This window comes from Haliotis cracherodii, unplaced genomic scaffold (assembly GCF_022045235.1).
Source record: "Haliotis cracherodii isolate W230 unplaced genomic scaffold, xgHalCrac1.p SCAF_17, whole genome shotgun sequence".
In the NCBI taxonomy this organism is placed as follows: domain Eukaryota; kingdom Metazoa; phylum Mollusca; class Gastropoda; order Lepetellida; family Haliotidae; genus Haliotis; species Haliotis cracherodii.
Window position 1 is genome coordinate 17,556,197 of NW_027266272.1, and position 144,179 is coordinate 17,700,375.

The following is a 144,179-nucleotide window of genomic DNA, read 5'->3' on the forward strand; positions in this document are numbered from 1 at the left end:
TCAAAATCATAACACACATATCAAAAAGGACATATAACTTTAAATGCCTTATATTTTGAATATTAAACAATATCGTTCTCATTAAATAGTAGAGATAAAACTCTCAGTATGAAAAACAAAAGTAAAATTCAAGTTATGTCTTTTGTTTTAATATGCATAAAAATTCAAACGGTTTTCAAATTGTTTATATTTTGATGGTTTCCCTTTGTTGTTGGTTGTTGGTTTGTTGTTTAACGCCGCACTCAGCAATATTCCAGCTATATGACGGCGGTCTGTAAATAATCGAGCCTGGACCAGACAATCGAGTGATTGATATCATGAGCATCGATCCACGCAATTGGGATCAATGACATGCATCAACCAAGTCCGCGAGCATGACCACCCGATCCCGTTAGTCGCCTTTTACGACAAGCATGGGTTGCTGAAGACCTATTCTACCCCGGATCTTCACGGGTCGGTTTCCCTTTGTCAGCCAGGATGCTACAAACGTTGAGGTAGATGCAACAGATAGACTACTCTAGACTCAACACTGGGCCATCATTTAGCCTGTCGAACCCAAGTACACCAAAGGAGAAAGGCTTGAGAAGTTCATAACTTTTTTATGTGAAGATTCCATTCTTAAACTGATGCAGATGGAACTGATGTGGTCAAAGTTCACTACATAGGGTTTGGTGAAGGCATTTGCTGTAACTGTTACAAGGTCATCCCTTATCAGCAGTGACCCAAAAGATGTTTTTATTTTTAATGCCTTGTCCTTGGTGAAGGGTGATAAATTCACTGTTTCCAGAGGGGAAGATTCAAAAGTTGTAATTCGGATACCAATAGCATCTCCAGATTTGACCAACTCACTCACTGATATTGCCCGAAAGGTTTCACCAAGGTTCAGTTATTTAAGACACGAGTTCAGGTTCGATGATGTCCATGGGACAGACATCCTTTTTGGAAACGATTGGTGGCACAGAATTGTTAACAAAGCAAATGAATTTGCTTATGTCAATAGGAAAACAGTTTTGTTTGGTTACTATGAGAGAAAGATGCGCGAGGAGTACACCCTGAGCTCAAGCATGCTAATAGAGGTGTTATGTTTTTCCTCAGATTTGTCAAGGAAAAGGGTAACAGACATGATCTGTGTCTCTTAAGGTGCACACTGAACAACTGAATGAACAATTCAACTTCCCTGCCTGTATGCTAGTTGAGAATCCCAACTCAAGAAAGCATTGTTTCTCCTCACTCACATTTCACAACGGCTTGCTGAAATCTGCCCACATTTGATACTGTTGTTAAAATAAGTTCGAATTATTGTATTACTATAATCTGCCATTGAAGGAAGATTGCAAGTGTTTCAAGAAATCTTTGAATGTATTTTGTATTATATAGCTTTGTTATGAATTGGCCATCCATTTTGTTTCTGATCTATTGTTTTTTCATGCCACTTAATAACATGACTAGGACATCGGGAATGACTGTCATATCAGATGTATTTAACGTAAGTGTACCAAAACGCTCACTTTTTCAAGAATTTAAGAGATTATCACCGGTGAAAAACACATAATGATAAATGCAATTAAGTAATAACTGTTTTGTGCAGAAAAAATCAAACTGACTGCAGTATTATGGGACCCGTGAGGTTCCGGGGTAGAATAGGTCTTTAGCAAACCAAACTTGCCGTAACGGCGACCATGCTTGTCGTATAAAGCGACTAACGGGATCGGGTGGTCAGGCTCGCTGACTTGGTTGAATCATGTCATCGATCCCAATTGCGTAGATCGATGCTCATGATATCAATCACTGGATTGTCTGGTCCAGACTCGATTATTTACAGACCGCCGTCATATAGCTGGAATACAACTAAATGGTATTTTCGTTCTACTTCTCATAAGGTCAGGAAGCTCACACAAAAATCGACCCGTGAAGATCCGGGGTAGAATAGGTCTTCAGCAACCAATGCTTGCCGTAAAAGGCGACTATGCTTGTCGTAAAAGGCGACTAACGGGATCGGGTGGTCAGGCTCGCTGACTTGGTTGAAGCATGTCATCGATCCCAATTGCGTAGATCGATGCTCATGATATCAATAACTGGATTGTCTGGTACAGACTCGATTCTTTACAGACCGGCGTCATATAGCTGGAATATTGTTGAGTGCGGCGTAAAACAACAAACCAACCCAAAAAAATCTTTCTGAAACAGAATAGGCTTGAATCCCTGGAATCTTGTAAAAGAGTTGTGCTGAAAGCAAGATGTTCAGTATGTGACAAGTGTGGTCACAATAAACGGTCATGTGACTGGGACATAATGGTGTGGGCAATTTGTAGGAGTATATCACAATAACAGGAACTGTTTAATTCCGGTATGACAGTTTAGCACAAGTGCTTCCTTGAGTGTAGATGCACTTCCTCTTCTGTCTTGTTATATGTTGAGGACATACTTTGCTCAGAAAGAATGTTGTATACATTAATGATACTTTGTCATTGTTCAGATTGAAACAGGATGAGAGTTACTATTACTGATACGTTTTATTCGTGCACTTTGTAGGTACACTTTGTGATTAACCTTGTTCAGTGAACTGTTTTGTTTTGTTTAGTTAAGTTTGTTGTTTAACGCCGAACTCAGCACTATTCCAGATACAAGAGGGCGGTCTGTAAATAGTCGAGTCTTGGCCAGACAATCCAGTGATTGATATCATGGGCATCGTTTCACGCAATTAGAATCGATGACATGTATCAACCAAATCAGCAAGCCTGACCACCCGATCCCGTTAGTCGCCTCTTACGACAAGCATAGTCACCTTTTATGGTAAGCTGAAGACCTATTCTACCCCCGGATCTTCACTTTTTACTTTTTAAAATCCAGGAATTGTATGCACCTGCTAGATTAATAATACTTCTGAGTGTGTTTGTATGAATCAGAAGTCAGAAGGAAATGTTATGTTGAAGTAGCCACTGACATTACACTCAGTCTATGACCTGTTATTAATTTTATCATGGAAGCATTGATGAAGGGTTTGAGAAATGTTTTGCTTGAAAGATTTCTAACCTAAATGACTAAAGTTCCGGTCTATCGATCAAAAGGCATATGGACATCAACCGGAATCAATACATTTTGCATCAACTCTATGTGTGGCGGCATTCTGTTTAATGAAATATTTTTTTTACCTTACATTAAAACTTATCTCATTTTAGACACTCACACACTCACTCAGTCACGTCGCCAAACACATATTGTTATCATCTACATCCCTCCCTGGACTTAATTCTAAAGTTTCATCGATATTCACGATTCAATTAACCTGTTTCATTAAATTTTATACACATTCTCACACTCTTGTTACAAAATTCGAAATCATCAGACAGGGGTATGAATGTATTTGGTATTTATTTTATAAATATATAATGATAGATATAAATCAGCAGGGAAATCATGTCAGTTTAGAACTAAAGCAGTCAATTCCATTCCATAAGTAGTGTAATGACGCAATAAACATGTAAGTAGTATACACAGTTCTGAAATACTTATTCATTCACGTCGTTTTGTGCGAGACATTGCATGTATTAATCACTGGTCCAAACTCGATTATTTTACAGACCGCCGTCATATAGCTGGAATATTGCTGAGTGCGGCGTTAAACAACAAACCAACAAACCAACCAACTTCCCGTATGGAACCATGTTTATTTCTCCACATTGCCAACAAACTTGGTGAAACTTTGGCAAATCATTCCTCCTCATCAAACTATAATCCTCAATTCCAGAGGTTTCAAAAACAGCAGGAAAAGAAAAGGGTCAAATTAAACTCCGATAATGGTGAGGACCATAAGGAGAAACTTTTTCACTCCATGAATTATATACTGCCCTAGGGCAACCTGATGACACTGCAGTAGGAGCCGACAACATCCACTATCAGCTCCTGAAACACTTTCACGATTCATGTTTGGAAACATTACTTAGCATATTTGATGAAATATGGACAACCGGAAATTTTCCTCCTTCGTGGCACAATGCTATTTTGATCAAGATCAGGGCGTCCTGCAAGGCAACACACTATCAGTCACACTTTTCATCATCAAAATTAATAGTCTCACTACAGTATTAAACAATAGCGTTGATGGTTCACTTTTTGTGGATCCAAAACAAACTGTAATCACTTTTGTCTTAAATACAAACCTCACAAGGATCCAGATATATTTCTAGTTGGTACTCCTATCAAGGTAGTAGATGAGGCCAAATTCCTGGACCTCATATTTGACTGTCATCTCACATTCTTACCATGCATCAAATATCTCAAGTGCCTGAAGGCTCTCGACTTGTTGAAAGTCGTTTCAAATTCCGAGTGGGGAGGGGATCAGACCACCCTCCTTCACTTGTACAGATCGTTAATACGCTCCAAACCAGTTGGTTGGTTGGTTTCTTGTTTAACGCCGCACTCAGCAATATTCCAGCTATATGACGGCGGTCTGTAAATAATCGGGTCTGGACCAGGCAATCCAGTGATTAATATCATTGGCATCGATCCACGCAATTTGGACCGATGACATGCATCAAACCAAGTCAATGAGCCTGACCACCCGATCCCGTTAGTCGCCTCTGACGACAAGCATGGTCGCCTTTTACGGCAAGCATGGATTGCTGAAGACCTATTCTACCCCGGATCTTCACGGGTTTTGGGATATGTAAAGTGCAGTGATGACGTATGGACAAAATCGTTATGTGCGTAAGGGTTTGTCGTTTGCATATGAAAGTAATATCTTCATGATATATGTAAGATCTCTGAATTTGGTAGTCCTATATTATGAGCCCAGACTCGACAAGGCTAGCAGATGTGGGATGTTTTTTGGGCTATAAGGAGAATGTGTACACAAAAAACAAACCAACTTTAAAACTGGAATGTAATGTAAACTTCAATCAAGTGAAATTGATATTTTAACGAGTCTTATATTGTGTGCCAGAGTCCATTAAACGTTTATCGCACGATACTTTTCGCCGGTATCAATAATTGAGCCCAAATTAAAAAAGCAAAATGAAGAAGTTGGATGTAGGCTGTCAACATAATCTTCACTGAATCAGCTTGGTAAGCAACGAACCTACCTAACTTATTATACTTCAACAGTTTTTACAATGAGTACAAAACATTTAGTACTTACATACTCAAAAATGAATAATATAGGATATTTACAGGAAATGTTAGGGTACTGGATAACGTTTTGAAAGCTATTATCTATAGTAATGCACATACTTTACATCCGTCGACGTGAGGTATTATTTGGTTGGTTGGTTTCTTGTTGTTTAACGCCGCGCTCATCAATATTCAAGCTATATGACGGCGGTCTGTAAATAATCGAGTCTGGACCAGACCACCCAGTGATTGAGCATCATGAGCATCGATCCACGCAATTGGGATCGATGACATGCATTAACCAAGTCAGCAAGCCTGACCACCCGATCCCGTTAGTCGCCTCTTACGACGTGAGGTATCAAATGAGTGTGAGTGAGTTAAAATTTAACGTCGCATCGGCATTATTTCAGCCATATAGCCTCGAGACCAAGTTTATATTACAATTAAGTCATTTATGCAAAATCATATTTCAAAACAATTTATGAAACATATTTGAGCATAATAATATCATGTATACATTTATAAAACACGGGCTATAGGTCACCATCACTTCATCTACTGTTGGATGTGCATAATACAAGTCAATATAAAAAACATACTCAGCTTTGAGTTGGCTTTAAAACACTGGTTGATGCACCATCTTTCTGAGCAAGGCTGGTCAAAACCTAAAATTGGCTAAAATTGTCAATACTCGCCAGCATCTGAAGGGATGATGTAAATCCTGCTGGCGTCCATGAGGTAGTAAAGGTACTGTAGGTCGCCGTGGTCCTTAGTCTGGTGACCCTCATTCAGTTGCTGGCGATCTAAGGCCCGCTTTCTGTTTTTTTCTTGTACTGTCAAGTATATAATAGTTTGGACCTTTTAATGCATCCCGTTAGTCGCCTTTTACGGCAAGCATGAATTGCTGAAGACCTATTCTTCAACGGATCTTCACGGGTCTTGCTAAATAAGCAAGATCATTCTAAGCTAATTTGTAAGAATGGTCCTGCTCGGGGGTCACTTTAATTCGAAGCAATATCTCAACCTTTATCTGATGATAAAAATATAAATATTTTATTTGTTGATATCAGTGCAAACAAAACGACACACAGTAGGATAATTGTAGGTATGATAAGCCAAATAGTGTCATTAGCAAGTAAGTGATCCTCCGAAAAACATATTCATCGTGCTGAGATAAATGTAGTTATGATAAGCCAAATGGTGCTATCAGCAAAGTGAATGATCCTCAGAGAAAAACAATTTTGTCGATCTGAATATACACAAAGCAATCGTGATATCTTTGAGGAATCTCCGTCTACAAGTGGCCCATAGTTCGCTTATCTGATGTTAGATAGCCAATAAAAACAACTTAATTCATCCGCACTCTTGGTCTTAAGAGTATCAGCACACCGCGTACTAGTTTCCACCATGTTGCTCACAGGGTGTTTGGTGTTCGGGGTACTATCCTGCACTGTTGCTGAAGATGGAACGGGTGCAATTAGAAGTTCTATTCTGCTTCAATGTGGGCAACGTTGCAGCCATACACGAGGTTGCAGCTCAACAATGTGCTGTCATGTCGATTCCATGAACTGCGTTAACGTCAAAATGGTAGGTGAATCGATTTTATATCATTGAAATTCCCAAGCACGAAGCTTGTTTTCGACACTTTAAATTTAAACTAAGGTTGACTGCGTGCCCGTCCTCAAATGTCATTGATACGACTCAGGCTAGTGGTATTCACCTTCCACTGACCGACCAATAGTTACATAATGACTGACACTGATAATCGCCCAGGTTCATTAACAACTTCGGAAATCTTTCACGTTCTCGTTTTTATCGTGACTGCCATTTTGAAGTCGTGTAGTTCATGTTTGTTGCCGCACTCGGCAATATACCAGCTGTAAGACGGCGGTCTGTTATAATCGAGTCTGGTACAGACAATCCAGTGATTGATATCATGAGCATCGATCCATTGAATTGGGATACTAGGACATGCATCAACCAAGTCAGCGAGCCTGACTACCCGATCCCGTTAGTCGCCTTTTACGACAAGCATAGTCACCTTTAACGGTAAGCATGGGTTGCTGAAGACCTATTCTACCCCGTAATCTTCACGGGCACGACCAATAGATACATAATGACTGACACTAATAATCGCCCCGAGTTCATTAACAACTTCGGAAATCTCTCGCGTCCTCATGTTTATCGGACTAAACTGGATCTTCACGGGTCTCAGGGAAAATATTTTCAAAAACTGAAAATCATATTCAGTTTAAATATGTTTCCACGGGTTTAGCTGTGGAGCCTCATATGTTTTGTTAAACCGATTTCAGTATTTATAAACAAAACAGTTTACTTATGGGCAAAGACTGTTTGTATCATTGTTCTTAGAGATTCGCAAAGCCCTTTTATCAAGAATGGGTTGCTAAAGACCTATTCTACCCCGGGTCTTCACTGGTCCTGTACTTGATGTAACTGCATTACGACACACTGTCAAGTCTTAAGTACTAGTACGTATATTAACGACCCAAGTTTTCCTTTATGGTCTATGGATGCTGTACCCGTCCTTTCGTATTATTTTGGTGTGTTGTTGAGATGACACCCTCAGATGATGAATCATGACAGACAATAAATCCCACGACCTTCGCGCTTCCTTCAATTGTCTTCCCTCATTGTGAACTTTTGCAATTTTTTTATTTATCTGATGATTATCTTCTGACGCATGTCAAGACTCATGATGAAGACAAGGCATTCCACAGTTTTCTTAAACGAACCAAGGATGTGGGACATAGCCTCAATGTCAATGTTGATTTTGTTGATGGTTCTGAAGTGCTATATCAAATCGGCCCAGATTCAAGGAGAGGATATCTGAATGACAACTGCATCGAGTTCATAGGAAGTATCCTGATAGCATCCTGCAGAGTCCTTCGCTTGGACGAGGTCGGCTGGCCTGAAACGTGAAACAAGGCTTTCTGTTTGCTGCTTAGAACCGGTCACTTCCCACTCGAGACGTATGCTTTTGCATCAAAATGTTAACATGAAATACAGAATATACAAAGATGTAATGAGACTGGCCAACACATTGTCACTGGATGCCAAGCTTTGGCACAAACACAGTATCTTAAGCGACATGATGGTGTAGCTCGATCATTTTGTCCGTCTTCGCAATCCTTGTGGTTTTGACACAGAGTTTCATCCATGGTACGACCCAGAATATGTAGAGGGCGTCATGGAATATGCAGCCTCGGACGTATCAGGCCAACAAACCTGATCCTGTCCTCTTTGATCCAATGAAATCATTTATATTGTTGAATTTTTTCTGCCCCTTTTGACACAAATGTGATCGACAAGATTCAAGAAAAAGCTGGCAATTATGCAGACCTCGCTTTCGAAATATCACGCTCGCATCCCAAGTACCAAGTTGTCCGACTCCCCATCGTTCTCGTTGCCTTAGGTTGCTACCTCCCAATCTGTTGACTGACATTGGGAGAGTACCCGGGTTTGCTACCAGGAAAACAGCCCTTCTGACAATCTGGGAAATCCAGAAGGCTGCAGTGTTGGGGAGTCTTCACATTCTCCGAAAAGTTCTGGGTGTGTTTGACTAGGCAGCGCTTCCTGGGAGAAGTCCCATTCACTGTCTGCTGTATGTAGACGGGGCAAAGGCCCTGAGCTGATGATGAGCCTAACCAGCTTGACTGTGCCAGGATCACACATACCCACTTTGCTGCATCGTTTATTTTAACCTGAACATCATAATAATAATAATAATAATAATAATAATAATAATAATGAAAATGATAATGATGATGATAATAATGAATATTTCTACATTTATTTGGACTCCAGATACTTCTATTGCCAACAATAGATTCGTACAGCGTACAGAAGGATGAACTATCTTTGTGGGTGTTTGTTTGTTGTTAAACGCCGCACTCGACAATATTCCAGGTAGAAGTTCCAGTTAAATCAGAACTTCCCCTCTTTCCCCTATTTTAATATGTACATCAACTGGAAATTCGCATTGTCCTCCCTGAAGTTCCTGATGCAGTTGTCACTGACGACCCACTCACAAAATGTAATCCCTGATGTTAAACTCTAAGATTTTGAGGTCCCCCCCCCCCACCACCACCCCTCCCCCTTCGGACCCCTCTGCTGTCGATGATCTTTCTGATGATCCCTTGTATATTTTGTTCATTGTCAGTTGCGGATTGTTCTTTGCCTGACATTAACTGCTGCGTCTATGCTGCTGCTCGAACACTGGAGGAACTCCAGACAGTTTTCATTGACATTGAACCACAAAAGCGTAATAAACAAAATCATCCCAAGAAAAACCGGTTTTAAATTAAACCAAATGAAACCAGGAAATTAGGGCTTTCTTCACGTTCCTAAGGGCAATCAATGTCAAAACGACAAAAATTAGTTAGGAAAACTTTAAAAACAAAATACAAGACCACAAAAGAGAAAATTATTTGTCAAGTTCTTGATTCTCTGAAGGCAAGGTTAAAGGTTTTGACAGAAAGAAAAATAAATTAGGATAAGAAAAATAATTTTGTGAAAGAAAACAAATTGTTCACATCAAAGGGAGTGATGAGAAAAGACCCACCATGGATTCCAGTGAAAGGTTTTGGAAACAGTTGTGGCAACTGTAACCTCGAGGAACCATGGGTGGAGGATTACAATGATTGTATATGCGAAAAAATAAGGTCACCATTGTTATGTTTCATATAGGTCGCCATTTTTCCGAATAGTCTTTTGCTTTGCCCCCTTTAAGAATGCAGGTAATTGTACTGTTATCATACTGCATTATGCCATTAGTGGCTGTGATGGTGTATAACATATAAGAGTTATCTCCCTTGGCGACCTAGCCGTCGGGACCATCTGTTTTACCGGATGTCTAACCCGTGTATGTATGGCAATAAATTCAAGACGGAACACAGAATGTCGTTCTCTATTATTTATTCGTCGGAGGCAGCAACAGCCTAGGGCTAGTTCAAGTGATACAAATCATTCCTAAAGCGTGAGAATATTACAGTAATGAGACCACGTTTCAGTGTCACCTTTCTTATAAGCCATATTAAGAGATTTGATTAAATATTTTCCAATATCTATCCAAAAGAATTTTAGACATTTTTAGCAGTGAAACCATCGGGGCCAGGACTCAAGCATTTCTGGGCGTCGACATCTTCCCGAGGCAAGAGAGTTAACTGACTATAAAAGTCCAGTTTCCACCCTTGCCGAACTAGTCGGGTATTATAGGAGTTATATTTTGGCTGGACTAACGTGTCTATGCATAGTCAAATCAAAATCGCGCAACGAAATCGAAATCCGGTTCGTAAACTTTCGTGCAGATTTCGGTCAATTGCAGGATTTGCAAAGCATGTGCACCGCCAACTAGTTGTCAGCAGATATTTTCCAAATCTTTTCATGTTTTTAATCAAGGTGCTCACGTGATTTAATGCATTTCGCGATGTAAGACCCGTTTTATCACAATATAGATCTTGATAACGATCAGATCGTCCTGACCGGGCGCAACCATTTTGTGTGAAGCAAACGCAAGTGATACGAGAGGTGCAATCTGATTGGTTCATAGGAGAGGCTTAGAAGGGACATAACTGGTAATAGCCACTGGTGGCGCTACGATCGAGCCCAGTTATTCCAGCCTAGTTCGGCAAGGGTGGAAACTGGGCTTTTAAAGTCAGTTAACTCTCTTGTCTCGGGAAGATGGGGCGTCGAGGACTTCACCATACTCTAGTTCACCTGGGCGGTCGGGTAGCCTAGTGGTTAAAGCGTTAGCTCGTCATGCCGAAGACCCGGGTTCGATTCCCGACATGGGTACAATGTGTGAAGCCCATTTCTGGTGTCCCCCGCCGTGATATTGCTGGAATATTGCTAAAAACGGCGTAAAACCATACTCACTCACTCTATTTCACCTTCCATTGTTGACGTTTCATCATCGTTTAAGTTTTGGTGCCTGGTAATTATTTAGGAGTTCGTTCAAGTTAATATCTGTTACTTCATGTTTTGCATACAGTGTTTTGATAAAAATGTACCACTTCTTTTGGTATAAATTCCCGTGAATCAAGTATCGTGCCATTGCTATTCATTATTCTGGAAATAGATTCATTTAAGGAGTTTCTTGATTCGAGTCTAAGGAAGAATTTGATTGATTTTCTCCTTTTTCTATCCAGGTAGCTTTGGATCGGACAATGAGACCTTGTGATTTAATTTCACTTGTATCTTTTTTTCATTATATTTATTTCCTCAAGTAATTCTGTTTTTTGCGGAAAGGTCGCTTGTCACATCTAGGAGTTCTACGGTTTTTTATCTTTCTGATAGCACTTTTTTCGAGTTTTTCTCTTTCTTTTTTCTTATATGATAAATATTTAATCATTTCTCCTCTTATCATTAAAATCAGCGTTTCGAAGAATAATTGATCACCAATACCGAATTCCGTACAATTGTTATGAGTTTTATATTGTTCTTAGGTATTGGAAATTACATTTTATATTAGTTCCACATATTATGTGTCCCTCAAAAGAGAGTTATTAAATTTCCAGAAGCCTTTCCCATGTTGCAAATCTGATAAGTTGAAAGTGATAGATATTGGTAAGTGGTCTGATTTAAAACTAGGTTCAATTAAAGTTTCCGTGATAGATGGAAGGATATTGTGAGAAACTAGAAAATAATCCAAACGAGCTTGTTTTACAGGGTTGGGTTGTCGCCAGCTGTATCGTCTTTCAAAGAGGTTTCGATGTCTCCACGCGTCAATATAATCCTGTTCGTCTTTAAGCTTTTGACTTTGGATGATTTCTGTTCTTGTAGTTGTGGGTATCTATAGCATAAACTTGTACTACATTACAATCGCCACACACGATCCCTATTAAGTGAACGAATCAGTATATCGAGATTTTTATTTTTTGAAAACGGATCATCAGTGTTCGGGCCGTAGATATTAATAAAAGCTAGTTTGTACTTGTCTATAGAGAGTTCAGCAGTAATCATGTTTCCTACCTCGTCAATTTTCATACAATGGAAATCGTATCCGAGAAGTTTGAACAAAATATGGCCACACCTCTAGAATTACTTTTAAAGAAATTAAAACAATTTCTTTTACCCCATTCTTCCCTTATAGTCTTTTCCATGTCCTTTACGGAGTGAACGTCCGATAAACAATATATATATATTGACTGATTGCCGATCGCTATTTTTTAAAATTCTGTTTCCGGTTTTGTTTTTCCTGGATACCTCGGCAATTTAAAGAGGTAATTTTCATTCGTCCAGTCATAGAAGATTATATAACAAGTATACAAGGGTTGGGGCTGCATACAAGTTAGAGTCAAACATATTCATAGGTTTTGTCAGCCGTAAGTGTACATAATAATGGGCTGATTCTAAAGTTTGAAAGTACATCAAAAGTAAACTGAAACATAGGTGATGAACATACACAAACTTAAAAATGATGGATGTAATTTTCCGACCCACAGATGTAGATTATCATTAGTTACTTATCCTTAAAAAGTAAGCATAATATTTGTAATGTTCAAACAGCTATTCTAAAAATACTCTTCAGTGTTGGTTCATACTCACATGACCCGTGTAGATCCGAGCAACCCACGATTGCCGCAAAAGGCGACTATGCTTGTCGTGAGTGGCGACTAACGGGATCGGGTGGTCAGGCTCGCTGACTTGGTTCATGCATGTCATCGTATCCAATTGCGTGGACCGATGCTCATGGTGTATCACTGGATTGTCTGGTCCAGACTCGATTATTTACAGACCGCCGTCATATAGCTGTAATATTGCTGAGTGCGGCGTTAAACAACAACTATGTTCTAATTCGTCTAACTCAAACGGACATAAAACATTTATCAACAGCACAATACGTCATTGGGTGGCACCTACCGCAACCTACAAAATGCTAACATTCTCTGCCGCCCAGTGGCTAACATTCTCTGCCGCCCAGTGGCTAACATTCTCTGCTGCCCAATTGCAACCTGGAACAAATCGAATCGAGCGTTTCAAATGCCTATCATGCAATGAATGATGTTTCTTTATAGGTAAATATATCTTCATAGGTATTAGACCCGTGAAGATTCCGGGGTAGAATAGGTCTTCAACAAGCCATGCTTGCCGTAAAAGGTGACTATGCTTGTCGTAAAAGGCGACTAACGGGATCGGGTGGTCAGGCTCGCTGACTTGGTTGATGCCAGTCATCGATCCCAATTGCGTGGATCGATGCTCATGATATTAATCACTGGATTGTCTGGTCCAGACTCGATTATTTACAGACCGCCGTCATATAGCTGTAATATTGCTGAGTGCGGCGTTAAACAACAAACCAACCAACCAACCAAATCATAGGTATCAGCTGATTACCTGTGCAATCACAATGTTGGAAAACTATTCAGTTCCCTTTTGTGTCAATCTAGATCGTATGTTTACAGAAATAATCTACTTTTGAAAAACTTATACAGTAATATACATATATCACTTACACGGGGTGGGTGAGCAGGAAGGAATCCGTCACCTGTGAAGCTGGAGACCTCAAGTGGCCAGCCATCTGTCTCGCTCTGGCTGTCTCACCTCTGTCACGTGGCTTCAGCACGGACATCTCGACAAACATTTTACCTGCACGATCACAATCCTGGTGCCCTACAATACTTGACCAATGGCCTTATACACTTGGTAACAATATATGGGGCTGATGTTAAGCCAAACTGTAAACTGGAAATATCTCTAACTACCATGTAAGTTCCAAGCAAAACCTAAAAATGTTTGCTGAGCAATGCATATATCAATGTGGTGATATCCTGATTTAAGATCAAACTTGAACATGAAATCTCCTTTTTGAATGAAGTCAAATACTTGAGAGTGATGATCCAATGTTGTGGATAGCTTCCAAACGTGACTATTTACTAACCTCAAGTCGAGAATTAATCTTTTCTTCCCAGATATTTGAGAGAGGTTTGACAAATTTTCAGCTCTATCCCACCTTTGTTTTGTAACCGTTCTTCAGTTATTGAATTAACGAACTCGTAGCGAATAGATGCGGAAGTATTGTTCTCAGAAAAACTCATGGGTGGTGTAGATATGAAAGGTATAACATATCCACATTTGTTTTAACTTTGTAACACTTAAAGAGATTGAAAATTCCAAATTCCAAATTCCAAATTCATCAAGGCAATAATTCTACATTGTTCAACACTCATATAAGTTGTATATGAATTTCATGTAAATGATACTTTTGTTATTCAGAAACACTCGAATTAAAGGCTTAATTCGGTACCACGCACCTGTGTGAGTGTTAGTTTTTGTCAATCTCCCCTGTCTCGGATGTTGCGGCGGGAGTATCCTGTGGGTTCCGTCACTGAAGGGCCTTCGGGCAAGAACCTCACCAGTGTCCGTAACCGCCGCAGGCAAAGCACTGTTCATGTGGCTGGGGACCCCTACGTGGTTGCCCACGAAAAGACTGAGGTCAAGAAAGCAGTGACACTATATCATGTTTATCCATTGTAAGTGGAGCAAGCTGTTTCCTTGCGAAACGACCAATAGCACTAGGCCGTTTGTGTATAGCCCTGTTTTCTGCTCTCTTGAAGTTTCTCTCTTCTTCGGAGTTCGAAGCCAAGTCGTCCCCTTCCAACTCATGAACTGTGCTCAACCGGCTGGGGACCTATCAGCTAGGCGAATAAGCTTGTTTCTCTTGTCTATGTTGCTAGATAAATTATCCAAACCATCCATCACAAAAGAACAATTTCCCTTTCTTGGACTTGATTTCACTAACATTACAGTGTCCAAAAGACCACAGGTGAAATTAGATTGAACAGAATTCCCTTATATTTAAACTCTGGTTTTGAATCCTTCCTCAACCGTTTGGTTACCAAGAACATGAAGATTTATGCAGAAAATCTTGTTTAAGTGTTTGAAGTTTATTGTCAAAGTACTGCCTGAACAGATTGAAAAAAAAAAATATCACCTTTATCTTTGTCGTTTGGATCCGACTCTGGATCAGCGTCTTCAGAATCAATGGGTGCTTTGTTGAACGTATCCATGCTGGCTGAGGGGGTCGCTCGCCAGGAATCCGTCACCTGTGAAGCTGGAGACCTCAAGTGACCAGCCTTCTGTCTAGCTCCGGCTCATTGCCTCTCTGACGTGACTTCAGCAGGGACTTCTAAACAAACATTTACCTGCACGATCACAAGCCCGAGCACCGTATACCGTATTACCAGTTGATAAATATCAATAACCAACCAAACAAACAAAATCATACTCACATATGTTCGTCAAGTAGACAGTTTTAAACGAAATTCCAAAATAGTCCATTATTAATCCACAAGAAGAACATTTCATAGGATATTCACCACATTTGTGGAAAATCCAAACAAACATTTTGAACATTTACCTTTTGTGGTCTTGGAAGCAGGTATACTGTAACACACTACGTGTTCGCGTTTGCACCTTTCACGTGCAGCCACAGTAGAACCTGACCGTGTTGTCACAAAACTGATTCAGCTGCAGTGTACAAGGATTACATTATTAATAACAATTTGTATCCAAATGAAGGGTCAGGCTGGAGTGGATAACCCAACTGTTCGGTTATGTTTTACCAGGGTTAGAGATGGAAAATTGCGGAAGAAATCATTGGCATTATTCGGTGGCTGTCACCAGGAAGTAAGTCTGCAGGTACATAGTAAAGCGCTTTGTTCACCGGCGTCAGGCTGTCATTGTCTTGCGCAAATTACACGTGCAGCCAGAAACGAGTCCTCGGGAATATTTTCAAATAACTAGTTCAGCTGTAGTAGGTAAATAGACATTATTAATAACATTAAATACAAAAGAATCGTCCAGGTTAGAAGAAGTATCCCATATTTTTGGTTACTTCGTTCCAGGGTTAGAGATAGAGAAAGAGTGGGAGAAGTAATTGACGTTATTAGGGGGTTGTCAGGCTGTCATTGTCTTGTACGAATTACACACGCAGCCAAAGTGGGTCCTGTCAAACAACTAATTTGAAAAACGTAAAAAAAATTGATTGTTAGTCAACCCATTTTGAAACACACTGACATAGTTTGTAATTTCAGTTTCACATTTATATGGAAACAGCGTAGGTTTTTGCAGGGAGAAAGTATACCAGTATACATAGTTTCATCATAAATGAATGGGTGTCAACAATTACTTCCAGGATAAACAGGAGTCAATCGTATTTCTTCCATGCTGACGAGTAGATTGCAGGATCTTTTGTGTCAAGGATAACTTCCGTTCCCAAGACTGGGACTCTGGTCCAAAATTTCGTGTTGGCCCTGATGGAATTTGCCTGTCGACCAGGTATTGCTCTACATTTTTTCATTGGCCCCAGTAAGTCTGTATGAACACTGAATCCTGTTCCTTTCGGAAATTTCTTCGCGTTGAAAACCTCCTCTCTATCTGGCATGTATGTGGCGATAATGCTGGGTGGGGCGGAGGGCTTGTGTTGTCGCTGGTACTCAAATGTAGGTAATCTTTGGTCTACTTTAAAGTAGATGTCATCACCTCTGCCTGCACTAAACTTGAGATTGTCAGTCAGAAATGTTCTAAGGACTCTCTCCGTAATCTCCTGTGGTTCCTCGGGAATATCAGATTGGGTTTACGGTCATGGATATCTTTTAAGATAATTTGCCTTTCATGGGTTTGGTTAGCTTTCTTCATTTCAATTGATTCATCTCGAGGGTTTTGAATTTCTTTCTCGTGTACATCCATCACGTGCTCAGTTGCATTAACCTTCGTCTTTATTTCAGTCATCTCGCACTTTAATGAATCAATTGATATTTGAATGTCCGTTTTCATGCAAGAAATTAGTATGACAAACGTTTTTTCTGCATTGTGGACGGTTTCCCCCATCCCCGCGGTAGCACGTGTCGTTCTCGATGTGTCAGCCATCTTGTTAGGGTCCCTTGTTTAGCGGTCCTTTTTTCTCTTTTTTCGCAATTATTTGACGAAAAACGTATAGTTATATTAGCAGTTGACGTTGTAGCGTATATTCAGCAATGTTTAACTATTTAAAAGTACAGATGGGTTGGATTACATCCGTGGATTGGAGGAGCTCTCACATGCACGTCTGACCTGAACACATGCGCAACCGGAAGTCATTACACCTGATTGCCTGAAAAATGTAATTAAACGTCAACATCCAATACGGCGCCAGGGCCTGATTGTATTCGAAAAGTGAAACTGAAGGCTTTCTGTTTGCTGCTCAGGACTAGTCACTTCCCACTCGAATTTAATGAGAATGCTAACACATTGTCACTGGATGGCCCGCTTTAGCATAAAGACAGTATCTTAAGCTACATGTGATGGAGTGGCTCGGTCATTTTATTACCGTCTTTGCAATGCTTGTGGTTTTCACGCAGAGGTCCATCCATGGTACGACCCGGAATAGGTAGAGGGCGTCATGGAAAATGATAAATACAAAAGTATTTGGAATAGGTCCGTGTACAGCCTCAGATGTATACAGGCCAACAAACCTGATCTTTTCCATTTTGATAAATCCAATGAAATAACTTATATTATTGATTTTTCTGTCCTTTTGACACTAATGTCATTGACAAGATTCAGGAAAAATATGGCGAATATGTGGACCTCGCTTTCGAAATGTCACGCTTGCATCGAAAGAACCAAGTTGTCCGACTCCCCATCGTTCTCGGTGCCTTAGGTTTGCTACCTCCCAATCTGTTGACTAACATTGGGAGAGTACCCGGGTTTGCTACCAGGAATACAGCCCTTCTGACAATCTTGGAAATTCAGAAGGCTGCAGTGTTGGAGAGTCTTCACATTCTCCGAAAAGTTCTGGGTGCGTTTGACTAGGCAACGCTTCCTGGAGAAGTCCCATTCACTGCCTGGGCTGCGTGTAGAGGAGGCAAGGGTCCTGAGCTGATGATGAGCCTAACCAGCCTGACTGTGCCAGGATCACCCAAACCCTCTCTGCTGCATTTTGTTATTTTAACCTGAACATAATAATGATAATGATAATGATGATGATAATAATGATGATTACTACATTTATTTGTTGACTCCAGATACTTCTATTGCCAACAAAAGATTCGTACAGCGTACAGAAGGTTGAACTATCATTGTGGGTGTTTGTTTGTTGTTAAACTCCGCACTCGACAATATTACAGCTATATGACGGCGGTCTGTAAATAATCGAGTCTGGACCAGACAATCCAGTGATTAATATCATTGGCATCGATCCACGCAATTTGAACCGATGACATGCATCAAACCAAGTCAATGAGCCTGACCACCCGATCCCGTTAGTCGCCTTTTACGACAAGCATAGTCGCCTTTTACGGTAAGCATGGGTTGCTGAAGACCTATTCTACCCCGTAATCTTCCAGTTAAATCAGAACTTCCCCTCTTTCCTGAGTTCGATTAACGGTCAAGTCGACACAGATATGTATATACGATGACGCACAAACCTTGGCCCCGGGGACCAGGATTAGAAAGATCTGCAGGATCAACCTAGTCCCTTGTCACCAAACCTGACCACCCGATCCATTTAGTCGCCACTAATGACAAGTATAGGTTTTACCACGGTATTTTGAGGCTAATTTATACAGCTGAAATAATGCTAACCAATGTTTAGACAACTAACAGAGTGTCTTTCAATAATATTTCATTTGACAAATAGATATGGTCATCGAATGAACACCTGGACATCATATTCGTCATCGAGAGAGTGGAAAATGAGACGAATGCGTCCACATTCTGGATCCGGAACACCTATGGTTATAGTAAAGGGGGGATTGGTAAGAGCACATCTCTTTTGTTTACTTGATCTGGTCCAGACATTATTATGTACAGGCCTCCGGAGTTTGAGCCTGAACTGTTTTTAAGAGAAACACCTTGCAACAATGTACGTTTAGTGGCAATGAAAAGCATTAAATATTGTATAAACTCGCCTGCCAATTAATGTCAACCCCATTCTACACTTGGGAACCGATCTCTGTGCTTTTGGTACTTTTCAAAAAGTTGCTTTTGGGTGATGACACGGCTTTACAATGGCCCATCTAAACCACCAGATCTCTAAGATGGATCAATGTACCCCAGCAAAGCTTTGCAATGAAACAGTCTTGGGTGACACTGTTTGGGGATGAATCCTGTTTCTGGAACAACACTTACACCCTATCGGATTTAAGATTGTTTGAGGCAGAGTATGTTTTCTGATATTGCTTTAAGACACAACTTTGTTTTATGACTGAAAGAAGGCAAACAATTTTGGGGGACCCACAACAAAGCCTCTTCGGGGAATCCAGTGAACAAAAGTATATTTAATTTAAAAAATGTTTTTTTCTGTCTGTTTCAGGCGCTGCGTCACATGTCGCCAATGTGACCAGCGACATGAAACCAACCCGAGGAAGCCTTCAACAAAGGCATGCATTACCTCCGCACTGCTACAAAAACATTGGTAAACTTAGCCCACTTGTTTCAGTAGTTTCACCCGCCCGTGAAGATCCGGGGTAGTATAGGTCTTCAGCTACCCATGCTTGTCCCCGTGAAGATCCGGGGTAGAATAGGCCTTCAGCTACCCATGCTTGTCCCCGTGAAGATCCGGGGTAGAATAGGTCTTCAGCAACCCATGCTTGTCCCCGTGAAGATCCGGGGTAGAGTAGGTCTTCAGCAACCCATGCTTGTCCCCGTGAAGATCCGGGGTAGAATAGGTCTTCAGCTACCCATGCTTGTCCCCGTGAAGATCCGGGGTAGAATAGGTCTTCAGCAACCCATGCTTGTCCCCGTGAAGATCCGGGGTAGAATAGGTCTTCAGCTACCCATGCTTGTCCCCGTGAAGATCCGGGGTAGAATAGGTCTTCAGCTACCCATGCTTGTCCCCGTGAAGATCCGGGGTAGAATAGGTCTTCAGCAACCCATGCTTGTCCCCATGAAGATCCGGGGTAGAATAGGTCTTCAGCTACCCATGCTTGTCCCCGTGAAGATCCGGGGTAGAATAGGTCTTCAGCAACCCATGCTTGTCCCCGTGAAGATCCGGGGTAGAATAGGTCTTCAGCTACCCATGCTTGTCCCCGTGAAGATCCGGGGTAGAATAGGTCTTCAGCTACCCATGCTTGTCCCCGTGAAGATCCGGGGTAGAATAGGTCTTCAGCAACCCATGCTTGTCCCCATGAAGATCCGGGGTAGAATAGGTCTTCAGCTACCCATGCTTGTCCCCGTGAAGATCCGGGGTAGAATAGGTCTTCAGCTACCCATGCTTGTCCCCGTGAAGATCCGGGGTAGAATAGGTCTTCAGCAACCCATGCTTGTCCCCGTGAAGATCCGGGGTAGAATAGGTCTTCAGCTACCCATGCTTGTCCCCGTGAAGATCCGGGGTAGAATAGGTCTTCAGCTACCCATGCTTGTCCCCGTGAAGATCCGGGGTAGAATAGGTCTTCAGCAACCCATGCTTGTCCCTGTGAAGATCTGGGGGAGAATAGGTCTTCAGCAACCCATGCTTGTCCCCGTGAAGATCCGGGGTAGAATAGGTTTTCAGCAACCCATGCTTGCCGTAAAAGGCGACTAGACCCGTGAAGATCCGGGGTAGAATAGGTCCTCAGCTACCCATGCTTGTCCCCGTGAAGTTCCGGGGTAGAATAGGTCTTCAGTAACCCATGCTTGTCCCCGTGAAGATCCGGGGTAGAATAGGTCTTCAGCTACCCATGCATGTCCCCGTGAAGATCCAGGGTAGAATAGGTCTTCAGCAACCCATGCTTGTCCCCGTGAAGATCCGGGGTAGAATAGGTCTTCAGCAACCCATGCTTGCCGTAAAAGGCGACTAGACCCGTGAAGATCCTGGGTAGAATAGGTCCTCAGCAACCCATGCTTGTCACCGTGAAGATCCGGGGTAGAATAGGTCTTCAGCAACCCATGCTTATTCCCGTGAAGATCCGGGGTAGAATAGGTCTTCAGCTACCCATGCTTGTCCCCGTGAAGATCCGGGGTAGAATAGGTCTTCAGCAACCCATGCTTGTCCCCGTGAAGATCCGGGGTAGAATAGGTCTTCAGCAACCCATGCTTGCCGTAAAAGGCGACTAGACCCGTGAAGATCCGGGGTAGAATAGGTCCTCAGCAACCCATGCTTGTCACCGTGAAGATCCGGGGTAGAATAGGTCTTCAGCAACCCATGCATATTCCCGTGAAGATCCGGGGTAGAATAGGTCTTCAGCTACCCATGCTTGTCCCCGTGAAGATCCGGGGTAGAATAGGTCTTCAGCAACCCATGCTTGTCCCCGTGAAGATCCGGGGTAGAATAGGTCTTCAGCAACCCATGCTTGCCGTAAAAGGCGACTAGACCCGTGAAGATCCGGGGTAGAATAGGTCCTCAGCAACCCATGCTTGTCACCGTGAAGATCCGGGGTAGAATAGGTCTTCAGCAACCCATGCATATTCCCGTGAAGATCCGGGGTAGAATAGGTCTTCAGCTACCCATGCTTGTCCCCGTGAAGATCCGGGGTAGAATAGGTCTTCAGCAACCCATGCTTGTCCCCGTGAAGATCCGGGGTAGAATAGGTCTTCAGCAACCCATGCTTGCCGTAAAAGGCGACTAGACCCGTGAAGATCCGGGGTAGAATAGGTCCTCAGCAACCCATGCTTGCCGTAAAAGGCGACTAGACCCGTGAAGTTCCGGGGTAGAATAGGTCTTCATCAACCTATGCTTGCCGTAAAAGGAGACTTGAACCGTGAAGATCCTGGGTAGAATAGGTCTTCAGCAACCCATGCTTGCCGTAAAAGGTGAGTATGCATGTCGTAAGAGGCGACTAACGAGATCGGGTGGTCAGGCTCGCTGACTTGGTTGATGCATGTCATCGTAACCCAATGGTGTGGATCGATGCTCATGATGTCAATCACTGGATTGTCTGGTCCAGACTCGATTATTTACAGACCGCCGTCATATAGCAGCAACTAAAACTGATTACCTGTACATTTTACACTCACGACACTGGTTTTTACTGTTTTCAGACGGAAAATGTTGTTGGAGGAGTCAATTTTAATGATAAATACAATCTCTCTGTATTTTGATATTCCATATATCAACAAGTGTCTATCGAGTTGTAATCGTTTGTCGACTCGTGTTGATATATTTCATATCGTACGAGTGAGTGAGTGAGTGAGTTGGGTTTAACGCCTCTTTTAACATTATTCCAGTTATATCACGGCGTGTCAGCTTAATGTTGGAGGAAAGCCCGAAGTGACGCAGGTCTAAGACGTTTACTACTTCGGTGAAACCCACGAGCACGGGTATGGTGCTGACAAACCTAGAAACATAATTGGGGCGAACCGGGATTCGAACCCACAATCATAGGTTTCTGGCGTGCCCAAGGGACGCATTTCTGCACAGCGAATCGCGGCGCCTTAGACGACTGGGCAACCCGTGCCCCCTCATATCGTACGAAGCATGTGTATATCGCCCGTACGTGCTTGTGCAATATTTGTCATTTCTGTTGTCTATCATTAAAGATGAACTACTACGGCATGGGACGGGTAATGATGGATGGAAGAAGGACACATCAATCAAAGGAACACTTCAACGTGTACATCAATACAGTCAAGACGGCGTTAGCTATTTGATGGTGTGCACCAAACTGTTCACACCTCACATGACCACGTGCTCTATAGGAAGGCGTCACACTGATCATTTTCCAAATATTTATACAACTCAACACACTGGAGACACCCCGACCACGTCGCCTGTTACGAGCCCACCCGTTCAGAATAATCCGTCCATTCAGAAGAATCAACCCACTCAGAAAAATCCACCCATTCAGAAGAATCCACTCACTCAGAACACTCCACCCATGCAGAACGCTAAACTCAATCAGAATAATCCACTCACTCAAAACACTCCACCCATTCAGAACACTCCAGCCACTCAGAATAATCCACCCACTCAGAACAATCCACCAAATCAGAACAATCCACACACTCAGAAGAATCCACTCACTCAGAACACTCCACCCACTCAGAACACTCAACCCAATCAGAACAATCCACCCACTCAGAATAATCCACCTAATCAGAACACTCCACCCAATCAGATCATTCCACCCACTCAGAACGCTCCACCCACTCAGAACACTCAACCCAATCAGAACAATCCACCCACTCAGAACAATCCACCTAATCAGAATAATCCACCCACTCAGAACAATCCACCTAATCAGAACACTCCACCCAATCAGAACACTCCACCCAATCAGAACAATCCACCAACTCAGAAGAATCCACCAAATCAGAACAATCAACCCAATCAGAATAATCCACCTACTCAGATCACTCCACCCACTCAGAACACTCCACCCACTCAGAACAATCAACCCAATCAGAACAATCCACCTACTCAGAATAATCCACCTAATCAGAACAATCCACCCACTCAGAATAATCCACCTAATCAGAACAATCAACCCAATCAGAACAATCCACCTACTCAGAATAATCCACCTAATCAGAACAATCCACCCACTCAGAACAATCCACCTAATCAGAACAATCAACCCACTCAGAACACTCCACCCATTCAGAACACTCCACCCACTCAGAATAATCCACCCACTAAGAACAATCCACCAAATCAGATCAATCCGCCCACTCAGAAGAATCCACTCACTCAGAACACTCAACCCACTCAGAACACTCCACCCACTCAGAACACTCCACCAACTCAGAAGAATCCACTCACTCAGTACAATCCACCCATTCAGAACAATCCACTCACTCAGAACACTCAACCCATTCAGACCACTCCACCCACTCAGAACAATCCACCCACTCAGAACACTCCACCCAATCAGAACAATCCACCCACTCAGAACACTCAACCCAATCAGAACACTCCATCCATTCAGTATAGTGCACCCACTCAGAACAATCCACCCACTCAGAACAATCCACCCAGGCAGAAGAATCCACCCACTCAGAACACTCAACCCACTCAGAATAATCCACCCAATCAGAACACTCCACCCAATCCTAACAATCCACCCACTCAGAAAAATCTACTCACTCAAAATACTCAAACCATTCAGAACAATCCACCCACTCAGAATAATCCATCCACTCAGAATAATCGACCAACTCAGAACAATCCACCCAATCAGAACAATCCACCCATTCAGAAGAGTCCACTCACTCAAAACACTCAACCCATTCAGAACACTCCACCCACTCAGAAAAATCCACTCTCTCAGAACACTCCATCCACTCAGAACATTCCACCTAAGCCGAGGCACTCACGCATTCAGAAGAATCCAATCTCGTCTTTTACTAGAAATAGACGACGGAAATCCAAACCTCCCTTTACGCGTCCGTCGAAATGTGAGTATCCACGGCATCGTTTTGGGGACACGCTGTTTGCCTACAGGATCGATGGGTCTGGTTTTTTGTACGAACGTGATCGTAAACGATTTAAAAAACATTCCGAGATTCACTTCGACGTTGACAGGATAGAAGCCGTCAAATGTCTGTTAATCACCTACAAGTGTCATGTCTCTGAGGCAGTTACATGCAAGATGGAGCTGTATAATATCAATGGCCGCAAAATGAGAGACATCGTTTCCGGGCACTTCTGTGGAATGTATTTGGACAAAAAGTCAAAATTCGTATATTACATAGAACGTGTCAGAACTGGTAAGAGCGCCTGCCATATAAAAACACGACACTTTATGGAAAGACGCTCTAAGACTATCGCTGTTTTACGTCGTTGCTATTGTGATCCGGATGGTAAGCAAGTACTCTTTGCTGGGGATTATATCAGCAGAAACCTTATCTGGAGCAAATCCAAGACAAAATCCAGATGCGTTGTGTACTATGGACAATATAGGGAAAGACAAAACATGAAACCAAAAAGACTTAAAGACATTAGAGCTGTTGATGTGAGGAACATATTGCTCATACGAAGTATATTGGTTTGGACATCCGGTGAGGGGAGGTTCACATTTCATGACCTGAACAGAAGGCGCGATGATAGCCATGATTGGTGCGGGTCGGACACCAAGTTTGCAACTGGGTTAGTTCATCTGGAAAAGCATGTAATGGCTGTTTGTAGCGACAGAAGACGTAGTGGTAAACAGAGCTTGACAATGTATGATATGGAAGGGGGCAGACGACAGTCGATTGAGTTCGGGTATGGAGGAATAATATTTAATATGTGAATGCTCTTTTTATGGCTTAACACCAGGAGGAAAAGTAGAACTTCTCGCACTCCACGACTGCAATTAGAATTTTGGTTGTGTGTTTTGGGTTCGTTTTCTTTTTGTTTGTTTTTTGTTTTGGGGGGGGGGGGGGGGAGTTTGATTGGGGTTTTGTTTGTTGTTTTTATTTTATTGTTTGTTTGTTTTTTGGGGTTGTTTTTTTTTTTTGGGGGGGGGGGGGGGATTTTTTGTTGTTTTGTTTAGTTTTGGTTTTTTTTGTGTTCGTTTTTTGTGGGTTTTTTGTTTGTTTGGGTTTTTTGGGGGGGGTTTGGGGGAGGTTTATGGGGGGGGGGGGGGTGTATATTTGATATAATTTCATCCAACATATGCTCAAAGAAACAGATCAGCAAGACGAGGAGTACAATTGGTGCCTATGGGGGTGCCTACTTCTTACTAAATGTCTTAACCCAAATTCTACATTGATGTTATCAGTGAGGAAGTCCACCATTTCACATATTAATTTCTCAGTAAACTTCAGATAGCAGTCGCTTTAATTTGTGACAAATTGACCTGAGCCTTTGAAGATTAATATGTAACTGTATATGTATGTGGTCATCACGTTTTGTGACAAAAGTCCAGTGGATCAAGGAAATAAGTGTTGAGGCGTTGTTATGTTTCACCATGTGGGATCAAAGTGTACAAAATTGAAAACTTAAATGTTTTAACAGATGTGATCCTGGTTCTTTTCTGATATTTTGAAAAGAACCGCCGATAGCAGAATAGTCTATTGACCTTGATGCGTAACATCCGGTTGCCTAGCGACACCCGCATGATATTATCAGTCAGGAAAATATCAGTTCCAGCATCTTTTGAAGATATTTCAAAAAGGTTTTCAGACTTGATGATACATTTCGGGGATAGCTGAGGCTGCAAACCCCCTTAAGGGGGTCTATTTTAGGGATATTCGGGACTCAGCAGTGTGATACGCGGGATGCAAATATAATCGGATTCAACTTTATTTCACGGGTGTCCAAGTCGTCTGAGTTGCTTTCTACCCTCGTGAAGAAACCGGGCTGCACGCACGTTAATGAGTCGATGAAAGTCACGTCACACAGCACCAGTTAACCTCAACGCAATCGAACAGCTGTTTTCTATCAATTTTCAATGTGTTTTAATTCTTTCACAATGGCAGATTGAAACGTTTGCAAGACACATTTGTTGTAGCAGAGGGGTGTATGTGGTTTTATGCGTAACGCTTTAGGTCCTACGCCACAATGCCGACCTAATGAGGTCGTCACGCTTTAGGTCCAACGCCACAATCCTGACCTAATGAGGGACGAAAAACAAACACATATACCCCTCCATCTCCCCGAGGAAAGAGAGTTAACTGACTATTGAAGTCCAGTTTCCACCCTTGCCGAACTAGGCTGCCAGCCAGCCTGGTATTATGGAGTTACAGATTGGCTGGACTAACGGGTCTATGCATAGTCCAATCAAAATCGCGCAACGAAATCGAAAACCTGTACGTAAACTGTCGTGCAGATTTCGGTCGATTGCAGGATTTACAAAGCATGTGCACCGCCATCTCGTTGGCAACAGATGTTATTTTTCAAATCATTTCATGTTTTTAATCAAGGTGCTCACCTGATTTGATGCATTTCGCGATGTAAGACCCCTTTTATCACAATTTAGATCTTGATTATCGATCAGATCGTCTTGACTGGATGCCGCCATTTCGTTTGAAACAAACGCAAGTGATACGAGAGGTGGAATGCGATTGGTCCATAGGAGAGGTTTAGAAGGGACATCATTTGTAATAACCACTGGTGGCTCTACGATGGAGCTCATGAATTCCAGCCTAGTTCGGCAATTTACGAACTGGATTTCAATTTCGGTGCGCGATTTTGATTGGACTATGCATAGACTCGTTAGTCCAGCCAAAATGTAACTCCATAATACCAGCCTAGTTCAGCAAGGATGGAGACTGGACTTTTAAAGTCAGTTAACTCTCTTGCCTCGGGAAGATGATACCCCTCTTGATACTGATACAACTTAAATTGACTGTCTGAAATTACAGGAGCAATTTTGACTTCGTCCATTTCCTGTGAAGTAACTGCAATATAGATGTTTGTAGGGCTTGGTTCCTGCCCCACTCTGAAGCACATTGTGGCGTCACCTTAGGCAAGAGACTTTGTTCGTAAAATGTCCCTGTTCATCCCGCAGTGAATGGGTACCCGGTAGGACTGTTAACCTTCAGGCACCTCACAGGCAGCTTGGTTGTATACTCCCCAGGGAGCTGAGAATTAAAATCGAATGCACACTGATCCATTGACTTGAGTAATATTAATGTAGCGCTATGAGCATCCACTTGGGTGAGGTGAGGTGAGGTGAGGTGAGGTGAAATGGGGTTCAACATGGCGTTCAAGATTATTGCACTCATATAGCACCTGCATGTACTGGTATGCTTGTTGTAAGAGAGGACTAGCGGGATCCGGTAGTCAGCCTCCCTGACTTGGTTGATGCATATCACCGTATTCCAATTGCGTGGATTGATGCTCATGATGTCAATCACTGGATTGTCTGGTCCAGACTTGATTATTTACAGACCGCCATCATATAGCTGAGTGCGGTGTTAAACAACAAACAAACAAACAAACAAACAAACAGTCCGGACTGATGCCAATTTGATAGCACTAGCCCACTGAGATACCATGCTGCAGTTTAACACGAATACCCCACAAGACACAGTGTACTGACTCCGAGCAGACTAGTCCTTGTTTTAGCCCCTTAATGCCGAGCACCAGGCAGGGTAACAACAAGTACCATATTTTAACATTTTTGGTATGACATGTCTGAGGAAACACCCACTTGGTGAATGGAATTAGGCACATCATAAATGCACACACTATTTAACCATCACATTCTCTCATAAAAAAAACATAACCATCAAGTTCGCATTATAGTATATCTTTTATCTGCATAGGAAACAATAAGTACAGCACATTCTTTGGAAGCATTGGGATCCATAACCATTCAGATGCATTTCCTAAACATCAAATTAAACAAACAAAACAAAATATGATGAGGTTTCCATGATGCAAGACAGAGTGAGGGAGTGTAGTGCTGTAACCAGCCGGGGGGCACTTGCCCCACTGGATTTTTTATAAAAAACATTTCTCCTGGTGAAAGTTAACTTGAATAAGAAATGAATAATCTTATTTGCCCCCCCCCCCTGTCAAAAAAAGTTAACTACGGCCATGGAGTGCATGAGTGAGGGAGTGCTTATTAGTGCTATATATAGTTATATCACACCTGGATGGGAGAGAAGACTAAGACGTGAGTGAGTATGGTTTTACAATGCTTTCAGCAATATTCCAGCAATATCAAGGCGGGGGGACACCAAAATAAGGAGTGAGCGAGTGAGTTGGGTTTAACACGGCTTTTAACAGTACTACAGTTATATCGCAGCGTGTCAGCTTAATGTGGGAGGAAAGCCTGAAGTGATGCAGGTCTCAGACGCTTACCACTTCGGTGAAACCCACGAGCACGGGAATGGTGCTGACAAACCTAGAAACATAATCGGGGAGAACAGGGATTCGAACCCACAATCATAGGTTTCTGGTGTGCCCAAGGGATGCAACCCTGGTGGTTGAAGCGTTCACTCATCACGCCGAAGAACCCAGGTTCGATTCCCCACTGGGGTAGAATGTGTGAAGCCCATTTCTGGTGTCCCTCGCCATGATATTGCTGGAATATTGCTAAAAGCGGCAATACTCACTCACTGCTCCAAAGGTTTCACAATGCAATGTCAATTTTGTTTTGTACAAAACTGCAGGCAATATTTCATTTTAGTATTTTCTGGAACAAAATATGGTTTTTTTCTAAAGAACACTCCCAGCACCCACCAACAATACCAAACTTATAGTCACTAATCAGGTCATGACTTGACACGGAAACATAAGTACATAAGGAGGCCATGAAATATGATGTGAATATGACTTGTGAACTTTGTTTGTACTGCCTTGAGTGCAAGACACCAGTTTAGTTTAACTGACTGAATGAATTTAGATAATGGCAATGGTGACCTGTGTTGAGCGTTCATGTCTAGATACAGGCAATGTCATAGGCTATCACATCTCAACATCTCTTTTTCAACATTGTAGTGAGTGAGTTGGGTTTAACGCCGCTTTTAACAGTTTTCCAATTATATCACAGCGTGTCAGCTTAATGTGGGAGGAAATCTCCAAGCGATGCAGGTCTCAGATGTTTACCACTTCGGTGAAACCCACGAGCACGGGTGTGGTGCTGACTAACCTAGAAACATAATCGGGGCTAACCTGGATTCTAACCCACAATCATAGGTTTCTGGCATGCCCAAGGGACGCAACTCCGCACAGCGAATCGCGGCACTTTAGACGACTGGGCCACCTGTGCCCCCTTTTCAACATTGTAACTACAGTAATAAACTTTCAGCAAAAGTCCTCTTGAAAAAATTAAACAAACACATTTGTTTACAGTTCACCCAAACAAAGAAAACATGCTCTAAATGAAGATGCAAAGAAAATAAGCAATGATAATAGATAATATAATAAAAAATAATAAATCTGTGTAAGATATATATTGAAACAACAAACACAAGCATGTTATAACAGACACAATAGATTCTAATAATCTCATAATGTTGCTTTCATTAAAAGGAAATTACCACAAATAACTCCCCAAAACAGTTGTCAGGAAAGCATTATTTTCCCAAAGAGTAAATTTGCAAATGGACACTTGAATGAACATACAATATTTTCTTGAGTACAGTGAACACTATTTTCCCTAAAAACACATCCATGTATAATGGGTGCGTTTTATACACGCCATGAATTTTGATGGGATTTTCAGCAAAGCAAAGACATTATGGTGAAGAAGAAACAACGGAAATACCATGTCAACAAACCACAACTTAATCATGTGATTACAATGACCAGTCACACAAGATGAAAACATCCAACAAACCAAGCACATAGCAGGAGGTATTAGTGCTGGGACGAGTCCAAATTTACTACCCGGGTACCCTTCCCTCTATAACCCAACCCTACCTGGGTACCCGCTGTTGGTCTCAAGAATTAGGTACAAATGTCCGATTGGGAATAGTTTGACCGTCGTCCTGGCAAAATGTATTTAAAAACTTGAATAAAACGATATGGTCATGCATTCACTGAAGTTGACTGAAGTTTTATCTCTATTCAAACATATAAAGTCAGAAGGAATGTGTGCAAAGTCAGAAAGAAATGCAAACATTAGTCACTTATAGTGTAACCACGGGTCCGGGTAGTCCTGTGGGTATCCAGGTCCTACTCAGAGTACAAGCCCTAGGAAACCAGAACTTAAATCATGTGATTACAATGACCAGTCACACAAGATAAAAACATCCAACAAACCAAGCACGTAGCAAGAGCTATACAACTGGAAACATGTTAAGCACTACTTCCTGTATAGTTTCATGTATCTCAAACTACCTTGTGACAGATTTCATTTTCATAAATGCACAAGATACCATTCCTGCTGAAATGTACGAAAACACAACATGTTCCTCTAGATGGTCGTAAGTACATTCTGAGTGAGTGAGTGAGCATGGGTTTACGCCGCTTTTAGCAATATTCCAGCAATACATGGTGGGGGGACACCAGAAAAGGGCTTCATATATTGTATCCATGTAGGGATTTGAACCCGGGTCTTCCGTGTGAAGAGTGAACCACTAGGCTCCCACTGCCCCCTTAAGTACCTGGCACCAGTCCGATGATATGACAAAGAGAAGCAGAAAAAGCACTTTAATGGTTAGACACAGGCACTGGTCCGTTTGTCCGAGACAGGTGAAAATCTCAACAGTTTATTGTTTTCTCTTAGAATCTAGTTATTTTACATTATCACGAGTGCGAGGTGAGGTGAAATTGGGTTTAACGTTGCCTCCAAGATTATTGCACTTATATACGTGTGTCTGTGTGTGTGTGGCTGCTTGTACTAGTCAGGACTGATTCCGATTTATAGTGCTAGCCCACTGAGATATCATGCCGCAGTTTAACATGAATATCCCACTCAGACACAGTATACTGACTCCGAGCCGACCAGTCCTTGTTTAAGCCCCTTAATGCCGAGCGCTAGACAGGGTAACAACAAGTACCATCTTTAAACGTGTTTTGGTATGACGCGGCCGGGGATTGAACCCCGGACCTTCCTCTCCACCACTAAACCATGGAGGCGGTCCTATCACGAGTGTGACATGAACTGTGGACAAGTTGGAGATGACACATGGTGTCTACCATGACTCAGTAGTTAGTGAGTGAGTGAGTGAGTGAGTCAGTGAGTGAGTGAGTATGGTTTTACGCCGCTTTTAACAATATTCCAGCAATATCCTGACAGGGGACACCAGAAATGGGCTTCACACATTGTACCCATGTCAGGAATCGAACCCGGGTCATCTGCAAGACGAGTGAACGCTTTAACCACTAGGCTACACGACCGCCCCTATACATATAAAGAATGCAGTGCTTAACTTGTTTCCAGATGTATAGAATACACAATGCTGACAATCTTCAAATATATCCCTCCACCATCCTATCAAATATCCGACACTTAGACCACACCATGTATATTACTTATGGATGAGCATGATAAAAAGAAATAAACACTTTTTTTACCCCTTGGTTTTCTTCATTCAATAAAATTTATTCATTCAGTTTTGTTTGTTTGTTTGTTTGTTTGTTGTTTAACGCCGCACTCAGCAATATTACAGCTATATGACGGCGGTCTGTTAATAATCGAGTCTGGACCAAACGATCCAGTGATTGACATCATGAGCATCGAACCACGCAATTGGGATCGATGACATGCATCAACCAAGTCAGCGAGCCTGAACACCTGATCCCGTTAGTCGCCTTTTACGACAAGCATAGTCACCTTTTACGGCAAGCATGGGTTGCTTAAGACCTATCATACCCCGAATCTCTCATCATGGTGATGAATGTTACATGTAAATATCGAAACTATCACACTCATAATAATAGGCTCTTAGAACATTTCATCAAAACTTGGCACCGACTTGAAGCACCGGTCCAACACATTTGTTGGAAATTAGTTGGAAAAACAAAGATTGAAAGTTGACTTTTAATACATATTTTTTTGATGACTTACAAATTTGAACCAAAATATTTATGAACCAACAAATAAAAAATGAACCGACGTTAGATAGTGTAGATGTTATTGCTACGGCAATATGCCTCAAACATTTGTAGATATATCAATGATGGTTGAATAATTAATGGAAAGTAACTGAAAATATAAATTGGCAATTGGCAATTAAGAAGGTAAGAAGCAGCAGCTAGATATAGCACTCTCAAACTTAACATGCAACAAGGCATTAGAAGCCTTCTTCCCCTGGCACACACCATACAAACATTCAAAAAACATGTTCATAGCAAATGATCACTTATCTTTTGTTTCAAAAATAGATGTCAAAAGATTAAATACATTTTTTTTTTCTGAACGACATTGAAGATAGAAATCTTGGGCAATTCTCTTGGAAGATGACTCTGGAATATTAACATGATTAATGGTTAGATATAAAATTATTAATCATAAATATTAGATTCATCATTTTTTTCTCATTTTTAAGCACAAAGTATTTGCAGCAAATTTTAGATTTACACACCAATAGCACACTTTATTAACATAATACTTTAGGACATGATAGATAGTTAAATAGGTACAGGTAAATAGAGAGTGAGTGAGTGTATTGATTTTTACACCACTGTGAACAGTTGTTCAGTTTTTCATGTTGTTAGCTGAAAGTGAGAAGAAAGCCCAAAGTGACAAACCAAGGAACATTTCAGCACAAATCTATGATACAAACACAGGATCCTTGCTTGACAAAGGGAAGCAACTCTATATGCAAATACCAGTGCATTAGGTGACTTAACCACCCGTGCCCTTTGTTTAACTGTTCAAGATCAGAGTAGTGATGGTATGGGAAGGATCTGGATATTGTGATGAAAAAAATACCATATACTCCGTAATAAGCGCCCTCTCACCTAACCTGGCCCAGCTCCAATAACCGGCCCCTGACCAACGACCTGATGAATTTGTGAGTGAGTGAGTAAGTTATTAATGTTTTATGCCGCTTTTAGCAATACTCCAGCACTATCACAACAGGGGACACCTCAATTTGTAAGTAATCTTAATAAATACCCTCTACAAGACCCAAAATGTAAACATGTGTACAGCTGATTGCTGTTTCCAGCTTAGTTTACGAAAAATTACACAAGGTAATCTTAATCCGTTGATGTAATACAATGTCTAGCAGGACAAAAAATACAATTTAAACGGTAAATCAACATGTCTGGTGATTTTTTATCTCAAATTTCAAATTTGTACTGACCAAGTTTCTTATCACCCGTTTGTTTACCGGAATTCACGGAAGGGGTAAGGTGTATTATATTTCTGCGCATAATATCCAAAATATATTTTTTTTAAATAGAAGGGGTGCGCATTATACTTGGGTGCGCACGATAATCAAGAAAAAACGGTACATCAAAGCACATATCATTTTGTCTATAGTACAGATTTGTTTTCAAAAACAGCATCGTAGAACATTAGCCCCATAACTACCGGATTCGGTAATATCGAAAAAGTTTCAGTTTCAGCAACGTCTGAACAAAGTTTGTTTACTACCCATCGATCTCTGACAAGAAATTTAACTAATACGGATTTAATAAGTGCCCTTGCTCAATTTCTAATCCCTCAGTGCCCTTACAACGGCAAATAAGGTAATCCATTTTTGGCCCACATCTTCCAGCTGCGTTGAAACAAGCAGTTGAAAACAAAAACAGGGGAGGTTACTCCATCTCTTCATGCTTGACTCAAACGCAAAGTGTGCAATGGTACAGTTACTTCCTTTTACTGACTGTAATCCAGATTTCATCAACAGGATGTGTAACAAGGCCAAATTCTGGTTTCACGACTTGACCTTCAACTAAGTTGACCTTGAACTTGCGAATGAGTGTTGCCAAGCACATTGTGGTTCCTACGTAAGCAAATCTGTACCCTGGACAGATTCTTTTCCCAGCAAAGCCGAATGGTGAAAATGCCAGGGAAGGTCGACCTTTACTTTGTTCTGTTGAGAGTCTATCAGGGTCAAACCTGGACACAAATTGAAACAGCAGACGTCAAATATATATCAAACAAAATATATAAAGATATAAAGGAGAAGAAGGAGAGGTGAAATAGAGTTGAAAATTGCATTCAAGATTATTGCACTTCTGAAGCGACATATCTCCTTGCCACCCACCCCACTGCTTATACTCAAATTACTAGAATTGTTTGTTTGTTTGTTGTTTAGCGCCACACTCAGCAATATTCCAGTTATATAATTTATATTGCGAGCAATAATCCATGCCGTTGAGGTACGATGAGATGCCGTCGAGGTACGATGAGATGCAATGAATCAAGTCATGAGCCTGACCACAGGATCCATTAAGGTAGCTCTTACAACCAGTATAGGTTCCTGGGAGCTATTTCTGAGTGAGTGAGTGAGTGAGTGAGTGAGTGAGTGAGTGAGTGAGTGAGAGTGAGAGTGAGTGAGAGTGAGAGTGAGTGAGTGAGTGAGTGAGTGAGTGAGTGAGCACATCACATGAAAACTTTGCCAAGCAGGTGAGATATGCTTTATTTTTAAAAACTCAAAATACCAGTATTTTTCATACATATTGTGTTATGTAATGATCAGTATTTCAAATTGCTGTATGCAAATGTACACGTAATACCGCACACCTCTAACAACCATGAGGTACAGGGGATGGACCCAGACTCCCCACAAGCTAATGTAAACACCAGGCTGACTCACTTGTTGGGCAGAGGCCACACTGTCTCATCCTGGAGCATCACACCGAGGGCATGGATCACGGGAGTCTGCAAATGAAGGGTATTTGCTCAACTGGATTCATATGTTGTTGTTATAATGATAATATTTGTTTGTTTCCTGTTGTTTAACGCCACACTCAGCAATATTCCAGCTACATGCCGGCGGTCTGTAAATAATCGAGGCTGGACAATACAATTCAGTGATTGACATCATGAGCATCGATCCACACAATTGGGATACGAAGACATGCATCAACCAAGTCAGCAAGCCTAACCACCCGATCCTGTTAGTCGCCTCTTACTACTACTAATAATAATCATCATCATCATAATCAGGACAAGTTGGGTTGTAGAAAATTTTCAAGGCCTGTATCGATATATATCGTGGTTACCAGAAAGACAATTACAACGTTCAGCAAAATTCAGTCCAGTACACTAGCATCATTCCCAGCAACTGTTTGTACACGTAAACCTACCTCCCACAGTCATAGATAACATGAGAAATACACAATAATCAAAACCCGGTGAAAATGTATCTTAAACACTTCAATACACAACAAATCATGACGAATCGTAAAATGAAACAAAAACAATAATTTGAAACCGAAAATTTCTTGAATTTTTTTCCCGACCTACCAACCTGAATTTGTGATCCCACAAAAAGGTCTGACCTCACATGAGAAATAATCCATGCAATGTGGTAGTATAATTCACAAGTAGGCAGGTCACATGCTGTAGCCATCCAATTCCCTTTTGCATCTTGTTTGTTTGTTTAACACCACACTCTGCAATATCCCCATCTTCCCGAGGCAAGAGAGTTAACTGACTATAAAAGTCCAGTCTCCATCCTTGCTGAACTAGGCTGGTATTATGGAGTTACATTTTGGCTGGACTAACGAGTCTATGCATAGTCCAATCAAAATCGCGCACCGAAATTGAAATCCAGTTCATAAATTGTCGTGCAAATTTTGATCGATTGCAGGATTTGCAAAGCATGTGCACCGCCAACCTCGTTGACAGCAGATATTTTCCAAATCTTTTCATGTTTTCAATCAAGATGCTTACGTGATTTGATGCATTTTGCGATGTAAGACCCGTTTTATCACAATATAGATCTTGATTATCGATCAGATCGTCTTGACTGGGCGCCACCATTTTGTGTGAAGCAAACACAAGTGATACGAGAGGTGGAAATTGCTTGGTCCATAGGAGAGGCTTTGAAGGGACATAACTGGTGGCGCTACGATCGAGCCCAGAAATTCCAGCCTAGTTTGGCACACGTGGAAACTGGACTTTCCAAGTCAGTTAACTCTCTTGCCTCGGGAAGATGCAATATTCTAGCCACATACATCAGCCTGTAATTAATCGAGTCGAGTACAGATAATCAAGTAACTGACAACATGAGCATCGATCCACGCAATAGGGATACGATGACATGCATCAACCAAGTCAGCGAGCCTGACCACCTGATCCCATTCTTACGACAAGCATGGGTTGTTAAGACCAATTCTGACCCGGATATTCACAGATGCACGGTGTACTGAGAACCGATGACTATTCTTACATTTTTTGGAATCTTGTGTCCTCCCAATTCTGAATCAAAGTCTTGAAACCTGGCGGCCCAGGGAGCGACAACAGCACATCTCAGTGTCTCGTCAATCACCTGTCGAAGATACCTGTCCCGAGGAAACACGAAACAACACTTTGCATGGGCTGTTATTTTATATCACATTTACGGCCTTATTCAAAATAAACCAAGCCACTGTACCAAGATACTAGAGCTCACCTTTATTTGGTAATGAATAACTTGAGTGAGTGAGTGAGTGAGTTGGGTTTAACACCGCTTTTAACAGTATTCCAGTTATATCACGGCGTGTCAGCTTAATGTGGGAGGAAAGCCCGAAGTGATGCAGGTCTCAGACGTTTACCACCTCAGTGAAACCCATGAGCATGGGTATGGTGCTGACAAACCTAGAAACATCATCTTGGTGAACCGGGATTCGAACCCACAATCGTAGGTTTCTGCACAGCGAAATGCAGACACCCATGCCCTAGTGATGAGGTTATTTATGATTATATTATGATTTATGATAAATATATTCTATTAACACAAGATGCTCATTATGCACATGTTACATACATTTAATTCATATAGTCAATACGTTTCTGAATTATCTTGAAAATAAAATAAATGTCATGTAAACAAACAGGTGAGAACAAACTTAGTTAATGCAAAGATGAAATTTGAGATAAAACGTCACTAGACATGATGATTTACTATTTAAATTGTAGTTCCAGTTCTACTAGGCAATGATTTATATGCATAGATATTTCAGGTCATTGAGATTGTAGGCTCACACTTCAGGTCATTGAGATTGTGGTGCACACATCTACTTCAGGTCATTGAAATTGTAGGCTCACACTCACGTCAATGATATTGTGGTGCACACATCTACTTCAGGTCATTGAGATTGTAGGCTCACACTTTCTTCAGGTCATTGAGATTGTGGGCTCTCACTTACCTCAGGTCATTGAGATTGTGATGCACAAATTTACTTCAGGTCATTGAGATTATCTGCTTACACTTACTTCAGGTCATTGAGATTGTCTGCTTACACTTACTTCAGGTCATTGAGATTGTCTGCTTTCACTTACTTCAGGTCATTGAGATTGTCTGCTTACACTTACTTCAGGTCATTGAGATGGTCTGCTTACACTTACTTCAGGTCATTGAGATTGTCTGCTAACACTTACCTCAGGTCATTGAGATTGTCTGCTTACACTTACTTCAGGTCATTGAGATTGTCTGCTTACACTTACTTCAGGTCATTGATATTGTCTGCTTACACTTACTTCAGGTCATTGAGATTGTCTGCTTACACTTACTTCAGGTCATTGAGATTGTCTGCTTACACTTACTTCAGGTCATTGAGATTGTCTGCTTTCACTTACTTCAGGTCATTGATATTGTCTGCTTACACTTACTTCAGGTCATTGAGATTGTCTGCTTTCACTTACTTCAGTTCATTGATATTGTCTGCTTACACTTACTTCAGGTCATTGATATTGTCTGCTTACACTTACTTCAGGTCATTGATATTGTCTGCTTACACTTACTTCAGGTCATTGATATTGTCTGCTTACACTTACTTCAGGTCATTGATATTGTCTGCTTACACTTACTTCATTTCATTGATATTGTGATGCTCCACTGTGTCGTCTTGACCCAGAACTTTGATAACCTCCTTGAATACCTTCTCCTGGATGTCTTGGTGGGTTGCCAAAAAGTAGAAGGCCCAGGTTAACACTGAAACAATACACACATGACTGTCAGACCCAGGTTAACACTGAAACAACACACACATGACTGTCAGACCCAGGTTAACACTGAAACAACACACACATCACTGTCAGACCCAGGTTAACACTGAAACAACACACACATCACTGTCAGACCCAGGTTAACACTGAAACAACACACACATCACTGTCAGACCCAGGTTAACACTGAAACAACACACACATCACTGTCAGACCCAGGTTAACACTGAAACAACACACACATCACTGTCAGACCCAGGTTAACACTAAAAAACACGCACATCACTGTCAGACCCAGGTTAACACTGAAACAACACACACATCACTGTCAGACCAAGGTTAACACTGAAACAACACACACATCACTGTCAGACCAAGGTTAACACTGAAACAACACACACATCACTGTCAGACCCAGGTTAACACTGAAACAACACACACATCACTGTCAGACCCAGGTTAACACTCAAACAACACACACATCACTGTCAGACCCAGGTTAACACTAAAAAACACGCACATCACTGTCAGACCCAGGTTAACACTGAAACAACACACACATCACTGTCAGACCAAGGTTAACACTGAAACAACACACACATCACTGTCAGACCAAGGTTAACACTGAAACAACACACACATCACTGTCAGACCAAGGTTAACACTGAAACAACACACACATCACTGTCAGACCAAGGTTAACACTGAAACATCACACACTTCACTGTCAGACCCTGGTTAACACTGAAACAACACACACACATCACTGTCAGACCCAGGTTAACACTGAAACAACACACACATCACTGTCAGACCCAGGTTCACACTGAAACAACACACACTTCACTGTCAGACCCAGGTTAACACTGAAACAACACACACATCACTGTCAGACCCAGGTTAACACTGAAACAACACACACATCACTGTCAGACCCAGGTTAACACTGAAACAACACACACATCACTGTCAGACCAAGGTTAACACTGAAACAACACACACTTCACTGTCAGACCAAGGTTAACACTGAAACAACACACACACATCACTGTCAGACCCAGGTTAACACTGAAACAACACACACATCACTGTCAGACCCAGGTTAACACTGAAACAACACACACATCACTGTCAGGCCCAGGTTAACACTGAAACAACACACACATCACTGTCAGACCAAGGTTAACACTGAAACAACACACACATCACTGTCAGGCCCAGGTTAACACTGAAACAACACACACATCACTGTCAGACCAAGGTTAACACTGAAACAACACACACATCACTGTCAGACCCAGGTTAACACTGAAACAACACACACATCACTGTCAGACCAAGGTTAACACTGAAACAACACACACTTCACTGTCAGACCAAGGTTAACACTGAAACAACACACACATCACTGTCAGACCAAGGTTAACACTGAAACATCACACACATCACTGTCAGACCCAGGTTAACACTGAAACAACACACACATCACTGTCAGACCCAGGTTAACACTGAAACAACACACACACATCACTGTCAGACCCAGGTTAACACTGAAACAACACACACATCACTGTCAGACCCAGGTTCACACTGAAACAACACGCACATCACTGTCAGACCCAGGTTAACACTCAAACAACACACACATCACTGTCAGACCCAGGTTAACACTGAGCTGGGTTTAATGCCACTTTTAACAGTATTCCCCCCAAGAGTGAGTGAGTGAGTGAGTGAGTGAGTGAGTGAGTGAGTGAGTGAGTGAGTGAGTATGGTTTTACATCACTTTTAGCAATATTCCAGCAATATCACGGCGGGGGTCGCCAGAAATGGGCTTCACACATTGTACCCATGTGGGGAATCGAACCCGGGTCTTCGGCATGACGAGTGAACACTTTAACCACAAGACTGCCCCAAGAAGGTATTCCGAGACAACTAATAGTTGACGGTCGTGTGGAACCCCCAACCAGGTTGGTGATAGAACTTACAGTTGCCAGTCGTGTGGAACCCCCAACCAGGTACGTGATAGAACTTACAGTTGCCAGTCCTGTGGAACCCTCAACCAGGTACGTGATAGAACTTACAGTTGTCAGTCGTGTGGAACCCTCAACCAGGTTGGTGATAGAACTTACAGTTGCCAGTCCTGTGGAAACCCCAACCAGGTACGTGATAGAACTTACAGTTGCCAGTCATGTGGAACCCCCAACTAGGTACGTGATAGAACTTACAGTTGCCAGTCCTGTGGAACCCCCAACCAGGTACATGATAGAACTTACAGCTGCCAGTCGTGTGGAAACGCCCAACCAAGTACGTGATAAAACTTACAGTTGCCAGTCCTGTGGAACCCCCAACCAGGTACATGATAGAACTTACAGTTGCCAGTCCTGTGGAACCCTCAACCAGGTACGTGATAGAACTTACAGTTGCCAGTCGTGTGGAAACCCCCAACCAAGTACGTGAGGCAGTCACTGTGGCCAACGTCTATATCCGTGTGATGGTCTAGGATGCGGTCTATCAGGAGGTGCTCCTCTGACTTGCTGCCATGCTTCTTCCGATGTTCCACGGACTTCATGACACTAGCGATGATCTTCTTCTTGGCTGATGGAGAAACACCAAGGAAACACCAAGCAGGATAAACAACATGTACACATGATTGTTGTTTGATGATATTCAGTGGATTTATTAAGACGTTTAGATTTAGAGTTAGATAAGACAATACTTAACCAACACTGTATATATTTCAGAGGTTTCAAAGAACGATTTGTTACCTGTAAAAAACGTAAAAGACTGAATTGTTGCTGCACTATTACACAACAGGAAGTACTTCCTTACACAAAATTCAATACAGTCCAAAATCCTAAACTCTATACTGCCTACGTTTCCATATTTAGAATTTTGAGTCCAATGACGCAAGCAACACTGCTATTCTACAAGTGACATTGTCTACAATCTTATACTTGTACATGTTCAATCTTTACTGCCAACAAACTTACAATAATAACTACCCAAAATCTTTCAATGAATTGATTCATACTTCATAAGTCAATATTGCATACAATTTTTAAATCAACACTGTTAACAATCTTACAATCAAAACAGACTACAATCATCTAATCAAAACGGACTGCAACATTACAAGTCTTTGAAAGGTAGTTAGAAGTGATACACATAAGGAAGAGAATTTATGGATGTCAACTTCTTTATTATGCGGAACACAACATTTCGGAGTATCCTTCTTTAGATGAATGCGTAAGCATATGTGTTCCTCATAATAAAGAAGCTGACATTTGTAAATTCTATTCCTTACAACATTACAGTCGATACTGCCAACAATCATACAATCAATACTGCCTACAATCATACAATCAATACTGCCTACAATCTTAAAATCAATACTGCCTACAATCACACAATTATTACTGCCAACAATCTTACAATCAATACTGCCTACAATCACACAATTAATACTGCCAACAATCTTACAATCAATACTGCCTACAATCACACAATTAACACTGCCTACAACCTTACAATCAATACTGCCTACAATCTTAAAATCAATACTGCCTACAATCTTACAATCAATACTGACTACAACCTTACAGCCAATACTGCCTACAATCTTACAATCAATACTGCCTACAATCTTACAGTCGATACTGCCAACAATATTACAATCAATACTGCCTACAATCTTACAATCAATACTACCTACAATCACACAATCAATACTGCCTACAACTATACAATCAATATTTACAATTAATACTGCCTACAATCTTACAATCAATACCGCCTACAATCTTACAATCAATACTGCCTACAACCTTACAGTCAATACTGCCTACAACCATACAATCAATATTTACAATTAATACTGCCTACAATCTTACAATCAATACCGCCTACAATCTTACAATCAATACCGCCTACAATCTTACAATCAATACTGCCTCCACTCTTACAATCAATGCTGCCTACAATCTTACAATCAATACTGCCTCCTCTCTTACAATTAATGCTGCCTACAACCATACAATCAATATTTACAATTAATACCGCCTACAATCTTACAATCAATACTGCCTACAATCTTACAATCAATACTGCCTACAACCTTACAGTCAATACTGCCTACATCCTTAAGTCAATACTGCCTCCACTCTTACAATCAATATTTACAATTAATAATGCCTACAATCTTACAATCAATACTGCCTACAATCTTACAATAAATACTGCCTCCACTCTTACAATCAATACTGCCTGCAATCTTACAATCAATATTTACAATAAATACTGCCTACAATCTTACAATCCATACTGCCCGCAATCTTACAATCAATACTGCCCAAACTCAAGACTGCCTTTGATCTTATAATCAATATTGCCTGCAATGAATATTTCTTACAATCATTACTGCCCACAATCCTACTATCAATACTACCTACAACCTTACAATCAATTCTACCTATAATCTTGCAATTACTACTGCTTACAATTGTACAATCAACACTGCTATCAACCAATACTGCCTACACTCCAACAATCAATACTGCCTACTCCCAACAATCAATACTGCTTACTCAAATAACCAATACTGCCCATGCTCCAACAATCAACACTGCTTACTCCAACAATCAATACTGCCTACTCCAACAATTTATACTGCCTACGCCAACAATCAATACTGCCTACTCCAATAATCAATACTGCCTACTCCAACAATCAATACTGCTTACTCCAACAATCAATACTGCTTACTCCAACAATCAATACTGCCTACACTCCAACAATCAATACTTCCTACTAAAACAATCAATACTGCCTCCTCCAACAATAAATACTGCCTATTCCAACAATCAATACTGCTTACTTCAACAATCAATACTGCTTACTCCAACAATCAATACTGCCTACTAAAACAATCAATACTGCCTAATCCAACAATCAATACTGCCTACTCCAACAATCAATACTGCTTACTCCAACAATCAATACTGCCTACACTCCAACGATCAATACTGCCTACTAAAACAATCAATACTGCTTACTCCAACAATCAATACTGCCTACTCCAACAATCAATATTGCTTACTCCAACAATCAATACTGCTTACTCCAACAATCAATACCGCTTACTCCAACAATCAATACTGCCTACACTCCAACAATCAATACTGCCTACACTCCAACAATCAATACTGCCTACTAAAACAATCAATACTGCCTAATCCAACAATCAATACTGCCTACTCCAACAATCAATACTGCTTACTCCAACAATCAATACTGCTTACTCCAAAAATCAATACTGCCTACACTCCAACAATCAATACTGCCTACTCCAACAATCAATACTGCCTACATTCCAACAATCAATACTGCTTACTGCAACAATCAATACTGCCTACACTCCAACAATCAATACTGCCTACTAAAACAATCAATACTGCCTACTCCAACAATCAATACTGCCTACTCCAACAATCAATACTGCTTACTCCAACAATCAATACTGCTTACTCCAACAATCAATACTGCTTACTCCAACAATCAATACTGCCTACACTCCAACAATCAATACTGCCTACACTCCAACAATCAATACTGCCTACTAAAACAATCAATACTGCCTACTAAAACAATCAATACTGCCTACTCCAACAATCAATACTGCCTACTCCAACAATCAATACTGCTTACTCCAACAATCAATAGTTTACTCCAACAATCAATACTGCTTACTCCAACAATCAATACTGCTTACTCCAACAATCAATACTGCCTACACTCCAACAATCAATACTGCCTACACTCCAACAATCAATACTGCCTACTAAAACAATCAATACTGCCTAATCCAACAATCAATACTGCCTACTCCAACAATCAATACTGCTTACTCCAACAATCAATACTGCTTACCCCAACAATCAATACTGCCTACACTCCAACAATCAACACTGCCTACTAAAACAATCAATACTGCCTACACTCCAACAATCAATACTGCCTACTAAAACAATCAATACTGCCTACTCCAACAATCAATACTGCCTACACTCCAACAATCAATACTGCCTACACTCCAACAATCCATACTGCCTACTAAAACAATTAATACTGCCTTCTCCAACAATCGATACTGCCTACTCCAACAATCAATACTGCTTACTCCAACAATCAATACTGCCTACACTCCAACAATCAACACTGCCTACTCCAACAATCAATACTGCCTACACTCTAACAATCAATACTGCCTACACTCCAACAATCAATACTGCCTACACTCCAACAATCAATACTGCCTACTCCAACAATCAATACTGCCTACACTCCAACAATCAATACTGCCTACTAAAACAATCAATACTGCCTTCTCCAACAACCGATACTGCCCCGAACTTACATTCACTGAATGTTTTAGCCCTGGGACTATCATCATCGGGAATGGTAGGATCGGCCAGCCGGTGCTCCATTTCAGACCACACCTACAACAAAAGTTAACAGCAAACAATAATATTATACCCATTATCAAATCACAGGTAATGACAACCATTTCTGGAATCCTTTTCAGAAAATTAGGCAGCGCTTGAAATTCCTTGTGTTATAGTGACAGTGTCTCATTTAAAAGTGAAATGTTAATATAGTGAGTGAGTGAGTTGGGTTTAACGCCGCTTTTAACATTATTCCAGTTACATCATGGTGTGTCAGCTTAATGTGGGAGGAAAGCCTGAAGTGATGCAGGTCTAAGACGTTTACCACTTCGGTGAAACCCTCGAGCACGGGTATGGTGGTGACAAACCTAGAAACATAATTGGGGCGAACCAGGATTCAAACCCACAACCAAAGGTTTGTGGCTTGCCAATGAGATGCAAATCTGCAATTGCGGCAAGTGGGCCACCTGTGCTCCCAAAATAAACCTTTCTATTCAATAAGTGAATCAGATGTTATCAATGTCAATGATGAGGCAGGAAGCAAACGTTCTAGATCACAGCTGCTTATTATAATTTGATTATCTGGCTGATTGTGAAATGTTTGATAACTTACACACCATTTTAACATGTTCAAAGTCTTATTACCATATTCGACGTAATAAGCGCCCATGGCGTTATTTGCTAATATATTGGCTAGTGAACAAGACTTATTTATTCGCGTATAATACGCATTCGTGTGTTATATGCACCCTTAATTATGGGCTATTAAATTCTGGGAAAATGTATCTATTGTATATAAACATTTCAGGCTGTCAGCATAAACCACAAAATGTATCTTTCAACTCTTGTTTTCCTTCCACAAAAATAATATTCTAATAAGAGCCCCCTATTTCTAATTTTGAGAGCGCCCTGGGCGCTTATAACGTCGAATACGGTAAGTGGTTTCTTTCCTTCTTTACCAAGTCATAGTGGGTCTTGAAAGACAAAATTTCTTTATCATTTTCAAAGCAATCCCCAAGAAGTGTTGTCAAAGCTGCCTTGATAGAGAAGGCAAACATGTACTGGCCCAGTGGGATGTGCTCTTCCTTGACCATTGAGGACCACTTGCTGACCAGGCCATCAGTCACCTGAAACAGTGGAGGAGTGGAGTGGAGTGGAGCGGAGTGGAGTGGAGCGGAGTGGAGTGGAGCTGAGTGTTGTGGAGCGGAGCGGAGTGTTGTGGAGTGTTGTGGAGTGTTGTGGAGTGGAGTGGAGAGGCAATTTGGAATTGGGTCTCAACATTATGACTCTCCTAAGCATGATAAGTAACAAAACTACTATGCACGCAGGCCCCTTACAGAATTATTGGATGCGGCATTTATTAAAATAATGTGTGAATTGCGGATGGCGTAAGACCTTCCCATTCACAAATAAAGCATCCTTTTTTCGGAAACCTGGTTCATACTGATTACTTATTTCAAGATGGCTGCTTAATAATTACACTGCACATTCTTCTGCCAAAGTGCGGTAAGTCTCAAATCTCACCTTCTGCAGATTAGGGTAGTACATCTTCAGCTCTTCATGGGAGAAACTTGGATCATAAGCTGCCCGTCTAGCTCGTCCATCACTACCGTTAGCGTACTGTATACACTTTGGTCCAATAAGGGGCTCAAACAGGCGGAACAGCTCCGCTGGTAAAAAGCAACGCGACCAGGTCAACATCTATTTCATTTGATAAATTTTTTTTTACATGATGGTCACTGAAAGATGGTTAGGGATAAGAGAATAAGTTTAAGTATGTTCAGAATTCAAAAATGATACTCAAAAATGGATGTCAATTTTTGGATGCCATATCATTATCTGTTATCATGATAGTGTTTTGGCGGGTTTTTTGTTTAACGCCACACTCAGCAATATTTTAGACATATATGTCCACAGGTGGCACAAAATTGTGTCTGGACCCAGCAAACCAGTGATTGATATCATGAGCAACAATCCCCTGATCTCAGGCCATGATGATACACAATCAACCAAGTTAAGGAGCCTGAAAACCTCTGGGCGGTGGAGTAGCCCAGTGGTTAAAGCGTTTGCTCAACATGCCGAAGAACTGGATTCCTTAATGAGATGTCCTCAAGATCTTTGTTTAGCGGTAGCAAGAACTGAGATCTGATTTTAATGACTGGCTCATCTGTTCAAGACAACGCAATCATGCCAATAGACTGGATCCAAGGGAGCCAACTCAAAGACAACCAATACTCAACAAACTTAAAGGGCAAGTTCACACGGAAATGAACCTTTTTCTCTTATACTTTTTCCTCATTAAAAGTGTTAACATAGAAGTGTCATAGACAAAAATATAAAAACATCATATTTAATTAACATATTTTTTGCACTAAAACGATTTATATTTTTCACATTTACCAAGTGTTCTATTTCCATAACAAAAACACCATGGCTTATGTCCCTTGCAATATGACGTCATTGGTGCCAATTGATAAACATTATGACGTCATCATGCTTTGTTAGAGCCGCTTCACGTGGTGTTGGTATAGTTTTGTGATTCTAGCATCTCAGATGCCAGCCAGAATTGTGTTATGCTGAGTCACCACTGCGCCGGAGTGTGTCGTAGACCATGTTGTTTTACCGCAAACTGGTCCTTGATATCTTTTGCGTTGAGAATAGACAGGGACCCAGTTGAATTGGCACCAATTACGTCATAATCTAAGGGGGATAACTCAGGCCTATTTCGCTCGTAAAACGAAGGCCTCATAACGGCATATCACTTTCACACTATTGTGAGCTTCCTACTTTCACTGTGAAAAAAATGAGTGTATATTTTCAAACACAGATACTAACTAATTCTAAAATTGCGTTTTGTTTAGAAAAAGAAAGAAAGTGATTTTTGCGTGTACACTTCCCCTTTAACAAATATCTGGAGCCCTGAAATAACCAGCAAAGTTTTTCATGGCCCTCACCAAACACTTCTCTTTTTTTCTTAACATAATCACTGTGAAAGTTTTATAATCTGATAATAAGGAAAAGACATCAAGAACAGCAAATTCATTGTTCACAATCTACCTATTTCGGTGGAAAATAGGTCAACTTCAAAGAATTTGTTTTCATAGAAATAACATATGCTACATTTTATAATGCATATATTTTCGTAAAATGTCAAAGAATAAGAGAGCGTATAGAACAACCTTCTCACAACCCTGGGTATGAACAGGGCTGACAAAATTTCAGCTCCATCGGCCTTGAAGTTTCATAGATATCAAGACCGCCTCCGTGGTCTAGTGGTGGAGCGTCCACCCGGAGAGCGGAAGGTTCGGGGTTCGATTCCCAGCCGCGTCATACCAAAAGACGTTAAAAGATGGTACTTGTTGTTACCCTGTCTGGCGCTCGGCATTAAGGGTCTAAAACAAGGACTGGTCGACTCGGAGTCAGTATACTGTGTCTGAGTGGGGTATTCATGTTAAACTGCGGCATGGTATCTCAGTGGGCTAGCATTATATATCTGCATCAGTCCGGACTAGTACAAGCAGCCACACAAACACACACACGTACATGCACGTCGCTATATAAGTGCAATAATCTTGGACTCAACGTTAAACCCAATTTCACCTCACCTCATAGACATCAAAAATATAAAAGTTGTCGAGTGAAAGACAACACACCACAACATAAGCTCACTTGAACATCAGTCACGTGAGCTAAAAGCTACATTGGGGCAACTCACGAGGTCGATCAAACACGTTCTGGTGTTGCTTGAAGAGTTCGGCTGATGCAATGCTGACGACGAGTTGCGGCCCCATCCAGAAGGAAGCTATGGGCCCAAACTGTTGGTGTAGGTCCATGAGGAACTCATGCAGGCTGCCGGCCCTCCCGATATCAGCCAGGTTGCCATCTCTGCCAAAAACACAAAGCTCATGAAGAAAACCTATAACCCATGCTTGTCAAGAAAACTTATCAAGACATTTAAAGGTATTTTATTGTTAAATATATTTCATACCCATAGGTTAGAAAGAAACAAGTTCATAAAAATTGTATGTGCAGTCGTGGGAATATAACTTCACACCAGTTTATTGTTTATGTCACCCTGATGGCATTGTTGACGTCATTCGATTCATGCTGTGACTTAAGGTCAGAATGATGTCACACTAGAACATGTAGAAAGTAGAACAAGATTGATCAATCAAAAACAAAAAAAAGACACCGCCTGCACGCACTATATTTTCATAACTAACATTTTTGGTCCGCTAGTCCTTATGATGATAACATATATAGCAATACCCTTAAAAATGGACCCGTGAAGATTAAGGGGTAGAATAGGTCTTCAGCAACCCATGCTTGCCGTAAAAGGCGACTATGCTTGTCGTAAAAGGCGACTATGCTTGTCGTAAAAGGCGACTAACGGGATCGGGTAGCCAGGCTCTCTGACTTGGTTGATCCATGTCATTGATCCCAATTGCGTGGATCGATGTTCATGATATCAATCACTGGATTATCTGGTCCAGAGTCGATTATTTACAGACTGCCATCATGTAGCTGGAATATTGCTGAGTGCAGCGTAAAACAACAAACAAAACAAACCAAACAAACCTTAAAAATGGCAAATATCTACTAGTCCTTGTGATACCTTAACTACTGGGCAGTTTGGCAAGAACTACAAGACTAGTGCCAATTTCTAACGCTGGAGAACCAGTTCTCTTATGTTTTTAAGCCTAGAATGACATCACATTCTGTGCCCATGGACATGATGGAGGTCACATAGACTGGTCAAGAACAAAACCAACATACTCTGTAGTGGTTGGAGAGAGGCCAGGCACTGTTGTCCCTTTGGCTGAACTTTTCTGAAAAAAAATTATAAGAAACAAATTAATGGTTATACATCAACAAAATGGTGAGTATGGTTTTACGCTGCTTTTAGCAATATTCCAGCAATATCACAACGGGGGACACCAGAAATGGGCTTCACACATTGTACCCATGCCGGGAATCAAACCCGGGTCTTCGGCGTGGCGAGCAAACGCTTTAACCACTAGGCTACCCGACCGCCCCGATAATTAAAATAAGATGGCATGTCCTTCTTCCTACTCTATATACTCTATGTATGCAATATTCTCTGAGAAATATTACATCATGAACATAAATTATTATGATCATGATGATGTCCTCAAAAGATGATGTTATTAGAAGTTTTGTTGTTTAATGAGTGAGTGAGTTGGGTTTAACGCCGCTTTTAACATTATTCCAGTTACATCACGGCGTGTCAGCTTTATGTGGGAGGAAAGCCCGAAGTGATGCAGGTCTCAGATGTTTACCACATCGGTGAAACCCACGAGCACGGGTATGGTGCTGACAAACCTAGAAACATAATCGGGGCGAACCGGGATTCAAACCCACAATCATAGGTTTCTGGCGTGCCCAAGGGGCGGAACTCTGCACAACGAATCGCGGGGCCTTAGACGACTGGGCCGCCCGTGCCTATTTTTGTTGATTAAAGAGGCACAAATCTTTGATTTGTCTAAGTGAAAATATTACCAGTAGTCATTTTACACATTGAATTTAACATATACACACACAATAAAATAAGCAATACTCAGGTGAAATCTTAAGTTTGTGTTACAAGTCAAGACAGTATAAAAGAAAATCACACAATACCAAGCAAGTGATATCATCCATATTACAGATGCTACCCTCAAAGATAACTACATTTCCTTATTAATTTCAAAACAAAGCTGTACTTAATTTTGTTGATCAATGTGACTATACAAACTATACAATCAAGTGACAAATGCGCCTACGTGGAAAAAACAATAACAAAGACAACAGCAAGTCCCTGTGAATTGTCAGAGATGAGTGCCCCTTTAACGCCCACTCAACAATATTCCAGCTATATGACGGAGGACTGAAATAGTCAAGTCTGGAATACATAATCTAGTGATTGATATTGTGACAAATGCCATGCTGTCAGGTACGGCGAAAAGTTATCATGGTTATCAACCAAGTCATTGAGCCTGACCACCCCAAACCATTTGGGCCTTTCCTATGGCCAGCATTGGTTGCTGGGGACCGACTCTAACACGGAATTATGAAGGATATCATTGACACTGGCACTATGCTGAAATGCTCAGACTCTAAAAGGGACATTACGCAACAGTTCTGTCTGTTTTTAAATAGAAGCAATAGAGGAAGCTTGTATGTTTTTCTTACGACTGAGTTACAAGATATATTAACTGCTTAAAAGAGAAGCCAGTGTTCATCAAAGCCTAGATTACAATATATATATGCCTCATTTGTCTGAAGCCAATCAATCTCCTACCCATACCAGGGTTCCTTGCAGGCAGCTGAGTGTGGCAATATGACTAAGATGTCTTCGTTCGTTAACTGTGTTTAATCACTGTAAGTGTTGCTGTGTACATAAGTGTGCCTTTGCCATGTGCTTGCAGCCAGCAGCATGCTCATGAGAGTTATCTCCCCTATCCTGTCTTTGACTGAGGCCCATTTAGGGTTTAGCTAATACCACACAGAGTATGTACCCGTCACATCGTCACATCTTACACAGTCCACTCATGAGTTTTCATGTTTCCTTTAGATGAGTTTGCACATTTCGATAAACATATGTCATGAAATATTTAACTTTCATTGGGAAATATCATAAATTGTCAACACATATTTCCATTTGTGTATTTAATCTCCATGTACTGTCATCAAAACCAACTGGAGAGCTATCTGTAGAGTCACTTTGACATGTAAAGCCATATTGTCATGCACATGACTGTTGCAGTTGTAATAATATATCTGTATAATTATGTAAAACAATATGTAAAGCACACTGAAAGGCTTACATAAGGCCCGTCTGTTCTTATTTCAGAATAAGTGTGTTTGTTTACAAAGAGAAAAATACGGTATAGTGATACGCCTACTGCGTCGGTGTGGTCACTGGAGCAGAAACGGAATCAGACGCAGAGCCGAATGAGCTCGGGGATTATTGATTGTTGTTTACAAACAAAGCTTCTGAACAGACGACGTCGCGTTCATTTAAAGTTCTCCAGTCTTCGCAGTGACGACACACGAGTATGTTGGTTTACTTTAATTGGCTTGCTGAGAAAATACTTGTCATGTCAGCGAAATCCCGACAGTGCACAGTACTTACCGGAGATATATAAATAACGGCAATTATCAGTACAACCACAAACGTGGCTGCAAATATAAGAAATGCCAACATATTAGAAGCTAGACGGTCTACTCCAGATTCTTTTAGTGATGAGCTGGAACTCAACCGAACAACGCACCGGAAGTTGCAATATTGTTATTCCTCGGTCAGCTAAACCCAGCGGAAAACATAGTTCTATGTTATTAGCAAGTAAGACCTCGCTTCTAGCGGAGAACCCATGCAAATATGTAAGTTTCATTCCATCATTGTCTTATGAAACGCAGCACAAGTACTTTACGAGCTTGACACAACGAAATAATGGATGAATGGTGTAAACACGCGCAATAATATTTTAAATGACGGAAGCGCGAGATTTCAAGGACCTGCACGAACTACAGGTTCAAAGTAAAAGTGTTTGATCTCAGCTGATGATTCCATCTGTCAAAGCTGGTAATCCGACTATGAGTACTGTGTCTGCCAGTGATTTGATTGGCAATTACTTATTTACATGCTGTATCTGTAGACCATGTAAACGGCCCTTATTTAATCGTTAAATCGGCCTAGATCAGAAGAAATGTGATTATGTCAGCCTTATAAAAATTGTCATTTTTGATACAGGATAAAGATCTACACTAACATTTAGATCTAGTCCCAGAAATAAAGTTATCCTATTAAAAATATATATGTACAACATAAAATAGTGGCCCATCAGGTTACAATGACAGTATGTTCAGATTTAGAAGTACTGTGATACTGAACGAAACCAGTTTAAATGAAACCCAAGTGTAAAACCTGTATAAATGACAGGTATATCCTATACATTGTATGTTGGTATATGACAATCACAAAATGATTTCTGTTAAAGTTTGGTAGACAGCTGGAAGGCCATCAGTGTATGTACATCAGCTGCATGACTCGAACAAGTCTAATGAGTTTATTACCATCAACATAATGCATCTTTATAACTAATGTTATATATTTGGGATAACGCTTTCTTAGTAAAGTACAGATTCTAGTACTTTTTTGGAGTGAGTCCCGTCCGGGATTCGAACCCACACCTGCCAGGGTGAGGCACCTAATTGCCAGCACACAAAGTCAGCGATCTAACCCACTGACCCAAAAAAGTACTAGAATCTGTACTTTACTAAGAATATAACATTAGTTACATTTGACCACTTTCTAAATGGCATTGTGTATTCATAGCTTTCGGCCATGGGAGCCGTGCCAATTTACACTTGTCAGGGGGGTACTCAAAGTACGTGATCTAGACTACCAGTTGTCGGACTTTCATTTTTGTGGAAGGCTCGGTGGCTGAGTGGGTGAGATCGCTGACTTTGTGTGCTGGCAATTAGGTGCCTCACCCTGGCAGGTGTGGGTTCGAATCGCGGACGGGACTCACTCCAAAAAAGTACTAGAATCTGAACTTTACTAAGAAAGTGTTATCCCAAATATAACATTAGTTACATTTGACCACTTTCTAAATGGCATTGTGTATTCATAATGCATCTTCCCGAGGCAAGGGGGTTAACTGACTATAAAACAGGGCTGGGACGAGTCAAAATTTACTATCTGGGTACCCATCCCCACCCCCCCACCCCTATTACCCTACCCGGACAATTGGGAAAGGTTTGACCGTAGCTCTGGTAAAATGTGTGTAAATATACTACTCAAAAGAAGTTAAAGAACACACAATTCTTTCATATTACTATAGTTAATCTGTCTTGGCATGTGAGAATTGGGTGTTCTTTAACTTCTTTTGAGTAGTATACATGTATGAAACGATCTGGTGTATATACTGAAGTTTTATTTTTATTCAAAAACATGTAAAAGTCAGAAGGAATGGGCGTAGTAGTCAGGAAGAACTGCGAACATTAGTGACTTGTAGACTTGTTTTAGATATTTTTTTGTCTAAAACTAACAACGGGTCCAGGTAGTCCTGTGTGTACTCAGGTCCTGTCCCAGCCCTACTATAAAAGTCCTGTTTCCACCCTTGCCAAACTAGGCTGTAATTTCCATGCTTGATCGTAGCGCCAACAATGGTTATTAAGAGTTATGTCTGTCCTACTGACCAATCAGATTCCACCTCATATGTGACTTGCATTTGCTTCCAACAAAATGGCGGGGCCCAGTGAAGACAATCTGATTTATAATGTTGATTTCTTTATGCGATTTTGATTGGACTATGCATAGACTTGTTAGTCCAGGCAAAATATAATTCCAGTCTAGTTCGCCAAGGGTTGAAACTGAACTTTCATAGTCAGTAACGGGAAGATATTTTTTGTGATACTGACTTAAGAGGCTTCTGGCAGGGGGAGAGGTTACTAGTCTTGAGTCAGTAAAATTTGGGGCCTTTAGTCAGTTGTCATAATGTTTTTCTGCTTAGTCAGTAAAACACCCAAGCAGCGGAGAAGCTGTCAAGTTGAATCTAAATGCAAAATTTTCTCTATGTGAATGTGAACCAATAATCTGTCTGTGTAGATGTAGAGATGCTGGCACTCACATCACATGGCGACACTGCAGACATCAGTACCTGTCACCCTCCATTAGACCAAGTGGTCAACACAGAAAATAAGCTGTGCGCTGAGTTAGAAATGTCATCCTCTTTTGAAAACATCTAAGTGAGGAACAGAAAAATGGTGGTTGTATTGTAGGATGTATTCACAAAACAGAATAATGCATGTGGACATTGGAAATGTTAAGAGCATTACAATCAAGTCCTTAATATGTTTTTTCCTACATTAACAGGTTTAAATATACTTGTCTTTTCGTACAACTATCATTTTTGTAAACAAGGTTTTTTCTACTGTGCATTGATCCAGATATGGATTAGTTTTTATGTCATCTTTATGTTTTCTGTGAGTTCTGAGTTTACTTCTTAGCTGTTGTCAATAAATGTCTGGGAATTTATGTTAATTGGATGTTAAGGCACTTTGTCTAATTCCAAGCTTATCCAAGAGACAATGGAGTTTGATACCAACCAATTATGTTTGGGGCAATATTTATCATGTTTATGGCACTTTCATTTTTGAAACAATATTGGTCATATGCAAGTTATGCCAGTAACATTTCACATTTCTATTAATGTCTGTAAATAATAGGGAAAGAATCACAGCTCAGCTCTGCACACCTATGTTTGTGTTTTCTTAAAAAAGCACCCTAAAACATGTTTCGTATGTTGTTCAGGTGTAAAGTATCTACCCTATTTGCTACAATATTGATTCTGTTCCCCATACCTCACAGTTATAAGAAACGTCTGGTTCCATTATTGCATGAAATGGATGCAGCTTACATTTAGAGCCAAATCTGACTGCTATAGAAAAGAAGAGAGCATGTGGTATGCTCTCTTTCCCTTTCTTACAAGAGATTCCAGACACAGCTTAAATCTAGACTTTTAGTGTAAGACAATTCCAAAAGAGCTATCTAATTGTCTGACACTTTTATGTCATGTTCCGATACTGACCACTTTAGTATGACATCCTTCAGATCTTAAAATAACAGCATCAGTTTTTCATTATTGATAATTATCACTATAAACATAGAAATTCCTGTAGGTTATCGGGTGAATCAGATCAAAGTACTGGGTCATTAGCAAAAAGAGGACATATAGTTATGTAAAATCTGTTCATTATTATTTTGTATCATTTTCTGTCTTTTTTTAAAGAAGTGTTCTCAGTGACAGGTGCAAAAGGTCAAATATACTGGCTACAAGTTACATTTATCAATTTACTAGTTCAGCTCACATAAGTTAATGTTCCTGATGCAGTCAAACCAATAACCTTTATGATCTACACAGGGGTGGTGTGATAGTCTAGTGGTTAAAGCATTCGCTCATCAGGCCGAAGACCCGGATCCAATTCCCAGCATGGGTACAGTGTGTGAAGCCCATTTCTGGTGTCCCCCACCCTGATATTGCTGGAATATTGCTAAAAGCGGCATAAAACCGGCCAAAACTCGCTCACTCACTCACTCACTCACTCACTCACTCACTCACTCACTCACTCACTCACTCACTCACTCACTCACTCACTCACTCACTAGGTCATGTCATCACCTTTCTGTTGTAAATCATTTAATAGACAACATACACGTGAATCCCTTTAAGGAATTCCTGGTTTGAATTGCTCCACAGCTATGCTGGTTGTAAGAGGCAACCAAATGGATTGGATGGTCATTCTCGCTTACTTGCCTGATTGCGTGTCATTGTACCCTGATAGCCTGGATCGTTGCTTACAATATCAGTCACTGTATTGTCTGATGCAGACTTGATTATTTACAGAGCACCTTCATACAGCTGGAATATTGCAGGGCGTAGCATTGGACAACAAATATACAAAAATAATACATTTTAAGGATAAATGTAACTGTGATCAAAACATATTTGATCAGTTGCAGTCAGTTGAATTTTTTCATAGTGGTCTCATACATGTTTTATATATACCTTTAGATTTTAAAAAGAGGTGACTAACAGGAGTGGTCAGGCTTGGTGCATGTCATCATATCCCAATTGCGTAGATTGATGCTCATGATGTCAATCACTGGATTGTCTGGTCCAGACTTGATTATTTACAGACCACTGTCATATAGCTGGAATATTGCTGAGTGCTGTGTAAACAACAAACAGGTAGGTAGGTAGATAGATATATATAGATATGTGTTTTACTAAAAGCCTAGGCAAGTCTAGGTGAAACTAAATCGAGTCATTTCCTTGATTCCCAAAACAGCAGAAGAAGAAAGGTTCTTTCGAAGAAAAAAATTACAATTATTTCAAAGAAATGTTTTCATAGACTAAGTGTTAGTCTACCTATGACTACAAAGGAAAATATGGGACACCTGGTCCTGCTTTCATTTCTTGACTGTACTTTGTGTTTTTCAACTACCAAACACAGACTGGTTTTGTTGTGTTGTTAGATCTAGGTATATAAGACTTATGAGATTTTAGCACAATTACATTAAACATTGAAATTTTTATTGATGTAAAGCAGATTTTTATGGACATTTTACATTAATTTCTTGCGATATGAACTTCAGTTCATCTTACGTTTACGATAACTATTTATAATTGTTTTACGTAAAGCATGCTAAACAGTATATCCCATCTGGAGCCTCACTTTAAGCATGTAAGGGGAGACTACTCCCCACTGCCTGGAGCCCATATTCTGCCCAGGGCGAGCCTTCTAGTGATTATGTTATTGCGGCTTTAGACATGTTGGAGGCACTGCATAGGGCTCATGCCTTCATTGGTTTCATGCACGCCTTGTTCCTTGTGGGGGCGGTGGGGTAGCCTAGAGGTTAACATAAAACCATACTCACTCACTCACTCATTTATTCCTTATCTCTATAACAGGGCAGAATGAGCAGTATATTGGAACGTTTTCCTGCCCCTCCAGGCCGAGGTCACATGACTGTTGCTGAGCAACATGGAGAGTTTGTCTCGGTGCCAGTCAGTGATTCTACAGGGAATGTAGGAATGGTAATGTTGATTTTTCAGTCTGTGGCATGTGTAGATGACTGACTTGAACCCGAAATTAGCAAGCAATAATACGATAACCACAATAGCTGACATGTGAATATTTCACCATGAAACAAAACTTGCCTATCACATATCAGTGTCATTTGGGAACTTGAATTGGTGATTTGTCAAATTTTCAAATTATCAGTCACTGTGTATGTTGCACAAATGTTTAAGTTTCATTACATTACTAGATGACCCGTGAAGACCCGGGGTAGAATAGGTCTTCAGCAACCCATGCTTGCCGTAAAAGGTGACTTTGCTTGTCGTAAGAGGCGACTAACGGGATCGGGTGGTCAGGCTCGCTGACTTAGTTGATGCATGTCATTGTATCCCAATTGCATAGATCAATGTTCATATAGCTGGAATATTGCTGAGTGTGGCGTTAAACAACAAACAAACAAACAAACAAACAAACAAACACATGTTATATCTGCTTATGCTGCTATGATCAGGGTTCAGGAATGCAGGAATACTAACGTCATCAAGTATAATTAATGTAACTCTTGTACATGCTGTATGTTTCAGCTTCCAGCATACCCAGTAATAACAGTTGCCAAGGAACTGTCCAGGAACCTCACACAAAGAGAAAGTGCCAAATCGGCATTTTTGCCTCATGATGAGACTGTATGGAAAAGAGCAATGCATTCCTGGTGAGGTTAACATGGTTATTGAACATACTGAATGATGTCATGTATTATCCAACCCGTGAAGATCCAGGGTAGAATAGGTCTTCAGCAACCCATGCTTGCCATAAGAGGTGACTATGCTTGTCGTAAAAGGCGACTAAAGGGATCGGATGGTCAGGCTCGCTGACTTGGTTGATGCATGTCATCGATCCCAATTGCGTGTATCGATGCTCATGATATTAATTACTGGATTGTCTGGTCCAGTCTCGATTATTTACAGACCGTCTTGTCTGTTGTAGAGGAGATGAACGGGATCGGGTGGTCAGGCTCACTGACTTGGTTGATGCATGTCATCGTATCCCAATTGCGTGATTGGAATGTGTTTGTAGCTTTGGTTTCCTTTTGCAGGTATGAACATGGGATGACGGGAACATTTGAGGAAGTGGTCAACAGCAAAGAAGAAGGTGATAAACATAATGAAACAGCTGTCAGTTAATTAGGTGGTCTCCTCGTGATTCCAGATTCCCCAAGATAATGATTCTTGGTTCGTGCATGTTGGTGAACTTGTAAGAATTACCATATTCAACATAATAAGCGCCCAGGGAGCTCTCAAAATTAGAAATAGGGGGCTCTTATTAGAATATTATTTTGGTGAATAACAACTGTTGAAAGATCGTAAATTTCGTGTTTTATGCTGACAGCCTGAAATGTTTATATACGGGAGATATATTTTTCTAGAATTTAATTGCCCTTAATTAAGGATGCATATAACACACTTTTTATAAATAAGTCTTGTGTACATTGATCAATCGGAAGGGATACTAATTGGAATTTTTCACCATCCAATATATTAACAAATATCGCCATGGGCGCTTATTAGAGCGATGCGCTTATTACGTCGAATACGGTACATCTTTTTGGGCTTTCCTGTTGGACATGTTAATATAACTTAAATACTTTTTCAAAGTGGTTGGTTTGTCAGCACCACAATAAGTACATTTATGATGCACCAAATTTCATCGAATGCGGTGTATACGTTTTATTTTATTTTATTTTTTTAAAGTAATTTTGTTATGTTTTCAGTGCCACCATGGATTGCATCAGTGGCCATGACAACCTTAGCCTTTCTGCGATGGGCGAACTCTCTAAATGGTTCTCTCTTTCCTCATCTATCAGTGAGTCACCTACGGATGTTGGGGGGGAGAATACATTTGATGGTGACAGGTACAGAGAGTACATCTAACCGGATTCCTTGAGGGATAATGAATCCATGTTTTTTGTCATGTGTGTCATTTACCACAATTAATTTGTCGCTATTTTGCTCCTGACAACAATTTGTTTAGCCTCTCTAGATTATGTAGATGGTGATGTTAATATACATTACGCAGCACCATTTCGCTGTAAGGACTCTGAATTGCTGTTGGGTTTATTTTCTTCATTTGTACACTGGTGTAGACCTGTGAAGATCCGGGGTAGAATAGGTCTTCAGCAATCCATTCTTGCCGTAAGAGGCGACTAATAGGATCAGGTGGTCAGGCTCTCTGACTTATTTGATGCATGTCATCATGTCTCAATTGCGTGGATTAATGCTCACGATTTCAATCACTGAATTGTCTGGTCCAGACTCAATTAGTTACAGACCGCCGTCGTATAGCTGGAATATTGCTGAAGGCGGCGTTAAGTGACAAACAAACAAACAACATCTGGTGTAGTGGGATCTATGGAAATATATCAAAAGCTCATGGACCAATAAAATTCCTTATATTTTATAAATAAGGAAAGATGAATTCAACTTACACAAGGGTGAACCTTATGTAAAGTCAGTGTATATACAGACATACAAATAAAAAGTGAACCTCAAAATTGCAATCCTTTTGATCAAATGAATGCTGTCAAGGTCGTTACAGCAGCGTACTAAGTCCTAATTTTGCTGCAAATATTGGTAAAATTCCAAAATTGGAACTCAAGTAATACTCAGTTGAGGCTATCAAAAATAAAAGTAATATCTTTGCACTGTACTGTTAAGAGGACAAATATTTGGGCAGAAACAATTTGTGCAAATTTTGCCTGCAACAGGTATTTAGTTTTACATCCTAAACAGTCGCCTGATACCTTGACTCGACCAATTGGAGACTTTGCTTCAAGTTAACCAAGTAAGCAGATAGCTATGTCAGGTATCAGTGTTATAAATGCAGAGTGGGGATTCCAGGTCAGAACAGATCTGCAGCAATGTATGCTGATCGTAAGGTGCGACCCTGTGAGGATTCAGGGTTAGAATAGATCCGCAGTAAATGTACGAACATCAATATTTCTGTTGGCAGTTGTCCAATGAAGACCTGATATCCAGCTATACGTCGGTTGCTGATTGGTAAGTGACTCATGTTGTCAAGGTTGGCCACTACCTTACTAGTAATGTAACAATACAGCCACAGTATTGCGGAGATTCCTACCATTACGCTTTTGGCATAATAATTACACTTTTGGGCCTAAAGTTATGCTATTTCGCTTATCCTCCCCAAATTATTATTTTGGACATTTTTTTCACATATTATTTACATGTATGAAATATAACAGAGAGCATGTGAAGCATTCTACAGGGAGATAATTTCGTGTACTCTGATATTTCTTTTCGGCTACATTAATAGCATCAATGCATGTGTACCCATGCTTCACGTACGTATAGGCTTGCGAAAACCGGCATCATGTCATGGTACTCTTAAAATTACTCTTTTTCGACTGCCTCCGTGGTCTAGTGGTGGAGCGTCAGCCCGGAGAGCGAAAGGTCCGGGGTTTGATCCCCGGCCGCGTCATACCAAAAGACGTTAAAAGATGGTACTTGTTGTTACCCTGTCTGGTGCTCGGCATTAAGGGGCTAAAACAAGGACTGGTCAGCTCGGAGTCAGTATACTGTGTCTGAGTGGGATATTCATGTTAAACTGCGGCATGGTATCTCAGTGAGCTAGCACTATAAATTGGCATCAGTCCGGACTAGTACAAGCAGCCACACAAACACACACTGTACATGCACGTCGCTATATAAGTGCAATAATCTTGGACGCGACGGTAAACCCCATTTCACCTCACCGTTACTCTTTTTCACATGAAATTACGCTTTTTCACCCCACTGACTACTCCAAATTTTCAAATAAGGTTGACACCTCTGAGTATTGTACCACGATCTGAGGCCCACGATACCCCCTGCCCTATTTTGTTTACTAAGCTGATGCTACTGACATAACTATAGCAATGTCAGTAAATATTATTATGTTTCGATCTAACATTTCCAAATCACAGCAATGCAGATAGCAGTCATGTTTGGGATTTGCATTGGTGACTTGTATTTCACTAAAACCAGGACCAATATCGAGAAAAGGATTTTAACACCAAGATTTACATCATTGCAATGAATGCATTGTTAAGGTGCTTCTGTATTTAAGTAACTATTGACCTTTAAAAAAATCCAAAATTTTACCTTATCCTGACTCCTACTTACTGCTTATCGCAATTCGGAAAGGTAGCGGTATCTTCCTGAACTGTGTTCCTGAAGAACAGAAAAAACAGCTAGACTGAACACCCCCCTGAGCTGCGTATGTGCACCGGAATCATGTGACCAATCCAGTAGACTCGTCATTCTCTCATTTTCACGCCAACTGAGAAGTTGGACAATTTTTTTCTGGACATGTAATCCAAACCATCCGCTCAAAATTATCCATTTTTCATACAAAAAATTGCATTAAGAACCTACAGGCCTTGGCAAAGAAGGAGAAGAGCTTCATGGGAGCTATCTTCAACTTCAAGAGAGCGTATCTTTGTGAAGGTTTTCACCTCTATGAAGCCTCTGGTGACGTCATCGGCGGAGGGGTCCACAAAGCCAGCTGCTATAGTGCAGAACACAGAAACCTGCACGCTTCCGACAAAGTTTCCATTTCGGAAACGAGATGAGATAAGCATTAAGTATCAGTCAGGAAAGGTATAAATAATATTTTCACCCCGAAAAATATGTTTTTGCACATGACAATGTTTTTTTGCCAGATCAACTGTCACAGTTGGTTGTAAATCCTACACGAACCCTTTGCCTGACGTGTCTGTGTGTTTTAGGCAATGCAGTCCGGTGCGAGCATTTGCTTGGCACCCCCACACCATCAAAGTGGCATACGCCCTGCAGGACGACTCCATCAGAGTACACACCGGCAGCAACAACCTCATGCCCATCCTCAAGCACAAACTACAAAAAAATGTCGCAGACTTAGCTTGGCAGTGAGTGCATGTTATTCCATGGTGTTTCCAATTTAATAATCCTACTTAGGGAGAGAGAGATAGACATTTCAGGATTTTTCCATTTGCTGTAAGTGTGAAGCCCATTTCTGGTGTCCCCCGCCGGGATATTGCTAAAAGCGGCGTAAAACCAAACTCACTCACTCACTCACCATTTGCTGTAAGGGTTAATGACTAATCACGTTATTTCAAATATGATCTTGCAGTTAGTCTATTGTATGCGCAAGTGTTAACACAATAGTTTGGATTCGGCGGAATAAACAAACAGTTTTTATTTATCTAATTATTTACTTATTTCCTTTCAGTTTCAGCCGAATCTGCAAACCAATTAAGAATAAGTCTCACCTAACTGATGACTGCGTACTTTGCTTGTAAAGCTTGCTGCCACTATTTCACATACAAAGTACAACATGTTCTGCATTTCAGGAATGTATAGTGCTGTGTCTAGCAGTCTAGTTTTTGTGGTTTCTGATCCAGGCCGAATTCAGCATCTGTGTTGGCAGTTGCGTGTCAGTCTTGTATCCTCATCTGGCATGTGGAACCAACGTCCTTGGCCACCAGGTACGTCAGCCATCTGGTTAATATACTTCTTATCAACATCCCTTGTTAGTAGGTGTGTCAGTTAACTTCATAACATCCTTCTTATCAACACCTCTTGTTAGTAGGTGTGTCAGTTAACTTCGTAACATCCTTCTTATCAACACCCTTGTTAGTAGGTGTGTCAATTAACTTTGTAACATCCTTATCAACACCCCTTGTTAGTAGATGTGTCAGTTAACTATGTAACATCCTTCTTATCAACACTCCTTGTTAGTAGGTGTGTTAGTTATCTATGTAACATCCTTCTTATCATTACCCTTGTTAGTAGATGTGTCAATGTCAGTTAACTACGTAACATCCTTCATATCAACACCCCTTGTTAGTAGGTTTGTCAGTTAACTATGTAACATCCTTCTTATCAACACCCTTGTTAGTAGGTGTGTCAGTTAACTTCGTAACATCCTTCTTATCAACATCCCTTGTTTGTAGGTGTGTCAATTAATTTGTTAACATCCTTCTTATCAACGCCCCTTGTTAGTAGGTGTGTCAGTTGACTTCGTAACATCCTTCTTATCAACGCCCACCGTTAGTAGGTGTGTCAGTTAACATATTAACAATCGTCTTATCAACACCCCTTGTTTGTAGGTGTGTCAGTTAACTTGTTAACATCCTTCTTATCAACGCCCCTTGTTAGTAGGTGTGTCAGTTGACTTCGTAACATCCTTCTTATCAACGCCCACCGTTAGTAGGTGTGTCAGTTAACATATTAACAATCGTCTTATCAACACCCCTTGTTTGTAGGTGTGTCAGTTAACTTGTTAACATCCTTCTTATCAACGCCCCTTGTTAGTAGGTGTGTCAGTTAACATCGTAACATCCTTCTTATTAACGCCCCTTGTTAGTAGGTGTGTCAGTTAACATATTAACAATCGTCTTATCAACACCCCTTGTTAGTAGGTGTGTCAGTTGACTTTGTAACATCCTTCTTATCAACGCCTCTTGTTAGTAGGTTTGTCAGTTAACTTCATAACATCCTTCTTGTCAACACCCCTTGTTAGTATGTTACCATACAAATATGTCAGTGAGCTGTTATCAACCTTGTTTTCAACACCTTGTTACCAGGTACAACAGTTAAAAACCTTGTTATCATCACCTTTTTAGCAAATATGTCAGTCAGCTGTTATCAACCTTGTTATCAACACCTTGTTACCAGGTACATCAGTTAAAAACCTTGTTATCAACACCTTTTTAGCAAATATGTCAGTCAGCTGTTATTAGCCTTGTTATCAACACCTTGTTACCAGGTACATCAGTTGAAAACCTTGTTATGTGTGTCAGACAACACCTTACCATGGTACACTTATGGAAGATGTGGTGTTTATCAGAGAGGTGGTGGGGGGCAGGGGAAAATCTGGTCAATAATTCCTTATGCCTTATTGTCCCCTGATTGTAGACCATCAGCAAGTTCAGTGCAGGTGCTCCACCGCTCCGGCCACACCCCGGTGACCAGCCTGACCTGGCATCCCGACGGCAGCATTCTCCTGTCAGCTGCCCCCACAGACACTGGCATCATGGTGAGGCATGTTCGCTCACACTGACATCCTCAGCGTTGAGCTAGTATGTTAATCTTAATCTATGCGTTAAAAACAATGCCAATCAGAACAGGAAATACAATTAGATCGGTAAATCATCATGTCTGGTGATGTTTTATCTCAAATTTCAAATTTGTATTGGCCAAGTTTAATTGTTATAATCTGTTTGTTTCCCTGAATTCGCTGAAGGGATAGGATGTAATTTTTTTTCTGCGGAAGACGAACACGTCTTTATTGTGTTAAAAAAAAAAAAAAAAAAAAAATTCTCTGTTCAAGAATAACATCCGAATACCATAGTGATAGAATTGAGAATGAAGGTGCTGATATGTCAGGTGATCAGGTCGCTGGGGTTGTGTCGCATGGGATTTTAGTGGTGGGTGAACCAAGATCACAGTGGTGATTTGGTGATGTGTGGGATGTGTTTGGGTGAGTGGTGTTTTTGAAGCTGGTAACTTTGTTCTAGGACGTTTCCACACCAAGATCGAGGAATTAGAGGAAATGCATAGTGTGAGATAGGATAAGTATATAAATATACAATTTGTTAGAAAATTTACAATTTTTAAGCAAAATAACAAATCTGGTCAAATTGTCTGCCGAGGTTACTCAGTTTGGATTCGTAGATAAATTCCTGATGATGTTCTCTGCCCACAGGCGTGGAATGTTCCCATGGAAATTTGTGTGACACTGCGTCGCGGGGGAGGGGGAGGTGTGTCTGCTTTGAGATGGTCCCCAGATGGTACCAAGGTGTTGGCTGTCACACCGTCACCATTGTTCAGGTGAGTGGGTCAAGCAGGGCTCTATACTTCTTGTACCTTTTTATCCCCCTGGTTTGAAAAACAGGGCAATATAACAATCACCTGTCCGTTTTCCACTACGGAGCAGAACTCTAAAACCTTTAAGTTTCTTGTTGAAACTCTCTACTTAGATCAGTCTAGTGAGGAACTGGTACCTTTTGATGATTTAGGATTTATTAATTTTTTTATTATTTTTATCTTTTCCATGACGACAGTTTGGACTTCAATTGAAAATGAGGGTAGTGCTCAATGTAGGAGAAGAACTCCAAAACCGTTGATTATTTCTAGATGAAACGGATCAGTCTAGTGGTGAATTGGGGTCTTTTATGATTTGGGATTTATTAATTTTTTTATTATTTTTATCTTTTCCATGACGACAGTTTGGACTAATATTGAAAATGAGGGTAGTGCTCGTTTTAGGAGAAGAACTCCAAAATCGTCGATTATTTCTTATGGTGAACTGGTGTCTTTTGAAAAATGATGAACAGCATTATTTTTTCCTTCACTGAACTGAAGATATCCAATGGCAATGAACCAGAAATGAGCATCTGTGAGAATAGAATTATTTGAGAATTTGGTGGTGTCATCAATACATGCATTAAGGTATCCTACTGGAGTAAAAGCTTCTTCCTGACTACACATGCATTCCTTCTGACTTGATGAGACATGATGAGATTGATGCACTGGATATGAAGGCTGATCTAACATTGACCTGTGGTATTTCAGAGTGTGGGAAACAAAGACCTGGAGCTGTGAAACCTGGTCCCGCTTGTCCTCGCGCTGTGTGGTAAGATTAATCTCCATATCATGTTTAAGCTGGTTCTGAGATGTTATTTACCAGCTTAAGGACCCTTGATGATCCGGGTTAGAATAGGTCTTCAGCAACCCATGCTTGCCGTAAAAGGCAGATCTGTATACGAACTGTGTCAAATGGGGATTTCGTCACACAATAAGCAGCTTATCTCAATCTCTCTGTACCGCTGTGGGGATACTGGGTTAGAATGTATCCCCGGCAAACTATGCTGGCCGTATGAGGTGATCGGGTTGTCAGACTCGGTGACTGGTTCATTGCATGTCGCCGATTGTGTTTCTAGGTCTGTCACCAAAGTGGTTAATGCCGGAGACCTGTATCACTTTGGGCATTCCATGAAGTATCTGAAATACTGAACCAAACTCACTCACTCACTCACTCACTCACTCACTCACTCACTGTATCATGAAAAGCACGATATCATGACCTCATTACCACATGATGACCTTGTGTATCATCCAGCCTCACACATAGCATGTATAATTTAAAACTTGAACCAATTACTTTTTTATATCTATATTTAATAAAAACAATTAAGATGAACGTCACATGAATGTTTGAATGTAATCAACAATTTTCCCATAGGCTGCATCCTGGAGCTCGGACGGAAGTATTCTTCTTTTCGCCATGGAAAATGACCCAATCATCTACTCGATCAAATTCAGTGCGGGACAGTCCTATGGAGGCAGTGACATCAGCGTCTCCAACAAGGCCATAGCTGTGACGGACGTGTCCGAGGTAGACATGCAGACAGCCACTGGGGACATGGTGAAGATCGGTGGCTCGGTACACGCAATGGAGTGGGATTCAACTGGTGAACGTCTAGCCATATTGTTTCGAGGTATGGAGCTAAATTTTAAGGATGTTTTGTGGAACTGATTCATACTGTTTCTTTCATTAGCAAAGTAACCATGATGAAGACCTGCATAGTGTTGAAAGAGAACATATTCAGATGACCTTTCAAATTGTCTTTTGACAACTAAATAGCACAACCTCTCCATTCCCAAGCATCCATGTTGCCGTGGTCTGTTTGTAATAGATTTCTGAAAAGTCAGTTGGTAACTGAACATGCTGAAGACATTTCTATTTTATTTTAGGCAATTGTCCATAACATGTTTATCTTAAAATTCCCAATATGTTGTTTGTTGTTCAGTTTTTGTTTTTTATGATCCAAAACTGGCTCCCACAGTAGATATCGTTTGGATGCAATTAAGCGATATCTACACTGTAGAAATTATAACAATGCTTTTCAGACCATTGTGAAGCCACTGGTTACCATGACGTCACAATCAAATGACATCACTAATGGCTCTGCTACTGAAGCTGTTAGCAGTACTTTTTTACACTGAAGACACTGCTAATTACTGTCAACAAATAGAAAAAGCTGGAAGAATTATGTTGGATGATAAATAAAATCTCACCCTTGTGTCTTTTGATATCAAATATATCAACACTCGTTGCTCTTTTTTATACTGTGTATTTACAAATGTTGATCAAGTTCAGTTGGTAAGGGAGGTAATCACATGGTAGTGAAAAGCATGATGTAAAACAGGGAATAGATTGAAAAAAATATTGGTCCTATTGTATTTTACATGTCTGTGTTGACAAACATTTTGGGAACGTTTTCTTGTAAATTTATGTGTTGCTTTAATTGAGACATACAAATTTAGTGACGCCTTTTGATGCCTCGCATCAAAGTTCATTTGTAATATTTGGAGCTAGAACGTAGGTTCTGTCCCGGACTCACACAGGCTATGATCCTTGGCCAGTCAGCTGTGTATATCCCTGACAGGTTACCATGGTTACAGTCCACATCACCTAAACATTTTAGTCTAGCCTGACACTAACCAACATTGCCCGAACTCACTGAGTTTGTGATCTCTGAATTTAGTACTTTGGTCCTGAGCTGGACAAACCTATGATGGTGGGTTCAAATCCCAGTTTGCCCCGATTATGTTTCTAGGTTTGTCAGCACCATACCCATGCTCATGGGTTACACCGAAGTGGTAAACGTCTGAGACCTGCATCACTTCGGGCTTTCCTCCCACATTAAGCTGACACGCCGTGATATAACTGTAATAATGTTAAAAGCGGCGTTAAACCCAACACTACATGATCATCTGTCATGAAATGCTGTCTAGTGCTGATGGTAACGGAAAGTTTGTTATTGACAAATGGATAAATTTTACATATATTAATTTCTATCAACAGGGCATGACAACAAGGCTGGTTCCTATGTTGCAGTATTTAAAACAGTTACACACCCTGTCATTGAGATCCTGCCATGGTAAGTACACATCCTTTCAGGCCAGGTCACACACTACTCGCACATTCTGTCAGGGCAGGTCACACACTATTCACACATTCTGTCAGGGCAGGTCACACATCCTGTCAGGGCAGGTCACACACTTGAGGTCACACACTACTCACACATTCTGTCAGGGCAGGTCACACACATTCTGTCAGGGCAGGTTACACACTATTCACACATTCTGTCAGGGCAGGTCACACACTAATTACACATCCTGTCAGGGCAGGTCACACACTACTCACACATTCTGTCAGGGCAGATCACACACTTCTCACATATTCTGTCAGGGCAGGTCACACACTTCTCACACATTCTGTCAGGGCAGGTCACACACTACTCACACATCCTGTCAGGGCAGTTCACACACTACTCACACATTCTGTCAGGGCAGGTCACACACTACTCACATTCTGTCAGGGCAGGTAAAACATCCTGTCAGGGCAGGTCAGACACTTGAGATCACACACTTCTCACACATCCTGTCAGGGCAGGTCACACACATTCTGTCAGGGCACACACACCTCACACACTATGGTATGTCACACACAACTGGATGTTTTAATTCTCCTTTGTTTCCAGTGGGTTGGTGAGGGGACAGGACAGTGAAACTGCTCACTGCATCAGCTTCAAGCCCAAGTTTGATCAAGGGGCACTTCTAACTGTTGTAAGTAGTCGAAACAAGCCTCACTCTATCAGACCAAGTTTCTTTATTTTTACCGCGATCAATCACAAATTATGGTCCGATTTGGACCAGAACAACAGTTTCATTGTCAAAACCTGGATTAGATCACTACAAAACAAATTCTTCTGTAACCTAGTATAATGTCATTAAATTTAGATGTGTATGTAGTTCTGTTTTTGTGGAGTAAATATGGATAGTTTTACATGTTTTGGAATTGATGTTCACAGGTTTGGTCTAGTGGCAGAGTGGGTTATGTCCCTTTGTTGTACACACAGACAGAGGGCGCAGTTCCTCACCAAGCAGAACCCCTAGCACCACTTAATGGACAGGCAGGAATGTCTCTACACACAAGTTTCCGATGAAAACAACAAGTGCTTGGAAAACTTTACGAAGAGGCATTTTGTGAACACGTGCCTGCGATCTGTGTGTTTTCTCAAAATGGCAGTACCATGTTAATGGCTGGCTGTAGACACTTCTTGAGACTGATCATTCTATTTATTATGACTCAGAAAAGTCTAACTTCTTATTATGCAAGAAGACGCAGCGGACTCAGAATTGCGTCTCTTTCAACTCCTGATCATGGGCTTGAATCACAGATTTTCCCTGATTATCATTGTTCTGTCACAACCATCTTCTTGGTATGTTTAAGACTTATCATACCAATAAATGAGATTCAAACAAACCTTATTTATTGCCTTGTAACTTTATTAAACAAGCACCCAGGATGTCAGAAGTATTAGGACATGAATCTATACATATGTTGGTGCAATCTCATTAAAATCAGATCTTAGTTCTCGCTACCGCTAAACAAAGATCTGAAGACATCCCATTAGAGGTCACGTCAGAACGACCTTTCATCCGACCAATCAGAGCGTCGCTTACCAGATCAGGAAAGTGACAGTCGGAATGTGATTTCTAAAAGCAGCCTCGAAAACTTTACTGTGGGGTATTCCGAACGATAGTTACGGGCTTAACGACTGAATCCATACAATCTAGACCAGGGTTCGATTCCCGCCCATGTTAAACTTGTTAACAGATGGTACTTGTTGTTTATACCCTGTCTGGCGCTCGGCATTAAGGGGCTAAAACAAAGACTGGTCGGCTCGGAGTGGATCTATGCTCATGATGTCAATCACTGGATTGTCTGATCTATATTTAATTATTTACAGACCGCAATTTCATTGCGATACTCCTTGACAAGATCAATCTCATTAAAATCAGATCTTAGTTCTCGCGACCTGTAATGGGATATCCTCAGATCTTTGTTTAGCGGTAGCGAGTACTAATCTGATTGTGATGAGATTGTGACATGATACAATTATCGTATCAGTAGGTCATGTATTGATACAAAACAAGCCTGCCTTCGTGGTCTAGTGGTAGACCGTCCACCCGGAGAGTGGAAGGTCCGGGGTTTGATCCCCACCGCGTCATACCTAAAGACATTAAAAGATGGTACTTGTTGTTACCCTGTCTGGCGCTGGCCATTAAGGGGCCAAAACAAGGACTGGTCGGCTCAGAGTCAGTATACTGTGTCTGAGTGGGGTATTCATGTTAAACTGCGGCATGGTATCTCAGTGTGCTAGCACTATAAATCGGCGTCAGACCAGACAAGTACAAGCAGCCACACTCAAACTGCTTGCATGTCACTATATAACTGCAATAATCTAAACGCAACGTTAAACCCATTTCACCTCACCTCACTACACAAGTGGTTGTCAGATACCATCTATGCAATGAGCAAAAGTTTTGAAACATCGAGTTGTAAGATAAATGGAATGTGACAGGCACAGGTGCATTAGTTTGTTTCTAGACAAGATTAAAAATCATTTATTAAACGCTCTAAAACCACGAAAACAACTGGAGCACGAGAAACTTATCAATGAATTACAAGCAGGAAAGTAGTCCATCGTAACCATTGAGTAGACAATCCCATTACTCATGCTTACTGTCAGGTTTTCCTGGTCCAGACAGGATTATCAACAGACCGTTGCAATATAGCTGGCACTCAGTACCCATGAAGATCCAGGTTAGATCTTCAGCAACCAAAGTTTGTCATAAGAGGCGACTAAGGGGATCCGGTGGTCAGACTAGCTGACTTAGTTGATGCATGTCATCATTCCCAATTGCATAGATCGATGCTTAAGATGTCAATGACAGGATGAATGGTCCATACTTGATTATAATTTGCTGTGAACGGCATGAAACAACAAACAACCAATCACTCTGTGACATTTTGGAAGAAATGTGTTCTCTTTCACACATTCTCAAAAACAAAACCTTGGTTCCGTGTATAAGAAATGTTTTATTAATATCACAGATGAAATGTGTAAAACATAACAAAGTCAAGTCTGGCTACATTATCTGTACACTTGTAGCCATGGTAACTATAAAACAAACAAACGTGCCGAAAAACACAACAAAGAGAAAAACTAAGGATGTGGTCATTGCAGCTATAAAAATATTGCAAAATTTAAAACTGATTATCTGTAAAGTGCGAACTGATATCACATGAGATTCAAAAAAGAATATGAACAGTTTGATTGGTATATATTACTCAAAAGAAGTTAAGGATCACCCAATCCTAGATAATCTGTAATGTGATGATCGATTAACTACAGTAATAGTCCTTAACTTCTTTTGAGTAGTATAGATAAGTTGAATGCAAGCATGTGGCAGATAGAAATATGAATACGATGATAGGTAGATGGACTGATTCAAAGACAGCAAGGCTGACTGGAAATTATGAAATGTCAATTTTCTTATCTTGTTTGTGTATAACAATAAAATGACAGATATTGTTGAACGAGGACCAGTGATATGTCAGTGGCACTTTATCCTGTGATCCCTGAAAAAGTTATTAAGCTCATGATGAATTGTCTTCTCAAAAAACAGGCAAACAAACCAGTCCAACTTCTGTCAACAGACCCGTGAAGATCCGGGATAGAATAGCTCTTCAGCAACCCATGCTTGCCGTAAAAGGTGACTATGGTTGTCGTAAGAGACGATAACGGGATTGGATGGTCAGGCTCGCTGACTTGGTTGACGCATGTCATCAATCCTAATTGCGTGGATCGATGGCCATGATGTCAATCACTGGATTGTCTGGTCCAGACTCGATTATTTACAGACCATCGTCATATAGCTAGAATATTGCTGAGTGCGGCATTTAACACACAAAAAAACAATCTGGGAACACTTATGATTGTGTATGAGTTAAAAAAGAAAGTGAAATATTTGGCATGCTACAGAACCAGATGGCACTTAAATATTTGGTATGTCCACAGAGACATAAGGTAGCTACCTCAATACTGGTAAACATAAATATATCATTGGTTTTGATAGCTATAATGTTGGCACATTAACTGACAAAATCAAAACTCACAATTTTAAAAAGGTTTGGCTTTGAAAATAGGGCTTATCTCAAGTTGTTCACGAGGATAAATATTAGGAGCAGTTATCATTTGTTATTAATGTAATGTATCAGGTATAGACCCATGGGCTATCTGATTAGTAAAAGGCTTGGGATGATCTGTTGCCCTTTAGTTAGCTCATAGGTCCTCTCGGCAAAGGCCCGGGTTTCGATTCCCCACATGGGTACAGTGTGTGAGGCCTGTGAAGATCCGGGGTAGAATAGGTCTTCAGCAACCCATGCTTGCAGTAAAAGGTGACTATGCTTGTCGTAAGAGGCGACTAACAGGATCGGGTGGTCAGGCTTGCTGACTTGGCTGATGCATGTCATCGTATCCAAATTGCGTGGATCGATGGCCATGATGTCAATTTCTGGATTGTCTGGTCCAGACTTGATTATTTACAGACCGCCGTCGTATAGCTGGAATATTGCTGTGTGCAGCGTTAACAAAGAATCATCTCTCAATCACTATAGAGCAAAGTAATCCCCATATGTGCCAGTCGTCTAGAAAAATTGAGAGTGGGGGGGGGGGGGGGGGTTATTAAAAATATAAAAAACAAGTTAAATCTATTTTCAGAGAAGTGAACAAACATAGTTCAAGCCTCCCTCCAAACTCAATGTTTTCAATGTTACCGTTACTCGACCATGACATACCCCTGCCATGCTTCTGAGACCCACAAGCACGGCGTTGGTTCAGTCAGACCAAAGACGATATGAGGTCCACAGGGCTCGACTTGCACTTGAACTTGAAAACAAAGTTGCACCAACCAAAACCAGGCTGCACCCTGGTCCCATTAATTTATCAGGGTGAAACATAGGCTGGTCTGTTGCCAGCGTTACATAAATTAATGACGCACTGATGTAAAACATATAGCAACATGCACATAATCGTGAAGTACCCACAGTATGATGACATCAAGCCTATAAAAGTATGGACCGTGAAGATTCCGGGGTAGAATAGGTCTTCAGCAACCCATGCTTGCCGTAAAAGGCGACTATGCTTGTCATAAGAGGCAACTAACGGGATCGGGTGGTGAGGCTCGCGGACTTGGTTCAAACATGTCATCGATCCCAATTGCGTGGATGGATGCTCATGATGTCAATCACTGGATTGTCTGGTCCAGACTCGATTATTTACAGATCGCCATCATATAGCTTGAATATTGCTGAGTGCGGCGTAAAACAACACACCAACAAAACAAAACAAACTATAAAAGTATGACAAATTACACATTACAAAGGAATGAGTGATGTAGTATATTAAATCATTTTTATAGGCACTGAGTGTGTTCAAAGATTGATTTTGTGTGTGGACAAGAAGCGGTTAGAATTTTTTTACATGCACTTGGTGTATGTAGACATAACTATTCGGTTGCATTTTGAAAAAAAATAGGTGGCACTGGTTTTATATAGCTAAATCGAGCCCTGTGTCCAGCTATACGATTCCAACCCATTACCAGATAGGGGTCAGAAACAACTGTCGAGTGCTTCCACTGTAGCGCCTCTATAAGTAGAGATGTCATGTGGAAGATGATGAATGGAGCTGTTTAATGCCCAACTGTTACACTTTGTCCAAGGTCAGGTGGTTTTCAGCTTCTCACTGTCCCGTCTGGTAGCCTCTGTAACACATGGTCAGAAATTGACAAATCGGGGCAGGCCATTTTGAGCAACAAAATCCGAAATGCTCGTCTGAATGCTTCACTTATCATCCAAAGAACTTGGAAGGCTGATTGGCTGAACAAAAATGTCAACATGATGCAACTTTCTTTGGAGGTATATCATATCTGAGTGCGGCAGTAAACAACAAATAAACAAAAAAGTGACAACTCTCTCCATGATTCCATAACTCACCTAATGTTAAGGTGTGCAGAAGATCGGACGAGCAGGGCATAGTCCTTCTCCGTGTCGGGTTCATCCATGTGTACTACGGCCACGTAGTCGCCAGGTGGCAGCACATACTTCAAGTTCAAGTTCCACGTGATCATGAAGGCGCCGTCTCCCCCTTCTGTTTCTGGGCAGTTGTCGTACTGGTCATAGAGGTAGTCGATGTCCACGGGGGCCTCCCTCTGCAGCTGAAGACAAGAGGGCACCATGCAGTCTTTTTTTCAGGCAACATGTTTTTTTGTTCTTTTAGAATCTACACCAGCATCAATCACAAAATAAAACAAAAATAATGTGAATTATTTTATTTGCCCAGCAGCCCTTATGATTGTCCTTGAGTAGAATACTGAAGCTGTGGTATCAAAAAAGACATACCGTATTCGACGTAATAAGCGCCCATGGCGCTCTCAAAATTAGAAAGAGGGGGCTCTTATTAGAATATTATTTTAGTGATAAAAAACAGTTAAAAGGTAAATTTCGTGGTTTATGCTGACAGCCTGAAATGTTTATGTACGACAGATATATTTTTCCAGAATTTACTTGCCCATAATTAAGTGTGCATATAACAGATGAGTGCGTATTTTAAGCGAATATATAAGTCTTGTGTGCATAGATCAATCGGAAGGGGTGCTAATTGGGATTGTTCACTTGCCAATATATTAGCAAATATCGCCGTGGGCGGTTATTAGAGCGGGGTGCTTATTACGTCGAATACGGTATATACATTTTAACTTTATTATTCTTTAAAACTGATGTTCCAGTATAGATGCTTGTTCCTTTATCAAGCAAGTGATTCATCATAAAATGGACCACCTGTACTGGAATGTTGCATTGAATGAATAAAGAAGTTAAACTCCATATGTCAACCCCATCTATGTGATATATAAGGAGCGGTGGGGTAGCCTAGTGGTTAAAGCGTTCGCTCATCACGCCAAAGACCTGAATCTGATTCCCCACATGGGTACAATGTGTGAAGCCCAGTTCTGATGTCCCCCATTCTCACTCACTCACTCACTCACTCACTCACTCACTCACTCACTCTAATATAAAAATACAAAGATATTACTACAAAATTAAAACAAAAGTAACTGTTTATATGATAAATAATGAAAGATTTTCTGAGTTAGCCAACGCTTCCACTGACATAATTCAAGTTGACGAGCTGGACTTGTTGGATCATTTTTTTGCTGTAGATCGATGCTCGTGATATCAATCACAGGACTGTCTGGTCAAGACTTGATTATTTACACATCGCCGTCATAAAGCTGGAATATTGCTGAGTGTGGTGTTAAACCACAAACAAACTTGATCTGATTCAGATTTGCTGGGACCGCCCCTGACCTAAGTATAATCCCAAAACATTATGACGTGTTGAGGGGACTGCCCACATTGTGTAGTGGATACAGTGCCTGGCCAGAAAGAGGAATATAGCTGGTTCAATCCCCTGGCCGCGTCACACCAAATGACGTTAATAGATTGCACTTCTTGTTACCTTGCCTGGCGCTCGGCATTAAGGGAGAAAAACAAGGACAAGTTACCTCTGAGCCTGTATACAGTCAAGTCCCGGTAATCCGACATTGTTGGTTGCATATGATTATGTCGGATAAACGAGTATGTCGGATAAACGAAATTAGATGGTATCAACGTTCGTGATTGAAAATTGGACAACTACACAAAAGATAATGATACGAACACATAATAAAAAAAGGAAAAAAGAAATATTCATATTGTAGTGTTACATTGTTAGCGGAATATGTTTTCTAATCATGCAACCTCTAAAGTTTAACACAAAACTACTGTTACGGATTGTATGACTGATTCAAAATACTTTTTAAAGCATAGTCTGGAATGGAAGTCGCTTATTTAAAACTAGTGCCGCAATGCTTAAGAAAGCTGCTTTTTTAGTGGCTAATGTCGATTTCCTGTTAGTAATGTCATCCCTTACAAAAAAAAAACCCAGAAAAGATGTATCCAAGACCGCCCCGAGACCGTCCCGATGCATCTTTTGTGGGATTTTGGCCAATTTTTATAGTCTCGGCTAGCCGAGACTTTGCGGAGACCCATCAAAGACTATTCTGGGGAATAATCAAGTACTTCCCCACAAAGGCATTAACCTACCGAAGACGTTTCTATTGCATCTCCACTAGCAAGGGATGTCTAAGATGTCTCGGATACGTCTTCGCTAGCGAAGACCTTCAAAACAACTTTGCAAAGACTATTCAGAGACTTCCTCAGAAGGGCCATAAAGTAGCTGAAGGTTTGCAAAGATGTATCAGTGCATCCTCGCTAGCGAAGACCCCACAAAGACTTTGTGAGGACTATTCGGAGACTTCCTCATAAGGCAATAAAATAGCTGACTGTTTGCAAGTATGTATTGAGTGCATTCTCACTAACGAAGACCCCACAAAAACATTTGTGGGGACTTTTCGGAGACTTCTTTACAAACAAACAAAATTGAAAAGATACTGTGGAGTCTTCTGGTCGGTCGGTCGGTCAAAGTTCACAAAAGGTTGTCCTCAGCAGTAGCGAGAACTTGTATCCGATTTTAATGAGATTGAGGCAATCTAGGCATGAAATTAATCCTGTTTTGTTTATTTAAGGCAGTAATTGTTTATTGTTAAGCAAGTTTATCCCTGCAGACGTTGAAATATGCAGCTACTCGCCGACTCTTCTTGCATCAAAACATGGGACTGTGTACTCGCAGGCAGATGACCATGGAGTACGCTGATCACTGTGTCGGATTAACGAGACTGATTAATGAGTGATTTCAGTAATTCGTTGCAAATTGGGTGTGTCTGAGTCGGAGTGCGAGACTGCCGGAATAACTGGTCTATATTGCACTGACTAAATCGGTTCCCATCATTTTTGTCGGATGAAGCTGATTGTCAGATAAACGAGTGTCGGATTAACAAGACTTGACTGTACTGCGTCTGGGTGGGGTATTCATGTTGAGCTGTGTCATGGTATCTCAGTGGGCGTCCGGCATAAGTCCAGACGAGTACAAGCAGCCACACACACACATGCATACATGTTGCCGTATGAGTGAAACAAGCTTAAACGTGACACAAAGTCCCATTTCACCTAGCCTGTTGATCCGGGGTAGAACAGGTCTTCGGCAACCCATGCTTGCCGTAAAAGGTGACTATGCTTGTCGCAAGGAAAGACTAACAGGATCGAGTGGTCAGGCTTGCTGACTTGTTTGAAGCATGTCATCAATCCCAATTGTGTGGATCGATACTCATGATATAAATCACTGGATTGTCTTGTCCAGACTCGAATATTTCCAGACCGCCATCATATAGCTTGAATATTGCTGAGTGCGGCATAAAACAATAAACCAACTAACCAACCCATTTCACCTCATCCCTTGTCGAGGCGGGTGAGTTATTAGTTGAAACAATGAAAACATTATCGTGATGCAATGAAACCCAAGTAACCCAGAAAATAGCATTCTTACCATCTTCCTGAGGGAAGGGCGTTAACTGACTATAAAAGTCCAGTTTCCACCCTTGCTGAACTGGGCTGGAAAGATGGAGTTACAATTTGGCTGGACTAGAGAGTCTATGCATAGTTCAATCAAAATCGCATAACAAAATCGACATCTGGTTTGTTAACAACATTGATTTCAACATGCTGATTTCTGTTGACTGCAGGATTTGCAAAAGAGGTGTACTGTCAACTGGACGTGAACAGCTATTTTTCTAGCGAGTCTATGCATAGTCAAATCAAAATCACGTAACAAAATCGATATCCGGTTTGTAAAAAACATTGATTTCAACATGCTGATTTCGGTCAACTGCAGGATTTGCAAAAGAGGTGTACTGTCAACTGGGTGTGAACAGCTTTTTTTCCAAACCTATTCATGTTTTTATAATCAAGGTGCTCACGTGATTTGAAAATGAAAACATTTTTGTGATGCAATGAAACCCAAGTAACCCAGACAATAGCATTCCCATCATCTTCCTGAGGCAAGGGCGTTAACTGACTATAAAAGTCCGGTTTCCACCCTTGCTGAACTGGGCTGGAGTTTTGTGGCTCAATCGTAATGCCACCAGTGGTATGAGTTATGTCCCTTTTATGTCCTTCCTATACAGCAATCAGATTCCATCTCTCATATCACTTGCAAACAAAATGGTGGAGTCCAGTAAAGATGATCTGATGGATAATCAAGACGTTGTAATAAAAGGGTCTTACCCTGCGAAGTGCATCAAATCACTTGAGCACCTTGATTAAAAACATGAAAAGATTTGCAAAATATCTCTCGACACCCACTTGGTGGTACACATGCGTTGCAAATCCTGCAGTCGACCGAAATCTGCACATTGAAATCAATGTTGTTAATGAACCGAATCTCTTGATCGTTACATGAATTTGATTAGACTATGCATAGACTCGTAAGTCCAGCCAAACTATAACACCGGATTTCCAGCCTAGTTTGGCAAGGGTGGAAACTGGACTTTCATAGTCAGTTAACGCCCTTGACTCGGGAAGATGCATTCCCACAAAAACTGTCAGTATTGATGAACCCTGATTACTTTGTGTACACATAAGTGTTCTGAGCAGTCAACGTCAGGTCTGGTTAAACGTTTCAGGCCAAAGGTACAACTGTACTGACAAGTCAATAGGAAACAAGGCATTCCTGTTTTACAAACATCCCTCTGAGGAATATTTTGATTAACGTAACGTAATTTCACTGTTTCCATGGTAACAAACTAATTCCACTTACTGGATACACCCTGAGACCAATGGGGAACTTTGGTTCTTCCTGAGGCTGCATGAGGTTGAATAAGACCGGAACTGGCATCCCTAGAACAATACACACATGCTCAGTAACTGCTAGCAACAGTTGTGAACATAGGAGACAGACGGAGGGACAGACACACAGACAGACGGACGGATAGACAGACAGTTTATTCAGTAATTTAGGTTGGTTGGTTTGTTGTTTAACGCCGCGCTCAGCAATATTACAGCTATATGACGGCGGTCTGTAAGTAATCGAGTCTGGATCAGACAATCCAGTGATTAATGTCATGAGCATCGATCCACGCAATTGAGATTGATGACATGCAACAACCAAGTCAGCGAGCCTGACCACCCGATCCCGTTAATCGCCTTTTACGACATGCATAGTCACCTTTTACGGCAAGCATGGGTTGCTGAAGACCTATTCTACCCCGGAATCTTCACGGGTCCAATAATTTAGGCATCAAGGCCCATAGTACAATGCAGATTGCATATCAACATTTGTCACGTGATGTACATAATTAGGTTTAAAATCAAGTTACACATTCCTCATTTTAAAGACATGTTTTAAGAATACAGAAACAACATGGATCATATCAGGATTTTCAGAGTTTAGCAGATTTATCATAAACTGACGGTCTTTAAAACGACCTTGCAACATGGGGAGAAATTTATACCTTAAATGGGAATACGTTTCACATATAAGTAAGACATGGTATTCATCCTATACTTCTCCAGATGAACACTTTGTACAAATAAAGCTCACAATATCACCGTCTTTGGACCTGCGACATACATTGATATTAAAATTGTGCAAAGAAATTCTTTACCATAAGCTCTGATTAAACTTTTATCGTTTAAACAAGTTAAATATCCTTTTGTTTGTAAGAATGATTTTACATTGCTGTAATTGCTGAGATAAAGTAATACAGACATACTTTGGTGCCACTGTTGACAAAATATATCCTTTAGTCTTTTCTTAAATGAATATATTAACGGGATCAGATGGTCAGGCTCGCTGACTTGGTTGATGCACGTCATCGTATTCCAATTGCGTGGCTCTATGCTCACGATTGCTCACTGGATTGTCTGGTCCAGACTCGATCATTTGCAGACCACCATCATATAGCTGGAATATTGCTGCGAGGTCTTAAACAACAAACAACCAAGGAACAATGTGTGAAGACCATTTCTGGTGTCCCCCCACCCTCCCATCCCCTCTCCTCCCCTAATATGAAAAGGTCTGCCCCTACCTCTGTTTGGGATGGTGAACACATATTGAGGGTTGAGATGGTGTGTGTCTCTCTTTGAGATCTGACCTCCTGCATTCACTCCTGACCTCCAAGACCCAAACTTGGCCTCACTAGTCGCTGCAAAGAAATAAATTACATCTCACATCTATTCAGTATCATAACTGGGGTAACTAGGTTTATTGTGTCATAATTATTTATCTATTATGATCAGTTTTAATGAATCTATATCAAGTAATACAGAATCTGCAGACATGACAAGATTTAAACTTCAAATAATGTCAATAACTGATAAAATTGCATAATTACGCACAAGACGTAACACCGTGAATGAGGCAATTGGTCATGTTTCTGTGCCCAGCTAGGGACCTGGGTCTTGCGTATATAAATGTATACACCTTTAAAAAAGTTTAGCACCACTTCCATATTTCCAATCTTCCATGTATCTTTTGATTCCAGGGTAGAATAGGTCTTCAGCAACCCATGCTTGCCGTAAAAGGCGATTTTGCTTGTCGTAAAAGGCAACTAAAGGGATCGGGTGGTCAGGCTCGCTGACTTGGTTGATGCATGTCATCGATCCCAATTGCGTGGATCGATGTTCATGATATCAATCACTGGATTGTCTGGTCCAGACTCGATTATTTACAGGCCGCCGTCATATAGCTGGAATATTGCTGAGTGCGGCATGAAACAACAAACCAACCAACCATGTATCTTTTGGAAATATCTCCATACAACATTCACCTCCTTTTTTTCAGGAATGTGTAACATACCTCCAATACCAGATAGACAGTTTATGGAGTGAGTGAGTTGGGTTTAATGCCGCTTTTAGCAGTATTCCAGTTATATCATGACATGTCAGCTTAATGTGGAAGGAAAGCCTGAAGTGATGCAGGTCTCAGAAAATACCACTTGGAAAAAACCTGTCAGACCTAATCAGGAACCAGGATTCGAACCCACAATGATAGGTTTCTGCCGTGCCCAAGGGTCACAACTCTGCAGAGCACATTGTGGTGCCTTAGACAACTGGGCCATCCATGCACCCGAAAGTTGGTACAAGAACACTGTATGTTCCACCAGATGGTGACAAGGGTAGGTAATATCATATGACAAAGAGGTTCCAATGGATAGGGTAGTCAAAAAACTATTTGCATGGAAAAGTAACAAAATAAGACATTTATGAACAATTTCAGTTTCTGTGTTTCTGTCACAAAACCAAATGTGTTTCATGTGAAATTGACATAGGATATAATTTTTTATAACAGCATAATCTATTCTCATGCAAATAGGGGCGGTCGTGTAGCCTAGTGGTTAAAGCGTTCGCTCGTCACGCCGAAGACCCGGGTTCGATTCCCGACATGGGTACAATGTGTGAAGCCCATTTCTGGTGTCCCCCGCCGTGATATCGCTGGAATATTGCTAAAAGCGGCGTAAAACATACTCACTCACTCACTCACTCTCATGCAAATATACTGACCAAAAAAAGTTAGGGATCATGAATATTTGTGGGGATTTTTTGTAGTGAAGACTACGCACAACCATTTGCTTATGCAATATCCCCAAAAATATTCAGGATCCCTTACTTACTTTGTTTAGTGTATATAGTTAGTGTTGCTTAATTATTTTCCAGGTGTATATATGTAGGGCTCCGATCTATGGTAGGACTCAGATCCATGGCTCATACTCATACCTATGGCCGATTCCACACATGGGGCAGATATTGGTGTAGACTTAGATCTATGGCAGATTATCATACGATGTTAATAATTGGCGATTTCTATAGCGCTAAACATCCTACAGACTTATATATAGCGGTAGACTTTTGATGATCAACGTTGTGATTTCTCTGGATTATTTTTATCATTTCCCCTGTGGAATAGCATTGTCAGTGCAGGGATTGCAAATTGTACTTTTCTTAAAAACATTCCCCAAAGTTTAACCAGGGAAATAATTTTCTACGACCTTCTGCACCATCCCCTCATTTGCTGGAGTTGATAAAACCTGTACTTTGTCACTCTTCCTCGGTAGCCTGGTGGTTAAAGCGTTCGCTCGTCAGGCCGAAGACCTGGGTTCGATTCCAGACATGGGTACAATGTGTGAAGCCCATTTCTGGTGTCCCCCACCATGATTTTGCTGGAATATTGCTAAAAGCGGCGTAAAACCGAACTCACTCACTCACTCACTCACTCTTCCCCACTTAGGATTCAGAGCCTAAGTTACACAAGGAACTATAGTGTCCGGCACAACTGTTTTCGACTGATCGCTGTGTCTAGCGGTAATAGACGTTGAACTTACATGACATCATCACAAGCAAGGAGTCGTGACGGCATCTCAAGCATGATGTCACATAACAATTGAACTGATTGTCCGTTCACAAATAAGACACCATTGCAAACATGACGTCATATAACAATGAGAATCTGCCACGGATCTGAGAATCTGCCACGGATTAGAGTCCAGCCACAGAAACGAGTCCTACGCTTGTGCTATCTCTGTGAGATACTGTATTCGGCGTAATAAGCGCCCAGGGCGCTCTCAAAATTAGAAATAGGGGGCTCTTAATAGAATATTGTTTTGGTGGAAAAAAGAGAGTTGAAAGATAAATTTTGTGGTTTATGCTGACACACTGAAATGTTTATATGCGACAGATACATTTTTCCAGAATTTAATTGCCCATAATTAAGAATGCATATGACACACGAGTGCGTATTCTACGCGAATAAATAAGTCTTGTGTACATTGATCAATCAGAAGGAGTGCTAATTGGGATTGTTCACAAGCCAATATATTAGCAAATATCGCCCTGGGCGCTTACTAGAGCGGGGTGCTTATTACGCCGAATACGGTATATCAGCTATCCCAAACAGTCCTACCACATCAAGACCCGGTAACATCCAGCCATCCAATTACTCACTGAGTTTTACTGCACTGCTATCAACTTCAACCGACTCGCATGACATCAGTGTCGTGTTCCGGGGGACTTCACTGGTGAAATATACAAGTGACTTCATCAATGCAGATCAATCTCACTCCTGGTACTAATCCTCATATTCTAGTATCAAACAGTATACATTTCAGCTGATGTTAGTTTAGGCTAAAAAAATAATAGTCTTGGTTCTCAGGCACCGCCCGCATCATCATAAAGTTCGATTTTGAAAAAAAAAAGCCTTAAATATCCAAGTCCAACGGTAGCCAAATACTGTATTCCAGTATTATACTCATCAAGGAATATATCTATGTATGGAGTTTGATTGGACACAAATGATTATTTGGTTACACAGCAGTTTATTTGGTTACATACTAGTTTGCGTACACTGAAGTTAAATGAAGACTTATCTTTACTCAAACAAAAGGAATGTGTGTATTGTCAGAAAGAAATGCAATCATCAGTGACTTGTAGTGTAACCACTGAGTTAATAGTGATTTTTTTGTCATTAAACAATATATCACATGACTAACAATGGAACCGGGTAGTCCTGTGGGTACCGGGTCCTACTCAGGACCCACCCGACCTGAGTACCCGAGGTACCCATTCCAGCCCTATTTAGTGGCTGCTTTGTCAAGAAGAGGGTAGTGATCCCTTGTTTCAGAAAATCATTTTCTTCATCACCTGATGGCGGAGTAAGCATATATTCCAAAATGTTGTGTTTCTAATAATAAAGAAGTTGACATCCATGACCTCACATGACCTCACCTGCAGTTGTGCAAGGGACAAGGGGCAAATATCCTTATAAGGAATTCCTTCTCCACAGCTGCGTCTATGGTGGATGGGACCACGACGTAGTGGCCGGGTTCAACACGATGTCGAAAGGCTACCTGGACTCCTGGGCTGTATACGTTGGTTTCTGTACCCAACATCTCCAACACGTACGTGGGACGGCCACTCACATCACTCCCAAGCACCTGTTGGTGAAACTGCCATGTTGTACTGGGTCATCACAATCACTGACCAGGCCCAATTCTACAAAGAGATCTTAGCACTACGACTGTTGTCAGTCAATGCTAAAGTATGGGAGTAACAATCGTCTAAACGCTAAGATCGCTTTGCGGAACATGGTCCAGGATACTGTAGGTCAGTATTAAGTATGTCAGTACTGATCTATTACACATGCATTGTTTTGTATCAATACATGACCTACTGATTCGATAATTGTATCATGTCACGATCTCATAACAATCACATTAGTTCTTGTCTCTGAGGACATCCCATTTTGGGTCGCGAGAACTAAGATCTGATTTTAATGAGATTGATCATTTCAAGGAGTGCCACAATGAAATGGTTTGGTTGTTTGTTTAACCCCACACTCAGCAATTCCAGCTATATGAGGGCGGTCTGTAAATAATTGAGTATAGGTCTGATAATCCAGTGATTGACATCATGAGCATCGATCCAAGATTATTGCACTTATATAGCGACGTGCATGCACATGTGTGTGTGTGATTCCGATTTATAGTGCTAGCTCACTGAGATTCCATACCGCAGTTTAACATGAATACCCCACTCAGACACAGTATACTGACTCCGAGCCAACCAGTCCTTGTTTTAGCCCCTTAATGCCGAACGCCAGACAGGATAACAACAAGTTCCATCTTTGAACGTCTTTTGGTATGAGGCGGTCCAGCAATAAAATGAATATTTGGTGAATCGTTACAGTCCTAAAGTTGTGTACCAAGCCTGGCTCCTCACCTTGTATAGGTCACATCTCACTGACACTAAGTCCGACTTTCTGTGCTGGGTCTTCTGAATGAGCTGCACCACCAAGGGGACATAACCCTCCTCCGTCATGCCTGAAGGGAGATAATAAGTACATACTTGAGTTTTAGAATACCACTAAAAAAACATCTTGCTCAGTACAGAAAGAAGTATGACAATAGACTTGGTGAGTGAGTGAGTTGGGTTTAACACCGCTTTTAACAGTATTCCAGTTACATCACGGCGTGTCAGCTTAATGTGGGAGGAAAGCCCGAAGTGATGCAGGTCCCGGACATTTACCAGTTCGGTGAAACCCACAAGCATGGGCATGGTGCTGACAAACCTAGAAACATAATCGGGGTGAACAGGGATTTAAACCCACAATCACAAAGGACACAGTGCCCAAGGGACACAACTCTGCACAGCGAATAGCAACGCCTCAGATGACTGGGACACCCGTGGCCCCACGATAGGCTTAGAAAATCATTGAAGAGATACATTGGGTTATTTCAAATTTTAAGGTGAGTGGGGGTAGCCTAGTGGATAAAGCGTTTGCTAGTCATGCTGAAGGTCTGGGTTCTAATCCCCCACACGATGTGAAGACCATTTCTTTTTCTTTTTTTCTTTTATTGTTTTTAGAAAGACGCACCTGTTACATAAATGGGCTTCCGTCAAGGGTACCAGAAAGCCCATGACATAAAGCACAACATATCAGTACATCTTACTTTGTTGTTTTTTTTACAGAAAATAACATACTTCTCACTCACACATTCACTCTTGTTTATATATCATATTGAAGACCATTTCTTGTGTCCCCTGCTCTGAGTGAGTGAGTGAGTGAGTGAGTGAGTGAGTGAGTGAGTGAGTGAGTGACCATTTCTGGTGTCCCCTGCTCTGAGTGAGTGAGTGAGTGAGTGAGTGAGTGAGCGAGCGAGCATGGTTCTACGCAGCTTTTAGCAATATTCCAGCAATATCACGGTGGGGGACACCAGAAATGGGCTTCACACATTGTACCCATGTAGGGAATCAAACATGGGTCTTCAGCATGACGAGCAAACGCTTTAACCACTAGGCTACCCGACGGCCCTTTTCCCCTGCTGTGACATAGCTGTAATATTGCTAATAACTCATACAAGATGCTACTTTCAGTATAAAGGACCATCTCTGTGGTCTAAAGGATAGAGCAAAGGTCAGTGGTTCAATCTCAGGACACACCAAAAGATTTTAGAGATGGTACTTGTTGTTACCCTGCCTAGCACTTGGTATTAAGGGGATAAAACAAGCATGAGTTGGCGTAGTCATGTTAAACTGCGGTATCTCAGTGGGCTAGCTGTACATCAGCGTCCATGCTGCAACACACCTTCATCGGGGACGGTGAAGACACAGCGTGGATTCTGGAGCCTGTCGGAGAACCCTGCTGCTGTATCGCCTAGCCACTGGCCGTAAATCCTCAGGACATGATCTGTAAAGTCAAACAGAGGCTCTATCACAGTGTGTCAATCACAGAAGGATCTGTTCAGATGTTCTCTGCATCCTAGCAATCATTCACCTGATGAGGGATGTTGGTTGGTTGGTTGGTTGGTTAACGCCCCACTCAGCTATATATTCCAGCTATATGACGGCAGTCTGTAAATAATCGAGTCTGGACCAGACAATCCAGTGATTGATATCATGAACATCGATCCACGCAATTGGGATCGATAACATGCATCAACCAAGTCAGCGAGCCTGACCACCCGATCCCGTTAGTCGCCTTTTACGACAAGCAGTCACCTTTTACGGCAAGCATGCGTTGCTGAAGACCTATTCTACCCCGGAATCTTCACGGGTCTGATGAGGGATGTAAGCATATACTCCGAAAACTTGTGATCCTCATGACAATCTTGTCTCTCTCTGATAATAAACCTGCTAAGAACTCTGAATAATTTGTATTATCATATTGAACCAAGTTAGAACCCATATTACCGTATTGAACCTTCTTATAACTTGGAATATTAATATTACTGTAGAATATGTTAGACCTCTTAATATTCAATTACCGTAGTGAACCATCTTAGAACTTGGAATATTCACATTACTGTAGAATATGTTAGACCTCTTAATATTTAATTACCGTAGTGAATCATTTTAGAACTCGGAATATTCACATTACTGTAGAATATGTTAGACCTCTTAATATTAAATTACCATAGTGAACCATGTTAGACCTTGGAAAATTCACATTACTGTAGAATATGTTAGATCTCTTAATATTCAATTACCGTAGTGAACCATGTTAGACCTCGGAAAATTCACATTACTGTAGAATATGTTGGACCTCTTAATATTAAATTACCGTAGTGAACCATGTTTAAGAACTCTAAATTAGGAGATAAACATACAACATTCTATGTAGAGCAAGGTTATCTGTAAATGTAACCACACCTAACTGAATTTCGACCAAAGGCGCAGCATGAGGCTTCAAATGTTAAATTTGTCTACGGGTAACCTAGCTCTACATTGAAAACACAGTATGTTTATCTCCATTCTACCATGACTAAATAAAACGCGAACTCTTTGGTGTTAGCAAATATATTGAGTGAAGCGGCATGGGTTGAGTCCAGTGTTTTGAGTGGGTTTTCGATGTGAATTACGGAATCATCGACAACATCCTTTAAACAGCCTTTAAACAAAATATGGCACTGTATGTGCTCGAGCAGTTATTACACAGTAATACTTCACTCAAACATATGACGGGCATTGAAAGCATATAAGCACGGCAACTTCATAAGCTAACATAGGTGGTAACCCGTTAGTATGCCTTGCAAAGCTTTCTGTTCTACATCCGCACGTCACCATTTTGAAACAAAAGATATGACGTCACAGTCATATATAAAAAAGCGCCAAATTCCAAGCTCTGTGTTCACCCCAAAACTAAAAATACATTCTTTTTGTAGATTTATATCATGTTATCTGCATGAAATGTATTGTCACACACCCTTTGAATAGAGTAGTAATTGCAACTTTGCATTTTTTAGCCAATAATTGTAGACATAATTATTTAGATATGCCTACCAACAATGACTGAAAAAGAATGATTCAATGTATATTAGCTTCCGCGGTGATACAGCTGTCAAATTGGCTATTTCAATCAGAGAGGGTTAATTATATTTTGACAACCTCTGATTGACCAATCAGAATCAAATAATTTCCAAATTCATGGTAGAATAATTCATATTACTCTATTAAACCTTGTTAGAGCTACGAATATTCACATTACCATTTTCAACCTTGTTAGAACTCTGAATATTCATGTTATCGTATCAAATCTTGTTTAACCTAATACAGTTAAAAACCATTTTCGAACTTGGATGTGTTAAATTCCTGATTGTCTAAAACGGACCTTACAGTCCATGTAAATTCCTTCCATAGTTTGATCATTTATACACGGAACTGTGGCACTGGATGTCTCAAATTCCTTGTTGTCTGGAATACATTTGGTCCTCGATGACTCAAACAGTTCAAAATACAAAATAACGTCCACATACCCACATTCGCCAAACTTTCAACTCACTTCACACACAATTGTTTGACCTCGCTGCAATTGCTGCAAATTCATCAAAGGCAGGATGCTTTCCAACAACATGCCAACATGCCAACATGCCTATCTAATCAAGCTTAATTAACAAGCACACCCTACATCAAAGGTGCAAGCTGGTTACTGTAAACACATCAGCATCAAGCAACTGAAGTGTTCTCACGTGACTGCCATTGACACATGAAAATTGAGAAATGAGTAAAAATGGATTATGATTATGTTTGGCGAAATTAAAAATAGTCTCAGGCACTGACCACATGATCATATAGTCTGCCGCACATTTCGTTTTGATCTCCATCCCCCCCCCCCCCCCAATAAAATCCTGATACTTAAAAACAATGCGATCCAATATAGCACACAGTAACTTCCCTTTACATGCGCACTGCCAAGCTCCTTCCCAGCGCGTGACACCTTCGTTACACTCTCGGTAACATCACTCCCGGCAACCCCATATGTAGTAACGTTTATACTTTTGTTTATGTCTTTGGGAATGCCATCATATTTCATTTTGAAAAGATTTACGACTGACCATGTTTTCCAGATGAATTTACATTGTTGTTTGTATAATCAGATTGGTTCGAGATTGAAGACTAACGGAAAATCAACCAACATCTCCCTTACATTCTAACTATATCATTACATGATAGTTTTAATGAAATACGAATTCAAATTGACAAACAAAGAACAGTAATTTAGCAGCGGTAAGTGTATTCGGCGTCATGACGGTCGTCACTTGTTTGAAAACATAACGGTCATTCGGCTGCTTGTCCAACTCCAAGCATGTTTGGGGCCACCTATCACAGTGGGGAGTTTTGACTGGTGGCAGCGATAGTATAGAGAGCTCCGCGAACGGACTATCGCTGTGAGGAGCTTGGCGCGCTGCTTTACTGTGCATGGTGGCAGTAGGAGTTTGTATGCCCTTTCCCAGGCTTATGGTACACGTTAGTCCAGCCGAAATGTAACTCCATAATACCAGCTTAGTTCGGCAAGGGCGGAGCCTGGACTTTAGTCAGTTAACTCTCTTGCCTCGGGAAGATGTTTGGGAGGGGTCAGTTAAATGGCTAAAACTGCCAAAATATTGCATCCTTCATAACCTCGTGATGTGCAATGATTGTATAGTGAGTCCACCCACCATTTGAGATGATGGAACCCACATTTCTTCTGGAAAGTTTGGCTGTTTTGAAGGAAATATTGTGTTGTCACGTGACTACATGTGACGTCCAATCACCAATCACAGCCTAGAATTTAGCGTAAATTCAGTTTACAGCAGTTTGAAAATGAATAAGGAATGCATAGGTGAGCATGGATATAAAGAATGATGCATTATTATCTACATATCAATTATTTAGTAGGTGAATCACAGAAAAAAAGGCATTTTATTGGCCAGGGTGCCGTTGTGCCAAACAACCTAAGCGCTACTACGGTCGTAAGATTAGTTAAGGTATGGAAGTTACGTTCACCTTAGCACTAAGATCGTTTTGTCACTCAGAGGGTGTGACGTCATGGCTATACTGTAGAGCTACACAGAAAAGAGGCTATGTATTGTAATAAGAAATAGCCTTAGGCATCGTGTACGCTGATGGGTGCATGTGTACTCACCGAGTGAATCGGAGCAGCCATCACTGTCAAAGTCTGGCGTGAGAGAACAGATTGTTGTCTGGGAGAAGTATGTGAGGAAGTCTGGCAGAGATATCCAGAACTCTCCGTCGTCGATGTTCACTCGCTGCACAGCACCAGCAGGGATGGTACGCCACTCCTCGCTCCTACACGACATCACAGTAATCTTAACTATCTTAATCATCACTATCGTCATTGCCGTCATTATCGTTATCATGATCACCGGCATTTTCATCCCTATAATCATAACCACCACAATCACAATCATCATCATCATCATCATCATCATCATCATCATCATCATCATCATCACTGTCATCATCATCATCATCATCATCATCATCATAAAAATGCATTGGCAAGCTTAAACATTAAGATTTCAGAGGACTATCCGAAATCACTGATGTCAGCCATCTTTGATAAAACCTACTAAGGCCAGGCTATTTTTCAAAGTTAGTTTACAGATCCACAAACTCCAAATATTGTAATGTATAAAAAACAAACAAAATTAAAACTATCAATACAAACCTGCTAAAGATTTATCTTAAAAACCTCAAAACACAATGGTGAATGACGAACTCAATGGATCTGTGTCTATAATGGAAGGGAGGTAACTCTAAACTCACCTCAATTTATCCACACATTTTTCTTTCCTTTCTCCCCCTACTTGCTTAACATTTTGAGGAAATCAAATTTGAAACTGAAACTTTTAATTGACATAACGACTGAATTTTGGGGCCCAAAATCGTAACCCTCACCACCAACAAAAGGCTGGCCTAAACTCTGCCTAAGGTGATTGATATGAATGGACGCAAGAAGAGCAGTTCCTTACTCATCTGACCACGGGCCCTTCCACTCGGTGTTGCCCCACGGGTTGCGTACACGCAGAAGGTAGACGTTGTCGCCGCTGTCGCGCTGCACCTGAATGACAACAGCATGTTTTTTTCACAAGTTATACCACAGGTGAAACTGACTCATTGTGACTGAGGACAGAATTAGAGAACACACTAAATTGTTGAAATTTTTCCAAGATGTGTTTGTATCGCTTCTATCAATATATACTATTTCCCTAACACTACTACTATCATTATATACTATTTCCATACCATTGTTTCTATCATTATGTATTATTTCCCGATTATTGTTTTCCATCATTATATACTATTTCCCTACCATCAAGACTACCATTATATACTATTTCTCTACCATTACTACTATTATTATATACTATTTCCCTATTATCACTAGTATTATTATATACTATTTCCCTATTATCACTACTATCATTATTTTCTATTTCCCATTCATCAATCAATATCATAAAAGATATTTCCATACCATCACTACTGTCATCATAAACTATTTCCCTACCATTGTTTCTATATTTATGTACTATTTCCCTTCCATTGTTTCTATATTTATGTACTTTTTCCCTTCCATTGTTTCTTTATATTTATGTACTATTTCCCTTCCATTGTTTCTATATTTATGTACTATTTTCCTTCCTTTGTTTCTATAATTATGTACTATTACCCTACCATTGTTTCTATATTTATGTACTATTTCCCTTCCATTGTTTCTATATTTATGTACTATTTCCCTTCCTTTGTTTCTATATTTATGTACTATTTCCCTTCCATTGTTTCTATATTTATGTACTATTTCCCTTCCATTGTTTCTATATTCATGTACTATTTCCCTTCCATTGTTTCTATATTTATGTACTATTTCCCTACCATTGTTTCTATATTTATGTACTATTTCCCTTCCATTGTTTCGATATTTATGTACTATTTCCCTTCCATTGTTTCTATATTTATGTACTATTTCCCTTCCTTTGTTTCTATATTTATGTACTATTTCCCTACCATTGTTTCTATATTAATGTACTATTTCCCTTCCATTGATTCTATATTTATGTACTATTTCCCTTCCATTGTTTCTATATTTATGTACTATTTCCCTTCCGTTGTTTCTATATTTATGTACTATTTCCCTTCCTTTGTTTCTATATTTATGTACTATTTCCCTACCATTGTTTCTATATTTATGTACTACTTCCCTACCTGTTGTGCTCCCGTCAAGGAGTATGCATGTGCTCCAATTAATCCATAAACTCCATCATGCTTTTCCTGAAAATTCAAAATCATCCATGTAACAATTTCAAAGGGACATAATACTTTTCAAACTAATAACACATTCATATATTTGATACAGAAAAACATTTCCTTAGAATTAAATGCTAACCCTTGCATGTCTGTCTACTGGACATTCAAGGAACCAACAGATGATTATTCCTTAAAATGTCAGATGTTTTCTTTTTTTTAATATTCCACTTCTCTAGAAATATAATAAAGCATTCAACCAATTAAATGGAACAATAGAAGTTTTTTATACACATGCTCGTCATCAAGTACATAGGTCAGTTCACCGACCGTTTTTAGCGAAGTAAAACAGAGGGAAGAACATTCTGCAACTGTTGATATCAAGAAGCAATACTTGTCTGCCACCTTTCTGCATCCAAACTCAAGAACTGACTTTCTTGTCAGTTAGGTGGCAATTGTTTTCTTTACTGCCTCCCATTATCGCAACAAAAATGCAAACAACAAAAAGCAGCCTGTGTTGTGATCAAAGGAACTAGCGTGGCGCAAAAAGCCAAAGACACAGATTGGTTACCCAAGTCACATGACCAGAGGTTCCGACTTAAAAACTGCTTCCGTGGTCTAGTGGTAGAGCGTCCACCCGGAGAGCGAAAGGTGCGGAGTTCGATCCACAGCCGTGTCATACCAAAAGACGTTAAAAGATGGTACTTGTTGTTACCCTGTCCGGCGCTCGACATTAGGGGGCTAAAACAAGGACTGGTTGGCTCAGAGTCAGTATACTGTGTCTGAGTGGGGTATTCATGTTAAACTGCGGCATGGTATCTCAGTGAGCTAGCACTATAAATCGGCATCAGTCCAGACTAGTACAAGCAGCCACACACACACTCACTCGTGCTCACATGTCACGATATAAGTGCAATAATCTTGGACGCGACGTTAAACCCAGTCTCACCTTACCTCTCCAACTTAAAAGGGGTTTACCGGTATTCTAAACTTTGCAACAATAGCATGAATCTCGACAGTGAGGACACGATATGATAAATGAAACGGTGCATCTTTACAGTAAGGTGAGTGAGTGAGTGAGTTTGGTTTTACGCCACTTTTAGCAATATTCCAGCAATATCACGGCGGGGGACACCAGAAATGGGCTTCAAACATTGTACCCATGTCGGGAATCGAACCTGGGTCTTCGGGCATGACGAGCGAACGCTTTAACCACTAGGCTACCCAACCGCCCCTTTTACAATAAGGACATGATATGATATATGAAACGGTGCATCTTCAAAGTGAGGACACAATACGATATAAAAATACAGTGCTCCTTGACAGTAAGGACACAATATTGTGCTATATTTTGCGCATATTACACAATTAGCCGCTTATCTGGAGCACTGTATGTATTTGAAGTATAAAGTATGACGACATCTCACCGGAACAGTACACGAAACAAATGCTCCTGTGTAAAGGGAATTCCTGACACGACGGAAGAGGCTGTCTGGATCAATATTGTCCTCCTCAAAGTCCAGTCTCTCCGATATTCCTCCAGTCAGGGCCATGTAGGCGTCACTGGACTGTCCACCATACACAGCATTGTACGATCCATGTAACCTGATTACCAAAAATTGCCAATCATAAAAATGTTACAGTTTAAGCTAGGGCTGGAACGGTAACTCGGTACTCTGGTCGGGTGGGTGAGTAGGACCCGCTTACCCACAGGACTACCCGGACCCATGGTTAGTCACATGATATTTTGATAAATGTTATCTGGAAATCTATGGCTACACTATAAGTGCCAAATGTTCGCATTTCTTTCTGACTATGCACACATTCCTTCTGACTTTATATGTTTAAATAAAGATAAAATTTTAGTCACCTCAGCAAATGCATGACCGGATCGTTTCATGTGTGTATTTACATACATTTTGCCAGGGGTCAAGCTTTTCCCAATCGGACATTTTGTACCCATCTCTTGAGACCTACAGTGGGTTCCGGGGTAGGGTCGGATAATAGGGGGCTGGGTACCTGCGTTGTAAATTCGAACTCGTCCCAGCCCTAGCTTAAGCTCATGATTTGTTTGTTTGTTTGTTGTTTTACGCCGCACTCAGCAATATTCCAGCTATATCATGGCGGTCTGTAAATAATCGAGTCTGGACCAGACAATCCAGTGATTAATATCATGAGCATCGATCCTCGCAATTGGGATGGATGACATGCATCAACCAAGTCAGAGAGCCTGACCACCCAATCCCATTAGTCGCCTTTTATGACTAAGCATAGTCACCTTTTACGGCAAGCATGGGTTGCTAAAGACCTATTCTACCCCGGAATCTTCACGGGTCTTAAGCTCATGAAATTGCAACACTTTTATTGTGCACTTAACATGCAAAACCTGAAGAAATCATTAACAATGAATTTGGGCACAAAACTTTAAAAAATATATGCAACAAAACCTGCTTAACATCAATAGTACAGAAATACTGAGTAAGTACATGTGTACTGGTTGAACTGTGGTACAGAAGCAAAAAGCAGGTTTGCTAGGGAAAGATCACTCCTGCTGACAGATATCAAAGGGAGACCACTCCCAAAAACATTTTACTCAGTTATACCATTAAAATATGAAAAAATAATAACTAAACCATTAGTCCGAGAATAGTGAAAATTTAGAGGAAATTGTTTTAACCTGTTAATGCTGAGCGCATGTCATGAGAGGGTAAAACAAGTACCATCTTTCAATGTCATTTGATATGATGCAATCAGGGGTAGACGAGGTTTTCAGCAACCCATGCATGCCGTAAAAAGCAACTATGCTTGTCGAAAGAGCCGACTAACAGGATCAGGGGGTCAGGCTCGCTGACTTGGTCGATGCATGTCATCGTATCCCAATTGCGTGGATCGATGCTCATGATGTCAATCACTGGATTATCTGACCTATACTCGATTATTTACAGACCGCCCTCATATAGCTGGAATTGCTGAGTGTGGGGTTAAACAAACAACCAAACCATTTCATTGCGGCACTCCTTGAAATGATCAATCTCATTAAAATCAGATCTTAGTTCTTAGTGATGCTCATGATGTCAATCACTTGACTGTCTGATCCAGACTCAATTATTTAAAGACAGCCGTCATATAGAGGGGATATTGCCGAGTGTGGCATTTAACAACAAACAAAAATTATATGATGCACCCAGGGATTGAAGCGCGACCTTCTGACGACTTTATCGGTTTTTGTTTCGGATATAACCTATATTCAGTTTGTTTTGCTGCTTTAAAGCTGAGACTTACTTGGCAAAGCTTTTCTCCAGCATGGAGACCCACATCTCATTGTCATCACTCGATGACTTGGCACCCCAGATCTGGTTGCCGTAGACAACCGGGAGGTGATCATCGATGTACACGTCTTCCCACACACCAAACTTCCAGAAGCGACAGTGGAACACCCCAGTGTGGAGAGAGTAGTCGTTATCTTGGACAACCTGCGGCCAGTAACAGCTCATGTATATGTATGATTAATATTAGTCTTATTATATAAGGGCAGCATGACAATGCCCTGAAAAATAGTGTCACCATTATTATAGCTTAAATGGATAGAATTTGTTATCAAATAAAAATAAACAACAATATCGGGGCTCTTATTATGGTGAACACGGTATATATGTTTCAAATGCAAGTGTTTATTTTGTCTAATGATAATCATGATCATAATCATAATCATAATAATAATCATAGGCTATTTATATTGCACATATTTCCACACCACTCATGCTCAAAACGCTATTATTACACCGGTCACTGGATCATGGTGCGCTCAAGAATCATTTTCAGCTCCCTGGGGAGTATATAACATGATTAACACCGAAATGATAACACTCCCACATGGTCCTTCCTACCTTCCTGAGCTGCTGTGGATGGTCCGACAGATTGGCCAACATCGACAAGAACCAACACGTCCCCGCCGACCCTTGACCAATGTCAAACCTTGTTGTTCCTTCCGTGAACAAGACTGGGTTCTCAGCAAGCTCCTGTAAATACACACACACACAATGTCATCGAGTGAGTGAGTGAGTTCATTCGTTCGTTCGTTTGTTCGTTCGTTCGTTCCTTTTGTTCGTGAGTGAGTGAGTGAGTGAGTGAGTGAGTGAGTGCATACATGTAAGGATCGACCTTTTGATATTTTGGAAGTGTGGCAGGCTTTATCTTAATAAAAGAAAACTGTTCCAGAAAATAATAAAATAAATATTTTACAACAAAACACACACGTTCACTGGACGTCCTTGACGAAAAAGAGGTTACCGTATACGACCGAAGATAAGCCGAATTTTGAGGATCAGCTGTACACACATGTTCTCCCAATCTACCAGTGATTACTTTCAAATATACCCAATAATATAACGGAAAAGAATTTTGATGCAAGATCAGAAAAAATAGTATCTTAAATTATTATCTTATTACAAATAATATATTCTGATATCGTGTTATTTCAATTGCAGATTTTACTATATATCTTCAAAATAACGATAACCAAAACCAGGGTTATGTGGTAGCACTATTGTGCATTGTCGGATACTTTTTTCAGATGGAACAATTTGAAAAATCACCAAAAAAGGGGGAAAAAATATATTCTTTAGTTCATCATTACAAAGAAAAAGATTGTACTTCTTGAAGCAGTGACCCCCAAAATATTCTGTCTGCACCATAAATCCCTGGCAGCCCCGAGAAAATTAGAGATCGGTCATTGATAACACACAAAGCAAGCTGACAACTCACCGATGCCCTTTTCCAGCCCAAGTTCTTCTGCCTATGTTCCTGTATCGCAACGTGAAGAGGGAATTCTTCATCAGCCCACCTTTCACCGCTGTCAACACTTGGCTCACTGTCGTGATAGCCAGGACTCTTAGCTGTCCGGAAATCTACAGTTGCATACTTGAGACCTGAACCGTCATTGTCAACGACATCGCTATGACGACGACCGCGTTCAACAACTTCGTTGTCTTGAGCTTCAGGAATGTCTGGTTCGGGTTCATGGTTAACAGTTATCCTTGTTTCATTATCCTCAGTGTCTGGTTGATCTATGTCGCCATGGTGATCCTGTCTGTTGTCATGGTGATCCTGTCTGTTGTCATGGTGATCCTGTCTGTTGTCATGGTGATCCTGTCTGTCTTCATGGTGATCCTGTCTATTGTCATGGTGATCCTGTCTGTTGCCTCGTTCATCGCTTCCGTTATTATCATGATAATCATTGTTTGGGTAATCTGGTGATGTTGAAGAAGATGACCCACAACCCATGTTGACACAGAGGTGCTGAGGAAATCAGCCAATCATACGAAGACACTCCAGAAACTGCCTGAAAACAAGGAATAACAATGTTACTATCCTTGACGTCTTTCACTACAAGGGTGAGACCCATGAAGATCCAGGTTAGAATTGATCTTCATCAACCCATGCTTGTCATAATTTGTTGTTGTTGTTTTTTGTTTAACGCCACACTCAGCAATATTCCAGCTATATGACGGCGGTCTGTAAATAATTGAGTCTGGACCAGACAATCCAGCGATGAACATTATGAGCATCTATTTACGAAATTGGGATATGATGACATGCATCAACCAAGTCAGCGATCCTGACCAACCGATACCAAAAGCATAGTCACCTTTTACGGCAAGCATGGGTTGCTGAAGATCTATTCTACCCCAGATCTTCCCGGGTCTATAATGATTTTGTGTGGCGTTATAGGCGTAACCTGTGAATTTCTGGGTTAGAATTCAGAATTTAGAATTCTTCAGCAACCAATGCTTGTCGGAAGAGGTGACTATTGGGATCGGGTGGTCAGGCTCACTGACTTGGTTGATGCATGTCTTCATATCCCAGTTGTGTAGATGAATGCTCATGATGTTAATCACTGGATTGTCTGGTCCAGACTTGATTATTTACAGACCGCTGTCATATACCTGGAATATTGCTGAGTGCGGCGTTAAACAACAAACAAACATTACGCTGGTGAGCAATGTTTGGCTTGTAATTATAAGAGTATTTAAGGTCCCCAGCTGACATGACAATATACTCTTATATGTCCAGATAAAATGGCGTCACTTTTTTTAATGCAGGCAAGGGACACTCACAATTTTTGCATTAATTTCATGCTACAGTAATCATCATCATTAAAGTCATTAATTAGTCAACATTATCACAATAAGAAAACAGCAATAAGGCAGAGTTACAGATAAGCTGCGTATTTGCGTAAAATATCCCCAAAATATTCAAAACCCAATTACTTTCAATTAACTTGCATTCAGAAATGCAAGCATTAAATGAAAAACTCAAATGTATAAAAACAGCATGCGTAATTAGTAAATACACAATGAAGCTTTTTCAGCATGCGTACAATGGAGCTAATATCCGAAACACAATTACGAGCTAATTTACTTTCCGAGTCAAGCCTATAGTTAGAGCCTTTATATATATCTAAAACATTATTAATTTTTTGTGTAAATATCAAAATGTTAACTCATTTCGGGGAAAAACCAATAGAGTGATGAATAGATGAGTGAAAAAATATTAGTTACCCAATAAAAAATGTAATAACCCAATAAAAATCGAAACCTTCGAGTAAAAACTCAATTGCTCAAAAAGTTAACTGGAGCTTTGATAAGGTACCGACAATTTGGAATTATGAAGCTGGGCTGGGACAGAGGCCATATACCTCGTACTAGCTGGGATTGAAAAACAGATGAACAAATACCATATTCGACTTAATAAGCGCCCTGCTCTAATAAGCGTCCACGGCGATATTTGCTAATATATTGGCTAGTGAGCAATCCCAATTAGCACCCTTTCGGATTGATCAATGTACACAAAACTTATTTATTCTCGTACAATACGCACTCGTGTGTTATATGCACTCTTAATTATGGGCAATTAAATTCTGGAAAAATATATCTGCCGTACATAAACATTTCAGGCTGTCAGCATAAACCACGAAAAAAATTTTGTTTACCAAAATAATATTCTAATAAGAGCCCCCTATTTCTAATTTTGAGAGCGCCCTGGGCGCTTATTACATCGAATACGGTAATTCATGTGGGTCGGACCAGGCAAGCAATCAAAAGCGCCAGTCTAGCAAGCGCCAGGTGCTGAGATCGTATCCCGCTAGTGACCAGGCTGTTATTCAGCCTTGGGACCAACAATGTGTACAGGTCTTTACAGTGTTGTCACTACCCCTAGTGTACAGTACATACACCCTGTGAAGCTTGAACAGATAGCTGGAACACAGCTGGAACGCAACTTGCTTCAAGGAGAAAACAAAAGTATGACAGGGCACATGCTGTCGGAGCATGTGCACGACGAGGTAAATCGGACTTACTTGAGTTAAGTTCAGATTGGCATGATATGGCATTGCGATAGGACCTACATTCAACACTTTCGTTTTATAGCTCGTCAAGTAGGACGTAGTAGAACACATTAGTTAAGATAGGCTGTCGCAATAGGACGCAACACTGCTAGCTAACATAGGGCTAGACGGATAGGTTTGATAGCAACAGATTTTGAGAATCATATTTTGTGCCAGGTGCTGAGATCGTATCCCGCTAGTGACCGGGTTGATATTCAGCCTTGGGACCAACAATGTTTACAGGTCCTTACAGTGTTGTCACTACCCCTAGTGTACAGTACATACACCCTGTGAAGCTTGAACAGATAGCTGGAACACAGCTGGAACGCAACTTGCTTCACGGAGAAAACAAAAGTATGACAGGGCACATGCTGTCGGAGCACTTGCACGACGAGGTAAATCGGACTTACTTGAGTTAAGTTCAGTAGGCATGATATGTCGTCATGATAGGACCTACATTCAACAATTTCGTTTTAGAGCTCATCAAGTAGGACGTAGTAGAACACATTAGTTAAGATAGGCTGTCGCAATAGGACGCAACACTGCTAGCTAACATAGGGCTAGACGGATAGGTTTGACAGCAACAGATTTTGAGAATCATATTTTGTGCCAGGTGATGAGATCGTATCCCACTAGTGACCGGGTTGATATTCAGCCTTGGGACCAACAATGTTTACAGGTCCTTACAGTGTTGTCACTACCCCTAGTGTACAATAAATACACCCTGTGAAGCTTGAACAGATAGCTGGAACACAGCTGGAACGCAACTTGCTTAACGGAGGAAACAAAAGTATGACAGGGCACAAGCAGTCGGAGCACGTGCACGAGGAGGTAAATCGGACTTACTTGAGTTAAGTTCAGATTGGCATGATATGTCATCGCGATAGGACCTACATTCAACAATTTCGTTTGTTTGGTTTGATAGCAACAGATTTTGAGAATCATATTTTGTTCATTTTGTCACATTTACATTTCTTCATCTTTTTAAGAAGAAATTCATATTTAGTTCCCTATATTTATTATCTGAATAATTTCATCAATATCAAGAGAGTCACATTTAGTTCCCAGCATACAACGGTTAGGGTAATGCACTCAAAAAGAACCCACTCGTCCAATGGTAGATGACCAGATGGTGGAAACACGAATACATACATACACCCGAAACACAAGAGGCAAAACGTGTGGTGTCACCCTGGGCAAAGATATCTAGTTCATTTCAAACCTGCAAATACAACAAAGACAAAGACCCTGCAATCAATGCTTTCTATCTACACTTGCTACTTGGTCACAGCGACCTGGCAAGTGTTGATTTCTCAACCCTACAGATCACTAACACTCACTCGGAAATCTTAGGATGTCATATTACAAAGACGTTTCCCCTTTCACTTACTGACACGGGCACATGGACGTTCAGGGCGCTAAAGAGCAGGACTGAGGTCCTTGTCGCCTGTGACTGAACAGAAGAGAGAACTTGTATTGCTTAGATACATTAATCATGAATTAGGATGGTCATAATTGATGAGGAAGTATTATATAATGTATTATAACATTTGATCCCTGTTCACCTCACTACCAAACACCCTGCCTCTCATTATTTTACGCCTACCTATCATGTTGCCTTCAATTTACTTGACTTAATACACCATTATTGTCAACCCGTGAAGATCCGGTGTAGAATAGGTCTTCAGCAACCCAGACTTGCCGTAAGGGGTGACTATGCTTGTCGTAAAAGGCGACTATTGGGATCAGGTGGTCAGACTCGCTGACTTGGTTGATGCATGTCATCGTATCCCAGTTGTGTTGATCGATATTGATGTAGATCATGATGTCAATCACTGGATATTCTGGTCCACACACGATGATTTACAGACCGCCGCCATATAGCTGGAATATTGCTGAGTGCGGCATGAAACAAAAGATGTACAAACAAACTAACCTCATACATCGACAGGTAATACACTGATGCCTTGAATAGTGTGTTGTTACTAATTACTCTTGCATGTGTGAATATAAACGTGGGCCCATATACACAAATTGACCGTAGCACTACAATAATTGCAAACCCTTTAGATGGGACTAAAACTGTGATAGGATTATTGTAAATCAATCTCATGAAAATCAGATCTTTACTCTGATACGATACCTCCCTGCATGAAGATGTTTTTGTTTGTTGTTTAACGCTGCACTCAGCAATATTCCAGTTATATGATGGCGGTCTGTAAATAATCAAGTCTTGACCAGACAATCCAGTGATCGTCATCATGAGCATCCATCCACGCAATTGGGATATGATGACATGTTTCAACATGTTTCAGCGAGCCTGACCACCTGATCCCGTTAGTCGCCTCTTACGACAAGCATAGTCACCTTTTACAGCAAGCATGGGTTGCTGGAGACCTATTAGACCTGTTCTACCCCGAATTATCACGGGTCCTGTGTGACAATGACTGAGGGCATTACCATAGGGAGTTGTGTCAGGTGAACCATGAGCGTAGTAAGATCGCCAAATTTAATGGAGGCTGCATGGGTTCTTGAACCAATCAGATATCTGCTTTCTAAAATGGCTCAGCTTCATTTCTTTTCCACCTTGATTCAGAAATTTCAATCTTAGCTGAAGAAGAACACCACAGAACACAAACAAACCATCAATAGTACACACGTCTGGATGTAGATGCCATGGCGCTCCAAAACAACAGGATGTATAACACATCCACAACAAAATTATAGTGAGGCTTTAATATTTTGCATTCAGAACTCCCTGATTATGTTTGTTTTTAAAAAAATACAGAAATCAGATGCTTGTCTGAATGCTTCACTCACCTGTACTAAGAATTTAGACACCTCGACACAGTAAGCTCATTAGAATGTTCACCTGCCCCTTTTCATCATCATCATCATCATCATCATTATCACCTGACGCTATCTACTATGGAGATGTCCTTTGATCTTCACACAGAAAGGTATGATCATAGAGTAAAAGATCTGATTTTAATTTGATTGATTGTAAAGCTGACTGTAAGTGCCTAAGGGTAAAAAAAAATATATTCTTGGTTCTCAGGCACCGCCTGCATCATCATAAGTTTGCCGCATGTTTCGTTTTTATTTCCATTTTTTTTTTTTAAATTAAAAAATTCTTTAATATTCCAAGTCCAATGGAAGTCAAATACTGTATTCCAGTATTTTACTCATCAAGGAATACATTGATCTAGAGAGGCCCTTTCCCAGGTTGATTGTACACAACTGTTTATTGATTACACAACTGTTTATTGAATACACAACTGTTTATTGATTACACAACTGTTTATTGGTTACATACTAGTTTGAACAATCAAAAAAAAAAAAAAGACACCGCCCACCCACACTATATTTTCAAAAACCATTGCCTGAGAACCAATTCTTTTATTTGTTTTAGCCTAAGCTGGATTGTATACAAGGATGATCTGCTTCAAGCTTTCTGTATAGATCTCTGTACAACCCTACTAATGAAACATCTAAGACGTGGCCAGTAAGATGAAAGCATGTCATTTGTTAAAATCTGTACACCAAAAAAACGACCAGCTGAAATATATATTACTCAAAAGAAGTTAAAGAACACAGGATTTTTTTCATATGGCTATAGTTACTCTATCATGGCTAGTGGATATTGCAACACACAGCCTTCTAATTGTGGATGTTCTGTAACTTGGTTTTTTTGTAGTATACATCAGGTTCACAACCCATATGGGGGGTCCATGATGAGATGACCAAGCGGTCATGTCAGCAACCAAATCATAAACATATATTACAATTGTCACACAATCAATTTAGTTAAAACATTACCGTATTCAACGTAATAAGCGCCCAGGGCCCTCTCAAAATTAGAAATAGGGGGCTCTTATTAAAATATTATTTTGGTGAAAAAAAACAGAGTTGAAAGATAAATTTCGTGTTCATGTACGACAGATATATTTTTCCAGAATTTAATTGCCCATAATTAAGGTTGCATATAACACACGAGTGCGTATTATACACGAACAAATAAGTCTTGTGTTCATTGATCAATCGGAAGGGGTGCTAATTGGGATTGTTCACTAGCCAATATATTCGCAAATATCGCCGTGGGCGCTTATTAGAGCGGGGCACTTATTCATCGAATAAAGTATTACAATTGTAATACAATCAATTTAGTTAAAACATTAAGTTAAATTAGTGTCACACAAGTACACTCACACTTAAAAGAATTTTAATCTGAAAGACAATACACTTCATATGAAGTAAAATAGTCTAAATTCTACAGAAATCATTAATATTTCTCACACACAAAAATATGAATAATATAATAATATCTGAATAAATTACTTGATTTACTGACAACTGAAATCAATCTTAATAACAAACTAAATTAGTTCTCAGCACGCAAACTAAATATACACAGTTTCTTACTGTCATCAATCTTTAGACAAGACCCTTAAACATCCTACAAAAGCATTTCTCTTGCAATAAGAGGCGGTCGGGTAGCCTAGTAGTTAAAGTATTAGCTCGTCACTCCGAAAACCTGGGTTCGATTACCGACATGGGTACAGTGTGTGAAGCCCATTTCTGCTGTCCACCACCGTGATATTGCTGGAATATTGCTAAAAGCGGTGTAAAATAGGGCTGGGACAGGTAACTCGGGTACCAGGGTCGGGTGGGTACTGAGTAGGACCTGGGTACCCACAGGACTACCTGGACCCTTGGTTAGTCACGTGATTATAGTTTAATGGCAAAAATTATTTAGAACTCAATGGTTACGACAAATTTCGTTCTGACTATACACACATTCCATCTGACTTTATATGTTTGCATGATTATATAACTTCAGTCAACTTCAGTGTATGCATGACCAGATCGGATTATATGTGTATCAAAATTTATTTTGCCAGGAGTACGGTAAAACTATTCCCAATCGGACATTTTGTACCTTGAGACCTACAGCGGGTACCCGGTTAGGGTCGGGTAATAGGTGGGAGGGTACCCTGGTAGTAAATTTTGACTCGTCCCAACCCTAGAGTAAAACCAAACTCACTCACTCTTGTAATCATAACACTCTTTTCAAGAGAAAATATCAAAGGAGTTCAGTTCAGATGTCAAGATCTTCACTCAAGCTGTACCCATTCAATTTAATCAAGGGGAATTTAATCAAGAATGAGCATCACACAGAACAGCCTCAATGACCCTTGATCCCATTCTTAACTGACATCACTTAGCTGTGAAGATGATCTTATTATTACGGCCCAGTCTCTGATGACACGGTCGTTGGAGATATCAGCTATTATTGGCTTCAGCCACACAATGATACATGCACATTGCATTGGCGATATCGATCCTCGCCGATATCCTTTTGTCACCATGTTGTCTACTTCAAGGCAACAGCCACCATCCTTTCATGCAATGACAGACATCTTACTTCAACATATCAGTAATTGCCAAGTCGGATATTTCAGTATTAGGCTATTTATATAATTTCTGAAACCTTTCCCCAAAATCATAAATCTTTTGTACCTTGTTATCTCATTATGGATGCCTATTTGAACACAATATAACTTTATATAGAATGAACACTTTGTTAAGTCTAGCTCCATAGCAATATTGATTTAATTCTATTATCAAGGAGTCATGTTCAATAATAGCTATGGCTTCTGTTTATTCAAGGCAAACTTTAGGACATAATAATTAAATATTGGATTTACATCCCAATCCACAATACTGAGTGAGTGAGTGAGTGAGTGAGTATGGTTTTACGCCGCTTTTAGCAATATTCCAGCAATATCACGGCGGGGGACACCTGAAATGGGCTTCACACATTGTACCCATGTCGGTAATCGAACTCGGGTCTTCGGCATGACGAGCGAACGCTTTAACCACTAGGCTACCCGACCGCCCCCCACAATACTGACTCTATACTCTGCTTGGCGCTCTCTCTTCCTTCTATACCTGGGGCGGTGGGGTAGCCTAGTGGTTAATGCTCTCAATGCTACTGTCAAACCCAGTCGACAGGCACATGGTCGAAGGACACCCCAAAATGAAACTCTCAATAACTGTTTAACGAGTAGGCATTGTGTATATTTCAAATAAGTCCAAATTAATTTACAAATTTTGTGTTCGCTTTGGTCTTAACCTTGGTATGATTCAAAACATCAGGATATTTTTACGTTGTAATGTGTAGTTTTCTATCAGGAAAAAATGTGCAAAATATTTCTTCGATTGGTCCTTGATAAATGAAGCACCGACTGTTTGAGATCGTCCACCCTCTTTACAGCGTCTTATGCTAAAACAACTCAGTAGACTTAAGGCAAAAGTTTTCACTCATCCGGGTTCGATTCTATTGCTGGAATATTGCTAAAAGCGACGTAAAACAATACTCACTCACTCTTTCTATATTTAATGACACACACCACCCAAACACTCCTGCCACACATTCATACTTAATGGGAATGACATCAAAATTAATATACACAGTGCCTTGAACATGTTGAAAAGCTAGTTTAAAACAAACAAAAATTCTAAAAAAATAACATGACCAAATAAAAGTGTATGAAAATCTAAAACATTTATATTTCGGCCTTAAAAGAACCAACAGCATGTTTGTCAGATCCTCGAGAAGATGTATCGTGTCAGGGTCAAATACCTAATATTAATGAGATTGGGCCAAATATTTCTTTCAACATACTTTGTATTTTCACAATGAAACATGTACATACATGGTTTGCAAGTGGTCAAGTAAAAAGAAATTAGTATACTTCAACTATTTATTTCTGTTCATCTGAGTGTCAGTAGTCTTTCATTAAACTACGTTTAGTTTAATATACGAAATAGTGAGTGAGTGAAATCTTAAAGACACATTTTCAGTATTTCAAGCATATTGTGACTAATGAAAAATACAGACTATATAACATTATTTGTAAAATTCATCTATAAAGTTTTAAATTAAGAGTTCGCCAACTAACATATTACTTTGTTCAATTTTTCACTTAATATTAGGCCATATAAATTTTTCTTGTTTCTCATTTAAACACATTAATGGGTAGGTAAGTCAAATTTTTATCATAATTTTTATTTCAATTTCCCAACCACTCAAACCTAAATTCACAACTGTTCTAAATGAAAACAATATCAAAGAATGCAAAACCGTATGGGTATTAGAACAGGTAGCTTCAAAAAGTCAGAATGGAAGTGTGTTACTGTAAAAATAAGGAATCTGCACTGAAAATAGCATGCCAAAAAATATGAAATGCCCTCAAGCAAAGAGACAAAATGATTGCCATTTGTAGAGGGTCTGACATGTGTTATTGATGTGTGAGCTTCATATGAGCTTCAGGGTCGGAATCATTAATATTAAAATAGATTACGGTATATCTTTATCAGACTCTCTCTTGAACTTATTTGTATACGGTGAAATTTATTAAACTTTTTAGTTTACAGATTTGTTTGACCACAGCCAATAACCAAAATCAGAAAAAATAGTAGGTTAAATTGCATTTATGTTTATTTATCTAAAAGGTTGATCTTTAAAGGATTAAAATATAAAAATGGTGACTGTTAACTTTTTAAATAATAATTGTAAATGCATTGTTTGTATTGACTATACTCCAAACATGTCTTAATAGGAACAAAACCTGCTCTGACAAAAGTAAGACCCATTGACCTGTTACTCAGAGCTCCAGATAACTTTTTTATTCAAGGGTTTCTATTTTAATTGGGTTATTACATTATAATTGGGTAACCAATATTTTTTCACTCATCTATTTATCACTCTATTGGGTTTTTCCCAAAATGAGCTAACATTTTGAGATTTCAAAAATAATAAAATATATATACCCTTAGATATATATAAAGGTTCTAACTAAAGGCTTGACTTGGAAATTAAATTAACTCGTAATTGTGCTTCGGAAATTAGCTCCATTGTACGCATGCTGAAAAAACTTCATTGGGTATTTGTGCATGCTGTTTTTATACATTTGAGTTTTTCATTTAATGCATGTGTTTCTGTACGCAAGTTTATTGAAAGTAATTGGGTTTTTAATATTTTGGGGGTACGCATGCTGAAAAAACTTCATTGGGTGTTTGTGCATGCTGTTTTAATACATTTGAGTTTTTCATTTAATGCATGCGTTTCTGTATGCAAGTTTATTGAAAGTAATTGGGTTTTTAATATTTTGGGGGTATTTTACGCAAATACACAGCTTATCTGTAGCTTTGTGTAACTGTAAAAAAATACATAAATTTTGCTACTTTTTTTTCCCCTCATCCTAACGCAAATAAATTTATGTCAATATAAAACAAGTAATAAGCCTGACACAGCTAATTAATGTATATTTCACCTTACCTAAGTTTATCAAAGTAGAAAAGTGTGTCCTAAATGCAAGGACAGAATTAAGAAGTGAATACACACTGACTTATATACCAATGGAGAAATGGAGGACAATTCACTTAATAATTAACTAGTTGCCTTTATTTGCCAATTCTGACCACATTCAGAACCAGCTTATCATTCATTGACAAGGCAACTGTTAAAAAGTTAAGGACATTTCATCTCATAAACAGGTACAAATATACTTCCTAAAAAAGTTTTAATAAAGGATAAGAATAATTTATATTATAAGCAGTCATTTATAGATTTAATAGACACACTGATATATAACGTTTGAAATCAAGAAATTAATCAACAATCGACGTCTGTCACTAGATAAGAGTCAAGTCAACACCGCTAAACTCACCAGTGGTTGACCTCCGTGATGCTATCCCAGGCCAATCAGTGTGGAATATATCCAGTTTCACACCCGTAATGCTACAAATGTTACAATGTATGGAAATAGATCAGCTTTGATTTCAGTGATGATAGCGTCATATCACCTCACGTCATCAGACTGGCCCTCCGCTGAATAATGTCAATCAAATCTGCAGTCATGTCAACTAAACATAGGTTAATCTATCATATGCTACCAACCCGCGAGCGACCTCCGCTGCGTGAACCGTTTTCAAGACTCGAGTCGCACAGTCCACAGCTTGGCAACATCACAACAAATACAGCGCGTGCTATTATCGAAGGGAGATAACTATCAGGTTGCTTACATTGATCATGATCACGGTAAATAGTGGTGTGATAAAATGATCGACCCAATGTCACAGTTCAGTGGTTTTCAAAGTTCACAATGCTGTGAACTACAGTGTTGAATATGTGTCGTGATTCTTCAATACCAATTTTGCCTGTCATGTTTTGGGGGCACATATATATGGGACACATATATATGGGTGGGTGGGATGTTTTTTTATTTTTTTTCGTTGCAATCATGTACTGAAAATAATAACCCTTCCCTAACGCTTGTCATATTTTCGGATGACCCTCCCCATGTCCTACATTTTTTTCATGACCACCCGCGAAATGACCAAATGCAAAAGCACTTTGTAGTAGAATAGATGTACATTCTTTCCACGACCCTCCCCAAATATATGTATTATTTTTATGACCCTCCCTTAGAGTGAGTGAGCGAGTGTGTATGGCTTTATGCCGCTTTTAGAAATATTCCAGCAGTATCACGGCGGGGGACTCCAGAAATGGGCTTCACACATTGACCCATGTCGGGAATCGGACCCGGGTCTTCGGCGTGACGAGCGAACGCTTTAACCACTAGGCTACCCGACAGACCCTCACATGGGTACATCGTGTGAAGCCCATTTCTGGTGTCCCCTGCTGGAATATTGCTAAAAGCGGCGTAAACCCATACTCACTCACTCACTCACTCACTAAACCGAAAAAATACAGGCCACGCCCACTAGCAAACACCATATTTACCTTCTTTTTGTAACGTGTTTATCGGATTGGTTTAATGCATCGATAACACTAGTCATTGTGTGATCATATTACTTACATACTGTTTACATCGCGGTTAACCCACGCCGCCTCACTCACACTATCGGCATATGGTTTGTTTAATTGTGGCCTGTTGTTATGAGATTGAACATTGTAGGTTTATTTGTAGTGATTATCATAGACAGCAAATGATTGAAGCATTCGTAAAATGTCGAGAGCTCTTGTGGATAAGCTTTAGCGGCAGGCCAGGGACCCGTTCCACAAAGCCATCTTAGCGCTAAGGTGATCGTAACTCCCAATACTTCAACACTGGCTTACGATAGTCATAGCGCTAAGATCTCTTTGTGGAACGGGTTACTGGTCGTTCGAGAAGTTTCGTGATGGGACAGTTTTTAGAAGGCCGACTGTACCTGTGTAAACCTACAAAAACCGATGTGAATGAATCCAAGAAGTCGATTTCGAAATAAACGTAAAATTAGACACTTTGATATACCAATTTCTAAAAAAAAATTCAATTATATAATTAAGCAGGAACTGTGGGGTGGCCTAGCGGTTAAAGCGGTCACTCGTCACGCTGTAGGCAGTGGTTCGAGCCCCACGTGGGTACAATGTGTAAAGCCCATTTCTGGTGTACCCCCGCCGTGATATTGCTGGAATATTGCTAAAAGCAGCGTAAAATCCAACTCACTCACTATAATTATGCAGATCCCGTAGGTTAACAAGGACCCTAATCCCACCTTGCCCTTTCCCCTAAGCAATAACAAATAAAGCACTATAAGTTACACGTCAGAAAACGTAGTTGCATTCGTTCATACTGGCAAAGCGGTTGCTAATTTACAGATGATTTCACGTAACATTTCTATCATTCAATACGTTAACTGAAAAGAAAACAAACAATTAACATTAAATTAAATAAAAATGATTTATTATCACAGACGGAATATATATATATATTTATATAAATACAAAACAATATATGTAATTCGTACCCACAACATGATTCCACGAGACTTAAGTATTTATACAAAATAGCATACCGTATTCGACGTAATAAGCGCTCCGCTCTAATAAGCGCTCACGGTAATATATGTTAATATATTGGCTAGTGAACAATCCCAATTAGCACCCCTTCCGATTGATGAATGTACACTAGACTTTTTCGCGCATAATACGCACTCGTGTGTTATATGCACCCTTAATTAATGGCAATTAAATTCTAGAAAAAACATATCTGTCGTATATAAATGTTTCAGGCTGTCAGCATAAACCACGAAATTTATCTTTCAACTCTGTCTTTTTTCCCCACCAAAATAATATTCTAATAAGAGCCCCCTATTTTTAATTTTGAGAGCGCCCTGGGCGCTTATTTCGTAGAATACGGTAAATCATATTTACCCTGTTTATAGTCATGCAACTTGACTGTTTCGAATATTAAATAAATGCGATTGAGTATAACCTATATACAACGCCATGCACAGCATAAATAAGGTAGGAAAATACGGTCATGTCAGAGTCTTCTTCCAATATCGACAAGTGCTAAGCTATAAATAAGTCATGAATCAAGTCTATCAGATGAAATTCTAAAAGGCTTTGAGAATAAAAAAATCATATTGTAGGTATTGCTGTTTGTTGTTGTAAGATTGCAGCAAATTAATCGTCGATGGAAATGCAGAATGGGCCATGTAAGAAATTTGACGAAAACTTTTGATAGGCGAGATATACACTTTTTTTTAAAAATGAAGGAACTTCCCAAAATCACAAATTTCAATTTTATGTTCGTCATGATTCTGTATAAAAATACGCTCCTAGCATTATAGATCTGCACATTTCTTGACAGATTTTGGGAAAAAAACATTTGTAGAAAATGTGTGATCTGACAGTTGACTCGGCCAGTGAATCGGATCCTGGCACATCAAAGGGACGCAATTCTGCACAGCTAATTCCCGCGTCTTGATTTGTCAGCAGTGCCCACATGCACTCGTGGGGTGACGAGGTAGCCAGGTGACACAGTGGGATGAGCTTCACTTGCAGACCAAGCGTTTCAACACCGTCATTGCTTCTGTCAAGGCGAAGGAAGCGGGCGTAAAATAATCTATTTTTATGAGAGTTTTATTGAATATTGAAAAACAAAACCGATTTTAAATTATTACATTTGTTACTCTACACTGTGCTTTAGGACGTACAGAAAACAGCACCCATAACATGGGAAGCGACAAAAAATATACTGCTCAAAAGGGTAGTATGTATATGTAAATCGCAGTGCAAAGACAGCCGCGAGCCAGTCTCCATGATATGCTCTGGGGGACGGCGTGACGCTGAGATGGCATTGCTCTCCGGCCAATGGAATATGTGAAACCAAAGATGTGACGTGGCGAAAGTCCTCTGCCTCAGTTTGTTGATGGTTAAATGAAACATACTTCTCTGTTCTCTGTAAAGAATTCGAATCTAAAACTTGTTAAGTATAAAACACGTAGGCCAATCACATATACTAACTCGTTAAAAAGGGTAAGAGATCATCATATTATCTGAAAACTGAATTTGCACAATCGTTCTTGGTTTTAAAATCCAACTACTCGACACGAGCAGTATCCGGGTATCTTGAAAAAGCGGAACATGATTGGTAAGCCGGCCCCCGGCTCATCAACAGCCAGCGGTAGGTTGATGTAATGCTGCAGACACTCGCCCTGACACGCCCCCTTAAACCTGAAACAGTGGAGAAAGAAATCACACCTTGACCGTATGTGAACATGCTCCTTTATATATGACAGGAATGTATGAACATTGAAGACGAAGTTAAAGTTTATCTCATACAGGTGTACGCATATATGGGCAGAAATTGATACCTTCGGGTCCGCATCCTACACTTAACCCGGAAACCCAAGTTTTCGGATATTTAGAGTGAGGTGAGGTGAGGTGAAATTGGGTTTACGTCGCGTCCAAGATTATTGCACTTATATAGCGACGTGCATGCACCTGTGTGTGTGTGTGTGTGTGTGTGTGTGTGTGTGTGTGTGTGTGGCTGCTTGTACTAGTCCGGACTGATGCCGATTTATAGTGCTAGCTCACTGGGATACCATGCCGCAGTTTATCATGAATGCCCCACTCAGACACAGTATTCTGACTCCGAGCCGACCAGTCCTTGTTTTAGCCCCTTAATGCCGAGCACCAGACAGGGTAACAACAAGTACCATCTTTGAACGTCTTTTGGTATGACGTGACCATCAGCTTTCCGGGCGGAGGACCACGGAGGCGGTCATATTTAGAGTGAGTGAGTGAGTGAGTGAGTGAGTGAGTGAGTGAGTGAGTGAGTGAGTGAGTGAGTGGGTGGGTGGGTGGGTGGGTGGGTGGGTGAGTGAGTGAGTGAGTGAGTGAGTGGGTGGGTGGGTGGGTGAGTGTGTGGGTGGGTGGGTGAGTGAGTGTGTGGGTAGGTAAATGAGTGGGTGGGTGGATTGAGTGAGTGAGTGAGTGAGTGAGAATTAATATTAAATAAATGCATTCAAGTGGAAACAACACAGTAATGTCTTTGTAATTCATTTACTCCAAAATGGGTGTTTTACGCACAAATCCTTGCGCGAAGTGTTTAGAAAAAACAAGAAGTTAACAGGCAAGACGTCAACTCCCCTCCAGTATTTACTGTGTGATAAAATACCTGGGAGACTCCAATTTTTATTCAAATCCCGCCGTGTTTTGTGAGATGCTTTTAATCAAGATGGAGTATGTGTAGAAAAAATAATGATGTCCTGTTCATAAAGAGAATTATATGGTGAAGTATTGGGTCATGTGTTACTTTAGGTCTTCCAGCCTTTGAGCGCCGCTCGATAACTTCCTTTACGTATTATCGGAGTATACTCACGCACAAAATCCATGGCGTATAAACTGGTATGCCCCAATCTTAGTCAGCTGGGCAATCTTCCTTGGGATATTCTCCACATCCACCAAGGTATCGTTGATGAAGAACACCTCATTCCTAGGAATACAATGAATAAAAATGTTTGTTAAATCTGAAAGGCATGAACATAAGTTTACAAAGCGTACATGCATTAAGGTAGGGGGCGTCGGGTAGTCTAGTGGTTAAAGCGTTCGCTCGACACACCAGAGACCCGGGTTCGATTCCCGACATGGGTACAATATGTGAAGCCTATTTCTGGTGTCCCCCGCCGTGATATTGCTGGAATATTGCTAAAAGCGGCGTTAAACCATTCTCACTCACTCACTCACTCACTCACTCACTCATTAAGGTAGAATGAATATCTCGTCACCTCGCAGAGCAAATGTCACTTTGTTCAGAATTCTAAAGTGAGTGAGTGAGTAAGGTTTTACGCTGCATGTAGCAATATCCAAGCAATATTACGGCAGGGGACACCAGAAATGGGGGAATCGAACAGTAACAGTAGTAGTAGTAGTAGTAATAGTAGTAGTAGTAGTAGTAGTAGTAGTAGTAGTAGTAGTAGTAGTAGTAGTAGTAGTAGTAGTAGTAGTAGTTGTTGTTGTAGTAGTTGTAGTAGTTTGTGTTGTGTTAGTGTGTCGTAACAGACGACTAACGGAATCGGGAGGGCAGGCTCGCTGGCATGGTTGATGCGTGTCATCGTACACCAAATGTGTAGATCGATGCTCATGATGTCAATCACAAGGTCCAGACTCGATTATTTACAAGCCGTCATACAGCTGGGATATTGTTGAGTGCGGCGTTAAGCCAAGCCATACAAGTATTAGAAGTAGTACCAGGAGCCATAGTACGTTTGTTTTGTTTTTTAATGCCACACTCAGCAATATACCAGCTATACGACGGCGGTCTGTAAATAATCCAGTCTGGGCCAGACAATACAGTGACTGACATCATCAGCATCGGTCCACGCAATTGGGATACGATGACATGCATCAACCAAGTCGGCGAGCCTGATCATCCGATCCCATTAGTCGCCTCTTACGACAAGTATAGTCGCCTTTTACGGAAAGCATGGGTTGCTGAAGAACTATTCTACCCCGGATCTTCACGGGTCAGTGTGCAGACCAATCACAACTAGACAAATCTAGATTTACTTACGTTGAACAACACACATCAGAGTTGATCTGCAACCCGTTTCTACCGATGATGCTGGCGCTTGTTGCGGGCCTGTTGTCAGGGGAGTGAACTCCATCCTCCCAGTTGATATGGTTAGATGACGAAATCCCTAAGGACTCCTTCAGTTGACCAAGGGTCATAAATATATCCCCATAGCTTCTCCTCACGCTGCCCTGGGCGTTGGAGTCATCCAAGGTTTTTAACGGAGACATAGAGGAAAAGGGAAGGCGAAAGAAAATATCCTTGCCGTACACCATCTTCAGACAGTTTGACAGAGGGTTGTAGTAGGTTCTGTAGGGAGGGTACACGGGAGGCCCATAGGACCGTGTGGCGTAACGTTGAAAGGGGCCGTAGCTGGCGCGTGCTGTCGTTGACATCCACGTGAGAGCAAAAACCAAGCTGAGCATCTGAAGCAAAGTTTTCTAATGTTATTTCGATGTAGTAAACTAGTCGTTTCATTTATGATTGAAACATATTTTTTTTATTTAATACCATGAAGTCGTCATGAAATACGTTGGGTGCAAGTCATCCTTGCCGTAGGAGTCGACTAACGGGAATGGGTTTTCAGGATCGATGGCTTGGTTGATGACTGCGTAGATAGATGCTCATGTTGTCAATCACTGGATTGTCTGGTCCAGACTCTATTATGGTTTTGGTTTGGTATTGTTTGTTGTTTAACGCCGCACTCAGCAATATTCCAGCTATATGACGGCGGTCTGTAAATAATCGAGTCTGGACCAGACAATCCAGTGATTAATATCATGAGCATCGACCCACGCAATTGGGATCGATGACATGCATCAACCAAGTCAGCGAGCCTGACCACCCGATTCCGTTAGTCGCCTTTTACGACAAGCTTAGTCGCCTTTTACGGCAAGCATGGGTTGCTGAAGACCTATTCTACCCCGGATCTTCACGGGTCTAGACTCTATTATGAAGAGACCGCCGTGCTATAACTGGAATACTGCTGAGTGCGTCGTTAAGTGAATGAATGAATGATATATTTCGATGTGACAATAGCGGTGACTGTTAACTTGCGATATTAGAAGACTTGCTAATGGTTCAATGACAGCTACAGACAGTTTTTGTAAATACGTGGAAACATATTTATTTTCGATATCTATGTCAAATACATGACCATGACAATTAACAATGCCACACATCTCAAACACAGAAGGATGCACGTGAACTGAATATACAATGACGAAAATAACACAATACAATTTAGAACAAAATGTTTGTTTAATCTGAAAGGCATGAACATAAGTTAAAAAGCGCATACACTAAACTACGTTTATAAGGAACACTCTTATAACGAAGTGACCAATATATAGAACTTTTTTCATACTCCAGACCATCTGTTGTATATATGCTGTATATATGCTTATAAGGAACTAAGGTTATTACGAACTAAAATTAGTGGTCCCTTTGAGTTCGTTATAACCGTAGTTTACCGTATATGCATTAAGGTAGAAAACATAACTTGTCACAACGAATACTAAGCGTCAACTTCGGCGTGAGTGAGGGAGTGTGTAGTATTTACAATAATTCAGTCATATAACGGGTGTGAGATTGATGGAAGGAAAGTAGAAAGCAGTGTCTTGTTTGCGACATTATGACCACGCCTTTAAAACACAGGAGAATACACGTTAACTGATTTTCAATGACGAAAGAGCTATCCCGAGTTTTGTTTTCGAACGTTTTAAATAAAATCTCTAAATATCGATTAGATCTAAATCCCATACGCATCCACCATCAACATGGGACCTGAGGTGCTGATTTCCATAAACGTTCATGACCTAATATTGAGTGCAATATCAGTAGACTTGCAAATAAGAAAGTCGCGACCCATTACCCGCGGTCATGGGCTGTATCTCGACAGGATGAGACAATTAGCACATTCTCTATCCTCCTTACCCGTGGACCGTAAAATAAATTCACGAGGATATATCGATAAAATTCTTTCAAGTGTTAATTCGTTCCAGGGCGAAATAGATAAAGACGAGTTTAAATTTCAGTTTGATGGTTTGAAGCTGCTTAGTGGGCTGGAAATATTTCCTGAATCTCAACTGCAGATCTTTGATGCATTTTTATTTCAGCTTAAAAGTGGAAAATGTCGTTCGAATCGGTATGGAAACAAGCTATGGTAGAGAACGGGTCAAGGTTATTTGAATTATCATAATAGAATGGAGGTGTATAAATCTTGATAATAATTAATGGAAGGTGCAGAACCTCGCCTTCATGAAGTGATGTAATATGTTCTAGTGGGCATGTGTCAAACCTCCAAATTTGTCCTTAAAGTCTGGCAGAATGGAGATATATTACCCTCGATCATAGAGGATGACTCTCTGTATGCGTAAACGTAACCCATCAAATATAAGCAATACAAGCAGGGGAGAGTAAACCCAGGTCGTATTTTCTCTTCTAAGAGATCCATCATTTAATATTCTTTGGTGTTGGGGAAGAGGGACTCGTTCATAAAGAGGATGACTCCTTGTATGCGTAGAAATAACCCATCAAATCTAAGTATTACAAGCAGAAGAGAGTAAACCTAGGTCGTTCGGATATAACGAACTTACTTTTTTGGTCCCGTCTATTTTCTGTAGTTATGCTGTATATATGCTTATAACGAACTACGGTTATAACGAACTAAAATTAGTAGTCCCTTTGAGTTCGTTATAACCGTACTTTACTGTACTAGAAAGTGCTCATAAACTATCCCGACAACTCTATACACCATGCCAAGGTGATATAGTATTTCTGAAATGTTTATGACATAATGTGTTTACATATGTAATATATGAATACACTGTACATAAGATAAAATGCATGCATAAGTATCCCTTTATAAAAAAGCACTTTTTCGAAACAGAAACAAAGTGTAAATTGAACGTTATATCTACACTAAACGAATGAGGATATTTATATACATGTAAATCTACTTAAATACATGTTAGAAGTATTGAAAACATAAGAAACTAAAATGAGTAAAACAGATTATTTTCAAAAATTAATGCTTTATGTATGTCTCAAGCAAATGGCCATTTACATAGGAGGTACATACGCACAAAAGCAAGTATAGCTCACCTGGGCATACTGTGGCGACATTCTACCTTAGCTGTGGGTAACCACACATCGACTCTATCCCGCTCCGTGTGTCCACATCCCTTTTATAAGCCGAACCCGGATCTTTTACAAATCGGCTTCAATAAAACCCGGTGACATCAATCTAACATATTCTGTTTGACAAAGGGAGGTAAACGTGTATTAGTTTCACCCATTCGCTATTTTTCATGTTAATCAGGTGAATCAAGTACGGATTTTCATGAAAAAAATGTTTTCCATTTCTCTTTATGTGATATCGATCCAGTTTGAAAATTATTTTTTTAAATAGTACTTATCTCAAGGATGCAAATAATTACCGAATGTGAGAAAGATCCGGCGAAAGTGTAAAATGGGACTTGTATCTACTTTATGAAATCGTATTCAAGTGAAGATTGGAATATATACGAGAAATATATGATCATCGATTTGTATATAAAAATAAGAACCAGTTAAAGAATATTTGATATACAGTGACACTTCAGTTCCCAGTACCACGTCAACTGTCAAAGGAGGTGAGGTGAGGTGAAATTCGTGTATGTGTGTGTGTGTGTGTGTGTGTGTGTGTGTGGCTGCTTGTACTACTTGACTGATGCCGATTTATAGTGCTAGCTCACCGAGATACCATGCCGCAGTTTAATATGAATACCCCACAGTATACTGACTCCGAGCCGACCAGTCCTTGTTTTAGCCCCTTAATGCCGAGCGCCAGACAGGGTAAGAACAAGTACCATCTTTTAATGTCTTTTGGTATGACGCTGCCGGGGATCGAACCCCAGACCTTCCGCTCTCCGGGCGGACGCTCTACCACTAGACCACGGAGGCGGTCATGTCAAAGGACAAGGGTCAGTGCATTCATGACCCACAGAGAAAATGTTATTAAAGTTATCAGACTTTTCATGTGAATGAGAACTAGACTTTGTTTATTTCAACGGATGTTTAGGAATTACTGACTGTATGCGGCTTGACTGGCGAAAGGCTTATATAGATGTTTTTAGAAAGCATTTTATAAACAAATTGAACACTGGCAAATCTTTGACCTAAGCCAATTTTCATAACAAATTGATAACGACGTGGTTTCCGACTGTCATAAACTATACGACGTCTCCGTCACTGTCAACTGCTATTACCTATACGACATCTCGGGAGGGCTCGGTGGCTGGATTGATGGTGTTTCAACGTACGTCGACGGCGTGGATCGTTGCTCCTTACATCAATCACGGCATTACGGAAGCGTAGTGGGGCCACGGTGAATCATTTTTTTGTCTACGTTTCTTCTGCGTAGGACTTAGTATCTCCTACGTAGGACTTAGTATCTCATATGTAGGACTTACTATCTCTTGCGTAGGACTTAGCATGGCCTAGAATCACTAAGTCCTACGTAGAAGATACTAAGTCCTACGTAGGAGATACTATGTCCTACGTAGGAGATACTTAAACAAAAAATATTTTCACCGTGGCCCTACTACGCTTCCGTACGGCATTCCATGGCCCAGACTGGATTATTTACAGACCGCCGTCATATAGCTGGAATATTGCTGAGTGTGGCGTTAAACAACAGACATGGAACAATGCTTCAGTTCCATATACAACGGGTAGTAGCATGTGACCTAGACGTGTAGTGTAGTACGTCCATTTCTAGCAGAATCCCAGCAATACCACGGGACCCGTGAAGATCCGGGGTAGAATAGGTCTTCAGCAACCCATGCTTGCCGTAAAAGGAGACTATGCTTGTCGTAAAAGGCGACTAACGGGATCGGGTGGTCAGGGTCGCTGACTTGGCTGATGCATGTCATCGATACCAATTGCGTGGACCGATGCTCATGACATCAATCACTGGATTGTCTGGTCCAGACTCGATTATTTACAGACCGCCGTCATATAGCTGGGATATTGCTGAGTGCGGCGTAAAACAACCAACCAATCAACCAAGCAATACCACGGGGGGGGGGGGGGGGATACAAGAAATTGGCTTCACACATTGTGCCAATTTTGGGAATCGAAACCTGGCCTTCAGCGAGACGAGTGAACGTTTCAACCACTCCCGATCGTAAAGCATTCACTGTTAACGTTCAGTGTTTCAGTGTGCCAGTGTTTCAAATATATATCTTCATCAGAATAAAAGAAACACGAAAAAGGACATTTACCCTGGTATTACTCCTTTCATGCCTCCAGTCAAAGCAAGATCGGCGAGATGTAGGTTTCATCGTGTAGCTCACCTTCTGAGTGTGTCAGCTTGATATGGAGGAAAGTCCGATGTGACGCAGGTCTTAGAATTTACCACGGGCTGACAAAAAACGAAACAAGATCAGGCGAATGTCGAATTCGAACCCGAGGTCCTCAGTTTTTGGATCGCCTGTTAACTCTGCACAGCGAATTGCGGCGGTTTAGATGACTATATGTGTTCAAAAATTGTGATCAAACTGTAATTTACCTCCTTCTTATAATGTGTTCGTGCGTGCGTGCGTGCGTGAATGCGTACGTGCGTGCATCACTAGTAGGAGGCGTGATGCTGCGTGTCAGAATCTATACGAAACAAATAACGAAACAAATTATTAATATTATTAATAATTCTAAGGGCAATCAACCTTGTTCGGGTTATAAAAATGTCTGATTCGTTTCGTAAATCAGAATTACATGAAATAATCTCTTTCTCCCAAAGTTATAATAAGCAGATATAAGGTCATATGCATAAATCGTGAACACAGTTGAAATACGTATAGAGCTAGACCAGGCACACATGTACTTGAACAAACGTTTAAGATAATAAGATAACGTACAACTTTATTGACTTCAACTTCTGGTTTATTGGTTTCCAAGCTTGACAAAGGTGTAAGAATCCACATCGAAACGTCGCTAAATGCAAAACAAAATCAGTTGTTATTATCCATTCAGTTGTACGTTTTCCTATTTACTCACCAACTATTAGAATGCCAATCAAACTGATAGTTTCAGAAAGTGTTAAAAATAACATTCGGGTAGAATAGGTCTTCATGATCAGCAACCCACGCTTGCCACAAAAGGGACTATGCTTGTCGTAAGAGGCGACTAACGGGATCGGGTGGTCAGCCTCGCTGACTTGGTTGCTGCATGTCATCGTATCTCAATTGTGTGGATAGAAGCTCATGATGCCAATCACTGGATTGTCTGGTCCAGACTCGATTATCTACAGACCGCCATCATATAGCTGGAATATTGCTGAGTGCGGCGTTAAACAACGAACAAACAAACAAACAAAAATAACATTTAATTGATCGCAACATAGCTATCAATGAACTCGGATTAAACGTCACTGTCGTCTGGGACAACGTATTTCATCACTAACCCGAAATATGTAGGGTTTAAAGTTGATCTTTAACGTATTTAAGATGGAGGCCATGACTCGTTGACCCGGAGACTCTTTAACCCGGACGAGTGTACTGGTTTAATATTGATACCGAGAGACATCTCAAAATTCCCAATCTGAAAGATTATGGACATATTGTAATCTAAACAATATCGAAGATATAATTTCACCTTCATATGTCCACCCCTAAAAGATATTCGAAAGCAATACATACCAATTAAATATGTAATTCGACCGTCAGTCCAACAATTTATTTGTCTTATGGCAACCTCAAGTTATCAAGATTTAAAATCTTCTATGTTGTATTTCGAATATGACTTCAAGACCAGAATTGTACAGAAATTAAACATGTGATTATATTTGTCACATTATCCTGTTCTTTATTATATCCACTGCATGTATTTCAGCCTATAGCCTATCATGCAATAAACATTTAAACTTAGACGGTACTGTCTGGTTAAATTTGCTGAATGAGTGAGTGAGTTGGGTTTAACGCTGTTTTTAACAGTATTCCAGTTATATCACGGCGTGTCAGCTTAATGTGGGAGGAAAGCCAGAAGTGATGCAGGTATCAGACGTTTACCACTTTGGTGAAACCCACGAGCACGGGTATGATGCTGACAAACCTAGAAACACAATCAGGGCGAACCAGGATTCGAACCCACAATCATAGGTTTCTGACGTGCCCAAGGGACGCAACTCTGCACAGCTTTTTGCGGCGCGTTAGACGATTGGGCCACCCGTGCACCGCTTTGCTGAATGAACTCTCTCAATATTAGTATTCATCTTGTAAAACACAATAGGCGGATATCATTCAGATAAATGTCATACAGTACCCTGCATCCGGGCACCTGTGACATATTTCACTAGCATGAAGTGGGGACTGTTATATGAATATATCCTGTTAATCGATCAAAAATGCTTGCAATGTCATCTTAAAAATTAAATTACTCTAAATCTCGTGTAGGTTGGACACACTTGGACTGACATCACTTGTCATTTGTCACTGACGACACGGGATCATGGCAGTGCAACTTTTTATTTATTTTCCGTTAAATAGAAACTATTTTATCTGTGAACAAAATCGAATCCGGGTGACTTGTCAGTTTCTAAGGAAGAGGTTATTACATCAAAGACGAAACATGACGAGGTAATGACGTGATTTCCTGTAATCACCGAGACATGATAGGGAACGTTTCGTAGCCAACTGCAGCGTCACCCCAGGTAGAATGTCAACAACCCGGATGTATCATTGTTTTCTAATGACATCTTGGTATATCGTGGGCGTGAACGTACCCCAGCGTCTGTTAGGGAGCCATACACCTGGGTTTAAAGTGGTGTGCTGGCCACTGATGTGACGAGGTGCTTGGACGGAGGCGGATGGAGCGTTGTGTGGGCGGGATGTGGGTGCGAAGGGTTCAGGGGAGAGGGCCGGAAGAGGAGGAAGGGTTGGAAGTGGGGTGGAAGATTGGGAGGGGGTGGGGTGGAAGTTGCGGAGGGAGGGGTGGGGTGGAAGATAGAGGGAGGGGTGGAAGTTGCGGAGGGAGGGGTGGGGTGGAAGATAGAGGGAGGGGTGGAAGATGAGGAGGGATCGGGTGGACAATGGGATGAGGTGGGGTGGAAGATGGGGAGGGGTGGGGTGGAAGTTGGGGATGGGGTGGGGTGGAAGTTGGGGATGGGGTGGGGTGGAAGTTGGGGAGGGGTGGGGTGGAAGTTGGGGATGGGGTGGGGTGGAATATGGGATGGGGTGGGATGGAATATGGGATGGGGTGGGTCGGAAGATGGGGAGGGGTGGGGTGGAATATGGGGAGGGGTGGGTCGGAAGTTGGGAAGGGATGGGGTGGAAAATGGGATGGGGTGGGGTGGAAGATGGACAGGAGTGGGTGAGTTGAGTTTTAAACCAGTTTTAGCAATATTTCTGCTGTATCACGACGAGGACACAATAAATTGGCTTCACACAATTTACCAATGTGGGGAATCGAACCCGAGTCTTAAGCTTGACGAGCGAAACGGAAAGCTTTAACCACTCGGCTACTACACCGCCCGGTTGTCATGTAGATCTACCTCCCTATGGTGCCCATTGTCTTCACCAACAATACAAACTCCCCAAAGCGCTAAGATGATTGTAACTCCCATACTTTAACATAGGCTTATGATAGTCTTAGCGCTAAGATCGTTTTGTGCAAGTGGATCGTGTTGGCTAATACCACGAAACTAATTATCAAGACTACAACAAACTGCTTTTAGTACAATTGGGGGATTCCACAACTTTTCGATATATACTGAACTATTTTGGGATCTTGAATATTTTTTTGAATAATATTTGTAGTGAAAACTGAGCACACAGTTTCATCGAGATATTAAAAAAAAAAATTATGATCCCTTCCTTCTTTTGTTCAGTATATATAATATCTCATAAACCCATATTTATGTCAATAATGTTAGATTGATGTTAGATTAGATAGGTGAGTGGCAGGATTTGTTTGTTTGTTTCTTTGTTTCTCTGTTTAACACCCCACTCAGCAATATCCCGGTCATAGGATGTCGAGGGGCGGTCGGGTAGCCTAGTGGTTAAAGCGTTCGCTCGTCACGCTGAAGACCCGGGTTCGATTCTCAACATGTGTACGATGTGTGAAACCCATTTCTGGTGTACCCCGCCGTGATGTTGCTAGAATATTGCTAAAAGCGGCGTAAAACCATACTCAGTCACTCATAGAATGTCGCCGTGTAAATAATCGAGTCTGAACCAGACGAACCAGTGACTGATATTATGAGCAACGTCCAACGTTGTTGGGATAGGATGACACGCAATCAAAAAGGTCACCGCGTCTGACCCCCGATCTCTTTAGTCGGCTGCTGCCACAAACATGGTAACTAGGCACCCATGTTAACCTGGAATCCCCATGGAGAGTTCTGTAAGGTAGGTGGAGGATCTTCACATTTTGTGCCCTGTTCATGATCGAAGATTATTTTATTTTTAAACAGTCTATCCTTCATTGTCATCTTATCAGTTCTTAATTATAATGGGGGCGGTCGGGTAGCCTGGTGGTTAAAGCGTTCGCTCGTCACGCCGAAGACCCGGGTTCGATTCCCGAAATGGGTACAATGTGTGAAGCCCATTTCTGGTGTCCCCCGCCGTGATATTGCTGGAATATTGCCAAAAGCGGCGTAAAACCATACTCACTCACCCACACACTTAATTATAATGAAAGGCCGTTTTTGAAACCGTCCGACAGAGGCGGATTCAGGATTTGAAAACAGGGGTGCATATGTACCGAAGTCACGAAGTGATCTTGCCGAGGGCGCAATGAACATACAAGGTATTTGAAAAAAAAGTGCCGGTGGGGTGCGGGTGGGGGCACACCAACTGGATCCGCAAGTGCTGTGACTCACACATAGAAGGCTCATCTGGATGCACCTCGGTTGGCTCAATTTGGGGGTTTCGTCAGTATTTACAAGAACCGTGAAGATCCGGGTTAGAATAGATCTTCACCAACTCACGCTTGACGTAAAAGGCCACTATGCTTGTCGTAAGAGGCGACTAACGGGATTGGGTGGTCAGGCTCTCTGACTTGGTTGATGCATGTCATCGATCCCAATTGCGTAGATGATAGCCCATGATATCAATCACTGGATTGTCTGGTACAGACTTGATTATTTACAGACCGCCGTCATATAGCTGGAATATTGCTGAGTGCGACGTTAGACAACAAACAAACAGTATTTTAAAAATCTCTGTGAAGGTACACTCACTGACTGATTACATAAGCGAGTGAAAGAGTTCGGTTTAACGCCACCGAACAAATTCACTAATTCCGTTATTGTTAGGGGCGGTCGGGTAGCCTAGTGGTTAAAGCGTTCGCTCGTCATGCCGAAGACCCAGGTTCGATTCCCGACATGGGTACAATGTGTGAAGCCCATTTCTGGTGTCCCCCGCCGTGATATTGCTGGAATAGTGCTAAAAGCGGCGTAAAACCATACTCACTCACTCAGCTATTGTGATGTTATTGTTATTGTTCAGATTATTGGTGGACATCATTGTGGTGAAACCCACAAACACGGGTGTGGTGCGGAACAGGGATAACCGGGGTTTTAAATTCACGATCGTAGGATTCTAGCTTCTCATTGGCATTCACGGCAAATTGCAGCGCTTTTCCCGGTCAACGGTTCAGGAAGTGACTTGCTGTGCTCGAGAAGGTGAATGAGTATACAAAATTGTGTTAAACGGGTTCTTAGAAAATGACAGATGTGCTTCCCGTATTGCAATCCAAGGTGGTCGACCTGGTGCCTTGATATTCTTTTCCTAAAAGTTTCCCTCCACACAATGTATGTGTAGCCCTTTTGGCCACGCCCCCGAACATCCTCAACACAGAGAACGTGTTCAGCACATTTGGCCATGCCAACCGAAATCACTCTCCCCTCCTAACAGAGTATGTGTTCAGTCCTTTTGGCCACGCCCACCAACATCAATGTATATTTGGCCTTTTAGGCCACGCCCACCAACATCACTCTCCCCTCCACACAATGTGTGTGTTCAGCCCTTTTGGCCACGCCCACCAACATCACTCTCCCCTCCACACAATGTGTGTGTTCAGCCCTTTTGGCCACGCCCATCAACATCACTCTCCCCACCACATAATGTGTGTGTTCAGCCCTTTTGGCCACACCCACCAACATCACTCTCCCCTCCACACAATGTGTGTTCAGCCCTTTTGGCCACGCCCACCAACATCACTCTCCCCTCCACACAATGTTTGTGTTCAGTCCTTTGGCCACGCCCTCCAACATCACTCTCCCCTCCACACAATGTATGTGTTCACCCCTTTTGGCCACGCCCTCCAACATCACTCTCCCCTCCATACAATGTAAGTGTTCAACCCTTTTGGACACGCCCTCCAACATCACTCTCCCCTCCACACAATGTAAGTGTTCAACCCTTTTGGACACGCCCACCAACATCACTCTCCCCACCACACAATGTGTGTGTTCAGCCCTTTTGGCCACGCCCTCCAACATCACTCTCCCCTCCACACAATGTATGTGTTCAACCCTTTTGGCCACGCCCACCAACATCACTCTCCCCTCCACACAATGTATGTGTTCAGCCCTTTTGGCCACGCCCACCAACATCACTCTCCCCTCCACACAATGTAAGTGTTCAACCCTTTTGGACACGCCCTCCAACATCACTCTCCCCTCCACACAATGTATGTGTTCAGCCCTTTTGGCCACGCCCATCAACATCACTCTCCCCTCCACACAATGTGTGTTCAGCTCTTTTGGCCACGCCCTCCAACATCACTCTCCCCACCACACAATGTGTGTGTTCAGCCCTTTTGGCCACGCCCATCAACATCACTCTCCCCTCCACACAATGTATGTGTTCAACCCTTTTGGCCACGCCCTCCAACATCACTCTCCCCTCCACACAATGTAAGTGTTCAACCCTTTTGGACACGCCCTCCAACATCACTCTCCCCTCCACACAATGTATGTGTTCAACCCTTTTGGCCACGCCCACCAACATCACTCTCCCCTCCACACAATGTATGTGTTCACCCCTTTTGGCCACGCCCATCAACATCACTCTCCCCTCCACACAATGTGTGTTCAGCTCTTTTGGCCACGCCCTCCAACATCACTCTCCCCACCACACAATGTGTGTGTTCAGCCCTTTTGGCCACGCCCATCAACATCACTCTCCCCTCCACACAATGTATGTGTTCAACCCTTTTGGCCACGCCCTCCAACATCACTCTCCCCTCCACACAATGTAAGTGTTCAACCCTTTTGGACACACCCTCCAACATCACTCTCCCCACCACACAATGTATGTGTTCAACCCTTTTGGCCACGCCCACCAACATCACTCTCCCCTCCACACAATGTAAGTGTTCAACCCTTTTGGCCACGCCCTCCAACATCACTCTCCCCTCCACACAATGTGTGTTCAGCTCTTTTGGCCACGCCCTCCAACATCACTCTCCCCACCACACAATGTATGTGTTCAACCCTTTTGGCCACGCCCACCAACATCACTCTCCCCTCCACACAATGTGTGTTCAGCTCTTTTGGCCACGCCCACCAACATCACTCTCCCCTCCACACAATGTGTGCGTTCAGCTCTTTTGGCCACGCCCTCCAACATCACTCTCCCCTCCACACAATGTGTGTTCAGCTCTTTTGGCCACGCCCATCAACATCACTCTCCCCTCCACACAATGTGTGTGTTCAGCCCTTTTGGCCACGCCCACCAACATCAATCTCCCCTCCACACAATGTATGTGTTCAGCCCTTTTGGCCCGCCCTCCAACATCACTCTCCCCTCCACACAATGTGTGTGTTCAGCCCTTTTGGCCACGCCCTCCAACATCACTCTCCCCACCACACAATGTGTGTGTTCAGGCCTTTTGGCCACGCCTTCCAACATCACTCTCCCCACCACACAATGTGTGTGTTCAGCTCTTTTGGCCACGTCTTCCAACATCACTCTCCCCTCCACACAATGTGTGTGTTCAGCCCTTTTGGCCACGCCCACCAACATCACTCTCCCCACCACACAATGTATGTGTTCACCCCTTTTGGCCACGCCCATCAACATCACTCTCCCCTCCACACAATGTGTGTGTTCACCCCTTTTGGACACGCCAATCAACATCAATCTCCCCTCCACACAATGTGTGTGTTCAGCCCTTTTGGCCACGCCCATCAACATCACTCTCCCCTCCACACAATGTGTGTGTTCAGCTCTTTTGGCCACGCCAATCAACATCACTCTCCCCTCCACACAATGTGTGTGTTCAGCCCTTTTGGCCACGCCCACCAACATCACTCTCCCCTCCACACAATGTGTGTGTTCACCACACCATCCCGAAGCAATCTCTCAGTATTTCAGCTCAGGTGCCACAAACAGTTGAGAAATCCAAACTAATTTTATGCTATAGATTATAAATGACAACTTCCCATGTTTCCTTTTGACTGTTTATTTGTATACAAAAAGTGTTCTTCCTTACAAAAATCTTCTATTCATACAAATATTAATAATAATGTTTTTAATATATGTCAAATTAAAGAAAACCTCCCCTCAGAAATCCCCAATGTCATTTCTGCTCTTTATCAACATATAAAATAATTATAATCAATATCTAAGACAAAAAGAGCACAACACAACACAACAAATGTTTTCTGTAAAATCGCAGCAGTGATATAGGTACTTTGTCTTTCTGACATATCTACAAAAGTGCCAAAATATACAAACTTGACAGTGATCAATACAAAATTGACCACTGTTAATCTCAAAGTGCATGTGTGCGTGTGTGTGAGTGTGTGCATGTTGTTTAATGCCTCAAACATATTCCAGCTATATGACAGCAATCAGTAAATAACTTCTTTGAGAGGCATTTAGAAGTTGGAGTACTAGGTAAGGACAAGATATATGGTGGCGACGTTTCGTTGTAGGTGACGGTGTAGGTGTAGGTTCTAACACCGTTATCAAGCACTTGTAACAAAGTGTGTTCATCCATATATCTTATCCTTACCTAATCTGTAAATAATCGAGTCTGTACCAGACAATCCAGTGATTGATATTAAAAGATGGGGATGATGACACACAGTCAACTAACTCACCGAACAACCCGATCCATTTAGTCATGTCTCACGAGAAGCATAAGTTGATGGGGACCTATGATCTAACTCTCTTACTCTGAATGCCCATGGGGTCACTCTCAAAGAAATGTCCTTTTCAACGTCAATCTTCAAAAAAGAACAACACAAGTTTAATTACTTCATGAAAAACATTTCACCACTAACATCAATCTCAACACTTTATTACATTTTTATTGCCATTTTCATCATAAATATTTTTTCTCCCTTTTCGCTTGGGCAAAACTGCTAATAACAATTGTGAACAGATTCAGCTATGGGAAATCACCACCTGTGTATATGCTGAGGTATAATTTTGGTCTTTGTGCTTACATCAACAATTCAAAATCAAACAATTATAGCGAGTGAGTTGGATTTATTGCCATTTTGAACAGTATTCCAGCTTTTATCATGGCGTTTCGGCTTAATGTGGGAGAAAAGCCCAAAATGATGCATGTCTCAGATGTTTACGATGTTGGTGAAACCCATGAACACGGGTATGGTGCTGACAAACCTTGAAACATAAATTGGGTTGAACCAGGATTCGAACTCACAATCACAGGTGTCTTGCATGCCCAAGGGACACAACTCTACACAGCGAACTGTGGCACATCAGTCCTATGGGTACAATGTGTGAAGCCCATTTCTGGTATCCCCCGCTGTGATATTGCTGAAATATTCCCAACATCTCACTCACTAGATACATATAATTGTTTCTGAAAGCTGCTATGATTATCTTTCAGCTAGAATTTATATTTTCCTGGTTTGGTTTGTTGTTTAACGCCGCACTCAGCAATATTCCAGCTATATGACGGCGGTCTGTAAATAATCGAGTCTGTACCAGACAATCCAGTGATTAATATCATGAGCATCAATCCACGCAATTGGGACTGATGACGTGCACCAACCAAGTCAGCGAGCCTGACCACCCGATCCCGTTAGTCGCCTCTTACGACAAGCAAGGTCACCTTTTATGGCAAGCATGGGTTGCTGAAGACCTATTCTACCCCGGGATCTTCACTGGTCTTATATATTTTCCTGAGTTTCAAGACAGGGTAAGGTAAATCCTTCTGCACCAAGGCATCCCCAGTTGAGCAAGTGTGACATCGCCTCAACTCAATCAGGAAAAAAAAGGGTAATTCTATGGCATGCTATTTTTTTCGAACTGGACTAAAAAAAAGCTATGGTTTCAACTATTTCCAGGAAATTAATCACAAAAGAATGGTGACATAATATTTTAGAAAACCTAGGATTAGCCTTAAACTGCACAGCAGTCTAACAAACCAAAGTGAGTGAGTATGATTAAAAGCCGCTTTTAGCTATATTCCAGCAGCAATATCACGGCGGGGGACACCGGAAAATGGGCTTCACACATTGTACCCATGTGGGAATCGAACCCAGGTCTTCGGTGTGACGTGCCAACGCTTTAACCACTAGGCTACCCAACCACCCCCTAACAAACCATAGGAGGCAGAGCTAAACATGAATTCACAATATGACTATGAGCATTAAAACAGAACAACATCACCACCGTGATATACAACCACACATGAAATATACCACATTTTATTTACTATATCATTCACAGCTTTTTGCTAACCCAGACAAAAAACAAAATAACATTTAAACAATTTGTACAACTCAAAATTACTAAATTTTACTTGGGATGAAATTGTTTGGGTTGGTAAATTTAGTGGGGAAAATTATGCTAATTCTGTACAAAGGGGTCTTGAGTATTCTCACAGTAACATATATGTATTCATTTCTGAGTAGGTTTTGTTTTCCACAGTTGTCAGAGACTATATTTATTTCACCCATTATTATTTAAAATTTAAATAAGTTATTGTTTTATTTTTGAAAATGTTTTTATCTTTATAATCTTTCAAATATCGTCAATATTTATCAACTAATATATACTCCACGTTCCTCCTCCATCTGTGAGCGGACAAAAACTAGGCTCATGTCATAACTAGAATGCAAGGAAATCATAAGTATCCCGGAATATCGAGGAACATAGAGTATGCAAAGCCTGTGAAGTAATGACTATGAATAGTACATCAAAAATATAAAAAATATTTTTAAAACTATTTGTATTTGTTTGCTACTTTGTGCTTTTGTGGAATCGAGTATGACACCTGACCAGGTGTGAACTCACCTAAGAACTAAACAACTGATCCTGTACATAGAGCATCTTCCCAAAGAAAGCATGTCCACCAGCTTATATCAAAGCCTAGTTTCTACCCTTGCCACATCAAGGCAACTTTTCTTGCCTCTATCCTGGCGCCACATTGCGTAGATCATGAGTTGTATCCCTTGTAATGAAAACGCAATATCCAGTCAGATTGCTGTTCTTATCTCGTATACCTTCACAAAGATGGTGACTACAACAGGCGACAACCTAGTCGATCAGATAACGAAAACATTCACAATTTGATCCCTGACACAAAAACATAGGCAATCATTTGGGAGTTTAAAAAAAGAAAAAGACGTGACAACAAAGACAGGCAGCGGTAAATCACTTTCATACGATGGTGTACCAGTCGTGGATGTTGATTTTGTTCTCTGATTGGACTATCGATATGTGAGGTAGTCCAATCATATTCGCACAGGAAAGTGGGCTTGATGTGGCAACGGCGGAAACAAGACTTTGATAAAAAGGCTAGTGGACGCTCTTTAAGATGTCAGTAGAGGAGCATAGAGTGATCTTTCATGTTAAAACAAAAATTGGCACAGCAAAAAAACCACAAACATTTACAGAGACAATCAGGGCCGTCGGGTTGCCTAGAGGTTAAAGCGTTCGCTCGTCACGCCGAAGACCCAGGTTCGATTCCCGACATGGGTACATTGTGTGAAGCCCATTTCTGGTGTCCTCCGCCGTGATATTGCTGGAATATTGCTAAAAGCGGCGTAAAACCATACTCACTCACTACAGAGAGAATCAAGAATTCACTTAGCTTTGGGGTGGGATGGAGAGAATGGGACGGCATCACCAATACAACGTCATGCTGTCAGGTTAGACAATGCCCTTTGATCACACAGGCCTGGTTACAGGCTATGTTTTGATGTGATCCATATATATGCCAGGATGAATGTAAATACCATTAAACCAATAATAAATATTTCCAATTATGAAAAAACATAATGTACAAAAAAGTCGACAAATAGTTGTCAGGTAAATAGTTTGTAAAATATCATGAAACACAGTGCCTAACGACAACTGTACAAGAAGGGAAACGTTCCTTGGTGCAACAATCTTAGCACTAAGGTGATCGTAACTCCAATACCCCAACATACACTTACGACAGTCATGGTGCAGAGGTTGTTTTCAATCTCATTAAAATCAGATCTTAGTTCTCGCTGCCGAAAAACAAAGATCTGAGGACATCCCATTAGGGGTTACGTCAGAACGACCTTTCATACGACCAATCAGAGCGTCGCTTACCAGATCATGAAAGTGACAGTCGGAATGTGATTTCTAATCATGCAACCTCGAAAACTTTAACACAGGCTATTCCAAACGATAGTTACAGGTTTAACGACTGAATCCATATAATCTAGACCATATATTTGCCATTCCAGAATGTTCTTTTGTTCAGGTTTCAAATTTTAATCCAGAATTTGTCAAAATATGTTTCGAAGCGTAGTCGCCAATTTGAAATTAGTGCCTTAAAGCATGAGAAAGCTGTCTTCTGATTGGCTATTGTCGACTTCTTGTCAGTCCTTCCATTGGTCGGTCAAAATTCGCGCAAGGTCGGTCTGACGTGACCCGTTATGGGATGTCCTGAGATCTTTGTTTAGCTATGGCGAGAACTAAGATCTGATTTTAATGAGATTGAGGCTGTTTTATACAAGGGCACCCCGGGTTGCCGGAGACAGTGTCTGTCAACATTGAAGCATTACAAGACCAATGGATACCGCTACTTCATTGGCCTATGAATGTGTCATAAAAGAAACAGAAAAACAAAATATCACCACGGATTTGTTGAACGTAACAACAAAATAATATTTTATACCATGACAGATTATTGTTTGTTTGTTTGTTTGTTTGTTGGATGACTCCGCATTCAGCAATATTCCAGCTATATCACGGCGGTCTGTAAATAATCAAGTCTGGACCTGACAATCTAGTGATCCACGCAATTGGAAATCAATGACATGCATCAACCAAGTCAGCAAGCCTGACCACCTGATCCCGTCAGTCCAATCTTACGACAAGCATAGTCGCCTTCTACAGCAAGCATGGGTTGCAGAAGACCTATTTTAATCCCGGATCTTCATGGGTTCCATGACAGATTAACCACATGTTCTATGAAATAATCAGGTCTTCCTTAACCTTTGTGTAGTATATTTTTGATTAAATAAAAACAAAACATGGTTATTTTACAACTTCATAATTTGATTGATTTTTCAGTCTTCAACTAAGCATCTAGTACACTCCTCTGTATCTGTTGCACATTGACATAAATAAGCAAATGTATTCCCAACAACTAACTACAACAATTTCTTCTCTACAGTTGAGGTGAAAAAACTTACCGTATTCGACGTAATACGCGCCCCGCTCTAATAAGCGCCCACGGCAATATTTGCGAATATATTGGCTAGTGAACAATCCCAATTAGCACCCCTTCCAATTGATCAGTGTACACAAGACTTTTTTATTCGCGTATAATACGCATTCCTGTGTTATATGCACCCTTAATTATGGGCATTTAAATTCTGGAATAATATATCTCTTGAATATTAATTAATATTAACATTTCAGGCTGTCAGCATAAACCAAAAAATTTATCTTTCATCTCTGTTTTTTTCCACCAATATAATATTCTAATAAGAACCCCTTATTTCTAATTTTGAGAGCGCCCTGGGCGCTTATTACGTCGAATACGGTATTCTCACTATTATAGTTTGATGATGAAAATTCTGTCATGATCTGGCTCTATGTGGTACACACAAGAAAAACATCAGATGTGCCAGAAATGAACCTTTGATATAATCTCATGAGGTGAGTTGGTAATTATTCTATGAATATCTATTTTACAACTTTTCCACTAAATAAACTGTCTTAAACGTTTTCTTAGACTAGTAAAATTTATACCAATTCAAAACATCATCAAATTAGAGAGCAGCTTGTCTTTGATAAATAGAAATAGCAAACATAGATAAAGAAACGCTTGTATAAAATTCTATACATACAAAAATAATGCAGTCATACTTTAATCCAGTCTTTGAGGTACAACCTCTATGTACACAAGATAGGGACATCGAACTCCGTGTGAAGAAATCCTGCAACAAACTTGGACAAAGACATAGGATTTCAATAAAATAATCCTCTTAGTACACAGCAGTTTTACAAGTAGACACTGTTAATCTTTGTAGCAAGCTCATTAAAATCAGATCTTTTACTTCGATATGATACCTCTCTGTGTGACACATCCATAGGAAATTCTTGTGACCTTGAGTGACCTTAAGCACCCAATCTAAATGAAGGATGCAAGAGTTCTTAAGCCCATCAGATGTCAGTATTAATTCTTATAACCACGATTTCAAAATTTTGATTCGTACGAATTAAACCCCACACAGAAGGCAATTATTCCTTTGATGGTACAGTAACCTATGGTTACAACGAACTCAAAGGGACCACTTATTTTAATTACGTTATAACCAGATGTCAGTATTAATTCTTTATAATCTCGATTTCAAAATTTTGATTCGTACGAATTAAACCCCACACAGAAGGCAATTATTCCTTTGATCGTAGAGTAAACTACAGTTACAACGAACTCAAAGGGACCACTTATTTTAATTTCGTTACAACCAGATGTCAGAATTAATTCTTTATAATCTCGATTTCAAAATTTTGATTCGTACGAATTAAACCCCACACCACAGGCAATTGTTCCTTTGATGGTTCAGTAAACTACGAACTCAAAGGGACCACTAATTTTAATTCGTTATAACCATAGTTGGTTATAAGCATATGCTCAACATTTCTACAGCAAATGGGCGGGACCAAGAAATAATTCATTATATCTGTCAGTTCGTTATAACTTGTTCGTTATGATCATAGTTTACTGAACTTCCATTTGGCTGTAGAAGCTATAGCACTGGGAAACATCAGGGTGTTACGCCAGAAACATAAACACCAATGTTTAAATACTGCTGCCCTATTTATCCAAATTTTGGTACTTGTCGGTTTAATTCGTTTTCGATATATAGAAATCAGACACCGTATTCGGCGCAATAAGCGCCCTGCTCTAATAAGTGCCCACGGTGATATTTGCTAATATATTGGCTAGTGAACAATTCCAATTAGCACCCCTTCAGATTGATCAATGTAAACAAGACTTATTCATTCGTGTATAATACGCACTCATGTGTTATATGCACCATTAATGATGGTCAATTAAATCCTGGAAATGTATATATGTCGTATATAAACATTTCGGGCTGTCAGCATAAACCACAAAATTTACGATCTTTCAACTTTTTTTTTCACTAAACTAATATTCAAATAAGAGCCCCCTATTTCTAATTTTGAGAGCGCCCTTGGCGCTTATTACGTCGAAGACAGTCTGTCTAAATGCTTCACTCAGTCATACCAAGAAGTTGAAAGCATGAGAAGGTATAGTAGTGCAGTAACAGATCTGATTTTAAAGAGACTGATCTTTGAAGAAGACATAACAATGGTAAACAAATGACATTCGTCATTCTGACAGCCATTTTTCTAAATCCTTATATTTTCCCTGTATCTCAGGACCACTGTGAAATCACAGAATTCAGAATTGCACAACAAAGGACACCACAAGTTGTGATTGGTTTGACTTTGTGGGTGTCTAGATGATGATTGTTCGACAGCGAGGACACCAAGTGGAATCTCCACCTGTCTAAGACTTGGACCTCCGGGCCTTGATGAGGAGCACGAGGAACGAGAGGAAGCGGAATCCCACCAGCAGTGCACACATCAGCCCCAGATCTAGGACCACGTTGTCCTACAACATATTAAACATTGTTATCACATGCTGCATTTCGTTGTCTCTTTGTTTGTGTGTTTGTTGTTTAATGCTACGGGTGGCCATTGGGTAAATAAATACAAAGTTGAAATAACAGAAAAAAGAATGCAATAATAGCAATCTTATTAAAATCAGATCTTAGTTCTCGCTACTACTAAACAAAGATCTGAGAGCATCCCTTTAGGGGTCACATCAGAACGACCTTTCATCCGACCAATCAGAGCATCACTTACCAGATCATGACAGTCGGAATGTGATTTTCAATCTTGCAACCTTGAAAACTTTAACACAGGGTATTCCAAACGATAGTTACGGGTTTAACGACTGAATCCATATAATCTAGACCATATATTTGCCATTCCAGAATGTTCTTTTGTTCAGGTTTCAAATTTTTAATCGAGAATTTGTCAAAATATGTTTCGAAGCGTAGTTGCCAATTTGAAATTAATGCCGTAAAGCACGAGAAAGCTGCCTTCTGATTGGCTAATGTCAACTTCTTGTCAGTCCTTCAAGAGGTCGGTCAAAGTTCGAGAAAGGTCGGTCTGACGTGACCCGTAATGGGATGTCCTCAGATCTTTGTTTAGCGGTAGCGAGAACTAGGATCTGGTTTTAATGAGATTGGCAATAATAGTCAAATGTTACGAATTAAGAATGAATGTTACCCCAAAAAGGTCATTATTTACATACGAATAACTCGCAAAGAAAAGAGGCCATATTTTAGAAAGAACATTGTGTATTAAAGAACATCAGCGCACAAAAAGGAAACTAAATTCCTAAAGGACATCGCTGACAAGAAAGAACGCTGCAATTTGTAAAACATTCCGAGTTTAATCGACTTGTACTGCCAAGTATATGATAAATGCATGCTGACTACGCATGTTGATGTCATATATCGAGCGTTCAGTCAGCATCACTGGAAAAGCATCACAATAAGTATTGTTTGAGTTTTTGTTATGCTTAAAAAACAGCAAATTTCAACACACCGATAAAAGTACTGTGGGACAATTTGCCGTTTCATAAATGATGACCAAGATGGCTGCTCTGAAGATGTTGTTGCAGTGGAACTAGTACTACGTGTATGTCATGTGCATGTGAGCTGAGCTGAGCTGAGCTGAGCTGAGCTGAAATTGGGTTTAACGTCGCGTCCAAGATTATTGCACTTATATATGCACGTGTGTGTGTGGCTGCTTTTATCATATAACGCGTAGGTTTCTCGGCAGGATAAAGCCAACGGATAAAAAACGATATCCGTTGGGGTCATATGAGGATAGAGATGCAAATATCAAAGGTTAAGTAGGGACTACTTTCACTGTTTATAAACAAACATTCGGGGATCGAGTCAGAATTAACCATCGGGAATCTGGATAAACTACAGGGATAATTGCTATCATTATCAAAAGAACAGTCTAATATATTGAAAATCCGTGTCTAGCTGTGATGTAGATAAGGCATTTTATAAGTTTGGGCAACTTTGGAGATATAAATTTTGAAACAATTTTGCGAGGGCACGAGGCCTAGCCAAGCGGGATCATTAGCAATATCTGTGCTTGAAACCTTCTCCACAAATTAAAATAGTTGGATTTGGCCGAAATATATGTGAATTGTTACCTTGTTGCGTTTTGTCGCTGTGTGTACATCTGACTACACTTGTTAACGCTATGACAGGACAGACCGACTGTCAACAAGGTCTGACCATGGCTGTGACATCCCAGAGACTAGGGTTTGAGTAGCTTCCCTTTGACAAAGGGCAGTTACTCTAGCGAACAGACCGATGGATTGCCGCAAAAGGCAATTAAAAAAATTTGTTGTTTTGCGTTTATGTTGCTTCGCCACTGTATAAGAAATAGATTTCAGTTGGAACTATATTGGCTACTGTCACTGTCCGACTGACACGTCACTTACCCTGTGACGTAATAAATATTAATGCGCGCATTGCAGGAAAACTCGCAATGTTTCGGTTATGTTTGTGAGAGAGGGAAAGCGATTTTTAAGCACAGAATTAAAGAATGACGTTATATGATAAAGAGGTTATCACGCTTGTGTGATAACCTCTATGTACTAGTCCAGACTGATGCCGATTTATAGTGCTAGCCAACTGAGATACCATGCCACAGTATAACATGAATACCCTACTCAGACAAAGTATACCGACTCCGAACCGACTTGTTTTAGACCCTTAATGCTGAGCACCAGACAGCAGGGTAACAACAAGCACCATCTTTTAATGTCTTTTGGTATGACCCAGCTGGGAATCAAATCACTGACCTTCATTCTCCATACAGACACTCTATCCACTAGACCACACATGCGGTTCAACAAAATGTGAAAATATCATTTTAAAAAATTAAAAAATAATTAATATCCCTGAGTGTATCACAGGGTAATTGGTCCTGGAAATACAAGTTACCATAGAGAACAATCTCTTTAAAATCAGACCTTAGTTCCTCGCTACCGCTAAACTTTCTAAATTTTGTTTAGCGGTAGCGAGAACTAAGGTCTGATTTTAATGAGATTGCCATAGAGAATTAAACCTAGAACCTAAAGCTAGGCTACCTTAGAGAAGTTGAGGTAGTTCAAGACATCTTTGCCATCCTTGTAGCACCGCTGAGACCCATCGGTGCCGTTGCCGGGGAAAGTACCGTTGTTACCGCCACACTCTTTTAGGAAACAAACAATCAGAGGTAAAAATAATAATTTAGAGATCAAACAAACAATACAAAAACAGAGCCACTAGGTTCGGCAGCTTGCCTGAATTATGAAGCAATAACTTTCCCATGCTTCATCCCTATTATGTGAGAAACATCCAGTCAGTCACATTGTAATGTGGTACAATAGGAATACCAATGAAGTAACAATGTTTAAACATCATTTACAATAATGAGATTACATGGAAATCAACAAATAACTTGAACAAACTTGAATTTTGGGTATTTTCTGTAATTCCAAGCTTTGTTTGGGGGTGGGGAGGGTTTACCCCCTGCAGTATACTGTATTTTCTTGAGTATAGTGCGCACCCAAGTATAATGAGCACCCCCCCTCTAGCGGATTCAGTATTTTGAATTTTTTTTTTACAAATATTATATTCAGAAAAAAATTACACAGTACCCCTTCAGTGAATTCCGGTAAACAAATGGGTGATAAGAAACTTGGTCAGTACAAAATTGAAATTTTAGATAAAAAATCACCAGACATGTTTATTTACTGTTTAAATTGTATTTTTTGTTGTGCTAGGCATTGTTTTACATCCAGGGATTAAGATTTTGTTGTGTATTTTCTTGTAAAATAAGCCGGAAACAGCAGTCAGCTGTACACACGTTTTCTTGGAATCTACCGGTGATTCGGTTAAAAATTACCCAATGATTTAACTATAAAGGATTTTGATGCAAGGATCGGGAAAAATTGTATCTGGAACTATTTTTTCCAATATATTCCAATATCTTGTTATTTTAGTTGCAGCTTTTACTTAATATAGCTAAAATAATAATAACCCTAAGCTTAGCTGATCGCTATTGTCTGTTATTATTTTTCACATGGAACAATTTGACCAGTCACCATAGAGTCTCCCTCGCACATGATCGCAAAACTACATGTTGACATAGATTCGTCAAACTACAACAAATATGACTTTTAACGAGTCAAAGTATGGTATTTATGATTTATGTATCCATTCTCTGTCAACTAAAGTTCATTTCAAGGCGTCAATAGTGGTAATCTGACCGTGGTTGGTGTTATAGCGGAGAGTTGTGCTATCTTCCAATCATTTCACACATGATTTCGCCGAAATTAATTAAAACAATATTAAAAGGAATTTTGAAAAAAATTAAGGAAATAAGTCACAAACATAAGTCCAGATATACAATTAACACTTTTTATAACCAGACAGTGTAATTACATGATTAATTTGCGTACTTCAGTATGGATTTGTTGACATGACATTTCTGGTGTTACGTGCTCACGGTAGTGTCTTTCCATGGGGGAAAAAACATCAAAACTCAAACCAAATCCTTCTACATAGCTGTGTTTTTTGGAAAAAAAGTGGGCACTATACACAAGAAAATACGGTAATTTCAGATTGGATGCCTGTTTTCAGAACACAGGTCATGCTTGACCTCCATGTAGTTATCATCCAATGCCTTCTATCTGTTGAATGATAGATGTGTGGTCATTTGTCGAAACCAGTCCGTATCACTCTCGACATTTAATCCCAACAGCTTGAGTCTGACCGATACTCGGTCAGGTACACATAAGTCAGGTATATGTATACTGAACAACAAAAGTTCCTGTGACATTGAATAAGATTTAATGCAAAGTTATGTTTTTTACCAAATCTGAAACAATTTCGGTTTACTACAGATAAAAGACTCCTGTAAGTGTTCAAATGGTTTAATTTGCCATACTGACATCAGAAAAAGAGTGATTTCATAAAAAAACATGAACATGCCAAAATGTAAATTTACAAATCAATAGCGTGTGTGTCCACCTCTGGACAACACATCTTCATCTAATGGAATGGACCTGGCATCGCACAAAGTCCTGTGGGATGTGGCAGCCATGTTAAAAAATTTGAGTGTAATTCTGTCTGCCGTGGATTTCCTCCCAAGGTAAACAGTCGACATTGAGCCTCACCTAGATGGTCGACATTTTCCCATTGGTTGACAGACAGGACCTCATTTGCATACTGGAACCATGAGAGGTACTTGAGCCAGATGAAGTACACAGGGACGGAGCTGGAAACAGTGGTTATAGTATCATATCCATCAAACACATATTGGTTGGTTGGTTGTCTAACGCCACAGTATCACATCCATCAAACACATATTGGTTGGTTGGTTGTCTAACACCACAGTATCACATCTATCAAACATATATTGGTTGGTTGGTTGTCTAACGCTACAGTATCACATCTATCAAACACATATTGGTTGGTTGGTTGTCTAACACCACAGTATCACATCTATCAAACACATATTGGTTTGTTGGTTATTTAACGCCGCAGTATCACATCTATCAAACATATATTGGTTGGTTGTTTAACACCACAGTATCACATCCATCAAACACATATTGGTTGGTTGGTTGTTTAACGCAACAGTATCACATCCATCAAACACATATTGGTTGGTTGGTTGTCTAACGCCACAGTATCATATCCATCAAACACATATTGGTTGGTTGGTTGTCTAACGCCACAGTATCACATCCATCAAACACATATTGGTTGGTTGGTTGTCTAACGCCACAGTATCATATCCATCAAACACATATTGGTTGGTTGGTTGTCTAACGCCACAGTATCACATCCATCAAACACATATTGGTTGGTTGGTTGTCTAACGCCACAGTATCATATCCATCAAACACATATTGGTTAGTTGGTTGTTTAACGCCACAGTATCATATCCATCAAACACATATTGGTTGGTTGGTTGTTTAACGCAACAGTATCACATCTATCAAACACATATTGGTTGGTTGTCTAACACCACAGTATCACATCTATCAAACACATATTGGGTGGTTGGTTATTTAAAGCCACAGTATCATATCCATCAAACACATATTGGTTGGTTGGTTGTCTAACACCACAGTATCACATCTATCAAACACATATTGGTTTGTTGGTTATTTAACGCCGCAGTATCACATCTATCAAACATATATTGGTTGGTTGTTTAACGCCACAGTATCACATCTATCAAACACATATTGGTTGGTTGGTTGTTTAATGCCACAGTATCACATCTATCAAACACATATTGGTTGGTTGGTTGTTTAATGCCACAGTATCACATATATCAAACACATATTGGTTGGTTGGTTGTTGAACGCCGCACTCAGCAATATTCCAGCTATATGACAGCGGTCTGTATATAATCGAGTATGGACCAGACAATCCAGTGATGTAAGGGACCGGTCATTTATGACACGGGTGGATGGGTTAGAGATCGTTGATGCACTAATTAAGGCGGGGACAGGTAACTCAGGTACTCAGATCGAGTGGGTACTGAGTAGGACCCATGTACCTACAGGACTACCCGGACCGTGATATACTGCTTAATGACAAAAATTGTCTAGAACTCCACGGTTACTCTACAAGTCACTAATGTTCGCATTTCTGTCTGACTATGCAAACATTCCTTCTGACTTTTACATGTTTGAATAAAGATAAACTTCTCAACTTCAGTGTATGCATGACAAGTACAGGTTTGTTGGTGACTGGCAAACCAGGATTCAAACCTATGATCATAGATTTCTGGTACGCAACTCTGCACAGCCGATTGGGCCACCTGTAGGGCTGGGACGGGTAACTCGGGTACTCTGGTCGGGTGGGTCCTGAGTATGATCCGGGTACCCACAGAACTCCCCGGACTCGTGGTTAGTCACATGATTGATTGTTTAATGCCGATAACAGTCCAAATCTATGGTTACACGAAAGTCGCTAAATGTTCGCATTTCTTTCTGACAATGATGCACGCATTCCTTCTGACTCATATATGCTTGAGTAAAGATAAAGCTTCTCAATCTGACATTTTGTACCCTACATGCGACTTCCAGCAAGTATGGGTCGGGTAATTAGGGTTGGGTACCCAGGTAGTAAATTTGGACTCGTCCCATCCCTAGTCATCCATGTCCCCTTATCAAGTGTAATACCTTATTTCACATTGAAAGAATTAACAGAAAAGGTCTTACTTTTAAATATGAGTTTGATATAAAAATGGTGACTTCAAAAGCGCTCAATCTCATTAAAATCAGACTTAGTTCTCACTGCCGCTGAACAAAGATCTGAAGACATCCCATTAGGGGTCCCGTCAGAACGACCTTTCATCCGACCAATCAGAGCGTCACTTACCAGATCATGAAAGTGACAGTCAGAATGTGATTTCTAATCATAAAACCTTGAAAACATTAACACAGGATATTCCGAACGATAGTTACGGGTTTAACGACTGAATCCATACAATCTAGACCATCTATTAGCCATTCCAGAATGTTCTTTTGTTCAGGTTTCAAATTTTTAATCGAGAATTTGTCAAAATATGTTGTGAAGCATAGTCGGCAATTTGAAATTAGTGCCGTAAAGCACGAGAACGCTGCCTTCTGATTGGTCATTCCATTGTTCGGTCAAAGTTCTCGCAAGGTCGGTGTGACGTGACCCGTAATGGGATGTCCTCAGATCTTTGTTTAGCAGTAGCGAGAACTAAGATCTGATTTTATGAGATTAAAAAGCACTCAGCTCTTACCCATTATTGAGGAAGAGTCCACCGAACAACATGAAGGGGATGAGTAACGGGGGTGCAATGGCGAGAGCGATGTTCACGGAGCCCGATACTGTGGAGATGAGGTAGCCTGAAAATATCATATCAACTTTGTTAGAATAGAAGTCCATCAAACAGTTTTTACTATAAAAACACTCTCATCAAAAATGTATTTTTTTAAAATGTATTCATACTTATCCTGACTCTACTATTGCTTATCTCAAGTTATTTCTGAAAGGCAGTGGAAACTTCCTGAGCTGTGTTCCCAGAGAACGTTCCTGAATGCACCCCTAAGCCACACAGGTGCACCGGAACCACGTGACCCAGCCGGGCCTGATACCCTCATAACCTCAGAGTCATGGGGGATTAGGGGGTGGGGGTGGGGTGAGTGTGGGTGTAAGTGTGTGGGGGCGCACAGGTGGCCCAGTCATCTACATCATTGCAATTCGCTGTGCAGAGTTGCACCCCTTGGACACACCAGAAACCTATGATTGTGGGTTCAAATCCCGTTTCGCCTCGATTATGTTTCTAGGTTTGTCAGCACCATACCCGTGCTCGTGGTTTCACCAAAGTGGTTAACGTCTAAGACCTGCATCACTTTGGGCTTTCCTCCCACATAAAGCTGACAAGCCGTGATATAACCGGAATACTGTTAAAAGTGGCGTTAAACCCAGCTCACTCACTCGCTAACTCTGAGTCCTGCTTTATCCTTCACATAAACACACATAACTTCACATAAAGCATGACTGGCTCAAACACCCACACATCCGTCATTCTAGCTGAGCAGTAAGAGTTTGCCAGAGTTAATCTGACGTAATCTACTACGGCTGGTTTGTCAAATCTTGAATATGAGCAGCATCAAGTCTGAGTAAAACTTTTTAATGTAGCAACTTACCAAAAGATACTGCCACATTGGCTACAAGTATAACAACTCCACAAGTGATCAAGAAGGTTACAGCATCATTGTACAGCCCTGCAACAAACCAATCAGAGCACATGTTACATAGGTATGCCCTCAAACAGACCGATCAGAGCACATGTTACATATATATATGCCCTCAAACAGACCAATCAGAGCACATGTTACATAGGTATGC

The 144,179-nt window shown here is 40.7% G+C and overlaps 5 protein-coding genes across 6 annotated transcripts in view; 1 reads left to right on the forward strand and 4 right to left on the reverse strand.

Moving 5' to 3' along the window:
• Nucleotides 1–32,579: 32,579 nt before the first annotated feature.
• Nucleotides 32,580–52,160, reverse strand: LOC139464925 (cytochrome P450 20A1-like). The gene is made up of 11 exons (XM_071246526.1): nt 52,035–52,160; nt 49,676–49,728; nt 48,615–48,784; nt 46,424–46,569; nt 45,859–46,026; nt 44,872–44,953; nt 40,878–41,054; nt 38,322–38,445; nt 36,703–36,814; nt 35,122–35,186; nt 32,580–34,421 (listed from the first exon to the last, which is right to left on the reverse strand). Exons 1-11 carry the CDS (start codon nt 52,104–52,106, stop codon nt 34,169–34,171), a joined length of 1,422 nt encoding a protein of 473 aa, XP_071102627.1. The 5' UTR covers nt 52,107–52,160; the 3' UTR covers nt 32,580–34,168.
• Nucleotides 52,161–52,399: 239 nt separating this feature from the next.
• On the forward strand, nt 52,400–69,834 carry LOC139464476 (aladin-like). Its single transcript, XM_071246002.1, has 15 exons — nt 52,400–52,484; nt 57,379–57,504; nt 58,072–58,196; nt 58,581–58,636; nt 59,256–59,347; nt 60,494–60,540; nt 62,271–62,429; nt 62,925–63,008; nt 64,441–64,561; nt 65,231–65,355; nt 66,100–66,160; nt 66,770–67,025; nt 68,396–68,471; nt 69,075–69,159; nt 69,405–69,834. Exons 2-15 carry the CDS (start codon nt 57,385–57,387, stop codon nt 69,537–69,539), a joined length of 1,542 nt encoding a protein of 513 aa, XP_071102103.1. The 5' UTR covers nt 52,400–52,484; nt 57,379–57,384; the 3' UTR covers nt 69,540–69,834.
• Nucleotides 69,835–73,124: 3,290 nt separating this feature from the next.
• Nucleotides 73,125–108,849, reverse strand: LOC139464926 (calpain-9-like). Of its 2 annotated transcripts, none has more exons than XM_071246528.1 (16): nt 108,802–108,849; nt 97,217–97,793; nt 96,340–96,471; nt 95,735–95,925; nt 93,880–94,057; nt 92,414–92,479; nt 91,180–91,268; nt 90,330–90,493; nt 86,514–86,615; nt 85,148–85,248; nt 84,155–84,363; nt 83,375–83,445; nt 80,464–80,580; nt 79,194–79,273; nt 74,438–74,658; nt 73,125–74,205 (listed from the first exon to the last, which is right to left on the reverse strand). In XM_071246528.1, the coding sequence occupies exons 2-16, from the start codon at nt 97,733–97,735 to the stop codon at nt 74,184–74,186; spliced, it is 2,262 nt and encodes a 753-aa protein (XP_071102629.1). In that variant the 5' UTR covers nt 97,736–97,793; nt 108,802–108,849; the 3' UTR covers nt 73,125–74,183. The 2 variants fall into 2 exon arrangements, with proteins under 2 accessions (XP_071102629.1, XP_071102628.1); XM_071246527.1 differs by having other exon boundaries at nt 108,572–108,828.
• A 3,374-nt stretch (nt 108,850–112,223) lies between these two features.
• Nucleotides 112,224–117,835, reverse strand: LOC139464801 (uncharacterized). The gene is made up of 4 exons (XM_071246308.1): nt 117,815–117,835; nt 114,710–115,134; nt 113,519–113,632; nt 112,224–112,368 (listed from the first exon to the last, which is right to left on the reverse strand). The coding sequence occupies exons 1-4, from the start codon at nt 117,833–117,835 to the stop codon at nt 112,224–112,226; spliced, it is 705 nt and encodes a 234-aa protein (XP_071102409.1).
• A 17,846-nt stretch (nt 117,836–135,681) lies between these two features.
• The window catches only part of LOC139464928 (protein white-like), a 39,094-nt gene continuing 30,596 nt past the window's right edge, over nt 135,682–144,179 (reverse strand). The window contains exons 16-20 of the mRNA XM_071246529.1: nt 143,978–144,055; nt 143,068–143,173; nt 140,453–140,553; nt 138,380–138,483; nt 135,682–135,805 (exon numbers count right to left, since the gene is read on the reverse strand). Of these exons, the coding sequence (XP_071102630.1) occupies nt 135,701–135,805; nt 138,380–138,483; nt 140,453–140,553; nt 143,068–143,173; nt 143,978–144,055 (494 nt within the window). The 3' untranslated portion in view covers nt 135,682–135,700. The remainder of the gene's footprint in view (nt 135,806–138,379; nt 138,484–140,452; nt 140,554–143,067; nt 143,174–143,977; nt 144,056–144,179) is intronic.

Bases quoted from the DNA above. Each gene is read 5' to 3' on its own strand.
- LOC139464925 (XM_071246526.1), bottom strand. From the start codon at position 52,106: ATGTTGGCATTTCTTATATTTGCAGCCACGTTTGTGGTTGTACTGATA. The intron at 49,729-52,034 runs GTAAGTACTGTG...ATTTTTTTTCAG, and splicing joins CCGTTATTTATATATCTCCG to AAAAGTTCAGCCAAAGGGAC. The intron at 48,785-49,675 runs GTATGTTGGTTT...TGTTTTTGGCAG, and splicing joins CTCTCTCCAACCACTACAGA to AGATGGCAACCTGGCTGATA.
- LOC139464801 (XM_071246308.1), bottom strand. From the start codon at position 117,835: ATGTCGCCACAGTATGCCCAG. The intron at 115,135-117,814 runs GTGAGCTATACT...ACTTTGCTTCAG, and splicing joins TGTCGCCACAGTATGCCCAG to ATGCTCAGCTTGGTTTTTGC. The intron at 113,633-114,709 runs GTAAGTAAATCT...TTGTATTCCTAG, and splicing joins TCTGATGTGTGTTGTTCAAC to GAATGAGGTGTTCTTCATCA.
- LOC139464476 (XM_071246002.1), top strand. From the start codon at position 57,385: ATGAGCAGTATATTGGAACGTTTTCCTGCCCCTCCAGGCCGAGGTCAC. The intron at 59,348-60,493 runs GTGAGTCACCTA...TTCTGTTGGCAG, and splicing joins CTCTCTTTCCTCATCTATCA to TTGTCCAATGAAGACCTGAT. The intron at 68,472-69,074 runs GTAAGTACACAT...CTTTGTTTCCAG, and splicing joins GTCATTGAGATCCTGCCATG to TGGGTTGGTGAGGGGACAGG.
- LOC139464926 (XM_071246528.1), bottom strand. From the start codon at position 97,735: ATGGGTTGTGGGTCATCTTCTTCAACATCACCAGATTACCCAAACAAT. The intron at 94,058-95,734 runs GTAAGTCTCAGC...TTTGGTAATCAG, and splicing joins CTGGAGAAAAGCTTTGCCAA to GTTACATGGATCGTACAATG. The intron at 85,249-86,513 runs GTGTGTTGCAGC...ATCTCCCTTCAG, and splicing joins CTTCACCGTCCCCGATGAAG to GCATGACGGAGGAGGGTTAT.